The 121,896-nt window shown below is 40.3% G+C and overlaps 1 protein-coding gene across 1 annotated transcript; it reads left to right on the plus strand.

Annotated features, from left to right (window-relative positions):
- Positions 1-68,867: 68,867 nt before the first annotated feature.
- alcamb (activated leukocyte cell adhesion molecule b) lies at positions 68,868-121,094 on the plus strand. The gene is made up of 16 exons (XM_080888733.1): positions 68,868-69,163; positions 103,731-103,837; positions 104,052-104,268; positions 104,381-104,445; positions 104,862-104,949; positions 105,197-105,361; positions 109,650-109,774; positions 109,906-110,038; positions 110,351-110,463; positions 110,554-110,680; positions 111,286-111,407; positions 115,370-115,502; positions 116,285-116,314; positions 116,764-116,875; positions 119,154-119,278; positions 119,373-121,094. Exons 1-15 carry the CDS (start codon positions 69,103-69,105, stop codon positions 119,254-119,256), a joined length of 1,701 nt encoding a protein of 566 aa, XP_080744859.1. The 5' UTR covers positions 68,868-69,102; the 3' UTR covers positions 119,257-119,278; positions 119,373-121,094.
- Positions 121,095-121,896: the final 802 nt, after the last annotated feature.

A 121,896-nucleotide genomic window follows, 5' to 3' on the forward strand; every position in this document is an offset into this window, starting at 1 on the left:
AACACTGGAAGTAAAAATAACTTGAACTCCAATTTTGAAAACAAAGCTTTCTTTTTCTTTTTCTTTTCTTTTTTTAAATTTTATTTTATAAAGCTCTGACTTGTATTATGAGTCTGTAGTCTGGGAGAGAGTCCTGTAACTCTCTGTCTGCAAAATACAGCATATAATGACCAATGTTGGGCCATTAATTATATAGTTACTTCTTCAAAAAAGTAACAGAGTTTTGCAAGCAGGTTTTTTGCAGCTGTTGACCTAAAAAATGCAGCCAAGGGTTTTTTTTAAATAAACATTTTAAACTATTTACAGAACAATCAGCTGTTCTGCATCAAATTTGATGCCACACAAATTAATTCTGCCACTCCAAAAAATAATGTCTGTCCACTATGAGATAAAGGAGAACAACAGCCTGATACCTGCAGGCCTGACAACAGGAGATGTATCACTGCTGTAACACCTGTAACATTCATTTTTGGTGTTGTTTTTGCTCACAGGCGTTGAGTGCTTTTGAGCGTTTTCCTCATAAAACGCAGTTTTTACCGTTTCTTCCCGCAGTAAATATAAACAATGATAATATTCAGGAAGATAACCAAACATTGCATCTAATTTTATCATAACTTTGGTTTTACGTGGCCTATCAACACAATTTAAAAACTGGTATAAAGTCCACACTTTTTCCGGCAGTTGTTCCATCTGTCCTACCCTTCACGACTTCATGACTAAAAACAGGAATGTTCTTATTGTCTTCTTCGCTATTAGCATCTATCTGGGAATTTTCCTCATGTTGTGACCTTGCAGGTTTCCAGTCTCATGGAAATGAGCAAAATACAAGGTACTGCCAGGGCTCATTTGACGACCGCCAGAATTAATCTCTCAGATTTTTTGCAGTATTGATTTTCCTTTTCGGTGACCTACGTGAATGTCTGCTGGCAGCAGCGGAATCTCACGTGTCGTGCTCTGAGGCTGTGTTTGTGATCTGCACGGCTCAGCTGCATTCACCGCTCTTTATCACCCTAATCCCTCATTTCAACAGCCATTTTGTGATGTATTCAGCAACTACAATGTCTGCAGATAACTGTATGAGATGAGTAAATGCTATCATCCCCCTCTCAGTTTACCATCAGTGATAATTGATTAAGCCCACCTCCTAAAATGGAAATGAGGCTGAGATACGGCTTTGAATTTTGAAGCCAAGTTCAGGTGAGTCATGAGCGAATAAAATGTATTTAGAAAAGATCTGGGGAATATAAATAAGGGAGTGCACTGGCGAGAGGACGGCGAAGAAAGCAAAGAAAGACTCTTTTTGCATGTTTTTTTTTTTTTTTTTTTTTTTTTTTTAAATGACATCAGAAACAGCAGTATGCGACATTACGTGATGGCAGAGCTTCAGTTCATCCTTTGTCTTTTTTTTTTTTTTTTTTTTTTTTTTTTTAATAAATAGGACAGGGGGAATGAATGAGAGAAAGAGGGGGAGAGAAAGAAAGAAAACCAAAGGGGAGAAGAGACGGTGAGAAGGGGGGGGGAAGAGAGAGAAAAAAAAAAGAACTCCTGGGTCACCTGTATGGAGAAAAAAAAAAACAAACAAAAAAAACAAACAGAGGAGACAGCAAACAACAAAGAGCAACATAATAATAGAGAAAACAAAGCACCATCACAATAAACTAGCTAGTCATAGATATCAATATTTACTAAATAATAAACGATATTGTGCAGCACGCAAGATAGACAGCGCACAGTGTGCTTTGAGGCAGCAGCCAAGAAAGCTTTAGTCCGCGTCTGTGAATACCCATGTGTGCATACCTGTGTGGATCAGCATGCTTGCATTCCAAAGGTTTCTCCATGTAATGATCTGCTAGGGAGTGTGGGGGGGCCACAGCCCCGTCCTCCAGGGTGTGAAGCGGGTATGGAGGAGATCAAAACTCCAGACATCCAGAGGCCCCCAGAACACAAGAGACCATGGAAGACCAACAGAGGGGCAGCCGCGCCACTGTTTCCACTTTTTGCATGTTTAAGCAATAATATGTCCTTCCTGTCTGTGCAACGTGGTTTCCACACTAAATATACAGCATTGAACCAGAGACTGACAAAAGACACCCATCGATCATCTCGACTATGATCACAGGGTTCTCTTCCCAGGTGGCTCGCCTTACAAGATCTGATTTCTAAATGTCCTTTATTTATTTATTATTTATATTTTCCATTTAAGTTTTAAAAATGATTTTAAAGATGAAACACCCACAAAGCTGATAAATGTCTCTTACTTCTGTCTTATGACTGTCAACCTAACTGATGTGGGTGCTAATAATGACAACTCACGAGAATTTAAAGCGACTACAAAAGATCCTCTGTGACATTCTCCTCTAATTAAAGCTAATTCAGATAACACAGAAGAATACAGGTTCTCTTTTTTCTATTGTGTTTGAGATCCCAGCAGATCAGAAACCAAACATCTTTATTTTAGTTCCATACGAGGGAGCACAGGGCCTGTGCAAAGGAATACAGCCTTATGGACATTATTTAAACATGTAACTTTAAAGGCCAGTGCGCTGGGTTTCATCATTAGCCTCTAGGAAACGACCACAGAACCGGAGAAAGTGAACTGTTTGCACAAAATAATGCAATCCCTGGCTTTGACCTCGTTTCCGTTGAATCCCGAAGCAATGTTGGGACCACAAAACAGTCGACTACCAGCTATACACAGCTTTATACATTGTTATCATAAATAAGCAAGGAGATAGCAGGTGTAAGATCCAGGCAACGATGTCTATTTGATTGACAGCTGTGGATTAAGCATCTATTTTTAAGTGTGAATCACCTTTGTGCACTTACAGAGGTTTTCCAGATTGTGCTGGATATTCAGTGCATGAATTTGCTCTTTTCATATCATCTCTGTTTGCTGAAGCTTTTTCACAAAACTTCATAGAAGGCAGAGTGGTGAGATGGCTTTATTAATCCCCCTCGTCCCGATATCCCCGTGCACTTGTGGCAAAGGTGGCCTTAGCCAATCTGCAAGTAGATAAAATATAGTAGTAGATAAATAGTAGATAAAATATACATATACCTCCAGTAATGTCTTCTTGTCACAATTGGTAGAGTTCATTTAAATAGCAATTTTTCAATAGGACTGGGGTTGTAACTTTGGGAAGGCCATCCCTGAAGCTTTATGTTAGCGTGCTTTAGCCATTCCAAAACCAGTTTTGATGTGTGTTTGGGATCATCGTCCTGCTGGACAGCCAAGTTTCTACCATCTAGCTGTTAATTTGAGGAGAAGTTGAAGAGCTTTGAGGTAGTTCTCCTTCTTCAATATTCCATCCACAAACAGTCCCAGAGCATGATGCTGCTACCACCATGTTTGAAACAACTGATGCGGTGTTTCAAACAAGCCAGTTGTTATTGTGATCAAATAGCGCCACCTTTGTTGCATCTGACCATAAAATCTTTCTCCAGAAGGCATTTGGCTTGTCCATGTTGGCAGTTGCAAATTTCAGTAGTATCTATTTTGGAGCTATTTTTAGTGCTTGCAGAGGCTGCTGAACTTCACCTGGTTGTTTTGCCTCCTGAAGTGAATACGGCTTCTCATGAAAACCCATGTTACAAGTTCCCAACATTCCTTAAAACAGGCTCACCTCCTCCACTGATTTACCTATTTCACCAAGGAGCTTGATGCCATCACCAGCCTTCATCACCTGCCTGCCCACTCTCTGCCACCATGTTGTTTTACAGGACTTCCACCCACAGACCAGAGACTCAGCTCGGCTCGAGCCCGGACCTCTCTAAATAAGGCATCTTCTTTCTTTCATTCTCTGACAATGTTCGCATTTTGACCTGGGCCTGAAATAACCTTGCTCCTCCTCTCTCACAGATACAGGCTTCATGCTGCCCACTGGTTCAAATTCAAATTTATTTGTCACGTACACAGTCATACACAGTACGATATGTAGTGAAATGCTTGATTCTGCTTGGAAATGCTTGGTTCACCAAGTTAATTCACTCAATGTACAATAAACAGTTAAAAGAAATTATCAAAAGCCTGGAATTACTTTGATATTCATGCCTGCGAGTGGATGTAAACCTCTGACCACAACTGTATTTACACCACAGTGAAAGTTTACTAATCGTGAACCACATCCAGGACCATATGCTGGACACCTCGGTGACACCTCCTGTTCTAACATTCAGAATCAGAATACTTTATTGATCCCTAGAGGAAATTATGTTGGTTACAGTGCTCCAGTACAAACAGTAACAAAAACAGACAATACAAGGAGTAAGAAATAGCACAATATATACAATACATACATATCACTTACTAATAAATATCTGAATAAGAAAGAAGAGCGTGTGCAAAAAGGGTGTAGCTATTGCAGTATACAGTGTGTTAGGTGGATGAGTTGTACAGGGAGATGGCCACAGGCAAGAATGATTTCCTGTGTCGTTCAGTGGTGCTTTTTGGTAATCTCAGTCTCTCACTGAACGTGCTCCTGTGGCCAGCCAGCACGTCACGGAGTGGGTGGGAGGAATTATCCAACATCGTCTTTATCTTGGACAACATTTGCCTCTCCATCACCACCCTAAGAGAGGCCAGCTCTATCCCCACAACATTGCTGGCCTTGTGGATCAGTTCATTGAGTCTGTTAGCATCAGCAACCCTCAACCTGCTGCCCCGGCTTCCCCATCACAGAAGGAAATGCATTTGGAAGTAACTTCTTGGTGAGTATTGCATCAATGATGTGTCCTAGATTCAAGTCTTAAGGGATGGTGATCATGGAGCTTTCAAACCTGAACAGAGGAGAGTCGGAGCAGATTTAAGGATCTAAAAGGGTATGTGAGTGTTTTGGACTGTGCAAGAGCACTCCAGGAAGAAAAATTCAACCTGACACACACACACACACACACACACACACACACACACACACACACACACACACACACACACACGCACACACACACACACACACACGCACACACACACACACACACACACACACACACACACACGCAACTCAAGTCCTGACTTAATATAACAGATGCATGCACCCACCCAGCCAGTCACCCTCCTCTCTGATGAAAATGAGAAAGTTAAGAGAGCTGTTCTACTTCCTTGATGTGATTTCATCACTGCAGCTTGCTGTGTGAGAGATGTTGGCTAACATTTATTTTTAACCATTTTTTGAAAAAATCATGTTTCTATTAAATAATATAACGGGGGTGGATCCCTCAACCCAAGCATCAGACCACCTTTACACTGAAGACCGCAAGTATTACTACTCCTCTGCTTACCTGCTGGAATATATAATCAATAACAACCAGGTAGATGTGTAAGTGTACAGTTATAAGAACTGGGCTAAAAAAATGGTCTTCCTTCCTTGTAGGTCCTCTGTTTCTGTGAAAGACGACAATGGGAGCTTCATCGGCAGCCGCAGCATGTCCTTGTGCCGGGTGCCAACCTACACCTCTCACACACTATACTGTTCTACCTGCGATAAACTGTAACTTTGGGAGATTAATGGCTTGCAGCAGTTCTTTTAATCTTCTCTTCCTTTTCGAGGGTATAAATTACACCACGCCACTTGTCATACCACCTCTGGGCATGGAACTAAAAACAATTGTGCACGTGCAGGTGGCTGCATCCACCATGACATTGCTGTAAGAACCTTAGAGCAACTCTGCAGCCTCTCTTTGTCTGATTTAGACCTGTGTTTATAAAACCTAGAAGTTAATTTACTGAAGTACTGCACTTCAGCACAGCTGTGAAATGCTTTACTTGAGTTATTCAGTTTTATTCTACTTTATACAACTTCTACATTTCACAGGGGAACACTGCATTGTTTACTCTCGCCATTGCACTTAGCTAACTTTTGTATTTTCAGAGTAATATTTTACTACTAGGGCAGCTGTAATTCAATATAAAGTGCATAGAATAAAGCCCAGTATGAATGTGTGCATGAATATGGCTTGTGAGCGAAGAAAAGCTTTGAGTGGTAATAAGACCATAAAAGCATAACATTATTATTACACTATTATTATGTTAGACTGAAGTGGATGGTGCGATTCCTTATAAAAGCCATTGTGTGGCTGTAGGAGCCCATTATAAGTGAAACGTTTTCTCTCTAAGCTGCTTCACTTGGATTCATTTAAGTAACCGTTTGAGGGCCAGACATATTTTAGAGGTAAAATAAGAAGAATAAGAGGTAAAACAAATATATGCAGTGACCCGTTGGCGGGAGAGTACCCCTCATGATGGTAGCAAATAGTCAAAACTACTAAATTGTGCAAATTTCATTTTGATAGATCAATAAATGTACTGAAATTGTCAGTGCTGGGGTTGCCACTCAAAAAAAGGAAAAAAAAAAAAGCATTTTATATTACTCGTTACTTTTTTCAAAGTTTATGCTGTACATTAATTACATACCTTAGAAAGTAAATTATTACTCTAACTGTTACATTACTCTTATAGTACTGTGTTGGGGTCACCATTCACTCAGCTTGAACATCATTCAGGGTTCTTGGCTAGCTTTTTGTTAGCATGCTGTCTGTGGAGATGCTCAGTGAGAGCTGAAGGTGTGTTAGCCATGTTATGCAGGTGCGTCTGTGTGTTGCCATTGCACTTTTATCTTTTCGTGCAGTAAAAATAAAACTAATATCCACATCTCCACTCCCCAAAAGCTGGAGATCACTCAACATTTTCCTCCATTAGAGAAACAAAGTGAAATCAGTTGATTGTGGCGGAAGCACAGAGAAAGGAAATATATTTGTTTGATTTTTTCTCTTTCTGTTTTCTCTGCACCTTTAGTGGGATTTGGAATGCCAACATTTTTGTTACTTTGTCGGTAATAGAGTGTTTTTACATTTTTTGCATTTTATGCGTCTTAATACTTTATTCAGCTCCGGAAATGTTGCTGCCAAGATTTCATAACTAAAGTAAACTAATAATAACTAATAATGAACAACAGCTCACAAGGGATCGCAAAATTACAATTAGCAGAAATGATTCATGCCTTAAATGAAAAAAAAAAAAGACTAAGTTTACATGACTTGAGAGGTACTTTCAGCTGCTCCCTTATTTCCCAGAGGTTCACTACTGCAGATGGATCCATATATTTGATTTGGCACACATTTTATACCGGATGCCCTTCCCGATACAAGCATCCCATTTATCTGGGCTGGGAACAAGCACTGGGAGTACACTATCTTCTAAGGATAGAAGGCTTGTGTTTCCTTCCAGTCTTAAACTGGGGATCCTTCATGTATAATAATAATAATAATAATAATAATGGATTGCATTTATATTTCGTTTTTCGGGGCTCTCAAAGTGCTTTAGAGTTCCACTATTCATTCACTCTCACATTCACACACTGGTGGAGGCAAGCTACAGTTGTAGCCACAGCTGCCCTGGGATAGACTGACAGAAGCAAGGCTGCCATATCGCACCATCGGCCCCGCTGGCCATCACCAGTAGGCGGCAGGTGAAGTGGCTTGCCCAAGGACACAAGTAACGACCAAGACTGTCCGAGCCGGGGCTCGAACCGGCAACCTTCCGGTTACAAGCCGAACTGCCAACTCTTTGAGCCACGATCGCCCTGCTGTGGTTGTGTTGTGTTGCTCACTACACTCAAAACGTACTCTACTTATTATTCTCTTCCAGCAAACACATCAAGAGACCTGATTATAAATATGTCTTTGACAATAAACATGCAGAAAAATATATTAGCTATAATGGCAACAGGGCAAAATACAGCAGTAATTTGAATACAACTGCAAAACATCATTATTCTGAGTGGTTCAAATCCAGTTATGTGCTAGGATTGCCCAATGCAAGTTAGCCAATCATTTTTTCAGTTTTCATTTTAATGTATGTTAATTCACTCAAAACATACCTCAGCAGGAACCTCTGCTTCTATCCTGCAGCCATTCAAGATTTACTAAGACTTTAACTTAATCTCTTTTAATTGTGCAGTTATCTTTAAGCCTTATTTAGCTGTAATTTTTTTTTCAAGCAGAAACAAAAGGCAAGACTGAAGGATTATTTATATCTTTCATTTACAGTAAGCGTTCAATTTCAGTTTTAGTATAGCCTGTATATAAAACAGGGACGTAGCCACTGTGGAACTCATTGGTGTGTGAAACTGAGTGGATAATTTTTTTCCATCTTGGTGTTTTGATAGTGGACAAGAAATCATTGTTTGGTATGGACTTGTCAATCTGTCATGTAACCAGCGTGAGGCAGGCAGAGAGTGGACAGAATGTAAAACTAAAAACCAGCTTTAAAAAAAATACAACAAAAGGCAAAATATAAAACCTAAGCGGGACAGGAACGGACAGACAGACTGCACCATGAGAGAGAACAGAGGGGGACGCAGACAATATTTAGACAGGGGGGTGATTAAGGGAAGAGGAGACACATGGGAACACAGCTGAACTGAATCATAACTAACGAGACAGGGGAAGCAAAAATAAAACAGGAAATAACACACACACACACACACTGAGACTCATACATGTGAACCTGACACTGGGACTGGGGATAAAAAGACATGGAGACACGAGAGACTTTCCTGGAATTCAGTCATGGCTCTAACATAAGAAAATATGCGTAAAAATGCTTTTTTATTCCCCATACTATCATGTTTAGTAATTGTCAGCAAGATCAGACATGAGAGTAACAGCTTCTGTTTCAGTAACAGCCGCTAACAGCAACAAAAACAGCATCGCTAACCAGCTGCTCAGGAATCAAAAGCTCAGTATATCACCTCAGTATCACTGTCACTAGACAGAAATGAGCTTTGTCGACTCATCAACCTCACACTGGACTCCTTTGACAAAGTTTTGCAGCTTTCCCAATAGTAAATTTACTCTGCTCAGGGAAGCAGTGAGCTAACAGCCTACTACAGATAACTGTGAAGTGTTTGAGTTTTTTTCAAGTGTTGACATTATTCAGACACTTTAACATATAATGAGTAAAAATAATGTATACTTTACAGTCAGTTTTGGCAGTGGCATAAAGTTTGTTTTACATGCACTTTTGATTCTTCAGTTTTTATTTGTTGTTTTTGCACATTTTTACGACGCGGTGAATAATAATCATGAGGGTTTCATAGGTTTTGACCTCTTTTATTGGCAAATTAAAAAAACAAACAAACTTTGTTTCAGCCGTGGTGCCATTCCCAAAACTTTTAGCCACACTATAGAAGAAACTTGCTGGCTGTCCACGACCATTATATGGTGGCCCTGAAAGGTTAAACGCACTTCAACACCAGCAAGTACAAAAATGCACAAACAAACACCAGAAAAACTCATAAAACGACTCACAAAACACAAATGAAGAGAGAAAAGCTGCAGAGGTGGCAAGCTAACAGTTAATGGCTAATAGCAATCTGCTTCTTAAAGGTGTCTCAGTCCTTTGCGTGTCTTTGTTTCGTTGTGTTTTTTGTGTTTTTGTAGCATTTTTCTCTTTGCTGGTGTTTTCTTGGTGCTGGTGCATTTGACCTCTCAGGGCCACCATACCATCATGGGCTACAAAGGGTTATGGCTTAGCCTACAAGGGGTCTTCATTCCTTCTGTTGCCTCTAACACTAACTATAATTTATTTATTTTATAGAATAAGACCTGAAACTACAGATTGAGACCGTGAACTCTTTAGCGGAGTCTTTATGAGTCTTGAAGTGAGTGTTTTTCTACACAGTCGCCTTATTTTTGCATCCAGAGGAGTCTCCCCCTGCTGGTTAGCAGATTTATTGGCCTCACTTGTTAGACTCAGAATATACATTTACATTTTTAATGCAATCTGTGGATGTTGGCAATGCATTCTGAAGAAGGTGAATAAGTTGTTTGAAAAAGAAAAGAGTCTCCAATCATTAGACTGTCTGAGGATCTCACCTGTAACCTGGAATCTCTGACCCAATTCTTTCTCTACAGATATCTTTTTCTTCTTGTTTGGTACAACGCCTCCATCTCCATCCTGTGGAACTGGCTCCCTTTTTGTAACTTGAATTTCTTTCATTCCTCTAAGATTTGATAATGAGCTGTGTTTCTGAGTCCAGCAGCTACTTAAAAATTTACACATGCCTTCAGGTTTTTTCTTCCTTCTGTGTAATAAGCAAAGCACAGCTACCTAAATCCTAAGGGAGCTGTAGTCTTAATTTTATCTCCCTCCCATTCATTAATACAGTGACTGTAGCTACCTGTGTTAGGTGTAATTGGGACACTTGCAAGCTTCACCTTTTATTGAAAGGTGCTCCATTGATGAGCTGACTACCACGCTGGAGAATGAAGATAGCCAGAAGGCTCGCTTCTGCTTCCCAGTGTTCCACTTCATTGAGCAACAGAATGAGACCATCTCCACCTGCTATCTGCACTGCACCACCCGACTCTGCGAGTGCACTTCCTGCAGCACCTTCAAGGTAGGAGGGTAGCGTATGAATTTCAAGCAGAAATCTCCAATTCAGGCCAGATCCCCAGCTCATATCTCCACATATGGCCTGATCCACAGCAATGCCAGAGGAAGAGGCGGAGCATGAGGAGCACAGGGAGCACAGTGGTCCAGGAGGGCATCGCCGAGCCGTCTGTGCTCACAGTGGCTATAAGAACCGTATGTTTGTCTTTCTTTTTCTGCAGATTTCAGACGGTGCATCTAAAAGCGATCCTCAAATACGCCACAGAGACATGAATAACATTCGGGTGGTAGAGCTCTGTATCATTAAAGGCTCAGTTTGACGTTTTGAGAAATGCTGTTCACCTCCTTGCTCAAAGTTTAATGAGAAGACATACTACGCTCACCCATTTTTTATGTTGAACTGAGCTAACGATCTGCACATACACTGTGACTGTACAAGTTTAACACTGGTATCGATACTCTGATCCGCCTCCAGCACTGAGGTGGATGCCTGTTGAGGGGCCTAAATGGAGAAAAAATAACAATGACTATAAAACAAAACACAGAAAATCATTCACAGAATTCATTATGAGCAAAGGAGAACAGATAAAAGGTTATAAAACCTATGATAAGGACGAATAGTCTGACTCCTACCTTCAATCAGTGTTTCGCTTTTGGCAAATGTGTAGTTTGAAACATGGCAAAAAAAGAATAGAAGCTCATTACACCTTTATGATATTTCTTCTGGTTTCCCTTTTCTCCTGTAATTTAATTTTTCTCTCCAATATTTTGATAATTATAATATTGTGTCTCTCATAATGAAATATTGATGTTTCCCATCTTTCTTGCAGCCATTCTCTCCAAAGAAGAGGCTAAGTGTGTTATATATTAACTCGACACCAATGAGAGCAGCTATTCACAAAGTTTTTTACTAATTAGATTCCTCCAGAAATGAAAGGACTTTCTTATCTGCAGCGAGTCATGTCATCGTCTCTTGTCTGCTGAAATAAAAGCACCCCACAATGGCGTCCCTCTCATTTGTGCACAGCGCTGTCTGGTGGACGGTCTGATGGAAAGGGCGCATCTTTTGCCCTGGGAATGGTCGCTGCTCTACTCACTGTGGCACGGCTGGTAGCCATTTTGATGGTGGCATCTTTTTTTTTTATTGAAAATTGAAGCGGCTGAGCTAGCAGCAGCACATAATATTGATGAACAGAGGTCAGTGCAGGGTAAACGACATGATGAGTTTGACAGGGTGACATTCACATACGAGTGGAGGTGTGTAATGTATATATGTAAGACTTAATCAAAGTGATTGATTGGAGCACTCGCTCAATCCTTCAGAGTATTTCGAGCTATGAAAGGTGAAGTCTGAGTAATTGTCAAAAGACAGAAAGAAGCTCAGCTGTCATCATTTTTGTGAAACATACTTGTTTGAGGAAGAGGGTGGAGTAATGAATGTAATATTTTTTGGTTCATCACTGAGTTTTAGCAGCATTGTTATCTGAATTCAACAAACCCTTCTTTTTTCCAGAGGCTTTAAGTTAAACTACTCAACTGGTCATTAACACAAATGTCGAATCAGCCAATCACATGGCAGCAACTTATGTAGACATCATCAAGATGACCTGCTGAAGTTCAAGGCTAGCAACAGAAGGAGGAAGAAAGGTGAGCGATTTTGAATGTGGCATGGTTGTTGGCACCAGATGGGTTGATCCAATATTTGAGGAGAATGACCCGACTGCTTCAAACTGATAGGAAGGTACAGTAACTCAAACAGCTCATTATAACCAGGATGTGCAAAAGAGCATCTCTGAATGTAGAAAAGATGGGCTGCAGCAGCAGAAGACCACACCTCGTGGCACTCCTGTCAGCTGAGAACAGGAACCTGAGGCTACAATTCACATGGGGACAGAAGACTGAAAACATGTTTCCAAGTCTAATTAGTTTTATTTCTGCTGTAACATTCAGATGGCAGGATCAGAATTTGGCCTAAAGATCATAAAAACTTGGATTCGTCCTGCCTTGCTTCAACGCCTGTGGCTGGTGGTGGTGTAATGATGTGGGGGATATTTTCTTGACACACTCTGGAATTCTTAGTACCAACTCAGCATCGTTTAAACGCCATCCCTTCATGACCGCAGTGTGTGCATCTTCTGCTGGCTGCTTTCTGCTCCCTGCACGATAATGTGTCATCTCACAGAACTCAAATCATGTCAAACTGGTTTCTTGAACATGACACTGAGTTCACTGTACTCGAATGGCTAGTCCCAATCCGGTAGAGCAACTTTGGGACATGGTGAAACTGGAGATTTGCATCATGAATATGTTGCTGACACATCTGCACCAACTGTGTGATGCTATCATGTTAATATGGACCAAAATATCTGAGGAATGTTTCCAGTACTTCATTGAATCTATGAGATAAGGAATTAAGGCAGCTCTAAAAGCAAAAGTGGGTCCAACCCAGTACTAGCAAGGTATACAGCGAGTATATCTTCAGCACACAGACATTTCCTGGCAACAAAGTGAATAAACATATTTTTCCATAATGTGAGGGGGGTCCTCTACTATTTATCTGGCATAGCAAAAAAACAGAAAAGGCGGCTATAAGTTAGCATTGCTACATTCCTGTCTCGCATTTAATTTGCCTTACTGTCAACATGCAAATAATCTTTGATTTAAACACTCGGCTTCTTGTTTATTTGGCGAGCAGTTCATAGATAAAAGTCTACACAACTGGAACACGGACGACACGCAGTGAACTGCACATGATGTATTTCTAATAATCTTCTAATTCCAAACCTGCGTGTGATGCTTTTACACTCAGCATAGATTCGCTCACGCAAGCCAGCTCTGATGCACTGCTAAATAAGTACAACGTTACATTCCAGACTACAAGGGATAATTAAATGATAAAAGTATCGCACAAAAGAGAAGAAGTGGGCATATATGGTTATTTATCAGCTGTTTCTATGGTGTATTCCTGAAAAAAATTAATTTAGTTATACTTGCAATACAGTATCTTCAGAAGGTGATTTGTTACTGATGTGTATATTTGAGTCAATTTTCCATGCATGGATTATTACTATTAAAGCTTACAGTGTTATCGGAGGCATACGATAGAAGTGCTGTGTTAGACTGCATCTTACGGTCTGCATGAAACAATTCCTGACATACAAGAAGGCTTTGGATGTCTTGAGTTCAAGGAAATGAAAAGGATTAATGCATTAAACTGAGTAAAACTGGCACACATACTTGTTGCTGTTTTATAACTGGAGGCATGTGGATCGTACACAAGAAACGAATCCCAGTATTTGAAATTTATGCTGTCAGGAATTTCCTTCGGTCTAACGTTTGATGTGCACAGAAGATAAAAGAAAGTTTGTTTTGAGGTTTGCAGGGTGATGCTTTTGTAATGGTCCACCACTAGAGGGTGTCTAATCACCATTTTTTTTCCTAATCTCTTTTTTTAAGGCTCTACTGTTTACTTGTCAACAGTGCCTTTAATTAATACATTTTGAGCACAGGAATATCCAGGATAGAGGATTTAGATCGGATTAGCCTTCGTAGATCCCCACAATCTTAACTTTTCGCCACATCTCTTAAAAATAAATTATTTTGGCTTTCAGAAAACCAGAGAAATCTACAGGCTCTCTGTTTTTCTGGCCATGATCGGCGAGAGATCGATTTCTGAAAAGTGAAACGTCTTCCCATGTACACCATAAAAAGAACAAGCAAAGCAATCAGCTGACTTGACAAACGATCTAATTAGGAGTTGCAGTATTGTTAAGTAGGCCATGACAAACCTCACGACAAGACGACCCACTTTGAAGCATGAGGGGGATAAATCAGCTGAGCTGGAAGGCAGTGCTCCATTACCACTGCAGTAACTGTATGTTCAGGATAAATCTCCCATTTATGAGTTCCCTGTAATTTAATTAAACCAACAGGGATAAACGTGTGCTCTGTTGCTCTCTAATGGTGTGGACATTAACCTTTGAATCCAGCTGCTTTGCCCTCTAAAATGTTAATAGCCGCGGGGGATGAGCAGCAGCTAGAAATCTGTATTGCACTTCCATATGTTGCTCATGACAATGCACATTTTAATCACCTTTTCTTTAAAGTCATGTTGCAGTGCATCTCTAAAGGGAGTGTTTTTTTGTTGTCTCTCATTCTTTTTGCTAGTTTTGTTTTTTTTAAATCTGTCTGCTGTGTCTGAGGATTTGGGCTCTTTATTATAGACCTTTGCGTTTTGGCCAGTTTTGTCCTCAGCTGAAAGAATAATTGTCCTGTCATTTCCATTCTAATTAATATGCATATGAGTCTGTCTGTAGGCTATACATTAGGCTTAGCAGACAGCGCAATCATAAAAAATTGATGGACCAGCTGCAATTTAGGACGAGAAGACTCGTGCAACATGAAGACTGCTGGAATATGATGACTTTGAATAAACAGTGTCAGAGTCTTGCTAATAGGATGATGTGATGCGTTAATGTGCTAACAGAAAATAAAACTGGATTTCTTTTCTTGTCAAGGCAGAAGAAATATAAAATACTTCAGCAAGATAACACCGGACTGCTGAGGAGGCGAAATCAAACTGGAAGGTCCAGCTGTTCCATTAACCTTTTGTAATGAAGCAGAAGAGATGTGAAACTTGGTGAAATGTAATGTCGAACGTTGAGAGGAAGAAGAACCGTGAGCGAACAGGACAGCAATCCTTCAGCAGTAAATCCTCTGTGTCTTTATATGAATTTTTCAACATCTGAAGAAATACAGTAATTGGGTTTCTTGCTGAGAACTTGATGAACTATTACTCGCATACCTGAACTAACAACCATGCTGGGGTTCCTCAGCGTAACAAAATCCACCTATCAGCTTCTCTAATTATACCTTTATGTCTTAATTTGGTTGTGTCATTAAAAATAGTCTTGCACACAATCTCTTGTAAAAACTTAATGGATTTTGTTACCTTTTGTTATCTTTGGAGCCATGCTAATCCCCATTTTCACCAGTCTTTGTGCTCGGCTTAAAGCTAAGCTAACTCTCTGGGCTTCAGCTTAGCAGTAGCTAACAGACAAATGTAACAGTGGTGTCAGTTTAACTGTTTGCACATTTTAGTGGGGTGGTCAACTGGCCTTAACGGAAGACTTTTTATGCAATCCCATTTTCCAAGATCCCACTGATAATTTGAAAACGGCACTAATATGAAGGAGCATGGTAACAGCCATAGCTGGAGGAAGGTGTTTCAGGTAGATGGTGCTATGGGGATGACACTATGTGTTATGGTGCAGGCAGGGTTGGGGTGGTTTGTCTCTTTCTAAAGTTTATCTCTGAAAGTCTCAGGTGGAGGGCTACCTTCCTAGACTGCCTGCTCCAGGCGATCTCATCAAGCTCTTGACATTTAGAGGTCAGAAGGCACTGCCGTTCTCCACCTGTTCCGTAAACCAGTTCACCTGGATTCCTACCATCCTGAGAAATTTTGCAATCACCACAGGCCAGTCTTGCCTCAACTGGTCAACTGTTCTGAGTACGTGCAAAGTAAAACGCTCACCTGCACTCCACCTGCCTGTTTGCTCTCCACCTTCCTGCCTGCTAGCCGTTTACATCTCCAGGGACTCTGTTCAAGAAACAGACAAATACACAGAGTTCACAAATATTGCAAGATGTTCAGCCAGTCTTAACTTCATTCTCTGGCAGGGCTCCTGGTTGCATTCCCGCTAAAAAAGTAGTCTTCTTGAGCCGGTGACCTGCTTTCCATAAACACTCCTGTTTCTCAGTAAACTTAGTAAAACTGCCATCAGCGTGTTGAGTCTGATTCCTGAGTCCAATTTGAGCTCTCTCTCAGCACTCTCAGCACCCATATAAATAGGAGCTTTATAAGTTATTTATGCTGTGAAATGTACATCAGCTATACATGCTTTCCTTTATGACTGTGGTCAAACACTTTGATGGTAAAAAAAATAAAATATTGGTCTTTGAAAACAATCATCTAACAAAACATTCAAATAGACACTTTGCACTCACAGGAAAGCCGATAACCATCCACACCTTTACCGTCGTAACTGACAGCGAAGACAGCTCAGCACCTCAGTCTTTAGCATAACACACCCAAACATTGTTATTTCAAGGCAAAACTGGTTGTTATCTGCCGATAACAAGCTCGCCACAAAAAACATTCATCACCAACTCTGCTCTAGCAGTTGTGAAATACAGATTTTTTCTAGAAGACGAGACAACGAGAGAAGGATTTCTGTACTCACAATCAAAGTGAGGATATTCTATCAGTGATAATAAGTAATTATGATGTAATGGTTATTTAAGGTGACTGTATGATGTTAGAGGCCGAAAAACTGGCATTACTCTAGTGCTGATACTCCAAAATTGCTCTTTTACTTTTTCACTCTTATGGAACTTTTCATTATGTTGGGCTAACAGTGAACTTTAGCTCGGTGCTCACTTGACAGCAAAGAAATGCATCACACGTGTGTATTGTAGGTGCTGCTGTTATGATGATACTGATGTTCTGCTGGGTTTGGGTGTTTTTCATGTACTTACTGAGAAGTTTTTACTGCCATTTACTTACTGTTTACAATGACTCCAGTGACTACATTGTAGTCAAAGGCATGACTAACCTAAGCAAACATTCAAACCAAACATTGTTCTAACAAACATGAACAACTATCAAGTTCTTGTTTCAGGACCCAAATTAATTTCTTCAGTTGCTTTCTTAAGATTATTGCACAATCACATTTTTATTTTTTACAGCCAGTCTTATCACTATGCATCAGTAATTAGCTTCAACTAAAGACAGACCTAGCTAGCATATGTCCCTGTTTCACAGGCCTAGAGACCAGTCAGCAATCCCCTGTCAACCTCTGGTCGATAAAACTGGTTGGCAAGTGGTTGCTGGAGGTTGGTGGAAATTTCTAGGCAACGTTGTTTGCAAAGAGGTATATGGTGCTGCTCTGACAACTTCTTTGCAACAGCTTTGACGTGCTAGCAATGTGCTGCTGGAAAATGTTGACCAAATACTCACTGAGTGGCAGTAAAACTTTGTGATGCAAACCAGAAATAGAGAACATTCACCTTCAAAGTAAAAGTTGCACCTTTTGGTGTGTGTGTAAGCCACAACTTTTACTTTGAAACTAAATATTTTCACAATATACAATTACCAGTTCATGCTGCACTTTTTTAGGTTTCACTAATACCCGACTAGTAGTTTAGCAAGTGTTTGCAGACAAGTTGGCATCTTTCATAGGCTTCAGTCACACTACAGCAACCTGCTAGTACCAGACCAATAACAAGAAGGTTTTTGATGCAGCACCTTCTTTGTATCTAGTTGTATTAAGTGAATGCCAGAAATCTTCGCCAGCCGCTGAATGTTCTCTGTTTGGAGTTTGTGTGACACTATACGGTTTTACTACCAGTTGGGGAGTAGTTGGCAACTATTTGCAGACAGGTCAGTGTGTTCCATGCAAAGTATGGACAATTACAGCCACAGACCAAAGAAATCACAAGAAGAGTGTTAGTGAAGCACCTCTACATCTATCCGATTTTATCAAGCAACCACAAGTATCCTCCAGCATCCAACTGTTTGTGGAATACATATTTTTTCCCAGCTAACAGTGGTTTCTAGCAAGTTGCTAACTTATTACTAGGCCTTGGTGAATTGAATAAGTCATTTAAAAGCTTTCAGAGTCAGATTTCTCCATTTCTTCTACTGTTATGTCTCATTTTGACAGCAGCTTCACATTTGATGAACAAATATATGCTGCTGTCATAGCTAGTTTCTCCCAAGTGAGGTCCCTTGCAAAGGCTCTTTCTCTCTTTTTCTTTTCAATCCTTTATTTCATCCAAGCTTGACTATTGCATTAGGGTTTTTTTTTAGAAACAGCAACTCTGTGCTTTCTTGTCTGCAACTTGTCTCCTGACAGGCACACATAGGCCAGCCCATACAACTCTTGTTTTAGCTTCTTTGCACCGGCTCTTGATAAGTTTTAGAATCAATTTTAAGATTTTATTCTTTGTTTTTAACTCGTGAAATAGACAGACACCTTCATACCTTTCTGACCTTCCAAGTACACTCCTAAAAGCTAATTGAGGTTAACTGACCAGATGCTCTGATTGTACCAAGAGGTAGATCAAAGCATTGAGGAGATCAGGCCTTTGCTGTAGCTGCTTCTAAAGTTCGGGACAGCCAGCCGCTTGAACGTAGGATCTCAACAACACTTTACATCTTCAAAACCCGTTTGAAAACTCATTTCTATTCTTTGGCATTTAAGCCAAACTGAGTCTTGACAGTTGTTTTTTTATCTGTCAGTTTTTTTGTGCTACTTTTATTGTTTTATTCTTTTAGTTCTACAGCACTTTGGTCAGCGCTTGTTTTTTAAAAAAAAAAGATGTGCATATAAATAAATTGACTTGACTTGACTCACATAATGACAACTTTCTCCTGGTTTACATTACTAAGCTTCAGGTAGTGAACAGACATGAAAATGACAGTCTTATCTAACAATGTATTGATACAATATGTAATAATATAATAATAAACAGTCTAACTCTCTGCAGTAAAGCAAATAGCTTGGTGAAGTGTATTCTTAAGGTATGTCTTTTATTTATTGGCTTATCTTTTTCATGGTTATTAATGAGTAGTTTTGCTGTTCGTGAGATTTAGTTTGAATTATTGTTGCAGGTTTTGTTTGTTTTGTTATTTTTTATGTTTATTCTTGCATTTCTGACTTTGGTTAGAATAGTTGTTCTGTTTTCATCTCACTCGTTCCAGTATTACTATACTATTACTACTTTCTTTTTTTTCATTTCAAATCCATCTCCGGAGTCTGTGTTTATGTCCTCCGCCTCTGCTACACTCCAAAACATGACATTTAGAGGTCTGTATATGCAGCAAGTTGTTGTATACATTTGACGGAGTAGTCTCCCTCTTTCTTTTGAGATTATGCTACACATCTTGCTATCTCCTGCTTAGCCTTAACAAATAATGTCACCAAATTATGATAAGGTGGTCTGACTTTTTTTCGCTGAGCAAGAATGTGAAGAATCCTTTGATGTTCAGTGGTATAATAAAACCAAGCAAACATGATGTCTTATATCAGCTAAAGTGTATTCTTCAGTGTAATAAAATGAGAATCTAAAAGATATTTCCTAAGATTTTACACAAAATCCAAACATATTTAAAGGTCTTTCCAAAAACGTCAGAGGCTTTAGGGAGCTGCATAAAATCTGATAAACTGATTCAAATCACTTGAGTCAGCATCAGCTGGGGTGAAGACTACAAGTCGAAAAAGAGGGAAAAAAATGTGAGGATGTGCAGTTAGAAAGAAGAGAGCTTACCAAGCCTCTGTAGACCTCTCCTCTTTTCTTGAGACTCGCAGCTCGAGGCTACATGTGCTACTACGAGTGTAACACGCATGGATCTGCTTGTGATTTAAACAAGAACCTGAGGTTTCTTCAGTCTGCAGCTAGTATTTATGTGATACAATGTGAATGCAGCATATGCCCAAGTGTAGCACAGCATCAGTGCAATGTGTCGGGTGTGTGTGGGTCAGTGGTAGTCCAATTAGTGCTGAGAGCCAGACCGGACACACTACTCACTCACTGTTGAGCCTTAAGGGGGTATTGTGGGATAAATCCAGCAACGATCTATGCTGGTGCCCATTTCACCATAAATGTTCTACAAGACCAGATTACTTCCAATCATCGATCGGTGCAAAATATGAGACAAAAAGATAAACCAAAAGCAGTGGGGAAAAGTCTCAGGCGTCATGAAGACAGTTTGATTGGCAGGTAGCTGGAAGCATTATATGTGATCTGTGAGCATGAAAGCTTAAGACTCTTATTAGCATTAATTTTCAAAAGTAAATGTAGAGCTTTAGAGACAGACTTATAAGTCTAGAAAGAAGTGCTTGACGGGTGTAAATTAGGGGATAGAGAGTAAACTTAGAGCCAATCACATTCCAGTTAGTTCAGCTCAGTTAAATGCCAACAATAAAATTAGTTGTGAGAACACATTCAAACGAGAACAAGAAAAGTGTGATTCACTCTTATTAAAATTAGTACCACAATATCTTTTCCGAATGTGTTTCAATCCGAGGATTTGACGAGCTTCTTCGGTTTAAATGAGCGCAATCAGAAACTCTGATTGCCAAAATGAGCAATGGAAAAAAGGTCATGACACAAAGTGGTGGTGATTGTTCACTCGAGCAACATATTTGGACGTTTTAAAGCTAAATGTAACGACTCTGCTATCCTTGAAAAACACTGGAAGCTGAAGAAGCATGTGCTGGCGACTTACCTTGCTTTTGCCTTCAGAGCTACCTCAGCTCTTCTTGAAACACATTCATCAAGGTGTTGGAAACATTACTCTGAGATTTTAGTCCATATTGACATGATAGTTGCTGCTGATTTGTTGGCTGCACATTCATGATGTGAATCTCCCATTCTACCCCAGAGGTGCTCTGTTGGACTGTTGAGACCATTTGAATTAAAAAATTATTGCCATGTACAGGCTCAAATCAAATCACTTTTATTGTCACATCACATGTGCAGGTACACTGGTACAGTACATGTGAGTGAAATTCTTGTGTGCGAGCTTCACAAGCAAGAGAGGTGTGCAAACATACAATACTATAAGAACAAGCAAAATATAAGAATGGCTAAATCTGAGAGTTATATGAATAAATATATGTACAATATAAGAGTGTATGCATATTACTGAATGTGTATACTAAATATGTATATCTACGTGTGTGTATATATGTATATATACATATTTTACAAATTAAATAGAGTAAACAATAAAAAAAAAAGTAAAATATACAGAGGTTGGTAGTTGGATATAGAGATTGAAAATGTGACGTCATTCAGGGGTAAACCCGCAAAGGATTCTGGGAACTCGTGGCAAGAGGTACTAGCGCACGCAGGCTTTCAATTGAAATCAGTCACACAGCGATAAAAAGAAACACAAAAATGGCAAGAAGCTGTTGTATTATTAACTGCAATAGCCGGTCGCATGACAGCCACGGGAAGCCGACGGGTAAAGAGATCGGTTGTTATCGGATTACGTCGTTGAAGAGAAATTGTTTGAGCCATGTTTCCGAAGTAACAAAGACACGACTGGATTGCAGCCATTCAAAGACAAAATATAACGTCCCAGAACACTCCAGCTCACAGGTTAGTCTGCTCCAAGCATTTACACAAAGGTCAGTCTGCTGTTGTAGTTAATGCGTCATTTTTCTTAACATAATTGGTGATATAGGTTACAAGCAAGTCTGGCGCTGAACAGAAATTGTCGCGCTATGCTCCTTTATTTATTGTGCATAAATAGTGAATTGTCCTGACACAATATTGCGTTTCGCTTCTGTTATTATGGTACATTGACAAAAACATATACTTTTATTCACAGGATAAAACAGGTTTTTTGTATCACTAATTGCCCAGTACGATTACAGCATACAGTATTATTGTCACTGCTACATTTCTGTGATGCTACCAGAAATTATTTCTACTACTAAATAATTACCATTGAGCTCAAAGGTCCTATTAATAAACGGTTAACGAATGTGTATTTATGGCGACGATTTGTGAGACTGGTAAACTTATGATACGTACGATGGTCTTTACTTTCTACACGGTGCATTTCAAGGTCCTGTACCCATCCGCCGGTAAACTGTACCTGGACTTGTTGCAGTGACCTGAAGTTACTAAACTTCACGAGTGTGTGCACTCACTCCAAGAACCGTATAATTATAAATATGAGCGTGGTGAAAGTTGGGCAGCACGCTAACGTCTTTTGTCCCTCTGTGTGCTCGTAAGGATCTAACACTTTCACTAGTTTGATTTTTTTCCTCGTATCTTTTCTTTAACTTTTCATTAAGTCTATCTTTGTATGGACCGGCATTGTTCTCCTTCGTTTTGTACATACCTTTTTGGGGGGGCAAAGAAAAAGCAAGAATTTATTGGAACCGAAGAATGAATGTTTTGCGGTGCTGCAAATGCTTGCATTTGATGCAGGTACTTGGATTGTTTTGCCACGAGTTACCGGCATGCAATGCGCGAAAGTCACGTGGTCTGTCAATCTCTATTGTGGAAAAAAAAGTGGTATTTATATACAGTATGGAGTGGATAATATTGAAGTTCCAGTAGTGAAGGTGAGGTGTCTATGACGTGTTCAGCAGTCTGATGGCCTGATGGAAAAAGCTGTCTCTCAGTCTGCTGGTACGGGACCGGATACTGCAGAACCTCCTTCCTGATGGAAGCAGTCTGAACAGTTTATGGCTGGGGTGACTGGAGTCCTTGATGATCCTCCCCGCTTTCCTCAGGCACCGCTTCCTGTAGATGTCCTGGAGGGAGGGAAGCTCACCTCCAATTATCCGTTCAGAGCACCGCAGGGCTCGCAAAATCGCTAGCCCGACGTCCTGGGGCTAGCGATTTTTCCAGTCGGGCTACCAAAATCTATCTCTGCCCTGCCCGTTGGGCTATTGTAGGAAGGAAAAATATATGTCAATGCTTTTGCATTCTTTCAGAAATGTAGCTGGGTAATTATGTCATTGGCATCGGTGAGCCACTGTCAATATGTGACATATTGAAATCGCGTTTGAATTTGTGCTTGTTTTTTGCTTTCACTTTGCAATCGCGCGAACTGTGTATAGAGAGCGACAGCACTGATTGGCGAGTGATGATAATTTGTGCACCAATTCCTCTGACATCGTCTTATCAATCATTAGCTTACTATGCAAACATGACAAGTGAAATCTCCCGCAGCAAGCTTAAACATGTGAGAGGTTGATCGCGCAGAGAATCGCTGAGCGTTATGTGTGTGTGTGTAAAAGCAGCAGGATATATATTTTAGTTCTGCTGAGCCAAATAAGACATGTCAGGGTGAAGAAGTGACAGCCAAAGAAAAGCTTACCACAAAACGGAAAAGTTATGACAAATCAGACTATAAGGCAAAAAGAAAGTGCAGCTTTATGGTTTCATGGACAAAAGAATTTCTGTGGCTGCAATATGACGAGCTATATAACCAGGGCTGCACATAAGTGGTCCGCAGGTGCGCATTCGCTGTCAAAAACAAAACAAACAAAAAAACGCGCACAAGATATGAAGTTGCAACGCGTGTTTGCGTACATAAGATTTTCTGGAGGAGGACAGACATTTGTTTAGAACTCTTAAAGATGTCGAAGAAGCTCCTTTAAGCAATTACTTTGGTGTTCCTCTACCTCCAAAGAAATGTCAGAAGGAGTCCGAACCACAAAAGAAGCACGTATTCTCGGAAAAGTAGTTGCAGGAGGTGAGCTGGCTTCAAAGAAATGATGAACGCACAGAGATGTGGTGCGGAATGTGCCGTGAAAATCCCACTCTAGCGGACAAAAACAGTGCCTTTTATATGGACGCAAACGCGCGTTGCAACTTCTTATCTGGTGCGCGTCTTTTATTTTGACAGCGAATGCGCACATGCGGACCACTTATCTGCACCCGTGTAAATAACATAATGTTCTGCCGGGTGTGTTGTTGGTTTTCTCTCGATTCCTGAGTCTACAAGCGCCTTTGTTACTGGGACCAGTCATTTTAAGAAAGGCCCCATTAGAACCCATGAGAAATGCAAGAAATGCATTATTGCTCAGTCTGCAATATCTTTCCCAGAACAAACACCAATTGCAAATAACATACTAAAAATAAACCTGAAAAATCTGTTTAGAACAGCGTACTATGTTGCAAAGAGTGAACTACCACTGGCACAATTTAGCAGTCTTTGCAAACTTCAAAAAGCAAATGTCCTAGATCTTGGTTCCACTTGTCTCTTACCCATGACTTCAGCGGAAATTTCAAATTCAGGATCTGACACAGACTGATTCATGTCCTACACAGTTCTTACAAGTTCATAGACATTTCTGTTCAATTAGAACCAAGTATTTGAGTTGATGATTGTAATTTTTATACAATGTTGTAATTTGTTTTTCAACAATTTTTTGATTAATGTTTTGTTTCCTTTACAATATTATGCTTTAATGTATAATATTGTAAAGTAAACAAAACAGGAAACAAAACATCAATCAAAAAATTGCTCTCTTTTTTTATTCGGGCTACTTACATTTATTTTGGGCTACCAAAAACTGAGGTCTGAAGCTGAGGTCATAAAGGTGTCACAATCTGGCGAGGGCAGACTGTATGAATTGATGAGAAGTACCCAAAACGCAGACTCCAAGGAACAGGGAACAAAACTTGAATGTTAACAGAAAGCGAGCCGTTTAATGAGGCTGGTAAAAGGTACAAACAAAAGGCAAGGCAAACTAAAGCAAAAATAACACAAACCTAAACTGGGGAATCTAAACCAGCAATATGAAAAAACCTGGACATGAAACCTAGAAACCTGGTGTAAAGAACATGGCGTGAACAACAGACAACCTGACAAGGAATGACAGAAGACACACGGACTAAATACACACAGGAGGATAATGAGGGAAACGGAAACAGCTAAAACACATGAACATAACGACGTCACAAGGGGAGAGTAAAACTAAAAACATTGAACATAGGAACTCAGGACCCCTTCAAAATAAAACAGGAAACATAATGAGACGCAGACATGACAACCTGAACTTGACAACGTAAGACACAGACGTGAAACACATGAAGGGCAAGGGAGACTTAACAGGGGTTGGAAGACACAAGGGGAATCTAATAACAAATGAAATAGAAAAAATAATGAGCTTAACCATATACTATAAACATCAAAATAAACTCAAACTCAAAACACTGGGTCATAAGACCCAGGATCGTGACAAAAGGGATGAAAACGGTCAGCAACAACATTCATTCTTCTAACAATGTTCAACTGGTACAAAGGGGCCTGAGTTGTTCCAAGAAAATATCCTCCACACCATTACACAACAAAAGTCTAAACTGTCAGTGATGAATTATTTCATGTAGTTTAGTCCAAATACTGACGCTACAGCTCAAATGTTGCATCAAAAATTGAGACTGCTCAGACAGGGCAGCGTTTTTCCAATCGACTGTCGTCCAGTTTTGGTAAACTTGTGCAAATTGTGACCTCAGTTTCTTGTTCTTAGCCAACAGGAGTGGCTCCCTCCACTGCTGTAGCCCAGCTGCTTCAAAGTTTGTTATGTTGTGCTCTTCTGCATACCACAGTTGTAATGAGTGGTTACTGTTGCTCTACCTAACAAATTAGCGGGTGAGTCTATATCCATAACCCTGAGTTGTTCCGTCTAAAAGAGCAGCACAGTTTTATTGTAAGTTAATACCAAAGATAATAAAGGTTATCTTATCTTATCTTATCTTATCTTATCTTATCTTAAGACACAGTCGTTACTACTGTAAGTGAACCAAAAAAAAAAGGGAGACAAACATGCAGGGTGTTTAGTATTTTAAGCAGATTTAATAGAAAGAAAAGGCCATAATATTTTCTTTTACTTAATTATGGATTCTTTTTCTTTCTATTGTTTGTTTTTTGTTTTGCTTTGGGTTCTTTTTTGGGCTCTGACATGTCACAAATAAATAGGCTGGGACATATCATGTACCACTATTTCAAAAATAATAGAAAATAGCTGTACACGTAATAATAATTGAATAATTGATGGATCTGTTTTGTCCTCACCAACTCCTGAAAAACATAAGTAGCTGCTGAATTCTCCACCATCACCAGTTCATAACCCCATCTTCTGTTTAGTCCCAGGCAGGGTTTTCAGAGCTTGTTTTGCTGAGAAGTCTGCAGATAAAAACATTATTACAGGAGTGACAGCAAATCCAACCAGATCGCTATATCTGAACAATAAAATGCGTTAAATTGCTCTGCAGAGCTGAAGAAGACCGCAGAGGGACAGATCTTTCATGCCATGCATTGTTACTTGATCCACTGAACTTTAAATACTATTGTCTGTGTCTTCAGCACCTCATTACTCAGTGCATCAGGTAAAATTACAAGAAGGTGCAGGTCTTTGGTGTGCTGACTGAAGACAAACAGATTAGCGGCTTTTGGTGTGCAAACAGCTAAAATATCACATCCCCATTGAAAAGGCTGAATGAAACTATTCTGAATGAGCGGATGCCATACCTGTTAAAATCCTCTCAAAGGTTTTTCGGGACTTCTAGATTATCAGCATATGCATCCTTTACACCTGGCGAGCACAAAAACAACACTGGCCGCCCATGAGAAGTATTAACCGATGCCTGTGCCCGACCACTCCAGACTCCCTAAAAGCATCAGAAAATTCGCTCTGTGAGTTCAGTTGAGTTGAGTTTAAAGCTCTCAGAGTTAGAGCCCATTATCTGTTATTTTCTTCCTTATTGCAATTTCAATTCAGAATCATTTCATTGCCTGCATTTGGATATACCATTGTTGTGTCTTGAATAAATTGCCCGAAAAGTGAAAAAGGCCAGCATCACCTTGTCCCACTTCATCTTAACTTATTTGTCAAGCTGTCCATCATCCTTTCAACAGGGGGGCTCCTTGTTAATGATTGATGCGGCACCTCTTAATGTGATGGATGAATCGCCTGCCGCGTGATGGGACGGGGGTGAGTCACCCACCCACGCTCCCCTCCCCCGCTGTCCACAAACCACTACTGCTTTCAATCTAGAGGGAGACGCACGCCTTGTGTCCATCCACGCAGGAACAAAGAGACATTCAATTTAAGTCCCATCAATAATGTACAGCCGAGGAGGGCCTTTAGCTAAAGAAGCCCCGTAAAAGCTGGGTCACTGTAATGGTGAAGCAATACTTTCTGACTGGTTTATTATCTCCGGATCCCTACGCTGAGTCGTGTACAGTATTATTTTATTTATTGTAGGCAGGATCCCTGTGATGTCTGAGAGCCCTCTTGAGCTGCTTTGTTTCTCTGGAGGCTGGAGCTTGGGTGCTGGAGAATATGTCAAAAGCAAGATAAGAAGAGTGCCACAGTTTTTGATTTATCACCCATGTCATATATTTGCACACGCTGCCAGTAAAAGGGAAATATGCATGCTTTAAGTAGAAGCTGGACATAAGCATGACTGTGTATAAAATGTGACACTTTGAGAGTTTTTTTTGTTGTTATATATTTATATTAAAACTATAAAGACACAGCGTGACAAGAGAGAAAAGACAATAAAAGAAACAGAAAATGGAGCACGAAACAATCCAGCCTAATAAAATAAAAATGACAGAAAAACAAGGCTGTAAAAACAAGCTGCAGACAAAAGAAGTTATCTCTGATCTCGTCATTACAGAGTTGAGTCTGACACTCGGAAACAGCCCACGTATGGCACTCAGACTATGCGCAGCGTCTAATGGCTAGGCCAAAGGTCAGGGTCATAGCTTGAGGATAAGCAGAGATGTGTTTGGAAGCCAATCAATATCCATCCTGAAATGGAAAAGGAAGCAACACCAGTTACTCTCTGGCTGGGTGTGATCGTCTTTCTGGCTGCCACTTCAAATTCTTGCTTAAATGCTTTTACACTAAAATGCTATGATATATTCAGAACGGGGTAAATGACTTTGCAAGGCTTTGTTTATGACCCAGTGTTCCCTAAATAATAAATGTGTTATAACACAATAATTATTAAAGTTGCTATTTTAAGAGGACAAATTCATGCAGGAACATCAAAGTCTTGAACTCTGTTGGCAGCAATCTGGTGTACCTTGTGAAATCGGAGACACTAGAAGACAGTTTTTAGCTAGTTGGAGGAATAAATGTCATCAGTGCAGCTGGCAGTATTAGTGCTAGCTGTCAGTAGCAGTAGACTTTAACTTGATATGAATTCTAGATCCATTGTTGCTTTACTGATAAAGGTCACATCATCTCAATCTTAGGATAATTGTCACATTCCATGCAAAAGAGTTTAGTATTACATGTAATCAAAGTCTAAAAGTCTAAGCATTTGCAAACTGCAGCAGCAAACACAAGAATGACAGGCAAAGGACTAATTTTCATCATTTTCAGGAAGTGCACTGTTTATGACAACACAAGCCCCTGAATATTCAGCCAGAAAACTAGTAACTATGTAGTGTAGATAATATGTAAATGTCGTAATCAAAGTCTCACAACTGAAACATCAGGAAATGTTAACATGTTTAAGTCGTGCAGATTTCGTATTTATCATTCTTAGCCTTAAAGTTTAACATGCTAGCATGCACTGATTAGCGTTATACACAAAATACAAGTGGCATGTTGTGGTTAGCACCATTGCCTCCACCATCCTGGTTGGGGTTGGGGCCCTAACATTTTTGAAAATGGATGAGTGGATAGATGGATGGACAAGTGCTTTAAGTTTTGCAATAGTAAAATAGTTACTGAAGCAAAGGTTGGCTTCATCTTTGGGGACCATAAATATGTGAATCACACTGAGCTGAAGTCATGAACAAAATCTAAAGACTGGACCATGTTCTTGGTAGAGCTATGTGGATAAAAAAGAACTAGCTTATGACATTTGTAACAATTATGATACAGATTGCTAAAAGCATGTTCACATTTCTCTATATTAGGCCTCAACATTCAGTTTTAAAGTTAGGAAAGACAGTAGGCATCGTTTCAGATGTGTCTTTGTTACTTGCATCAAAACATCCAGCTGTATCACCTCGGTAAGACTTGAAGGTGAGGCTACAGCTTTGACTCTTGTGGCTAAAGGATAACACATCACAGAAAACAGAAACTGACCGCAAAGAGCCCCCCTGCTGTGCCTTTTTTTCAACTGGAAAGAAGTAAAATTTCCAGTACCAATAGAGAAAATAAAACTACTTTAAAAGAGTTTGATAGCAGCACAAGGTTTTCCGGCTTTACTCACATGAATAGTGGTGTCAAAAGCCATAGGAAGGTGTAGAATGACCAAAGCAGGTGTTTTTCCTCTGTCACCTGCTAAAAGAATGTAATTTAGTGCTTTCATAAAGTTTAAAAGCCTGTCCAACACTTCTGCCAGCTGAATGCAATCAGCTGATTAGCAATTAGGTTTTCAAGGAGCATGAGTGAAGCTGGCCCTCGTCGTGCTTAAAGACTGAATGAGAGCTTTACACTGGCTCGACATTTGAGCATTGACCTGGAATAACCCTTCATAATAGGTTTCCTGGTGGCCAAAAGCAGCTGGAACCTTTTTTGTATGACATGGTTATTTTTCCCCTCATTTTTTTCTTTGTTACCATCAAAAGAATGAAATCATTCCCACAAGATGTTTTTGCACTGGGTAGTTAGGCTCAAGCAGCGGTCACACCTGTTCACATGAAGGAATCTGTAGCCCATTTTAGCCCCTCTGTCAGCCTGAGACCAGCTTAGAGGACAGAGGGCAGGGGACAAGCAGCACTTACACAAACAACTGCATCCCCCTCGAACAATACAAATGCCCTTCGACACTACTGGCTGAGATGGGCAGCTTTGCCCCCAATCCATCTGTGGCCACTGGGGAGCCTGTGGGGATCATGGTTCATAATTCATAGAAGCAGCCAGACATCCAGAGAGAGACAACCCTATGCTTGCCAGGATGAACCAGCCCCTTTTCATTATGCATTGGATCTCCGACTTCAAGACTCAGAAAGCAAACGTTGAATGCTCTGATTTTTCTTTTTTTTTTAGGCCTGTGCATGTGGGTTATTAGCTTAGTCAGATATGCACACACACACACAGTCCCTGTGCTGGCAGTGTATACAGAATATATAGTAATTGCATAAATTCCAGAGTGAAGTTGACTCTACTTAGTGTTTGCATAGGTCAGTGATTAAGCTAGAGAACTCTGGGGATGTGAAGCGGTGACAAACCAACTGCATGACAGGTTTTGATAAATCCTTTCACTGAAGTCTCACTCTTACCTCTCAGTTAAATCCTGCTGCTTTCTCACGAGTTAAGAGTGAAGGCGAATCATAATAGAAAGCTGAAGCCAGAATTAATTATTCTATTCCCTCCCCAGTCATGTCTCACATGAGCTTGTTATTGTTTTCCATGTTGCTCTTCTCCTCTAATGTCGCTCGTCTAAATGTTGAAGCAATTCAAGTAGATACATTTCTGCAACAGAAAGAAGTAGTTTGGGTGGTAGAATAACAGAACAACTACGGTTCAAAGCTTTGTAACTGAACCGGAAACCGACAGGTCCCAGTAGCATTTTCTTTTTTTTTCTGGTTTCATTACATTTGTGCTTGAGTTGTTTTCAGGTTTGGTCATTTTTCAAAGAAATCCTTAAAGAAAATTTTCTTCTTTGTACATTGTGCTCCCAGTGCATGTCACATGTTGCAGGGATGTGTTTGTTCATCGAGGCTGAATTTCTAGGATTTTTATTTTAGTTGCTACTCTTGTTACAAAGAAACGAATGTGCCCTCGAAAACCGAAAATCTCATAAGTTAAAGGACTAAATAAACAATAGTGTTTCTGGCAATGCCACTACAGTTATATTGTGGTAGATTATCCTGCCTCACAGCTTGTCAGAACAGAACTTGGTTGCTGGAAATTTTTTAAGCTGTAAATATAATTAAACTGCTAAGGGAATGTTAATTTTAGGGTCCAGAGCAAGAGACATAGCCATCATCCATGGACTGACTCAGGAAAGCACAGTCATGCATTTCTACATCATTGACAAGCAGCTATTTGTATGTTCAAGAAACAAAATTCCAGCTCTTCCCGCTTGCAGCACCACAAAAACTGTAACTTTGCAGTTTTTGTGTTTTCTGAAGCAGGATAAAAGTCTGTTACTCGGTTTTTATGTTCAAAGCTTGGGTCATACACTTGTGGGCAGTCCAGGAAACAGGAAAAGACAAAAGTAGCAAGCAAGAGGCAAGAGTCAAAAACCCCCATAAAAAGTCCAAGAAGGAGAATCTAGAGGGATACAGGAAAAACTGTATTTAAAAAACTGGCAGGGGGTCATAGATGATTGAATCATAAAGTCATGAAAAATGATGGAAAGTTTGGGTCCAACATGAAGTATCCTAATCTTCAGTTTTACATTTTTTACATTTGTCCTTTTTAGTTATATTAGTCCAGCATTTCTAATAATTAATAGGCGCCATCTCACATTTTATACTTTTTTTTTATGCCTCACTACTTCTCTCTTATTTAAATGTTATACACTGTGTGGGGTTAGTACAGCTGTAATTTCACTATGTTTGCATATTGACAATAAAGGTCATGAATGGTGAATAAATGCTGGGTGAGTAATTAGGACACAGAAAACAAACATAGAATAAAAACATTAATAGAAGGAGGGAGAAAAAAAACGTGCAAAATTAAAGCCAACATAAAACAGGAAATGAATTTATTCAGTTTTTGCAGGTCGTCGTAATTCATTCGAATTGGTAAAAAACACTGATTATACAGTGCAGTGTAAAAGCATTTGTGCCCTTCCTTTGCAATTTTTTAAATAATATTTGCATTTATTAAGCAAAAAAATGTTATCCAAACTTACCTGGCCCTTTGTGGAAAAAATAATATGACTCTAAACTTAATAACTGGTTGTTCCACCCTTGGCAGTAAAAACTGCAATCAAGAATTAGCAATAGCTCACACTAAGCCTTCACAGTGCTTGTGGAGGAATTTTGGCCCACTTTCCTTTGCAGATTTTTATAAAATTCATCTACACTTGAGGGTCCTCAAGCATAATTGGCCTGTTTAAGGTCATGCCAAAGCATCTCAATCAGATTTGAGTCTGGGCTTTGATTAGGCTACTCCAAAAACGCCTTTTTGTTTTCTTGAGCCGTTCAGAGGTGGACCTGTCAGTGTGTTTCTTTGAACTGATCACAGTCCTCTTCAGGATTTTCTGGTGGAGAACAGATTTCATGGATCAATGAGGCAGCAAAATAGCCCCAGACATCACACTACCATCACCATGTTTTACTGCTGGTATGATGTTCTTTTTACAAAATGTTGTGTTAGTTTTATGCCAGTTATATAAAATTTGACCCTCCAAAAACTTCAATCTCATCAGTCAACAGAATATTTTCTCAAAAGTTTTAAGATGTGCTTTTGGTAAATTGTGAGACAAGCCTTTGTGTTCTTTTTGGCCAGTAATGGTTTTCTGTCAAGTCTCTTTCTTATTACCTGATCGTGAACAATACCCTCAACTGCAGCATGTGAGGCCTGCAGTTCTTTAGTTGTTGGCGAGTCGAGTAGTGATAGCATCAGTGAGCTACCAGTGTACAGTAAACATGAACAGATTGCTTTGTGCTGATAATAGCACCATGCAATTCAGCTAGTAGATTTCATCAAAAGCTGAAAGTACCCAGCACTCATTCATGACCCATATCACTGGAAGCTGACACCTGCCACCTTCTGCTTCTGAGTGACAAGGGAATGACATACCTTCACAGAGCTTCCTGATAGTTATTTTCTTGAAATTTCAGGTTATTAACTTAACATTTCGAGTTATTTACAACTTTAGATACAGTTATGAAGCTATGGATGGCAAAAAATATATATATATATATGTGTATATATATATATATATATATATATATATATATATATATATATATATATATATATATATATATATATATATATATATATATATATATATATATATTTCAGTTTCAGAAACAAGCTTCCATACCTTCAGAGATGGTCTTGAAGTAATTCTGGTAGGCTGGCCACTTCTGGGAAGGTTCACCACTATTCCAAGATTTCACCATTTGTGGATAATGGATCTCAGTGTGGTTCATTTGAGTCCCAGAGCCTTAGAAATGTCTTTGTAACCCTTTCCAGACTGATAATAACGCTGTTTAATAGTAATGAGGCCTGGGTGGGGCTAGTGGAACCAAACTCAACTTTCCAGAAAATGTGATTAATCACAGTTAATTCATGAATTAATACTTTTTTCACATAGGGCCAGAGAGATTTTCATTGATTTCTTAATAAAGGGTAAAAATCATTTAACAACTGCATTTTGTATTTACTTATAAAATATTTAATATGAGTACTTGCAGAGGTCTCATCGAGTCAAGAAGACTTTAACTGCTACAACGTCCTCTCATCTCTGGTCAAATCTGGGTCTGGCATCCTTAGCTGGGAAGTTGGGAAGTGCAGCCCAACCCCTAAAAAATGTAGGTATTTATACCATTTTTGCCTGCCATGTTTGGCCCTGGTAAAGTGGAAGAAATTGGATGGATGGATTTGTACACCTCATCAATCAATCAAATGGTGTAATTGAGCTCATGAAAGGTGCTTAGTCAGGTATGTGATAATTACCATGTTTTGCTTTTTGATAATTAGCTCACAGTCTTGAGATGGTTTTGCTGACTCATTCATTAAAGACGCACTTTTTCCTGTGCCACCTGCGTCAGGATCCAACAGTGCTTTCTCTGCCTCATTTTCCACAGCTGCATTGATGACATCAGATTAGAGTGATGCACACTTTATTAAGCATGCAGTTTGTTTTATGTTTTTGGAGTCATTCCTCGTTTGTCTTTTTTATCCTTTTCAGTATTCCCTTTTGATTATAATCCTTCAAGTTTAAAACAATCATCACATTTCATTTAGTGCTAACTAGCTAATCACACATTTAGTGGTTGTTTATTGACTTTTAACGCTAAATACTTATTGATTCTAGCTTTTCAGGGTCAGTTTTCAATTTAACCTCTTTTCTCTAACTGGTGTTTTAATGGTAGTACTCCTCGTCTAATTCAGGTGTTGGTGACATGCATGTAGAAAAGCAGAAAGCTGCGATTGTCAGGCACACGGCGGGAACCTGGACACAATCGCAGGACACGAAAGTAAAAAAGTTCAGGATGCTTACTGTGAAGGATAAAATAAACACAGTCAGTTGTGAGCAGGTCTCAGAGGAGTGGCATGGCTGGGGGGCAGGTAGGTGGTGTCCTCTTCGTGACTCAGTCTCCTCTAACAACTCACTTTCCAATTTTCTCTTTCTAAAACTGCTTTTCTTTCAGCAGTGGGAATCTAAACACAGAGAGTGAAGGTAAAATGAAGATAGCGAGGAGCCAAACAGAAATACTGCAAGCGGTGCATCAATCTGAGATCAAATGGGGAAAAGCCTCCATCTTAAATAGGTCAGCTGTCATTAGCCCAACTGCAACCGGTCAGCAATGCCTAACAGGTGCAAGTCCAAGAGGGCAGGAACCCAGGTGAGAAAAAACACAGGCCAATCAGGCGATCACAACCCTGAGTCTGTAGTATCAGTGTAATCTCTGTAACAGCCTTCCTGAGTGGGTTTTTTTCTTCCTGATTGGACTTTATGTTGGCTTTCCCCTCCTGTGAGGAATCTAGCATCAGTGTAATCAGTGTTTTCCTGAACTTTATCTCAATATGTAAACAAACAAAAAAAGAAACATGCCATCTTTTATTGAAATACATTAACTGTTTTTACTGTGGCTACAAATGTCAAATGTAAGCAGGAAGAGGAAAAGAGACGGCTTTGCATTAGCCTTGTTAGCTAATAGTTATTTATAGATTAAATATATAAACTGTTTGGCCTTTTCTTTCAGATCTGTCTTAATATTTCAGGCATAGATTTCCCGTCCATAGAAACTAGTTGGAGCTGCTTTGAGCTTTGTGACATGATGCATCATCATACTCAAAGTAGTGATCAGAAGTGTATTCTGTGGTTATGTAGACAGACTCATAATAATAGACTGGATTTATATAGCACTTTTCAATGCCACTATTCATTCACTCTCGCATTCACACACTGGTAGAGGCAAGCTATGAAGCAAGGCTGCCATATCGCACCATCAGCCCCACTGGCCAACACCAGTTGGTGCTGTCCTGCCCAAGGACACAACAACCAGGGGAGAGAGCCCAGGGATCGAACCAGCGACATTCCAGTTACAGCTACGCTTCCCAACCCCCTGAGCCACAGTTTTCATGCTGTGGTTTTTAAATGTTGCTCAGTTGGGCTCACTAAGGAAGTGTCCTGAGAAAATAATACCACCAGCCTGAACTGTTGATACAAGGCGGGATGGCTCCATGCTTTCAGACTGTGACCCTACACTCTGATCTGAATGCCACAGCAGAAATAAAGGCATGTTCCAATTTTCTTTTTTGGTGATCCCATGTGAACTGTAGTATAAGTTTCTTGCTCTCAGCTGGAATGACGTCCAGTGTGGTCTTCTGCTGCTGTAGCCGAGCTGCTTCAAGGTTTGGTATGTTGTGTGTTTAGAGATGCTCTACTGCTTATCTTGGCTCTAACAAGTCACCTACTGTTGCCTTCCTTTCAGCTCAAAAGAGCATGGCATTTCCTCTGATCTCTGACATCGTGAAAGGCATTTTCACCCTGAGAACTGCCGCTCACAGATAATTTCCCTTTTTCATTCTCTGTAAACCCTAAAGAAGTTGAAAAATACTCAGATCAGCCCATCTGGCACCAACACCCATACAACATTCAGAACACACATTTTGATACTCAGTTTGAATGAGCATGTCTACATGGCCAAAACGCACTGTGATTGGCTGATTAACGAGCAGTTGAACAGTTATACCTAATAAAGTGGCTGGTGAATATATTGTATGGTGTATATTGTATATATTGTATGTATATTTGCTTTTGTTATGTGTTAGGATTAAAAATAATCTTAAAGCTTTGTAAATACCTGGCACCTCACAGCAGACTGACAGTTAAATATGTTGGATGTACTGGAACATTTAGCAGCTATAAAGTTAAGATACCACCCTCAAGAGAGTAAATATTGGACTAAAATTTATTTGGCAGCCAGAAAGACTGCTCCAAATGAATGCTAATGTTGCTTTGTGACTGCTGGATATACAGATATTCAACTGTTTGCTAAATGCTCTCAGTGTCCCCGTTATAAGGCGATAATAAGACTGTTATTTTTAGGTCGTTGTGCTGCTGTGGAGCAGTTAAATCAATCACTTATTTGCTGAAGTCCAGTTTCAGGCATTTACAAATCTGTTTCAATGATTGCAATAGGCTGGTGTGTCCTTGAGCAAGACACAGACTCCAACTACCAACTCGAATGACTTCACTTTGGCCCACACTTTTCTCTTTGAGCACCATGTGCAGAAAGGGAAATAAAATACTCTTGTGGGACTAATAGATATGGCATTATTATTGCTATGAATAATTAAGTATTTTTAAAGCTGTTTGTATCCAGTCATCATTTCCTGCAAGCTCTCAGCAATTCAACTGATTGCCATTGCCACCTATATTAAGAAGGACAGATGTAATGCTGCTATTATCAAACAGTAGACATAATAACTAATAACATGTTTTTATTATAGTCGATAGATTGACAAAGCAGGAATGCTCGCTTGTCCAGTAACGGCGCTCTAGATAACTCTTTCTCGCATTAAACTATTTTATTCCTCGTTTAGTCAAGCACAATGATGAATTGCACTTTATGCTCTTCATTTGTCTCCTCTGTCTTCATCAGCATTTCTTGAAACATTTGCTCATTTTTCTCTCTGGTAGAGTGTGAAAGAATGATTTCTCACGTAGGGGTGGAAAAAAAAATTCAATGACTCCCCTTGCTGGTGTTTCTCCTCCAGCATCTGTCTCCTTTTGTTCCAGCCTGATTCTCTGATACTCTTACAGGTTTTGCATAGTTCCCATGGTTTGATAAAATATCTGTGCATCCTGACCATGAGACTGCATTTCATACTGATTTTCTCCTTAGACTGGAAATAGCTTTTGGGGTCTCCTATGTGATTGCCACCCCCTTTTTGCCAGTGTGTGCATTTGCATCGCTCCTGCATTCATGTGCATGTTTGCTTAATTAGGGGAACCCAACTGCCTTTGTTTGCTGTTTATTTGCTCTTTTCATCTTTCCTCTACATGCATGTCTGTTCCTGTGGGTGCGGAAATGCATATGATTTTAGCAAAAGTAACTACTGTCAGCGAGTCGAGCGTAACCTCTTTGAAGTCATCATTCTCTTCTCCGAGGGAAATTGACATGTTGTATTATGTGTTTGTACGTATGAGTAGAGCAGAAAGACTTTCTTCCAGTTACATTAATCTGTGTATATTTCATAATCTTTTGTGCTTCAGGGCTACATGCATAATGTGACTAAGAGCCTGTAGTTTGCTGAAACACTTTCTTGTGATGAATGCATCGTCACTATATTATAATGCTTTACATGAATACTGTAATACAAATTATGCTCACTGATGCACTCATATTACACTGAGACCGCATGAAACCTCCATCTACCGCCTAATGTACCCATGATTATCTAGCTGAAATTTCCATCTCTTGCTACCGTTAATACATTTCATTCATAAATAACCACTTCCTCCTTTTACTACAGCTGTAATGCATGGTTTACAAGCAGCACTTATCATAAAATCTATATAGTGCCAAGACACCTAAAGTAAACACGTGAAAAAGGTAGACAAAGTTAGCGCTGCGGGAAGTAATCGATGAGCATAAGAGCCTTTCATTACTGCAATTAAAGACATATTCATACAATACAGGATTAAACTAAAGTTCATCAATCCCCCACATACATTTCTACAGTCTTTCTTATTCGGCTCATGCTCAGTCTACATTAAACTTCACAAACCATCTCACTTTTGCTTATTTATACGAGGACTGTTTTAGATATTTACCTGGAGGCAAAAAGATTAAGTATGTGCTTCACAACCTCCTGTTCCTTTCCCTTTTTAAAATGCTGAAATAGTGTCGGGCCCAAAACGTAGCAGCTTCAGTGCACAGAAAGCCGCTCCCATGACACATTTGTACCGAAGAAGGGGATTTATCCTGTTTTTTGGGGAAGCAAGATCTGAGATCTCAGCCTCTGCTATACAGCTTGGCACTGTGAGTGCTGGAGGCAAGGCACATCAGCATCGTTTGATTAAAGATTTATACCCTTTCAGACATGTTTTCTCTCATTTTTAGCAAACTTCATCTCCTACGTTTTGCTGAGAGCTGTTTAAAGTGAGGGAGTGGCTCCTGTCTCAATTGTTTTGCCAGTGTTTTGTAGTGGGTAGATTCCCAAACAGAGATGTGGATTTTTAAAAATGTATAAATACACTGTTTGACTGTCTTAAACACACGATAATAAAAGACATAATGAGGCAATATTAGAGTTATTTATATTTTTGAATATTGAAATGGTGGAAATGATAATTAGATTTAATAAATTCTTTTGATTTTCAGCTTTGGATTATCTCCAGTTAATGCACGGCTGGAGCAGAGTTGAACTTCATTCACTCTTTTCTAAACAAATGTTTAAAAGCCTCCATTCAGCAGATTTACATTTGAATTGGGGATGGCTCTGCACTGTTTATGAATCCCGGTCCACTATTCTGACTCCTGAACAAATTTATTTAATAAATATCCATCCATATTTATGTGAAAAACATCCTGAACCAAATATAATTATTCTGAGAGATGGCAGCCCATTTTAAAAACAAAAAAATGTATAATGTGGTCCTAAACATGCAAAATCTCAAATGGTAAAGTTGCATTTGAGGATGCCCAATCTATATTTCTCGCAGCACTACGCATAACTAGAGGCCAAATGATGTTATATCCACATAGATGTGATGCTAATTTACTTTTATTTGGACTTCAGATAAAGAGCAACTACTGAAAAAATATGAGCTTTTGTGTTCGTTACACAAGAGACTTTTTCACATGGGCAATTTAGCAAAGGTGTTACTAATGACATTACAAAACACCCATAGGACTGAACGTGCACCAGGGACCTGCAACTGGAGCTGACATCATTATTTCTTATCATGGACTCTACTTACATCATTCATCTCATCAGGTTATCCAATTCAGGGTAGATTGGGATTAGGGCCCATAAGGAAGACCAGTTTGCACAGAGAGACAAAATACCATTCACACTCACATCCACACCTAGGGCCAATTTAAAAATAGCCAGTTAACCAAAAAGTCAATAACTGCTTATCAATGAACCGTGGGGGGAAGCCAGAGTACCCAGAGACAACAGGCAGAACATGCAAAGAAAGGCCCGACCTGATGGTGGATTCAAACCCAGGTCCTGTTGTTGTGCTGCCCATAATTAGCAGCACAGTCCAACTCCAATGTTATGTTTTTTAGATTCATCTTGGTTTCAGGAACCAAACTATTGTAGAGTTATTTGTTTTTAAAAAACAATACTGATGAATTAAAAGGTAAATATTTTAAAACACTTTGATCTTATTCACCAACGGTTTGGACCAATATATGATGAACTGCACTCCAGTATCACCATTGTAGCACAAAATGTCAGCCAATCACAGTACTGATATCTAACAAGTTCACTATTTAGCTTTTTATCCAGTATTTAAAGGGTGTACGTTTAATTTTGGTTAATTCTTGGCTGAAATGGATACAAATTCCCATCTGTCTCAGCTTAGTGAATCTATGCATGCAAACTAAACTGAAGCGGTAAAAACAGGATACGCTTGGTACCTCCTAAACCAGGACGTGCCAGAGCCTCACTGACGTGTGGGAATAAATTTATGTTGACACATGAAATCAGATACAAAAGCAGCAGATGGGATTTGGGTGATAGTAAGAAAATGCTAATTAATGGTGCAAATCCAGGGATAACACTGCCGTCTCACAGCTGGCCGGCTGGGTCCTTCCAGTGTGGGGTTTATTCTCTTAGCCTGTCTGGGTATTTAGTCCAATGACACACATGTTCGGTTAATTGGCTGTAAGCATGAATAGTTATCAGTCAACGGACCCTAACCATCCAACCGACAGCAGGGATATATACATATATTTCTATGCTGCATTCCGTTTTTCACTGGTAAATACAAGGTAAAACCATACAACAATACAACAGGGCACAACTTCCCAATTCCAATAATGAGTCCATCCAAAGAGCATATGCAGTGTCAGTCAGTCAGTCCTTCCCTGATAAGACCTTGACCTTCAGCATGCACTTTGTAGTCAAGTCTGAAGCGTCTGGAGTGACAGCAAGCTCCTTCTGAAACTCTGGGTCTCTGGTGGATTGCTCCCACTGGGTTGGGAGTGAGTTGCTGCCTCCATGAAGGATCTCACTAACTTGCTCTCAAGTGATTGTAAAATGCAGAGATTGACAGCTGAGTTGGTGCAGTATGGATGTGACTGCTGTACCGGGCTAAAAGGAAAAGGAAGATGCACCAGAGGTCAAAGCTTACAATTTACAAGTCATCTGTGTTCCAGCACTCACCTATGCTCATGAGGGCTGGGGACTGACTGAAAAGGTGAGATCGTGAGTACAATGAAATGGGCTTTCCTGCCTCGCCTTGGAATCCCTCAGGAGCAGCTGGAAAATGTTATTTTTTTCTTTTTTGTTCTTTTTTTGGGAAAGGACGTCTGGAGTACTTAGTGTGCCAATACTGCTGCCTGACTTCAGATAAGCTGCAGAAAATGGTTATATGACTGACTGGTACTTTCATACAGAGAGTAGCTGCCATTGTTGCCTCTGCAAAGTGCCCTGGTATCCTTCTTGCTGCTTTTGATTTCATTTCCAAGTGAGGGCAGACGTTAAAAATGCACTCAAAGGAAGGCCTAAAAAACTTTTTGTTATGTTCCCAGCCCTGGAGTCACCTGGCCATAACATGAGACACGACTCCCAACTCCACATACCTGGGGAAAAGCTAGCAACACAAACAACTAAAGATGCTAAGCAGCGGCTTCTGGCTTGCAGTCGTGATACTAGGTGCATAATTTAGCTTGGACTATTAACTAATGACTTTGACTCAAGATTTCTTACACAGAAACACACAGAGCTAATAGCAACATGACGGCTAGTTGTTGGCTTTGACCAGGAGAGGAGCGAGGTTGTTGTCAGCTGTTGGTTCAGAGGCTGCTGTCCATCCAATCATCCAATCCAGGCGCGGGAATCTATTCAAATCAGCCACTCAGCAGTCACTTGTCTCAGCCAACACACACATGCACACCTTGAAGGAAGGAGAGAAAAAAAACACATACACTCACACACCCACATATACTCTGATGGGAGGAGCCAAAAACAACACAGCAGATACATGATTCTGAATCATAACGTTGCAAATGGGGTCCATAATTGTAAGCAGTCAAATTTAATCCACAATGCTAATCCAGAAAGCCAAAAACGTGAGGAACAACACTGGTGATAGACGGGCAAAGTGTAACTGATAACTGATAGTTGAAGGAGAGATGTTTTAAACACGCAGGTGAAACCAGTGAGGGTGGGGCAAATAAGGTGGGAAATGCTCTCAAAGAGACCCAGAGATGCAGAAAGTAAGTCAAAAGAACAAAGGGAAGTATTTGAAAAGGAAAGGCATCAGATGCACGCATACAGTAATAGGGAGGGGTGGGGGGGTGGAGGGGCACTGACGGGAAAGCACAGGCGAGACAGGGAAATGCTGAAGACTGAGATAAACAAGTAAAAACAAGAGGAATTAACCAAAGCGAACAAGATCACACCATTACCAAATCGAGTTTTGCAAACAAGTATCATCAAGCAGTGCTTGTTGTTGCTTCTCTCTTTGTCTGTCTGTGGCAGTGCTGTAAAACACAGATCTTACTGTATAATTTGCTTTAACCAGAATTGTTACTGAGTTGTTCTCTTACACACTGTTTTCTTCCTTTCTGCTTTATTTTGTCATGGAAAAAAAGGTACCCATTATGTACACACTAATTGCACTGTAATTTTCACACTATAATCTGTTGTCACCAGATAAACTACAAACACAGGCCTTAATGTGCTGTGAAATTGGTAGAGGGGTTAGATTTTGCTTTCCTCAACTGGAAAAACTGGTTCTCGTGCTTTTCATCTTGCTGTTAGTGTCCCCATTGGTCTCTACGAACGGCGGGAGCATGCAACAAGTCTGAGTGAAATCTGCGAGGAATGTGAGATTTGGCTTGGAAATGTGGGATTTTACTAACGGAGGTTAAAACGAGAGAGACGGGTCAGAAGAGAATGAAAACAGAAAATGTAAATTATAGCTTTGGATAAAACAAAAATACCTCCTAGAAAACGCTAAAGATCATAGACTAATGATATATGAGTAGAGTCATTTTGCTCTAAAGACTATTGGCTCATATTCACCTGAGTGGGCTGTTTTCTACTGGGGGTGTCAGTCTGTCTGTGCCCCGCAGCCTTGGATAACATCGGTGACTTTTAATTGGTCTCTCTGTCAGAGAATCAAAATGCAAAGCCTGCACTCAGACCTTTAATTCTCCACTGGTTTCCAGGAGTAAGATCTTTAAGAAGTTCCACATTTTTAAAAAGTCATAAGATGCAAATGAGCAAGTACAAGGTGAACGTGTCATCCAAAACATTTCTTTATTACTCATACCTATATATACATACATCAATTGGATGCAATGGCATCATTAAAAGTGTAATCTAAAGAAATGTTGTATTAAATATTAAGAATTGTTGTTTGGCTACAACCATTAATCAAAATGAAGTTAGGTAAAATGTGTAAAATGTTGAGTCAGAATGCAGTAATTTGCAAATCTTATAAACCCATATTTTATTCAAAACAGAACACAGAAAACATTCTGAAGTTGATGACACGGACACATCTTAATAAGTTGGGATGGAGGTAACAAAAGCAGGAAATATAACTGGTGGTAAAATCAGACAGCTGGAGGAACATTGCCCAGCTATTTTGATTAATTGGCAACAGATCAGCAAGATGACTAAATATTAAAAAAAATATATTAGAGATGCAGTTTCTCAAAAGCAAAGATCGACAGAGGTTTATCACTCTGCACAAAACCGCATCTAATAATTATGGAACAATTTCATATAAAATTATGAAAGTTTTGAATATTTCATCGTCCACCGTACATACTATCACCAAAAGTTTCTATGAATCTGATGGGAAAGGCTGAACATTTTAGGTGGACTTCTGCCATGGAAGTCATTGCATGGGCTCAGTCACATATCCATTAAACACTGTCTGTTTGCTGTGCCATCCACAAAGGCAGGTTAAAGCTCTATTGTGTAAAAAGGAGAAAGTCATATGTGAACATGACCCAGGAATGCTGCCGTCTTCTCAGAGCCAAAGCTCAGAGGCAAAGTAAAAAACTCTTCTGTGATCAGATGAATCAAAATCTGACATTCCTTTTGGAGAATGCGGATGCAGCATCCTCTGCACTAAAGAAGTGTCATTATGAGATCCAAACTGGTCTCAAAGAGCAGACTCAGATGGCAGTTGGCAGGATTAAATGATTTATTTAAGGTGGTGAGGATATGAGGAAGTATACAGTGGCTTCCTAGCAGGACAGAGATAGTGTTCAAGATGAATGGTGCATGATACTGAGTATCTGGGGTTGTTTAATGGGCCCTATTTGTTAAAGACGCGAGAGAGAACTGGTCATGGGTCTGGCTGGCGGCTGTCCACAGATTCTGGGATGGAGCTGAGAGAGCGGGTAGATAGATGGCTGGCAGGCGAATTCCTTTCCTTGCATATTTTGGCTGGCGTGTTGAGGCTTGAGTAAACCAATTCCCAGTTGTGAATTCAGACAGGTAACTATGTGAAGAGCTGAACAGCAAGGTAAGGCGCTTTAAACTCAAACAAAAACAAGCCTAATTGTCACCTGACAAAGAGGATCTAGCAACAAACTGCAGCACAACTCAACCCTCAAATACTGGTCCATTAATTGCATCCTTATGAACAGGTGCAGGAAGGACAGAATTGCCAGGAAGACTCCACCCCGGTGCCTGGCAGAAACACCAAGCCAGCTCCGCACCTCCACCTGAGCATGATTATAAAGGAGTATGAAGACAAGGGACACAAACAAAAACCAACAGGAAAACAAAACCCATCACTAACCTGCCGAGCCATGACAAAGAGCGGTGCCATCTGCCTTTTTAACAGCACTCAGTTCAAAAGCCTCCATCCTCAATGATGTATAGAGATGCATTAGCACAGTTGCAAATCTGAAAAGTCACCATCAATGCTGAAAGCTATACGCAGGTTTTAGAGCAACATTCTTGCAGTTAGGTGACGTCGTTTTTAGAAAATGCTTTGCGTTACAATTTGCAATACAACCTAACCGCATGCAACTGCTGTTACAACAGCACGGCTTCACAGTAGAAGGGTCACGGTCTTAACCTTTCACCAGTTTAAAATATTTTGCAGACTGGAGCAGGGATCAAACCGCCAACCTTCTGATGGTTTATCCCCTGAGCTGCAGTCACGCCTAAACCCCATGAATATGGGTTCATAAGATTTGCAAGTCATCATATTATGTTTTTATTTTCACAGCATCTGAACTTTTTTGGAATTGGGTTTTGATGTTGGTTATGTTGTCTGCAGACTCATCTCAAGCGAGTTAGAGAGGAATTCAGTGGATGGAGATTCATTACTGAGGAAATTTGATGGACCTACTCACAAGCACATCATTGTTGATTTGATGCCTCCGGAAATAGAGGTCTCCTCTCTGAATTGGAAAGGGTACCAGTTGCCAAGATTCAGGCAATTACTGCAAAATCTCCAGTGTTAAATTAACACTAGAAAGTGTCTATATGTGTCCACTCTTTTGAGTGTTAAATTAACACTTTTGACAGTGTAATATTTCTAACAGTAAGCTAGTCAGTGTTAAAGATTAACAATGACTAACATTAGCAGTGTTGTTTTTCTAACACTGAAATATTACTAGCATTTTTAGTTATTTTCCAGTGATAGAAAATCAGCACTGCTCAGTGTCATTGTTAATCTCACTGGAAAATCAAGTCGGTTTCTATCATGGAAAGTATATGCAACCATGACAACCTGCTAGTGACTAAATCAATCACATGGAAATTTTCGGTGCAGCACTATACACCTCTTTGAGACCAGTTTCACCTTGTACCTTCAAGAAACCTCCAGCAACCAGCTGCCAACCAGTTGGGGACTGCCAGCAGGTTGCTGACTTGTCTCTAGGCTTGTGTGACTGGGGCCTTAGCAACAAATCTTTGCATGAATAGCTAAAGGTGCTCTGTCTGTTTTTTGAGTTAAGGATTATGACCAGGAAGTGTTGGACTCACACTCCAGAATGCCAACACAAGGAGTGCATCTGGGGATTTTATTTAGTAAATGCAGAAATGTGCACAGATGTTTCTATATAGGCTGACTAGGTGGTCTGTGGCTGAGGAGACAAGGAAGAAGTAAACAGCAGATAAGCAGTATTTTTTAAGAGATGAGGATCCAGAGACACAGTTGATTGACTGCCAGCTAACATAATGAAGATCTAGAGCACAAACGAGAAAGGAAACACAAAAGCAATGAACAACTAAGGTATTTTTACATGCTACCACCTTGACAGCTGTAAAAATCTGGACGAGAGTGGGCAGATGCAGGTTGGTGATTAGATGATGAAGCACAGGTGTGCTATGCCAGAACTCCATCTGGCACATTGAGAAGCTACACCTCCAAAAGGACCTCACAAACAAAGGAAAAGACAACCCAAGGCACACGCATCCATATCATCCCCCCTCTAGTCACATCTTAGTCCCTCCCAGTAACAATGCAAGCGGAGGAGGCAATGGACATGAGAGAGGAGTTTAAATGTCTAAATGAGACATCCTTGCCTCACTACCTCATTTGAGGTGTGGCAAGTCTGCATCATTAATTCTTAGACTGACAAATCAATAAATGCTTGTTGTATTTTATGAAATGCAACTTTATTCATGGCATGTTTTCTATTTAGGTTGCTTTCAATTAGATTTATGACATGGAGCAACGTGACAAGATACCCTGACTTTTTTAAAAAAAACACTCACACAAGAACACTGGAGGGCACAAATTTTATCTGCAGCTTAAATAACTGAAACAACTAATTAATAAAGTCTTGGTTTGTTCCATTTAGCGGTGTTCCATGCCTCTTTTGCACTTGAAGGTAAAAACACTTTAGCGAGGGATACACCTGCTCATCCTCTACTAAAGCCCCTCTACCTCCTCCCCCCCTCCCTCCTCTCTCCTCCCCCCTCTGCAATTTAGGAATTGAGATATCCTTCAACGTGGTGTACTCGGATTAATTTCCGGATCACAGGCAGGTGGATGCAGGACAGAGGAGACAAGCAGACACAATTTAGAGAAATGAGAAATCCCTGCAGTCTTGGTCAAAGAGAGAAAGGGGAAACACACGGACCAAGGAAGGGACACACGGAAAGCAGCCAGCTGACACCAGAGGACATACTTGGACCGTATGAGGAATATTAAGTGACATATGTACGACTGACAGACATGTATAACAGACTGATGGAACCAGCAATGTTACTACACCTTGGGCTAAGGTTTCACATTTCTGCATAACAAGTACATAAGCTGGCTTCTACCTGAGGTGTAATATTCTGTTGGCAAACATCTTAAACTAAAAAGCTCAGAAAAAAACATTTCCCCTATTCAGGAGATAAATATCGTTAGCTTCATAGCATAAGTGCCTAAGTCATTGACTTAGTCAAATGACTTAGGCAATTATGCTATGAAGCTAACGATATAAAAACAGCCTTTTAGTTTTAAATGCATCAAAATGCATCATACTGCACAGTGAAGGTCAAATTTCCAAGCGAAGCAACAATAAGCAAAATGTTTTTCAGTGCATGCCAGGGGACTGTACAGTTCCCCTTTTCATTTCCAAACAGCATTCATATGCTTCTGTAATATGTTTACAAGCCATTTTTTGTTAAAGAAAGGCAACATCTTTGGAAGGCACAGAGCGATGATTAGGATAGCTGGGGAGCGTTCAAAAGCTCTGATGGAGCTCTGGGTTCACGTTATGTCTCGCGCTTCAAAGCAGCGTGGACATCTTTATGTTTAAACCAGTAGGTTTAAATGTTTCCCAACTTCAACCACACGCTTTGAGTTGCCTAAACATACAGTTCAACTCATACTTCTGTTGGCACAAGCAAATAACACTGGGAGGATTTGCAGATTGCTGTGCATGAACATTTTGTAACATGGTACACGTGTCTGCTAAAATGGGTCCTAATGATATTACTGGAAAATTGATATAATTTGATGTAATTGTGTGCTTGCTTTCCCAGAAATTGGACTGTTCAAGGGGAACTCTTGTTTTTTTGCTTTTTATTTTATTAAGTTTAAGCCAAAAAACCCTCTCCAGCACAGACATGCACAGCAGATTCAGTAATAACGGCAGGAAATATGTTTAAACTATAAAGGGCTAAAGGAAAACATACAATAAAAAACTAAGACTAAGCAAAGATCAAACATGTCTGCTAGTTAATCCTATGACATTAAATGAAATACTGTTTCCAGGACATGTGTTAATTTAAGATAACCAGTCGTGAGTATCGTGTCACATGACTCATTACTGAGGCTAAAAGAGAAGCTTTAAAAAAAATAGCCATTAACCTATAGAAGGAGGTTCCTCAGGTCTGCAGGTAAATAAGGTGGACAAACCTTTTCTCTTTTGTGGGGAAGGGAATTGAACTCAAGCAATTTAATCTGGTGTAAAGTTGTGGAATCAACTCTGCAACAGTGCCTCCAGAAAATTCACATCCCATAAGACTCATTAGAAAGCTTTCTCTCTAAAGTCTAAAGACATGCCACTGTTTTCACTGCTCATATGCTCTCTGAAGAGTTGCAGGTTAAACTGCTGGAATTGTGGAAACTGGGATGATTGGATCCCCCCTGTGCTGTAAAACAGCTAAACTGTCTTCCTTTCTTTCTGAGTTATTTGCATTTTTTGACATTTCCACTCCACGTCTGGGTTATTTTTAAGCATTACCCATTTCTACATCTCACAAGACACTCAAATCTTATATGCATATTGCTGAAATACCAGCTCTTGGGATATTTTGAGTTAGGGTCTGGCTCGTTGGGTCATTTGGCATCCCAGGCCCTGAGATCAAGGATCAAGGATGAAACCAAAAAGATTAAAATGTGTGTTTATTTTCCTGTCCAGCATTTAAGATCCTACATTGTCCTTTGCAGACATGACGTAAGATCTCCTCATCTAAATCTCTCCACGATAGCAAGTAGCGTATTTTCTAAAATGTCAAACTATCCATTTAAAAGCGATACGTATTTAATACACTCATGGAAGATTTCTGAGTTTCCTGAGTTCAAAGCCAGTTTTCCTGTCATCAGATTCACTGCTAAGATTTCTTTCAAACCTGTAACAAGAGGTGCATACAGAGGAGGTACATGTATATGTACCAAACACTGCACACACTGAGTTTTATGAGTGAAAGGACAAACACACATCAAGGTTTTCTGGTTAATGTCACACATTAGAAATTACGGGCAGCAGAGTCACTCGCAGGTGTTTTCAGGAATGTAAACAGGCCAGTTTGCCGTCTACGCATTAGACCAGATTAATGTTTTGTTGTCCTCGTGCAGTTGCCAAGGCTGCGGGAAGATGAATGAAATGCAACTTGATTCTGCAGAAGTGAGACACAAGGATACACAAAGAGGGTGATTTAAAAGGGTTGTCTAATTAGAGATAGAGATATGTCATCCTTTTCATTATCAATCCATGCAGACACCCGACATGAGAACAGGGTTGACACGGGTGAGTAATTGCATTACCCCTCACCTCTATCTCCCTTATACACTTTAACAGTATGCAATGAGCGAGCTAATTCCCCACTGAGCAGGAAGAAAGACAAACAACTTCAGCACGACTAAGAGAAAATACTAATTCATCAGTTTAATGTAACATTTAGATTAGATTACGTCTGACAACTTTCCCGGACAGTTTCAGACGTTTTTGTATTTTTTTAAGTTTTCCATTTATTGGAAAATGGGAACTGATACAAAAAGGATGCCTGGTAATTATTTTACAAAGATGAGCTACATTCTTGCAATATCAAGTCATAATGTGATTAGGTAGTATTAGAGTTTTGCTGCAATGTTATTTTTTCTTATGGCTTAATCTACTGAAGTTAAGGATACAGCTCAACCCATGTAGGATTCTTAGGCTAATACTGATATATTGTGATGTGACCCAGCTATTCATTCTTGTCCTCTGTGCGAGACATGAGTCTGAGACCTCTACGTCAAACAGAATTTATGCAATCTGTTTAAGTCCTGGGCTTTCTATTGGTGCCACATTTGTGGAGGTTTGACTAACAGACAACGTGCATTTTCTTTTCAAAAGGACTGGGATTACACCAACACACATACACATACATTTTTTGCAGATATTATGTTTCTATTGCTAAAAATCAAATTGTTTCTTCAATATGAGATTCTTAACTTCAGCTTAGCTGGATTGCAAAAACGGAACAGTTATTTTAACCCTTTCAAAACAAAGCTTTAATTCAGCATCCTTTGCAGTGGACAGCAGGAGTTACTAACTGATTTTCTTCCAGCATCCACACTTCAGGAAGCAAAGGGCTGGGTGAAGCAGGAAAAATACTCTGAATTGTAAAAGGGGAGTCGGACTTATAGCTGTCAGGGGATGAGGTGGAGGAGGTGAAAGCTCAGAGGACATGCAAGCTTTCAAGGAGCCCGAGCAAGGACAATGTGATGGCACCCACCCTCCAATATGGATAAGAAGCAACGTGTAAGCCACGGCTCTGACGTTTTTTCATTCCAATGTGCAGAATGGAAAATAAATGAATACACTTACACACGCATAAATGCAGAGTAATCAGCTAAAAGTTTCATTCCTCAAACTATTTACTCTTTTAATTTATATGATTAATATTTGCTAAAAGTGCACTAAGCCATGCTTCGCCTTTCTTTATCACTTCAGTTTCAATCCTAATGAAATTGATATGAAAGACTTAAACATGCAGGATGATGCTGACCACAACCTCCGAGACTGTCGAGGCACACAAACCAGAGGGAGGTGCTCATCTTCGCAGACACCCTTGAAACTGAAAGCATTCTTCACCATATCTGTGTACATGGTGTGACTCAGATACCCGGGGATCCGCATATACTGGGTCAAGTCAAAACAGATTCTTCACGATTAAGCAGTCCATCAAAGAAACAAATGGGATTGATTCCTCTGATACAGGGAAAAAAGAATCATGCCCTCTGGAAGGTGAGACCTCTCTTAAACAGACAGTGTCACTCTGCTGAGACGATGGAGAGCCTGTGGAGATAAGCTGATGTTTCCTTTCTCTCATCTTCAGAGCCCAAGCTTCCACAATAATGACTAGCCACAACAGACTTCAAGTGTTGTCACTCTGCCCTGGGCTGTGAGCTTTCACCTCCCTTTTTTATCAATAAGGTTGACCTAGGAGAAGTTATTTGTTAAAACATTTATTTTTAGTGTTCAGATGTGTTTCCTGTTTCAGGAACTTTTTTAAAGTTCATGAAATTCAAAGGAAAATGAAAACAGTATAATTACATCATATCACATCATTCTGTTATCAAGGAAAGGTCCAATATCCACTACAAGGGACAGGAGATCAATCAACCACAACAACACAACAATAAGGGTCAAGACTTTGTGTCCTGACACACAAAAATACACTGATTTCACTAAATTTGTCCTCTGTAGCTATTTATTTGCTTGTTTACGCACTGCTGACTTTGCTCAGATCAGCTGACTCTTGTGTTTGTGGCCTTCCAAACACATGTGTTTCCGCTTTGATCTATCAAACCCCCTTTCCAGTCTTTTAATAATGTTGCAATACTTTGTGTCTTGTTTTATTTAACAGAAACAAGACCCCTCAAACCCTTTGTGTCCTAGACAACGTAGAATCAGGATCTTTGTATTAGTGAGTCATCCAAACAACTCAGCAACATATTAATGACTTCTGTCGTTTGTGGATGGGCCCTCTTAGACGTTTTCTTGGCTGAAATTCGGTCTATTTTCAGCATCTTCTTCCATCTGTTTGATGGTATTTGTCTCTGACTACTGGAGAACCTCAGCATGATCTTTTATTGAAAACAATTGAACTCTAATACTAGCTAATGATATCAGAGAGTATTTGCTAATATAACTTGGTTGGGCCAATAGTCTTGAATTACTTATTTTTTCAAAGCTTGTACAGGACAGTAAGCCTACAAACAACAACACTCTGTGACGGTGCACTACAATGAAACCATACTCATGCTGGAACTGTCTACGTGCTGATGTTTAGCTGGTGATTTAATCGTGTTGGCCTGCCAATATTTGTTATACAGCACTGATCACATAGTTTAGTTTTTGCAGAAATAGGGCAATAAAGCAAAAAGGCAAAATCCAATTTTATTCAGGTTCGAAATTCATTTGAAGGCGAGACAGTCAAGTCAAACCCCTCAAAACCACAAATATCAATTCACAGTAACGCTACAGGAAAAGTCAGACGATCGCTAGGATTCCTCCACTGTCAGTAGCAATTCATCTACTTGCTTGTTAAGATATTTCAGTCTGGGCCCACTACACAAACCTAAAGCTGTGAAGTGTAGCCAACAGGCATCAAATCATTGGTGGAAATATTTGGCTTTACTGCTTGAAAAATGATACCAAATAAATTATCAAACATCAAAATAATGACTGAATGATTTTCAAAACATTAATACATGTTCTAGTCTAGCAAATAACATTAACATTTATATATCAGTGCCCTTGAACGCACCAATGGGTAGTTTTCAAAATAGCCTTTACTTGCATATGATGCATTATGTATCACTGACAAAGTCAGCAAGTTGCTCATAGTGATGGATTAGCTGTCTGGAACAAGTTTCAAACCTCTACAAACTTATTATAGTGCACTGGAATGAATGGAAAATAATGGCTGGCAACAAGATAGGATATCAATCTACAACCTTATGGTTTGCTCTGGAAAATAGCCAGTAATGCAAATTAGGACTATACATGCTTTGTAGCTAATGGGTTGGAGGATATAGAAGAGCCATTATGATTCTTTAAAGGCTTCTCTGATGATATGGTGTGAGCGAAAGAAAACCATTCAGCCCCACTAACATTAGCTGTGATGTTTGAATATTTTGCAGTGTGCAGCCCTTGGAGGCGTGGCAGGTTCACGGGAGGTGTAAGCAGCCCATTAGAGCGGCCCAGCCTTGCTTGAGGGAGGTAATCTTGTTTCACTTTGCAAATGCATTTGCTTCCACTTAATTGCACCAGCAAGCCGTGTTTCAGAGGAACAAAATAAAAAAAAAGAAAAATGAGTGATTGTTTTGGCTGCTTTTGACCCCTCGTGAATGTTGGGGTTAATCTGATTAAATTACTGACTGTTTTATTAAATCACAAAGATTTGGTCTTGGAAACACCGGTGACATAAGTGGGGGAAACAAGGTTTGAACAGTTGTAATGGGCAGTGTGAAAGCATAGCGTTTGATGGATATCTTAAAATATTATCCTTCACACCGAGGACTTTTAAAAATAGGACTGAGTCTTTTTATAGGGCCGAGTGACTCTGATATTTGCATGGTTGAGTCAGACGCTGCAGAAACTTTGTCTGCAGAGCATGATAAGCTGCACCTCCAGATTCAGCCAGACAGCAGCTCGACAAACTAATAATCGTTCACAGAGACAGACTTAGGGCTCTCTAAATGTTTGCCATTTCAGTGATATAAGGCTTGTTTTTCAAAAGAGAGCATCAGTTTGACCTAAATGTTAGATATTTCTTCACCATGGATGTCACAGCAAACATGAGAAGATTCTTTAATCTGCACATCTTGACTCATTAATATTTTTACATCAACAAAGGATCAGAAAACTACCTTTGATTTGAAAACTGTGGTGCATAATAAGCTCATGATCAGGTGATTTCAATTAGCTCTGCAGTGGTTTTTATCTCATAACACATGATTTTCAGGCCCACTCTTTATGGCTCAGTCACACAAGAGTAAAAATGGGACTGCAACTTCCTTGCAACAAGGAAAAAAACTGTGTTTGCATTAAAATTTTTCAAATAGTTGCAGCAACCAAAGTTAGTACGTTCCACTAGGAAAGTCGGAACATTTTGGAAAAACAGGATTGGTTTTGCTTCTTAGATTTTTAATTTAGGATTGGTGGGGCTGGTTCAAATTTCCAAGTGCAAAAATCCAAGTTGGTGGGGTACTCCAGATGAAAATTCCAACAAGGAACTCAAAAATTCCAACTTCCGACTTAGTCTGGACCACACTGTCTGACCCAGAGATTGGTGAAGGTTTGCAAATAACTGCCAATAAATTTCTAGGATTGCCAACACATTGCTGTCAACCTGCAGTAACTATGTAACTATTTGTGAAGGAATTTCTGCTTTAAATCTGTGAAGTTCTGGCTGGATGTAAGCAGTTAATGTGAATTTCTGTTTCTGTGTATGTAGATGGCAACAGATTTGCAAGTTTTACCAGTTTATCGCAGTTAATTGGTGTATTATCACAAACAGTTTGCATGCAACTGCCAAAGTGACCCCATTCAACCACAAATTAACTACCTGACTGACTTTTATTACCTGTTATTTTATTGCAGGGATTTTTTGCGTTTTGGTGCTTGCTTTGAAGATACCAACTACTGCAAGTGGCCACAGTCCTGGCTCCCTTCTTCAAAGCCACCATTTGAAAGGCAATGAGATTGCAAGTTCGTTGCACACGGTTGCAGTCATTTAGGTCATGCTGGAGACTCCGACTACTGTTTTTCCTACTGTGACTGTAGCATTAGCTACATTTCCACACCTGGTGGGAAGAGGTGCTCTTCAGGTAAGGTTACCAACATGAGTACAAACTGTGCTGTGATCTGTTTGATGATGCAACAAAGATCAGTTTAGGAGGCAGGAGGCTGTAACATAACTCACTCATTATTCACTCACAAATTAAAACCAAGATTTTGCCTTGTGTTTAATTTAGATGAGCTTTAGTTATTTAGTCATAACATTTTGTGACTACTTTATATTTTTGCTGTGAGACCAGCGTCTAAAAGGAGAGCAATCACTGATTTATATAAATCAGACATTGAACATCACTCCCAATAAAGACTGATTCTGCTTTGTATCCACTTTAAAATATTCAGCAGCTTGCTAACATGTTTGTCATTGCAACTTTATGATACTGCAAAGTAAGTTTGTGGTGTACTTTTTAATTTGTCCTTCACAGAAAAGAAACCCAAATGTCTGACATTTTATAGAGTGAATGTCGGCTATTTGAAATGAACACAGGGTTAAGAGGTCAATTTCAGTTGGTGACACAACATTTCTGACTTTTACATTTTGATTAAATGGCACTGATGCAAATTTCTGTGGTCCTTCAAATGTTTGCTCACTAAATAGAAATGTTTAATTTTGAAAGTTTAGCTAGAAAGCCAATAAATTGCAGGTATGCATCACAGCCTTCTAGATTGTTCTCAATAAACACCACCTGTTTTTAGAGCCACCCGGTTCCTCAGTCAGTTGATTTTTTTTTTTTTTCAAAAAAAAAAAATGGTGCAAGTCAGCCTTGGAAAAAAGAAGTCATGAAATTCAGAGCAGACTCGCCAGAGCAGGTTTGGGTTGAATGGAGCAGCTAGCTAATCTCCATATGAAATGCATACAACAAAGGAGAAAATTAGCTGGAAAGAGTAATTGTTTAGACTAAAGTGCAGGGAAAGTAAGCACAAGAGAGTGAAGGCAGCACAGCAGCAACACGTCAGCTTTAATAATGAAGTACTCTGCAAGTGTCCCGTGAGTTCACACGAGGAAGCTATTTTTGCCCACAGTGATAATAATAATAAAAAAAATTACAGTCGGCACATGGCACAATTAATTCTCTGTTGATTTTTAAAACAGGATAAGATTAAAGAGTTGTGGCCAACTAGAGAGTGGAGTTTGTCAATCAAAAGGCTGTTTAATGGCAATAAAATACTTTACTATTTGATGGTGTAAACAGTCGACAGTCATGGGAATCATTTGATTATACTATTTCCATCAAATAACAATAAATAAGTCTGAAGACAATAACTAAAAAAAAAAAAGAGAAAACACACCATTTCAGTAAAAGCATACCCCAAAGCCAACACAAATCAACAACAAATTAGGTTGGTGTTACCTAAGGCATGTCACAATTTTTTAATGTAAAGTGAACAAGAGAGCAAAGGATGAAAACACTGAGCAGGGGAAGGTATGCAGGGACTCTGGAGTCCCTGACATGGCCTCGGGCTGGTTTCAGAGTCATTTGCATTCTTTCAAATAGTCCTGAAGCCAAACAATAGCAGACAACATGCCTTCTTTTTCTACTGCAGGCTGCAACAGCAGCCAGCTCTGCACCACCCAGCGATGCCTTCTTGTAGCTGAAGCCGCATTGTCACAGACACGACATGAGGTGAAGGCAGAACTGGGCAGAAACAGAGCTTATTGTTATGGTAATTCCTGTTTGTTTGGAGATGTGGTGTAAATGTAGGTGTGGCTAATTGCACTAGGTTCTGTAGGTCACCACCAGTGTGCATAAACTCTACAGCTTGTTATTCAGAGCAGCCCCAGGGTGCTGAAGAGATAATGTCAGCACGACTTGGGCCAACAAACGGAAGACTGGTCATGTCCCAGACTGGTATTAAACCTTCAGGGCAAAGATGCTCCAATCCAGCCACATTCCAGAGTCAGGAGGCTTTAGTGGTCCCTCCACTGCAGTGCAGTCGACTGTGTTTAAACAGTCTTAATCAGATCTGTGTGTTGGACTATTGACGGCAGGGCTAGATCTGCATTGTTGCCTTTAACAATGAGGAGCTTTATGGCTGTGGTGTCAGGTGACACCTGTAAGGTGCTTCTTTCACAGTGTGCAAACAAAGTATTAGTAAGTCAGTTAGTGAGCAAACTTTAGGTGCCTTTTTCGAGACAGCACTGTTTTCCTGAGAGAAAGGACAGCAGGGAAGACAATGTGCAAAAACATGGAAAAATTCTGACCAAACACTACTAAAGTATCATCCCGGTAAAAAGCAATTACAGTAAAATGCTATTTTAATTAGAAATCATTTGGCCCAATATGCCCATGGTCTGTCATGACGTTTCATTTGTTAAATTCTTTCTCTCGAGTAATGTGAAAATCTGTAATTCAGCTCTGTCTGCAAAATGAGCCTGGTTGCTTGGTTTCTGTCCCTGACGTTTAGAACTGACTGATTTGATCACCACAAGATATGAAAGATGTTCTATCTATAATTGTTTTGCAAGAGATTCAATTAAAACATCTAACAAACATCAAGCAATCATAAAAAGTCTAAGGAGAAATCAACCGGCATCTGACAGCAGATATATTTTGAAAATGTGATGACTGCAACTTAAGAAGAAAAACAGTACGCGGTAAAGCTGCTCCACCACTGTGCAACTTGAGGCAATCGATAAATTCAGCAAATAAATGCAAAAGGACTGTCAATGCATGCTGTGTGTTGGTGTTTGTGAGCCACTGTCACGATTGGTATCAGAGCAAGGACTGTGAGCAGTAGTGCATTCAGAAATTTGACACCACCTCAGAATAAAAACAAGTCCTATTCTCTGTTGAACAGGGGCAGAAACTCAAAGAAGATTTCACAACCTACAGATGTTTATTTCCTTCATTGAAAACTAGCATCACTGGAGATGAATGCACGTTATTTTAGGATGCTTATTTATATGTATATCATGCCAAAAAGAGAAATAATTGAGAGGCAGATCTATAACTGGACTGGACTCATAACTCAGACGCCCTCTACAGGAAAGGGCAGAGCAGGCTGTACCTGCTGCGGAGACTCAGGTCGTTTGGGGTGGAGGGCCCACTCCTGAAGACCTTCTATGACTCTGTGGTGGCTTCTGCTATCTTTTATGGTGTGGTCTGCTGGGGCGGCAGCATCTCTGCTGGGGACAGGAAGAGACTGAACAGGGTGATCCGAAGGGCCAGCTCTGTTCTAGGATGCCCTCTGGACCCAGTGGAGGTGGTGAGTGACAGGAGAATGGCGGCTAAGCTGTCATCCCTGTTGGACAACGTCTCCCACCCCATGCAGCAGACTGTGACAGCACTGAGCAGCTCCTTCAGTGGGAGACTGCGGCACCCACGGTGTGGGACGGAGAGATTTCGCAGGTCTTTCCTCCCCACTGCTGTCAGACTCCACAACAAAGACTTTAACTGAACAAACACACACATCCACACATGTGCAATAACACTAAGTGCAATAATCTTTTCTGGCATCGTTGTATTTTTACTCAGTTGTATATAGCATTCGTATTCTATTTTTATCTTATTGTATATTTTTATTCTATTTTATTCTACTGTATATAGTATATTATTTTATTCTATTCTGTACAGTTGTGTACTGTATTTATTCTTATTGTATTCTAATTTTTGCGTCATAACTTTTGCACTGTCCACTTCCTGCTGTGACAAAACAAATTTCCCACGTGTGGGACTAATAAAGGTTATCTTATCTTATCTTATCTTATCTTATCTTAACCAGCGGATCTATAACCTGAATATAAAAGCATCAACTTTCTGAAGTAGATATTTAACGACTTGTTAACAAGTAAACATGTGAAGACAGGAGTTTGTGATTACTCTATTTCAGAAACAATACCTCTGACCACTGCTATATGTGAACAGAGCACTACATATTTTTATTTTTATCTGTGGGGATCTTGATTATATTCATATCTAAATGTGGAGAACTGGTGAAGGTTCAAAAAGTAAAGCAAGACACATTTAGAGTTGTTAATGACTTCTTCTTGTGTTAGGCTGCCAACAGTTTTATGCAGTGTTATTAGTTTTAGACTTAAAGAGAGGCTGTAATCAATATTTTCACATTAGGATGACTAATGAGCAAATTTTCTTTCAGTGGAAAAACCCACTGGAGGTTATCTCCCAAAAATGTACCATTTTGGTTCAGGCTCACTATAAAAACTACCACAGCACCAAACAGCAGATAGATGTTGTTAGCAACTGACAGAGTTGAGCATTTAATGCTTTCGAAATCCAGATAAATTCAATTGAATTCAGTTTTATTTGTATAGTGCAAATCACAATGACAGTTGCGATTAGACACATGGATGTGTTGGTGTTGTAAAGCGGTCTTCTGTTTAGGACTATGCTCCGTCCTCATCTCCCCTGTTTTTACCAGCTGATCTGGACTAACTGTTGAGCAGTGTTGGTCAAGTTACTTGAAAAAAGTAATCAGTAACTAATTACTGATTACTTCCCCCAAAAAGTAATCCTGTTACTTTACTGATTACTTATTTTCAAAAGTAATTAATTACTTAGTTTCTTTTTAAAAACACGATTTACAACCTGAATAGGTAATAAAGCGATAGATCTTTCAGCCCAATTCTACTTTTTCTGCATAATCCATCATACAAAATGTAATTAAATGGAAAAGCCTCTTTTTAAAACTTGTTTTATTAGTTTTAATCTTTTAACTTTATGCATCAAGCAAAAATTAAATTATATGCAACATTCTCTGACTGGAAGAAATTAGTTTAACATTTAAACCTATTTTCTGCACATTCCAGCACAGCAATAAAATATCTTTTTGTGTTTACACTCACTCTTTCAAATAAATGGAAGTGGAACACAGCAGAAAATAAATAAAATCAAAGACTCAGCGGTCCTGTTACTCTATTTTCACCTATATAGCAGGCGGATGTTTGCCCTGGTGCAGGTGTGCCACAGCGGTGAGCGCACTCGGTGCTTGCTCGGAAGTTAAGGGGTTTTTCGCCGCAAAAAGAAATTTTCTTCCCACGCAGTGAACAGTGGACACTAATGTTTTTGTCACTTTTTACAGAATCAAACTCAAAGTAAGGTCAGTACTTCCACGCTTTAAACGCTGCACGCTCATACTCTCTCCCGCACTCGATATATTATCTATTGTTGATCTGCACACAGCTGTTGCCACGAATGTCGCACTCGCTTACGTCATTGTCATGAGACACTCTCACAAAAAAATCACGGTTTTAGTAACGCAGTAACGCAGTGTGCTTACGGGAAAGTAACAGTAATCTAATTACCTTTTTTGCAATAGTAATCCCTTACTTTACTCATTACTTGAAAAAGTAATCGGATTAATAATCGGAGTAGTCGGAAGTAATCGGATTACTTGTAACGCATTACTTGTAACGCATTACTTGTAACGCGTTACTGCCCATCTCTGCTGTTGAGTAACAAGTAATCGGAGCTATTCTGCCGACTTTAGGGACATGGATAGCTATGGATTTTTCATGGGTGCGGAGCTGGGTCTCCAATTCAGTGACCCTGCTCTAAAAAGGCTGCATTCATTCATTTAAATTAATATTAACTTTATTATGTTTACTAAGTACAATTATTTATTAAGTATCGTTATTACTAAAGCAGGAAGGACAGGTGAAGCGGTCTTACGGCTAGCAAGTCAGCTATGTGCTAAGCTAGCAAATCATTAAAGACACAGTGAATGAATATTGTGAGAACAATTAACATTAAAAGATGTGCTTTGGATAAAGCATGCAAAGATTACACTATGACGATGAAGATCTTACATTAGTTGTTAATTAAATTGGCTAAATCCACTGTGCATTGTAACAGGAACAGGAAGTGATACAGCAATCTTGCGGTGCATGGTGGAGACCAAAAACAGAGCTGAAAGGAATTTGAATGAAAAGAAAAATTCCAGACAGCGGCTCTCAATCAGAAACTTTATTAGGTGAGTCATTCCAGAATTTGTTGACAGTTTGGGCAATAAAAGTTACATTATAAAAGTGATAATCTTATTGTGGATGTGGTCTCTGGCTCTGCTGCAATGGAGGGCTTATACAGTAAGATCACAGGGTTGTGCCTGGAGGACTAAGGGGACAGGTGAGAGGAATACAACTAATGTACTCTGCCCTTTTTAGTGCCTGGACCCAGGAAGGAGTAGTGTGTGGTGTGGGAAGAAGCTGGAAAGTTGGCTTCCTGGTGGAATATATACGGTGCCGAAGCAGCGGGAATTCTGTATTTAAAAATAAAGGTGTTCAGAGTGACACTGGAACACTGTGCGGGTCCTGATCATTTCACACTTATTTTAAATTTTATGTTAAATAAATCAACAAAAATTTCTCCAGGTCAGGGACCAAAGATGCACTTTTTATCAGATATTTTAGTTCTTGTACTATGCGTGGCACAACAGTATCCCACAAGTATATTTAAAAAAATATTGTTTAATAACCTCTTGACATTAAGTTAAAGATACTCACCCTCGTGATGGTTATTCATTAAATTTTAAATATGACTTGACTGATATAAACTTTTCTCAACTTCTCAATACACATTTTTTCTTTTCTTTCATTTTGTTTTAGCTCAAATCTTTGATCAGTAACATGCTTAAAAAATCTATTACACCAGCACCCTGTGTAAGGTTTAGACCACAGCTGCCCTAAATTAACAGTACTAGCATTTACCAAAAAAAAATTTTATGTTTCTAATAGGGTTAACACACCAGTATGTTCAAGCACTTTAATCAAAATATTTTAATGCTAAAATATAATTACTGTTGTTAATTAAATTTTTCAAATCATCCGTTTTACAGAAAAGCTGAAAAAGTAAATCATATTATTATCTTTTGATGAAGATGCCAAGTTACAGTTATTTACTTAAATTCCTAAAACAAACAAACAAACAAAAAAAATGTTTTAGCATTTAAACGTTGAATAATTTCTGAAAATAGTTCAGGAATTAAAGATTACAAAAAACTATGGATTGGTCCTGTATTACCTTAGAAAACCATGATGTGATTACATGATTATTTATTTTAATAATATGGAAACAAGGTTATAATCAACAGTGACAGGCTTGCACAATCTAACAGCGTTGAATAGATGCATTAACTTTGACTGTATATTATGACATAAACACAAATAAACACAGAGGACCAGATGGTTGTTTGATAATTTTTTATATATATTTTTAACAGATGTTTATGATATTTTTTTGAGTGGAAACAAGGATTGAAAATTAGTGTTTGCTCAGAACAAGATGCTAGCTGTGGAATGTAATAGACTGTGAAAGTCAAGGATAAATGCAGTTATATAAATAAAGGAAGCAAGCTCTGGAATTAATTTGTCTTCTTTCAGTAATTTAGGTTACATGGCTGCACTGGTTAGCATGACACGCTAAGTCTAGCTAGAAAAGGTTGAAAGAAATGAAACATTCTGAACTGACCTTTGGTGTTTAGAATGTCAATTCCTCTTTGTCATGTTGCAGAGTTTTGTCTCAGACTAAATAGGTTTCACAAGATTGTCCATGTGTTGTGAGAGAAGAGAAAGATACTTTCTGAGTGATTCTCAAAGGCTGTTTTGTATGGTGAATGATCATTTGGGACCCTTTTTCACATTTTGTCTCAGGACAGGTGTACAGCTTCCTAGTACTGGGTTGGATCTCCTTTTGCCTTCAGAACTGGCATAAATATTTGAGGCATAGATTCAACAAGGTGCTGAAAACATTCCCCAGGGAGTTTGGTTCATATTGAAATGATAGCAGATTTGCAAATTTCTTTGCTGCACGTCTATGATGCAAATCTCCCGCTCCACCACATCCCAAAGGTGCCCTGATTGAGATCTAGTGACTGCAGAGACCATCTGAGTACAGGGAACTCATTCAAATAAGCAGTTTGAGATGTTTTTGAGCTTTGTGACACGGCCTGTTTTCCTGCTGGAAGCAGCTATCAGAATAATGTGGTCATAAACGCATGAACACGGTCAGCAACAATATTCAGGTAGGCTGGGATGTTTAAGCAATTCTCATTTGTTACTAAGGGGCCCAAAGTTTGCCAAGAAGATATCCTCTACTAACACCACCAGCAGGCGCTTGAATTCTTGATACAAGGCAGGAAGGATCCGTGCGTTCATGCTGTTCAGGCAAAATCTTGACCCTGCCATCCAAATGTCACAGCTGAAATCGAGACTCATTAAACCAGGTAACATTCCTCCGATCTTCTATTATCCAATTTTGATGAGCCCATGCATATCAAAGTTTCTCGCTCGTACCTGACGGGTGTGGCACCCATTGTGTTCTTCTGCTAGCCATCTGCTTCAGTGTTTGTCATGTTGTTCATTCAGATATGCTGTCCTGCATGCCCTGGTTGTAACGACAGGTTATTTGAGAAACTATTGTCTTCCTCCAACTTCAAAGCACAATGGCCTTTCTCCTCTGACCTCTGAACCAACAAGGCATTTTTGCTCAGAGAACTTCTCAGTGGATATTTTCTATGCCTTTTCAGACCACGCTCTGTAAACCCAGTAGATCAGCAGTTTCTTAACTACTCACACCAGCCCATCTGGCACCACTTCAACAGCTCATCTTTACCTGCCATGTGATCGCCAGATATTTGTGTTAAAAAGCAGTTGACGAGTTAAAATAAATAAAGTCTATGCATATATGATTGTTGTATCCTGTTTATGCTTAAAGCTTCTGAGCTTTGAATGTGTATTAAAGGCGAATAAGGAACCGGTACCATCTCACATCATCATTTCAGTTTTATAGCCTATAAAGGTAAATAGGCTCCTCAGACACTCGCCAGGATGGCTAAACCTCTCTGGGTTTCTGTCACATTTATGGGGACATGTAAGGTGCCGTTATGTAAAATGTTTTCCTCTGTTCATTAATACTGGAACTTGAGTGGAAACACTTCCTCGTTGTCAGATCTTTGGCCATAGATTATCAAGTGTTTTCAGTTTTCTTCCATTTGCTGTTTGTATTTGAATGAAATCCTAACTGGGAGCTTGCTTAGGCTACACATGCTGTGCTAATGTGGTATTTGCCAGAAGTGTGTTAAATAAACTTGCAAACAAACATATACACTGACAACAATCAGCAAAGACAGCAAATTTTTGCCACAAGTGAACATTAAAGTTCCCAAACTCTCTAAACCTCATGTGGTGACACATTTTCAAGCAGCCAAATAGGAGCGGGATTATTCTAATGTATGTAAAGCTCGAAAACAAAGCATGCAGACCTCAGTCTCCGAAAGCAGGAGGTCTTGTTTTTCTACACTGCACAAATTTCTATGAAATCTCCGCAGTCCTTCCTCTCATACAAATGGCAACAGCTGATTCTGTTGTTGGGGGGGGGGGGGGGGGGGGGGGGGGTGTCTTTTATATTTGATTACTTTGTCATCCGTTTGATATTCTTGACATGCCCTTTTCACTCCAATATATCAGGAGATGGTATCTTTCTTCGGCTGGTATCTACCCCTTGTGCTTTAAAGATTAACTGCTGAACAGAATGTCAACCTGCTTTCACCACAATGCTGCTTAGAAAAAAAATAAGGAAAAGTCAGCAGCAAATGATAGTGCACAACAAATTGTTCAAATAACTTAGAGATCCCCGCATGTCGATGAATTAAAAAATGTTTAAATTGCCTTAACATGACTTATCTGTTGTTTAAGAGTTAATTTCATGGAGCATTTGGGTGTTGCATGTCATTACAAGAAAGTGGCAGAATATGTATTCCAGAAATATTCTGTGCCGCATTAGAGAGGGATAACAAGAGTATGCCAATTGTGTTTATTCGGAGTTGTTTTTCAAAGCATCAGCCTGCAGCAGGCGGCATTTAAGTACCGCCGATTCCGCCGGCAATGATCCGCCATTAACTGACAAACCAACAAATAGTTTCAGGCTCAGGTGAGAAATAAACAATACTGACAGCTGACAGATGCCTGAGTTGTAGCAGACCAGCCTACATCTTCATGAATAATTTCTCTGCCTTTCATGTTGCCAATGAATAACATTTATGCATTCACAGCCAGGTAATTTGGGAAACAGACGCAACACAGCAGCCAAACCTGCCAGACTGGGTCAAATATATCACACACCAGCAGCTGCATCCACCACAGAAAGCAGGCAGACACAGACTGTGAACGTCTCCACCTGTAGTACATCTGAACTCTATTTTTTCCCTCAGCTCTTGCTGTAATTGATTCTCCCTCACATGTTTCAGCCACGTTTTCTCAGGTTGTTTTTTTTTTTCTTTTTTTTTATATGGATTTTTACATTAACTATATATCTATATATCGAGGAGTTTTCAGGAATTTTCCTCTCTTCATTAAGACTTTGCCTTCTGAAATCTTGATATGAATATTAGTGCGTGTGCCGTCATCTAAATGTCAGGAAAAGGCAAATAGCAAAGTGTGCGCAATTTCCTCTTTAGAAGACCTGTGCCGTGATCATCATATCAGACAGCAGAAACTTTTCAGAGCTCTCATTTAATACCCTAAGGAACCTCACTTTTGTGCTCTTTAAAACGGCATTTTGTCATTCCTGTAGCATCTTCCCATCAGGCCACAGGCGTTTAGAGATCGTATTCTTCCACCAAGCACAATGAGGAATTTGTCTCGGTGAATTTGCACCGACATCCAAGACAGTTCCACAATACAGGATTAACCAGCTAAAGGCAGCATAAAGACCTCACGCATGATAGCAAGACAAGCAGATTCATGTAGACTATGAAAAGTGTATTAAAACGTTCGTAACACGGTATCCAGCAAATAATGTGTCAGGTAGTGTGTCCTGGCTATAGGTGGCCAAAATCATTCAGGTTCTCCTGTGTGTTTAAAAGCTTCAAATCCAGCATCATGGGTGTTTTAAAGGCACATTTAAGCTTCTAATGTGTTCAGAAATGCTTTTTGAGTCATTCATAGAGAGATAGTTTTTCACTATAATGATGTTTTGATGCACTTGGTACCACAGTGCCCACCCTCCACTTGCTGCTTTTGCTCCTTTTCAGACCACTGCTGTACTGCTATTTATAGATTTGACAAAACAAAGTGAAACAACCTGCATGCCAAACCATTAAAGGCAAGGAAAGAGTCATTTATGTAGACGCTAAAGGCACTGAGGGAGCAGTCAGAAACGTGGGCAGGCTTGAAGTAGTCGCTTGCTTTTAAACTTTTAGCATTTATTTAAATTTTTTTTATTTTATCAGTATTTTTATATTGATAACAAGACAAATGACCAGGTTCTGCAGTTCCCCTTCATCTTCTTTAGCATCTATTGTCTTCTGGCACCGTGCTTTGGACTGAAAGTTGTTGGTGGAGACCCAGCTGGAGAAAAAATTACTGCAGCATTGAACTTGTATTTGCTGGGTGGACAAAATATGACTCCATTAAATGATAAAAATATGCCTTAACTGTTAATTGCGAAACTAAGCAACAGGTTACCAGCATGTTCACGGGATCAGCATAATAGGTACTAATCTGTAGGTGTTGTTTTCACAGTTTGTTGTGCAGCTTTTTACATCAGGTTGCATGAATACGCGATCATTACCTCGAGCTTACAGTAACCACGGGCAGGCAACAGGGTTTATTAACTGCATGAAACAGTGCACAACTCTTTGCAGAGATATATGAAAAAGAATGAACAGAAATATTTCGTAAAGCCTGCAGACGCAAAAACTGTTGCCCTTTTAAAGCACAAGAAGAATAACATAAGACGTGATTTGTCCTCCATCATTTGTTTTACAGTCACCGTCAAGAAGAAGTTTCTATTGATCGGATTTAATATGAGTGAGGCATGGATGGCATGAGGAGCTCAAACAAAGAGATCCATTCTCCTTTTCTTTGTGTAAATGTGAGGATTAGTTGGGGGGAAAAGTTAGGCTCTGCAGAGAACAATGAAATCAATAAAACACAGACTCCTCACAGAAAGAGAGGTAACTCTGCATCGACTACAGGCTGCTCACACACTCAATCAGATTAACTAATGAAGCAATTATTGATCCAAAGTCGGGATGTTAGCTGGCGCAGGACTAGCCATTAAGTGGATCTTCCCCTCCCTTGGCCATACTGAAAATGTCAGGGTCACTGTGTTCGCTTCTTGACACAGTTTACTGAAGCCCAATCTGTAGGAAACCAATCACTCGTCTGCCTCCCACCGGCGGTTCTGAAAGGGGCCGACACCTCCACGGGATGGAGGAGAAATTAGATTTTCAGCAAAATTTGGAGAAGAGCCAAATTAACTCACTCCATATTAGCTCCTTAAACTTGGGGGGGGGGGGGGGGGGATGAAGGAACGCAAAAAAGAAGTGACTACTGCGGGGCTGTAAACGAGTGGGATCCTGTTCAGTCTGCAAATCGAGCCGCGCCGCCAGTTCAGGTTACTGCTGTTGCCACTGTTCTGACAAAGCTGAAGTTAATTATTTTTATACTTGAAACAAACCTATGATAATTAGTGCGTATCTACAACACGAGCGAGCACGGGAAGCGAATAAATAAATAAATAAAGATCATCTGTCTGCCGCATCCCTGAATGTCAGAAATGTGTACTTTCATTGCCTGAGTCCATAGCAACACAAGGTTGTTTGTTTCCATGCTCATAGCAGGAGCTGTGTCACAAGATGTCTCACAAGATGTCAAAATAGGAGCGCTCATTCTTTCATCAAATAAAAGACAGCAGGAGCTGGTACAGTTCCTCCAGTATGACATGATATATTGTAATTCATTATTCTGTGTGTAATTTTTTTCTCCAGTCATGGGGACTGACTGAAAATGCTCTCCTGTGAATACAAAATCAACCTGAGCTTCAGCTGCATTTATTCCGCCGAAAAGAAAAAGCATGATGTGAAGTTTTAGCACAGCGTTCGCACAAGTTTTCTTCCACTGTTTAGTCCTTGAGCAGCCTCACCTGAAATCCTAATTATGACCAACATGTTATTGTTTGTAATTGAACACAACGCTCCAGGCTTGGTCATCAGTCAGTCTCATTCACTTTCAGTCACACAGAAAAAAGCAAATAGTTCTCTCTCTCTTATTTTTCCCCCTTCTCTCGGCGCACTGAGGCAGGAAAAATATTGCTTTGCGGTTAACTTCTAATCAAATTGCATTAGGTTTTCACAGCCTGTGCCTTCACTCCATTTGCACAAGCCATCACAGACCTACATGAATTTCGCACCCAGGGTGAGGAATACTTACTTCTTCACCCCCAGTAGATTCCCCTTAACCCAACACACACTGGGCACACACATACACACACATTTTGCGATCAGACAAGCATGATCGTGCAGTTACAGCACAGCAGTAAATCATTTTATTTGCAGCAAGTGTGGTTTTAATGACATTTCACATGCTCTCATGTTATTTTTACCTGCTTCTGAAATGGACTCGCTGGAACTGCCATTGTTATATCAGTTTTAGAGCGTTGCACTTTCACAGAAAACAACCCTCATCTATAATCACGTCCTATTTGTCATCACACGGAAACCATGACACGCTATGCAAGTGAATGCAGACGACTGCTAACACCACACAGAGCAGGATTCGACTGCCAGCGATGGGAAGTAAAAAGCAATCTGAAGCTCTTACATTAATTCTAAGTGTTATATAGCCATTAAATGGATATTCATCATGCCGGCATTGCCATTCATTGAGATCTATGAAATTATTGAAAATTTAACAGATGACAAAAGGACTGTATAATTAATTAAGGCTTAATTATGTATGGATGGAAAGGAATGGAATATCCTCATTATAATTAACCTTGGATGCACATCCTATAGGCTGCTTCCTCATAAATCTTCTGCTTTTTTTGGGGTGTTTTTTTTTGCCTGTGAGGCACAAAGCTGTGTGACGCTCTGTGGTGTTTTCTGCATGAAACAAGTCTAAGGCGGGGGCTGATTGAAAATATACCTCAGCATGTGTGCGTGTGCATCTCTAAGTGTGTGAAAGTTCATGTTGGATGCAGCAAAAGGGAGAAAGTAACAAGTACTCAAGCACTCTGTTAAAGTGCAACTTTGAGATTCTGGCATTTTCCATCATTGCAGACTCTTAGTGCATTTCTTATGGATATCTTACTTGGAGGCAGTAATATGATGGCTGTACATTCAAGCTGCCATGAGCATTCAGAGTCCTCGCTAGCTCATCAAATGTCACTGCTGTCAATTAAAAATAAAAACAAACAACAGAAAATGATCTAAAAAAGCAGCTTTGCATATCTAATAATGGCAGGTTATATTTTTGACAAGAGGAATGTGCTTGTTCAGTTTATCCAGAACGATGAAAACATTAAAAAACTTTTTTTTTATGATTATTTTTGTGACAGCTAAAATAAATGGGCGAGTATCAAAATAAAACGAATTTGCTAGTATCAGGTGACAGATCAGTCGTTTAAAAGCAGAAAAGTTCAGCTTTCCCCGGTCCCCATCTTCTTCCCCATTAAGCTTTTGATTCACCGTAAACTGTTTTGGATCCATTGATTGGACCAAAACTAGAAGAAGTGAAAATGTCACCTTGGCATTTCTCATGTTTGATAAACCGGCTGGTTGATTGATTGATTCGCTGAGAAAACAGCCCACTCCTAATAAACTGCTAAATAATACACAAGTTGAAAGCTGGGTGAGTTTAAAATGCAGGTGGGTGTTTGTGTACTTTTTGAAAAAGTCTGAGGTGCTGCTTGACTGAAGGGTTCCCTTTGTGTGTGTGTGTGTGTGTGTGTGTGTGTGTGTGTGTGTGTGTGTGTGTGTGTGTGTGTGTGTGAAGTCAGGATGGTGGTGACTGTTGGAAAGAGAGAGAATGGGTGGGAGGGTTTGAGGGAAATAGGAGTTTCAGATGAGAGAAGGAGGGTGAGGGAGAGGGGTGGGGTGGGGGGTGCAAGGGGAGACATGAGGGGGGTCTTAAAGAAAGAGCTGGGGTGGGGTGCACTTGTGTGTGGGAGGAGGTGAAGGAGGAGGAGGAAGAGGAGGAGGGGAGGGAGGATGTTGCTGGAGGGGAAGGGAGGAAGTGGTGGTGGGAGGGTGGTTGGCTCAGGAGGGGAAGGTGGAGTGGGTGGAAAGAGGGAGAAGGGAGGGGGGGGGGGTATCTCAGGGCGGAGCTGCAGACAGTATCCCCCGCCCTCGCGCTCGTCCGCGAGCCCCTCACAATTACCTGTTCCACCAGAACTGACGCGAGCGCGAGTTGGCGAGCACATGCCACGCTGGAACAAGAGCCAAAAAGAAGTGAAACTGCGGCTGTGCAGCACCAGGCTCCCGAGGACGATTTAGATCAATCCACCAAAAAAACACGCAAAACAAAAAAACTCAAACCAAACTGTGTGTGCGTTTTAAACAAACCTCTGGAAGAGCCCACTGAGGATCTGTGAAACTCGCAAGGATGCACTTGTTGTCCGCCGGCTACGCGTCTGCCCTCCTCCTCATCGCGCTTCTCAGCCAAGGTAAGCTATTGTCTCACCGAGCGGGCGGCTGTGGCGCTGGAAGCCGCAGGTACGAGGGGAAAGTCCCGTACCTGCGGCAGGTGCCTCCAAAACTTCAGCCCGGGCTTATCGATCACATTCCCGGGGAGAGAAGGAAACAGGAATGTGGGTGTTTCGTAGTTATAAGTTAGTAGTCTGCAGTACAGTTTTATGTAGTAGCATGTGATTCACCAGGCTACTAACACGTCCCCTTTCTTTAAGAAAAGAAACTAAATGGGCTTCCTATGAGCCACAAACTTCGTGACCTCCTCTCTCCATTGTGTTAAATTCTGAACCACCTAAGTATGTAATCTGTTTAAAAAAAAATTAATTACTAAGTAGTTTCCTACAACTCCTCACCTCGAGGTAAAACTGTCCTCCGCATTCAGCTCATGTCTTTAAAAGTGACTTTTCTTCTCTATAAACTGCCCATTGTGAGGTGGTCATCCTCACCCAGTGTTAACATGTGCTCAAGCCATGATGTCATAACCACCACCATGTCTCTTTTTTTATGTGCGTGTGTGTGTTCTGTTAACATGGGCTGCTGAGCAGAATGATGCTGGCTCACATCCTGTATGATTTATTTTAATTATGGGCTGTCTGTTAGGTGGAGGGAAGCACTTCTGACAGGCTCCTTCCAGTAATTACACTGGGATGTGGGCAGTTGTAATGGCTTGCACAAGTGATTAAGTTTTAGCAGAGAAATTTGGAACTTTCTGTGTGATTTCAGTGCAGCTGTTGTGCTTTCAGTGTTTTTTCTAAGCTGGATTTTCATGATTTCGCTATTCCCTCCCTCAAGGTGATGAAACCATGACAAAGGATGATTCTTTTTTTGAGAACGTGCTCTTGATGTTGGGCGTGGTATGTAGTGTGCTTGTAGATTTCCATACAGTCTCCTCTGTCACGCCAACAGGTAGCAGCGCCATGTGTTGGTGTCACTCAGCCAGGCCATAGGCAAATCCATAGGCTTTCAAGTGCTTCCTTGGGTAGGAAAGAGGCGGAGTGGCTCATATCACCCTGCTCCCCTTCACCTCGTCACACAACGGTGGCGCCTGTTGTTGTAAATTAACACCATACAGCACCTATCAGTCAAGCTCAGGTGGTTTGTTTGAGAGGAAACGAATGGGCTTTTTAAAGTGTTTTTACACGGCTGTGCCGCTGCAGTGCTGTGTGCTCAGAGCACTGGAGGAGAGTGCTCTGAGTGGGTAATGAGGGCAGACTTTACGGTTGTCCACGCTGCTGCGTATTTACACATGTGGCCTCAAGTGATGGTGAAAACATACGTGTTTGCTTAGACCACAGTTGGCGTGAAGGAGAGAGGGCAAAAGGTGAAGCGAAACTTGTCTGGTTTTCTTTTGCCAATTTGCTCAGTGTGAGCAGAATCTGCCTGAAGGTGTTTATTGAGTTTTGGATTTGCAATAAAAACTGCATCAATACTTGTAATGAAAAAACAAGCCTGTGTTTTATTATATTTGCTTCGCTGAAGGCCGCGCCATGGCTGCTACCAGACACAACAGAAGGGGGGGAGAGAGTCCTGAATTAGTCCTGGAACAAATATTCCAGAAAGATGCATCTGTTTTTTGTTCACCGCCTTGTCTCCACCCTTCCCCCACCACCACCGCCGCCACCCTCCTCACCTCCCCTCCTGAACAGACAGACAGTGCTCCGTGCCACAGCTGGTATTACTTGTCAGGCAAGTGGGGCTCTCCCCTTTTTTTTTTTTTTGCTAATGGACTAATCTGTTGAGGGATGGGTGAGGGGGTGAAGGGGTCACCCAATTTCACCGGAGATGGGTTCACTCTCCTTTCTTTCATCTCTAACTAGGTTGTGTCAGGACTTGTCTCTTGAACGTTTTGATGTTAATTCCTGAGGAAAGAAAAAAAGAAAGAAAGCAGCTTTAATTGTATGTTTGAGATACATGTAAGATTTTGTACAAGTGTTCATTTGGGCGCTTGTGCACGTCTCATCTTGTTTATAGGCGGCTTCCTCTCGATGTTTGAAGACTGCTTGTGGTAGTTTCTCCTTTGAAAAGAGATTTCTTTGTGACTTGGAAAGTATTGTATTCCTTCATGCAAAATTCAGATGCATTGAAGGGAAGGACGACAACTCAAGCGAATCATGGCTTTGAATAGAAATCCTGCATCTGCACTTCACTTGCTGTCAATTTGAGGCCTAATCTCTTCGAGTGGCTGAGCCATTTGTTGATCAAAATCTGGAAATGGCCACGTTTTTGCAAATGTAGAGAACATAATCCCATTCTGTAATCAAAGTAGAGCCAATGCATGGGAAAAGAAGACAATCTGCTAAATTTAAATGCCTAATTTGGACCATCATATAGGAGTAATCTGACTGGCAACATCTTAAGCCAATAAAGGGAGCAAACCTTCCATTCATCCATAATATATCTCACTTATTATAATAGGAATGCTTCAAATAGTCCCAAAAGAGATATCTATAAGTTATTATCCTGCTGGATGCTTAACCCGTATTTGGTGTCTCATAATGTCTCTCAAAAGGACTCTCAGTCGTATGTGTGGAGCCAAAGTGTGAAGTGGAATCTTTTCTGGTATCACACAGTTAGTGCTCTTGTGTTTCGGATGAAAAAGACCATTTTATTGAGTATAAAGTGAAGCAGATGCTATTACTCACCCAAGAAGCACAAAGCAAGTGAGATATAAGAAAGAGACAGATGTTCACACAAGAGACTTGGGTTTCTGTGCGCTTGTTTGTGTGCATCATGTGCTCCTCGGGTCTCGATCAGAATAAGAAGTGGAAGTTTGAGCAGCAGGCAGAGCTGCTGCTGCTGCTGATGGAGAGGAGGGGAAAAAACAAAACAAAAGGGCTCCTCAAACAAGAGAGGGCCGTTTAGACAGGCGAGGTCATACTGTAAATTAGAGCCGCATTATGGTGGAGAGGCCAGTGTCACTTCCCAACGGGGGGTGCAGAATTCCTAACAGCGCCCCTGGCAGCAGGCCTTTATAGCGGGAATGTGAGGATCTCTCTGGAATAAGCAGTCACAACTTTTTAAACGACGTTTTAAATTCCAAAATAACTAAAAATAAAGATGGAAGTTTTGCGTGAAACTTAAAATAACCCGGGGTTACGATGAAATTAAAGCTGTCAGAGTCTTTGATGTGTCACGAAAGAGCAAAGAGCAGGGTTTCATTGCAAATCTTAAACTAGGAAAGCTCACATAAAAGGCGATCATTAACCTGCTCTACTTCTGTGAGAGGAAGAAAAAAAAAGGCTTTGGATGTTACAGTTTCTAAGAAACCAGGCCGGTGCATTAGCTTGTCCCCAGAGAAACGATGCTTATGACAAATGTGCATCCGTACCATATGGCGTGGTGCATTGAGCCTACCCACATACAGTACACCGAGAGCTTTAGTGCTCAGTGGTGCAAAAAAGAGCTCGGCTATTTGTATTTCTAATGTAGTGCAGTTCGATAGAAACAGTGTAATACTAATTTCTTTTTGGTCTTTGTCTGCTCTGCCCCCCTCACGCAGAGGGTTGCAGCGGTGCACACACACACACACACACACACACACACACACACACACACACACACAGAGGCGCACTCCAACCACACTCTGGTTTCTCTCGGCCCCCAGCAGGACACTGAACAGGTGGAGGAGTGCGGGGAGGAAGGGGGGTGGTCTTTTTATGATTCCTGTTTGTGTGTACAGTTGCCGCAAGAACAGCTTGTTCCCGTCTCTAAGCTTAATGATAACTTTTTCAAATTGCAGTCCTATTATTCACTTAAAGATTTTTGCAATACTTTTAATTCCTTCTAAAATGTGATTGCCAAAACAAACGTCACCTTCAGATTAGATGTAGCGCGACAGCGTCGAGAAATATGGGTGAGTGCGTGAACATGCTGAGCTTCCTACATGTCAGACAGAGCAATTCCCTCTCTGCTGGACTGGCCAAGCTGGGAGATGTATGAGTGGCTTTGCCTTGAGAAAATGAAAGGACTTGGGTGGCAGAAGTAATCACTCTCAGGCAATGACTCAATGAGGAAAAAGGTCTTTTGTTCGCCTGTGACAGTTTTACACAAGGGATTATCAGTAAAACAGCAGCAAGTGAATCTTAATTACACTTTGGTGATTGGCTTGCCCTACTTTCAGAGCCTGAGTGTGCGATATATTCCATTTTTATAATCTCAGCCAAAATTGCCTTTTCAGTTGTCCATTTCTTATTTCAATTACCTGCTCAGGTTCAGAAAATTGTTTAAATTTAGCACTTTATTGACTTTTTATACATTCCGCTTTACAACTCGCATGCTTACACTGAGTGAAATAAAGTGAGAGGAGTCTTTATGATACTTTACCAGACAGATTAATGTCTCATTTCCCCCCTTTTCTCTTGTTTGTCACTGTCGTTTAAATAATGGTTTATTTGTTATCTGAGAAGAGGCACCACAGTTCCATTGTTTCAGTTATAAAGGAAGACTTAACAACATGAGAGAGCGATAACTGTGCAATGCAGTGGTGCTTCTTCCTTATTTATGCAGGAAAGCCCCCATTGATGTGCACGAAGCCACTCGTGGTTTTGGTGAACAAGGAGTGGCACCCCAGATTGGTCCTTGGGTCGGGGACTAAAAGTGAGGTTGTTTCGGTCTTTAGTCATTGAAGCATCCCTCAGCTTTCACTGGATTCCTGTGGTCTCCCACTGACTGTATTGTGACGCTTGCTCTTTTTAAACAAATGAGTGTATGATAGCGACTTCTTGCTCCCGCTGCTGTCTTTGTCATTAATATGGAACAGCACACACCCCTCAGAGAGGGCACAGAGTTGCTGCTGTCGGTCCCAGCACTTCACATGTGCAACCTGACTGGGGGGAAGCGTCTCCCCTCCATTTGAAAAGCCTGTGGCCACACCCATCTTTAACAGGGCCTGGATCTTTGTTCAAATCCTCCATTAGCGTTATTGCTCTGTTTTAATGAATTCTTTGAGTGGCACCCCCTCTCCCATTAACTGTGATGTTAATGAGCTGACCTCGGTTTTAGGAATACCACAAAGGGACACATATATAGGGAAGCCACATGGTGGCTGCTTATGTGTCCTTTGTTTTTTTGTAGATTACATTTAATGGGCTACTTTTTCCTTATTCAAATTTATCCTGTAGGTAAAAGAAAGACAAAGCCACAGCACCACTGACAGCAGAGTCTCACCACATGGGTGCTACCAGTAGCAGGATGTCCCTCCTGCCCTTAAAAGGGGGTCAGTGATGGACCTCTGATATTTATGCCTGCACTCTCATAAAACCTCATTGCTTCTTTCTATATATACAAGAGACACTGAGCAAGATAGAAGGCTTCTGTTATATCAAACCTATATTTTTTCTTTGTCTGCGGTTCAAGGGAGCCAGACAGGTTGACACAGCTTTTGTGCTAAAGGTGAAACATTCATTCCAAGCCTCGGGCCACTAATAAAACGACAGAGTTTTGTCTTCCCATTTATTTCTGAATCACCCTCTGTTGGCTCCAAAGCTCTTTTGCAATACTGAGAAGTTACTCTATTCATTCCGACGCTGTTTAGCAGTTTTCCAGTCATGAAACATTGCACTGCTCCCGGTTACGTTCCACCCTTGGGACTCAACAGGGAGGTTTTGTCTGCATTTGACCTCAGTATTCACATTCTCGCCATCTTAAAAGCTGTTTCTTTGTGTTGTGCTGATGTCCACCATCCTCCCTTCATAGACTGCAGCAGCAGTCTGCAGTGCCTGAAGCTATCTTTGATTACATGCTGCTATGGCTGAACTTGTAAGGAGACAGGAGTTCCCATTCAGGGACGACTTCCTTTCACAGAGGATAGCAACAGCATATCTGTGATTGGAATTAAAAGCCCATCATTCTGACAGTGTTTAATATCAAACAACAGGAAAATTAAACGACTGGCAGATCTTTCTGAGTCACCAATGAGTCAATACACTGATGACTACCATGGACCTTTTATAACAGTGTACCACATGCTTCTAAGATGAGTACCTTACTCTTTAAATGAAAGAATTTTCAGGTTGTTCTTAAAAATGGTCGGTATCTCTGTAAAGATCTTCTTTGGAGGATTTCGGCTCGCACTATTTCGTAGGGGTTAGCGGTGGCCGATACAGGCTCAAACTTATATCACGATATTTCAGGAAAAATACTTCTGATGAGATAGGGAAAAATGTTGTAAATGTTTAATAAGTGTAAGTAAATGAGGATCATTTTCCATCCTTCTTTTGCAGTGGGATCCTGATATTAACTGCGCGATTCAAACTGTGAATTTACTAAAACAAGGTGCCAGAAGCAGCAGCAATATAGCAACAACATCCAGTGACACAGCATGAGTCAAATGTAGCCTAGCTAGTGTTTCTCTGGAAATTTTCAGTAAAAGTATAAAATAACCTCTTAATACTCTTGTTTAACAATGACTAAAGTAATTTAACCTTGTAACTAATCAGGACCTGTACAATAGTGTCATATAATAATCTTAGGCTGACCTTTTTAACCAGCTGCTTTTCCACCGTGTCAATGCATCAGTAATTTCAATCCACTGATTGCTTTTCCTCTCACAGGAAGAGCAGTGGAGCAGACTGATGTAGTGTCACTGAAGCAGTACAATGAGTGCTCCGGTGACACTCGGTGGAGTTATTTGTTTAGTTTTGGGTCGCTCCCCTCCTTTATAGACTGGCTTGCCTTTGATAATGTGTTTTTGCCTGGAGTGGTGAAACAGGTTTGTTGTTTCCACGTTTAACCGGAACATTTTTGCACATTTGGAAAGCACTGTGCTCTGTTCGATGATGTTGCTCAACAGCAGCGGACACATCCCTCTCGCTCTCAGACATGCCCGGGCTTGTCTTCTTGTTCTGCACACTAAGAAACATAAACACATAGCTATAGCAATAAGATATTTTTATATCATATAAAAAATATATACCAGTATTACCGCGGATATAGAACAACCATATTAGGAGATGTTACCATAAGCTACTGTAGGTACCACAGGCAGTACACATACCAAGGCTGCAATTGTTCTAGAGCTGAAGGGGGCAGCATAGGTCTACAAGGTGTACATTGTCCTGAAGAAGACAGAATATGGCCACAAGCACAGGAAAAACTAAACGCAGAAGTAGGTGACTAGGTGACCCCGTAAGAGATGGGTGATAGTAAAAGTAAAAACATACATGCTAACATGTTTTTCATACCCAACGAGTAAATACTTCCAATTTAGCAAAGCAGCAGCACAAGCAAATACCAGCATCCAGATTTGTTCATCCAAAAAAGTATCATTGTGTTATGTCATTCTGAGACAGCAGCTAATGTTAATGTTAATATGGTTATATTTCATAGTAATGTTAGTAGGCTACTCGGCAACCATCCTGGCACTGTTCTGGGACCTCCCCTCCTTTCCACCTGCATATGTGGAGTAGATAACAGATACAACACTGATTAAGTCAGAACCAGCTTGAACAGAGGATCTCGTATGAAATAGGGCTGGAAAGCAGTTTGCAGAGGTGTAGCAACACTGGACAGGCAACAGCAACTCAAACAGCACCTCTTAGAAGAGTTAACCAATTCGATTTTTGAATGGTATCAGCGTAACCACATCCTTACTGATATCGAGAACTGCAGCTAAGTTTGGCTTTGCGGTGCCTGAGAACTAACGTATGCTTGATGAGAAAAGTTCCAGTGCACAAAGATTCAGAAATCCTCTTAATGTTACTCTGATTTGTCAAATACACATCGAGGCTGCCAAGCTGAAACCTGAGGTAGTTTAACACTTGAAAAGTAATTAGACAAACTGAAGTAATTAGCTAAACATGGAAGATAAACATTTCAAACTGTTTACTGAAATTATATGCTGAATTATAAAAAAATAAAATAAAATAAAGGGAAATCCTAAAAACATAAATCAGTCCATGAAATGAGGAACTTGTGATTTCCCTTCTAAAGTTGAGACCTTCTTTCATTCTAGTATGTGTTCCAGTTGAGACTTGTATTTGGACCCCTGGGCATGCATCTCCTAATGTGCAGCTGCCTGGAAAAGGTTAGAAAAACTGTAATCCTCACACCAGATTACAGTATGTTACTCAAAACTGTTTTTTTTTTGTTAATGCATCTGCAATTGCAGCAATGTTTCCTGACATTCAGCTTCAATTTTTATTCATAGGAGTCAAGTGGTGGGTTTTTGCGTGGCAGCTACCCCTCAAGCGATGCTTTCGCTGATGCATGACTTGTTGATGTGTTAGATGCTTCGTGATAAAATGCTCTGCTTTGCTGTTAAGTATTTGGCTGTTCTGCTGCCAGACCTTACAAGGAAGGTGAAGAGATGCTTGTCTGGTAATTGGATGCAGTACTTAATTTTCTAATGGGACGACTTAAGAGGTCAAGTAGCCTTGTGTTGCTGGAGAGAATTTCAAAGCATTAAATATCCCACTGGTACAGTTTAAATACATATAATTGACTTGACTTATCCTCTAAATGCTAAATTCTCTGCATGTATCACTTTTAATTTTACTGTGGCTTTGCTGTAAAGTGGTAACAATGGAAAACAGCAGGGATATTTAATAGTAAACTCACTATTAGCTTGTTAACACTGGCCCTTGTCACATAAAAATTTGCATTACTGCTATTGCTGGCTAGCCTATAGAATGAGGATGTTGCTAAATGAGCTTTGAAGTGTGTAATTTTGAATAATGAAGATGCCAGAAACCATTACCCTGCCATTCCTGCCCTCCATCATACAAGTAGAAGCTATAGAAGAGATAATACATCATTTCCTCTTTTAATGATGCCAAGATCTCATTTAAATGTTCAGGGTCAAACAGCAAAAAAAATATAAAAGGAAATAAATAAAAAATTGAGAGCTGAAAATAAAAGCTAAGAATGTAGGTTTGGGATGTTTTGGTTGAAGCTGAATGGATTTTCGACTCCTTTTCATGAAAATCTCAGGTTTGATTGTCTTATTGTGAAGGGCTTGCCAGAGCATGCTGATTTATAAACAGAGCCACCACCTATGGATGCTAAACCAAGACAACATCACAGCCAGAGTTTGTTTTTACAGGCATATTGGTTCAGACTACAATATTTCCCAGTGGCTTTCTAATAATTGGACAACTTTGTTACCTTTCTCCTTGGGGCAGCATTTGTATAGATATCATGGTTGAATGGCTATATTTCTTTTTGTGATGTCTCTTGTGTAATGCATTTTTTCGTCACAGGTCATTACGTCGCCTAATATGCATGTTCTTTATATTACCAACAACTGAAGACAGTAAAGGCCTTTTCTTTTTGTCAGCCTTTACGAAGCTTAGAAGTGCTTTAGCCCAAATACATCAACATACGTCGATGCTCATAGTAACAATACCAGCAGGTGTTTAGCACAAATAATAGTTCTTTATATACTTGTCAACACCCTTTACTGATGTTGGCGCATTAAAGAAAGGAAAGGATTCACCAAAGAGACACTACATGCACAAAAGCATTGGGCTGCACTTAATCTTTTAATTGTTTTGTGTTTTTAGCCTCATAACCACAGGTGTATAAAATCAAGCACCTGGCCATGCAGTCTGCCTCTACAATCATTTATAAGATTGAGTCATTCAAAAGAGCTCACTGAATTCAACGATTGTACTGTAATAAGATGTCACCAACAAGTCAGTTTGTGAAATCTCTTCCCCCCCCCCTAGATATTAAGTGGTATCACTGCTAATTGGAAGCATTTAGGAACCACAGCAACTCAGGCACAAAGTGGTGCTGAGCCACATGGCGCGTAAAAGGCGCCAGCGCTCTGCTGACTTCTTCTGGCATTAACATCAGAAACCGCGAGCTTCGTGGCATGGGTTTCCACGGCTGAGCAGCTTCTGCAGGTGTAGTGTGAAGGGAGCCCAGTATTTTTGTCCATATAGTGTATGAGTAATTTCCCATTTCCTGCTCAGTCAAAAGTCAAAATATATTGGCTTTAGGACCGTATTAGATAGATCATTTGTATATTGGTCCATTGGAGAAGATTGTGCCATCAAAAGTTCAAGCCACCTAATAGCCTTACTGATACTTGTTCATTGGGACCAATGCAAGTACTGAGCGTTAGGAAGTAATCACTGCCTGCATGGGTATTCTTTATACATACAGTATATATATATATAATTCAGAATCAGAATCAGAATACTTTATTGATCCCTGGGGGAAATTATTTTTTGTTACAGTGCTCCATTTTAAACCAACATTAAGACAAGACAGATAATACGCTAACTAAGAATAGTACAATATATACATATATATACATACATACATACATACATAAGTCACTTATAAATAAATAGTTGGAAAAGAAACATGTGTAGCTGTAGCAGCAAACAGTGTGTTAAGTGGATGCGTTGTACAGGGAGATGGCCACAGGCAGGAATGATTTCCTGTGTCGTTCAGTGGTGCTTTTCGGTAATCTCAGTCTCTCACTGAACGAGCTCCTGTGACTGACCAACATGTCATGGAGTGGGTGGGAGGTGTTATCCAACATTGTCTTTATCTTGGACAGCATCCGCCTCTCCGACACCACCTTGAGGGTAGAGCAGGGCGATATGGCCAAAAATATTTATCACGATATATATTTGAAAATTTGCGATAACGATATAACTGACGATATAATTGATGCGAGACAAAATACAACTCCACAACATTACTAGCGCAAAAAGAAAACCTTCCATTTATTTTCACTTAAATAAGAAGCTGGTTTTTATGTACATTAAAGCTTTATAAAAATGTAACAGTGCAAATACAAATTCCTTGCTGAAAGTTTAACCAAAAGGCATTTCCAGTAGAAATGGGCTGACATATCCTGAGCATAACCATATATAATATCCACTGAAGTTAAAAAGAGGTGCTTTGCAAAATTAAACTGCAGTATGCAGTACGCATTTTTCGGACCATAAGGTGCACGGGATTATAAGGCACATCAAGCGAAACAAAGCAGTCAGATAAATCAAACTTTATTAAACTCATTCTTCTTGCTTCCTCCACTTCTGTACCATTGATTCATTAATGTTGAATTCTCTGGCAGCTGCTCTATTCCCATGTTGTTGCAGTATATTAATGACTAACCTCGTATTGTGGATGGATTATCTCAGTTGTTCTCCTGACTGAAGTTTGGTCTGTTTACAGCACCCTGCCATGCGATTGCATTTGTCTCTAACCATGAGGAACCTTAACGTTAACTTTTATAAGTGGAAAAGTGTTAGTGTTCGTCCTCCAGCTTCCCTGTTTATGTTATGCTAACATAGCTGTGTCGCTAGCGATTACGTAGCACATCATTATATACCAGCTAGCCCAACTTCAGTATCCCTACAAACGTCACTGCTGTTTAGTTTCCTGTCTTCATTTATGTTGGAAGTGATAGCAGAGCTGCACGTTTGATTTTTTTCAGAAATCTCTCAGTCAGAACATGCAATATCATGCTTAGGTAACTAGCGAGCTAACTTCCGCTAGCTTCCCGCTAACTTCTAACTCTGTTAAATGTAATAAATTTTGTTTTAATGGATGCCTGGAAGTTAAACTTCATAGTTACACCTGGTAAAGCAGCAATGCTGATCGTTTTATTAAAGATGAAAGAATTTAGACAGTTTTTAACTCTCAGTGATGCTGCAGTGTTCGTTTGAACTGAAGAATAAGGAGTTTAGGACCCAGATTACTCCCAGATTTAAGAGCATCTTAGTCCGACAAATACGACAATAACGACGGCCGCTTGCATGTTCTGCAAAAAAATGTGCTTTGTCGTGTATCTGACGGACAAACACCAAACCAGTTCCACATCACTGAAGTTGCACCATTTTTACAAACCAATTCTGGTTCATCTGTTTCACTCAACAATCGGCCATGTGCGTATGAAAACAAAGGCACTGCGCATGCGCGTTTTACTCCCATTCTATCGCGATATTTCATTTTCCTATTGTTGCCTAACATTATACCGGTATTACCGTGAACGGTATAATATGGCCCAGCCCTACTTGAGGGAGTCCAGCTCCATCCCCACAACATTGCTGGCCTTACGGATCAGTTTATTAAGTCTGTTGGCATCTGCGACCCTCAGCCTGCTCCCCCAGCATGCAACAGCATAGAGGATCGCACTGGCCACAACAGACTCATAGAAAATCCTCAGCATTTTCTGGCAGTTGGAGTAGAAGTTACTATATATTGAAGAGGACAAAAGACAGGTTATTATCTTTTTTACATTGTGCATATTTCATAAACCACTTAGCAGGTCTTTATGGAGGTACCCGTTGCTTCCACACCAGCTGTCATGCTACTCTGCTACATGTGCTGCAGTATTGTAAAGACTACATATTTCACAACACCTTTTCTGAATTGTCTTCCTGGATCATGTTATGCAAACAACAGTTTAGATTGGTGCATACTGGGCAGCAGACACGCTGATGCGTAAGAGGCCAGTAGGGTTAGGGCTAGTTAGAATATGTAACACAAAATGTATTTGACAAAGATATCGTGTATTTTTGACATTAGATGGTGAAAGTCAGCAGCCTTCTCTATATATCAGGACTGAATGGCGAAGCAACGTACAGACAAGCCCGGTGTTTTTGTTCAGTTTTAAATCATTTTTTGGACTTCAAGGGAAGCCTTCACCCCCGAAACCTTGTTTTTGTCTGGCCGTGAAGCAGAAGCAGCACATGGCTTTGGAGGTCTTACTGAACAGTGTGTTGACTCACTTTGCTTGAAGGGGGATAGTCTGTGCACAACATTCCCATGGAGACTTTTGTTCATGAGCTCTCCGGGCCACATAGCTCATATTTTGAACACCTTTCAGTAGCAGAAGAGGTGTTGGCACATTTTTGCTTATTGACAGGGGTTTTTTTTTTGTGAAGCGGGATGTCTCGCTGCTGCCAGTACATCTCACTATCTGACAGATCTGCAGGGCTTTTTTATGCGCTTGTTTGGGATGTACCGCACAGGACAAGAAACAGAGTGAGGTTGGGTGGGAAGCACTGCAACCGTAGGGTGGATGGTTAAAAGCACTTAGCTTGATGTATAGCTTCTCCTCATGCCATGATGGAAGAAGAAAATGTAATAGCCACCGCTAATGAAATTATTATGCCTTAAAGGTCCTTTGTAACCAAGATGACTGTGACATATACTGAATTACATCAACTAAGAGCGGTTATCTCATCTCATAGAAACAAAAGGCACAAACAAAAGAATCAGATGTGGCTTGTTGTGACAGTTTTATCTTTTGTGTCTTTAGACAACAACAAAAAAGAAGTATAACACTAATGGTGACCTTGCGTTGACAAAAGATAAAATGCATTTTGAATGTAGGTGAATTTTTTGCATATAATGCTAATCTCCAGCTTTTCACAGTCCTCCATCAAAGTGAACGTTGGTCCAGGGGTATTAAACGTGAAACCACACAGACTTGATGTGCAAACAGGTACATAATCCTTTGTATGTATTATCTGCATTCCATATATTCCTCCCACTGCTCTCCGCCCTATTTAGCCAGCAGAGGCTTTACGACCCCCCTAGAGTCAAAACCTGAAGCAGGACACAAGTTGAAACCGTCATGCCCTCTTAATACCAACCAGGCTGTTTGGCTCATTGGAATGGGGAACACTGCTTGCTCTGTTTCACAATGAAGGGTTAGAAGGTCAGTTCTGTCATTATGAGTGCACAACAGCATACACGACTCTTTGCCCAACTAATATAAAAGTATCAGCCTTACCGCGGCAATTACCAGAGATGAAAGCTACAAAAACCATCTGCCGAACAAATGGAAATACCTACCTGTTAATATTTTCTGTTGTTTACAGCGTAACAAGACATACATTATTGATACGGAAAAGTAGGTGGCGTGAATTAAATTCATGCAATAATAAAAGCACTGCACATATTTCTATTCATCATGCATTTTGAGTTGGGAAAATATTAGGCCATGCCTCATGCAGCATCTAATGAGGCACTTTAAGATCGATAAGTGGATGCATTCTTGTTTACCCACGTAGAAAAGGTATGATTCCTGGCCTGATTTGTCTCCCCTCTTCTTTTTAAAATTTTTTTTCACTGCTCCCATGAGAGGCTGTGTGTGGTTTGTTGCCAGGATGCTTCAAGAGGGGTGTGTTGTAGCAGCAGGTTTGATTGGTATCCTCAGGCACCACCTGAAACTGTAATATGGTCATACAGATGGCATAATAGTAAACACAACTGCTCCCACAGGATCAATGGGCTACAAATGTTCAAAGGATTTCCTGCTCAGGGAGGTGTGGGGGCTGGGACTGGGTGGGGCTGCTTTTAGAGGAGAGGGAGCACTTGTGGGACAGGCAGTCAGGCAGGCGGGTACTTGAACAAAAGCTGATTGCAGTTGTGTAAATAGTGGAATCTGAAGCAGCCAGCTGGGGTAATAATTCAAAATAATAATAAAAAAGATCATAATTCACTGAATTAATTACTAGAATGAGGATGCTTTTAGTCTGATGACTCAGTGGATGTTTCCATCTTGACCCTCCAGTTGGGTTATGTCGGTTTGCATATGTAATTTGCTGAACATGAGTATTAGTGAGAGCTGCATTGGTGATTTCATCATTAATATGCGTCGCAATAAAAAGGCAAAAGAACCTCACATGCTCCCAGAGCCCAAAACGCTGTTTTTGTTCGATGAGCCAACACTCCAAAGCCAAAAGGATATTTATTCACAGCGAAACAAAACAGAGGGAAGTTGTGAATTGACTTAGCTGACTGGCAGAAATTTAAAAACGATCTACTTTGATAATTCATATTTAATACCAGTGCTCCCTTTTCTTTCATATTATAGTAAAATTTTGCTTTTTTTTTGACATTTCATGGACAAAACAATTGTTATAATAACAAATCTAATTAAAAAAGCATAATTTGATTGTAACAATGAGTAGTAGTTGTAGTCCTGATTTAAGCCCTGGCCAGGGCTAAGTGACTGTTAGAAAATGTCACATCACTACTAGATGTTTTGTGAATTTTCCTTTTTTTTGATTAATAAGATTGAAGAAAATGTTAAAAACTGACATTTCCAGAGCTCAAGGTGACATCTTTAGATTGCGTGTTTCTCCACCAAAGATATTCGATTTACATGTACATAAAACTGAGAAAAGCAGCAAGTCCTTAACCTTCAATGCTGGAAGCAGATTTTAACTTGACTAATCACACAAACAGTGACTTGCCTATCAAAATTGCCAACTATTTACCGCTATTGCCAACTGGTATTCACTCAATTGGCCACCTGTCCCAGAACCAGCCTGGCTTCCTTTTTCCCCCCTCCGTTGCAGCATGCTGTTACTCCAGAGGACCTTTTTATGCTATTAATAAAACTGATTACAAATGATGTTCTGCCTCCAGTCCAGACAGCAGACACTTACCCTACAAGTCAGTCCTGCTCTAGTTGGCTCAATTGCTTGAGGCGAGCGAAGCTGGCAGGTTTATGGCCAGTATGCAAAAAAAACCTGATACCTCCTGTCTGATGTGATACCTCTTGAAGAGACCTGGTGAAACGACGAGCGCTTTGATGTCAAGAAGGTTGTTTTGAATGTGTCGGGAATATTTTAAAGCTCCCTCTTAACACCTCTCACTCGGAAGGGGTGAAAAATCGAGGACGTTTTAAGAACTTGAGGATTCATTCCTTGCGCTTAGATTTGCAGATATCAGTTCAGACTTGTCAGTAAATTCAAAGCTCGCTCTACTCATTAATGTGAAGAGCTACTCACTGCTGCCTCCATCACTTCACCCCTTTAAAGCTTAAATCTGTTTTATTAGACTGTAAACATTTATTTAATTATCCGTGTGACTATATTTTGAAGCCTTAATTGGGCTGATTATACTTTCCTGTGAGCGCTAGAGGGGAAGAAGGGCTGTAATTTTAATTAAATGGGCTAAAAATAAAGTTTTCTAAAAGCAAATCCTACCCTCGGAGAAACCGCGTCCGCTTATCCAGGCCTCATCTCAAACGCAGGCGAAATAGCATGTAACCGTAAGAACCATGTGATCAGATACCTGTTATCACAGCTGCGATAGATTCAGGAGTGTAGCAGGAGTTGCTGAAAATCAGCAACTGCAGATGGTGTTTTCAGGACATATGTTACCTCTCATGTTATTTCTACTACTTAGCCACAGCGTAAATGTGGGATTCTTTACCATACATGGGTTTCACTTGTAAAACTACCACGTGTTTCAGCACGGAAGGGACCAACAACTAGCAAGAAACAAGAGATTTTAAAAAAAGTCTTTGGATTTGAAACGAAGCGCAACTTTAGGCCAATAAAATAGAAAGACTCCTATTAGTGTTTCAGCAAGTGCACGATTAGCCAACTTAAATTCAAAGCCTGTGTGATTAGGAGCAGAGTTGTTGCATGTGGATGCAAGCTCATCATTAGGCATGAGCGAGCAGGACAAATTCAATAATGCTTGTAGGATCCTTCAGTTTAATGAAGTTTGAAGGCTCCTTGGCATATGAGAATGTTATCACATTTAAATGGCTCAGAAATAATTAAAAATGAATGACTAGTTTCTAATCACACGTCTGAACTGCCTGGATTGAGAGTTAACAGACTTCAGCCTTGGTGCGCGCTACACAAAAGCAACATTTGAAATAAACTCTTACATTTCTGCTGTGTTTTTAAATGAAAAACTGAATGTTGAACTTCACTGTAGGAACAGTTCATTTTCGAGTCTTAAATGTGTTTAAATGCAATTCTTTTCCTTTTTTTAAAGGTTTTATGCTTCACTTTGACCCTACGCCTCTTCAAATGCCTTCGAGGTGTTGTGCGATCATTTCCACATGTCACAACCCTAATTAAAATAAGCTTTATCTGTATGGCAGACAGATTCAGGTCGGAAATGGCCAGTTTTCCATTTTAATGGGTAGAAATGATACGATAATCCCTTTTGTCCGGCAAACTTGCTTGCAGGCCATGTCTATTTTTAGGAAAATGACTTTGAAAGCAGAGAGAGGAGAGAGGTTGTGCGGTGGAGGACTTTAATATCCTCACGGTGATGGAGTTTTTAAACTTCTTGCCTGAGAAACACGGTCATCGTGACAGGGTCGAGACTTGGCGATCTATTAGGGCTTCTGATAGCGTCTCCTGCTGACGGGGAACATAAAAAATCCAGTCTGTTCATTCACAAAGCCAGACCCTTGGGTGAGCTAATGTAAGCTCTTCCGGAAACAGAAGAATGAAGTCATTGCCAAAATGTTAGGCACCGAGTTGCATTAGGAGGGGTTAATGGATAAGTAGCAAGCGTTGAGGCCGTGCTTTGTTAATGGCCTAATGTTGCCTTTAATGGTACGTCATTAATGGGAGTTGATGGCGGATGTTTGGAGTCAGGACAGTGAGCTCTCTTCTGATCTGCCCCAAGTCTGCCCGCAGGCAACTCACAACCACTTCTCCCCTCAGGTCCCGTGGCCTGCGCCCCTCAAATACATAATTCACAACATAATGGATGTGATTTCTGAGTGCACTTACCACCCGTTCGCTCGAGCCCGCTGCAGTCTTAAGAGCACTCCCCGTACCCATGCAGCTCGTCAGCTGACGCAATTTATGACATTTTTTAAGAGGTTTTTACGGACGCTCGTGTGGTCGAGTGTGTAGAGGAGAACATTTCAAAGACTAACGATCACGCCACAAGATCAATTTCTAGGCAACCTTATGGCAAGTCGTTTAGAGTGATAATCACCACTCTTGTAATGTGCTTTTATCTTTGCAATCTGCCTCGCGCTGAGAAAAATGACTCTGACACTGCCAATAATGGGAGTCGTGTGTCACAGATATGCTATATAAAAAGGTGCCTATGTTTTCCTTCATAATGTCTTTGAGCCTTCTAGAAACATTTATGTGCCTTTCAACTCCCAGTACCAACAAGAACTCTTTTTTTTTGTAACCCAGATATTAGTTTTGTTACAGGTCTTCACTGAAGGTTAGGAGAGCAATTTAAGCTAAATCAAAGCTGGATCATCTGCTTTGATTGTGCTGTCACTGGTGCTCGAATGAGACGGCATTTTAGAGTAACTTGACCATAATTAATTTAAATATATGACAATGCTTCTCTTTTAGATTCTCATATTAAACTCACTGACTAATCAAAGGGAAAAATGCAAGAATGTGCTGCAGTTTCCTCATGTTTATTTTTTTCTTTGTATGGTGTAAATCTTTACGTCTCTCATCAACCAGCTTCAAAGCTCAATAGTTGATTAATAATGATGCAAAAAGTCTGATTTGTGCTGTAATATATGTGCTTATATTGTGCAGAACTCCCGACATCGTGCACTTGGTTCTGGCTGTCTTTTGTCTGTTTTGCTGCTCAGTTCAATGTTTTTCTCGTTAACTGGATCACAGGTCAAACACAGAGTGCGACAACACACCGCGCGTTTTCCACCGCACTCACTTTAATTTAATGATTTAATGGAAAACTTTTGTTGTCTGAGACATCAACAGGAAATATGCTCCCCTTTTTCACTCCCTCACTATCACACACTGTCTTCATTAGTTAAACAGAGTGAAACAGAGTAAAAACAATTGTCCTTAATGGACCAGAATGCAATGCAGTCACAAGGCAACCTGCGTTTTGAGATGTGGAGCAGGACTCGCGTCGTCCTCTGGGCTAATTATTTCGGCGCTCACGCTGCTATTTGTTCCACCTACACGAATAACCCGCAGCTGGTGCAGAGTGTTTGCACCTGTTCTCTGAGGATTATCAACAGGTATTCCGGGAATTGTAGGAAGCACGAGCAAGCAAGACATGATACGACTCGTGTGGTGTTTACCCAGAAGGTGGCACTCTTAAATTAACTTCCACAATGCAAATTCTTTTTTTTCCACTCGGTTACTGCTGGTAATATAATATTTCATGATTGATTGACTGAAATGATTAAAATTACAAATGTTTTTGGAGTTTAGCAATTAGAGCTGAATCATCAGGACAGCAGATGTAGCATGTGTGACATTTTCATTTAAAGCTTGCTCAAACCTGTGTGTAAATATTTGCCGTCATCATTTTCCAGCTGACTCCCGCCCACTTAGAGTCAATTCGAAGAGCGAACAAAACAAACAAACATAACAACCAAATCTCCAAACTAATAACATCTGTAAATAAAGAGTGTTGGCTGTTAGCTGCAACTCCGGGGCTAAAAAAAATAACCCATTGAGGAAGCGCCAACAATTGCAGTTCCTCAAACGGCCACTTGAGACTCGCAGGAGTTTTTACAGCATGGGACACACAAAAATGCTGTTTTGATCTTTTGAAGCTATTCATGGTGGAGCAAAGTGGGGTGATCACTTTTATATTAAGGGTTCAAGTTTCCATCGTGCTTTGCCTGACAGCTGGATGCCACATAGGTGACTATAGCTGGTTATCTCAGTTAAAAGAAGTCACAGGGTTGGACCACTAGACCATTGTTCATGCAAGTAAAAGACATGCATTATGGCTTCATGTTTGGCCAACAAGCCATTGAAAAGTCTCAAATTTCAGTATTTAATTTGTATGTATTTGTGCACTGAAAACCTGTTGTAGCTTCTTGTGTTAGCTTCTACTTTAGCGCTCAGCTCTGTCATCACAGCTCCAAAAAAGACCAAATGCTAATTTGAAGCATTAAATTAGGAGTTAGAGGTGGCTACAATCACCTTCTTTGTGCAGCTTTAAAAGATCGAAGATCTATAACATGAAAGGTTTTTCTTCAGCAGCGTGGTGCTTCTTTAGGGAGCCAGTCGTTAATTACACAAGTGGATTAAAACACCTGAAAACAAAATAAATCTTTCCCTCCTTCTTGGGCCCTCGTCTCTTCCTTTGTTCTCTCGCCTCGATCCCTGATGAGAGGCAGAGGCAGCAACCTGATCCCTCAGCAGCAGGCCTGCACAGGTACCGGGGCCTCCTCAGGACAAATTTGAAACCAGAGAAAATGGAGCCAGCATTTTTAGTCATAAGGGAACAATGGGGACTCGACAGGTGAGACTGCAGGCAATGCATTAGCCCTGTTCCCGCCTGCTGTGTTCTGTGGGTGTCTGTTGACCACACATGAAGCAGCAGCTGAACATTGTTTTCTTTGCTTGAGGGGGAGAGAAAGCTGACTATATGTCTCTGTAGAGAATAAATATGCTTCACCGTGGAAGCTACACTGTATATCTGGCAGGAAAGGAGTGTAAATCAGGTTAGCCAAGAGACAAAAGATCCACCTGCAAAACACAGCCATGACACTTGGCCACCGCCAGTGACCTGATGTTATTCTCTGTTGGCATGCAGGCTGCAGCTTCAAAAAGGCTGATCTCTTATAATTTTCAGGTTAATTGCCGAACTCTTAATAGATCTTTTATATCTGTTTGTCACCTTTCTGAATTAATTCCAGACTGTATTATTTTCAGAAGCTGTAACTTCTAAGCCAGTGATGTGGTCATGTGCCATTATCGCAGTGCTGCTAAGATTAGAAGGCTTCTATAATTCTTTTATTTTATTTATCCGTTTAAGACTGAGCAATATAGCTTACAGTCCAGTTTCACAGTACACTTAATATTCCAATATACTCCATAATCCAAGCTGCATTCTCATCTTTCGCACGTCACAGATGGAGTAGACTTATGAACTTGCTTAGGCTAAACCTGTATGTCACCCTTGAACAGTTTAATCTTTATTTTGATGATGTTTTGTGTAGCGAACGCTCTTGCATTTCTTTATCTTTCTATCTAATAGTCATTGATGTCACTGGATAATGAGTAATGATGGTGAACTTTGCGTTTTTTTGTTTTTTTTTTCAATAATGTGAATAATGACGATGATAATAATAATAAAAAAGGAGCCAGAGCCTTGAAGCTTTCAGGTCAGCTCATCATCTGTGCATTCTTATGTTTTGAAGACCTCTCTCCATCTACTGCAGAGATTTCCAGATTTATCATGAATTCTTCAATCGGCTGTTTTGTTTGCCAAGCATTAGTGCTTTTGTTGGTTTTTAGAGCACAGTGGCCTAAAAGATGTTTTCATGCTGCTGAGGTGAAGGAGGGGAGCCATTAGGCTTAATAGACTCGGACTAATAATACCGTGTGTTGCACACTCTACATAATTCTCCATTTGCTGTCCATCCTCCTCCTCAGCAGAGCACAGGCTTATTTTGCTCTCAAGTGACAAACATGGCTCTGCTCAGTGGCTGGGTAAATGTGAGGGTTTTTTTTTTATCTATTTTTATTGTAGTCTGGTTTATGAGAGCCTCTTTTTTTTGAACAACTGTCAGATGTACAGCTACATAATCACTTGATTAGATCATTAGATGGCCAACAGAAAATGCGCAACTATTTTGACAAATGTGGTAACGTTAGATGAGTGCTGTGACACATTGCCGATGGAATCATTAAAGCTGTCTTCAAGAAAATAATTACACCAATCATCTTCTTTGTGTCGTGGTATTGTAAACTAAATTGGTGCGTTTTGGACAAAAGAAGAAATTGGAACGTGTTAGCACGCCAGTTTGAACCAGCAAAATTTTCCATATAGTTAATGCTAAAAAAAATGTTGATCTTTGAAAGCATAATCATTTCAGACAACATACAGAAAATAAACTAGGCACACGTGGAGAAGCTCAAAGGACATTGTAGACATCGATGATAAAAATGCACCCATCAGCAGCAATTTACTAACAAATCAAAGGCGCCACAGCAGCAGAACAACCTCAAACGCTGTTCCTTCCTGACAAAAGCAGCGATGATGTGATAACAAGCATGCTACAGTCGACACAAATGCACCGGCATATTCACAAGCAAAGTGTCGTTTGCAGCGACTGTATGGTGGCAGGGCAGGAAATAAACTGGTCTTACTTATTAGTGATACTCCCAAAAGTATCTTTTCAGAATTCACCCTGAAACATTTCATCAAGTCATAAATATCCAGTTGTTGGCTTAATGCTCTCGTGTCAGCAAACGAATAGCCAACATACTTGGGCTGTCATCACGAGTACTGCAGAAGCAGCTTGGTGATTCTGATGATCTGCCAGGTTTCGCTGTTTCTCAAAGATTCATTAAGAAGGCTGAAATTTGCTGCACCTGTTGGAGGCGTCGAGGGTGCTGTAGCACGGCTCATAGCCTTGGTAGTGCAAAGATTTTTTATTGATTATTTTTTCAATCCGTAATTGGTTTAGTAGATGAAAAGTTTTTTTTAAAAAGTGGAAAAACCACCCTTTGCAATCTCTTGTGGTCAACTGTGAGGGCTTTAATCTCCATGTGTCATCCAGAACTTCTATTATATTCACCTGACTGTTACGTATGATGAGAAAAAGAACACTCATACTTTGAAGAGTCTGGATGAATTAAAGGGTTTCATTGAATAATCAACTAGTTGAAAATGTGACAGGTTTGCAGTTGTCTGAATGCTGGATGTGGATACCTGAAGTTTTTAACGCGGGTCTGCAAAGTGATTTTTGAATGTTACACTGAGAACATGTCCTAGCGAGCATGAAAATAAATTGGCCTGCTATTCTTGAGACTAATTTCCCATCCTAAGGCACGGCCATGCATCGATTCAGTGTTATATTAATATCAAACAATATTGCAGAGTCTTCTCCATCATAAAACTAATAAATGTGTTAGACTTTAGACAACGTCTTTCATGGAACTTGTAGATAAGAATCCATAGAGAGTGGATCACTTATTAAAAACAAAAGAGACTAGGCTGGCCTAGTTCAGCTGAACTGCAGACAGAGCCTTTGGGGACCATTGCCAGAAAATGAAACCTTTGTCCCGAGTCTTTCTGCCCACAAATGGACCTTTTTCTTCCAGATTGGTTCTTCTCTGAAAGACCTCTATGCCCCGTTGAAGGTCAAAGAGACACAGGGCCATATCTTTAGGGTGTTGTGCAGCTTTCTGAGCCCTGAAACAGATGGCGCTTCATAAATGAGAAAAATGGCTCTAAATCCTAACCTCTCAAACACTCATTTCTCATATTACAGCTTTTGTCGAACCCAAAGTGCTTCAACAAATTCATACCTGCTGCTTACTTGTAGAAAATAGCAATTATCCAGTAATTTTTGTGTGATAATCAATAAATAATTGCCGGTGTTTATCAAGCACAAGTACCACAATGTTCTTTCGTGTAGTAATTTGTAATAATTTGCTGTTTTTTTCTTGTAAGATGCACGTGTGGATTTTGTTAACCTTGAGCTCTGAACTTAAATACCAAATTTTGGGGGATTACGCAAAAAAGTGCCAGCATTTTGATGAATAATGCTTGTAACACGACTGACGAAACAACTAGAGTAGCAGTGACATGTCTAGTTGTGACTGAAGGTGGTCATCAATCCTTTCACACAGAATAATTCAAAGGCTGAAAGAGTGGCAGCGCAGGCCAGTAGTTTTATCTGGTCATATTTAGTTACATTAGCACGCTCCCAATTTAATGTCAATGTATTGCCAATTAAAGTACATCCTAGTCAAAACGTTATGAAAGGAATCTGAAGAGAAGCTCACTTCTGATCATTGACAGCAATACTGTTAATAAGCACTGGTGTTTTTGCCTTTGTTAGCTGCTGTTAAGCAGCGTTAACTCTGAAGTGGATGTATCATTGCTGGACTTCATGTATTAGAGCACTTTTTTGCTTCGGTGAAGGAGACCGTCTCTCTTAAGCGAGAAGTAGCCTTGTTTTCTCACAAACTTGTAACTATATAACTGGATTTCAAAGGAAAGAATGTGGATCTGACGACAGGTACGTCCGTCTTTTAGATCTGTGAGAGCCACACTAGAGAAGACGTGCTGCACTTGTTGCAAACAGGCAGGCTCTGAGAGAAAGCTCCTTTATTTGACAAGGTAAAGCAAAAATCCATCAGTGAAGAATGTAATTAAGTTAATTACATTATCTCAGGTTAGTACAATATGTCTGACTAATATTTACATGTCCAAGAATTAAAATCAGCATTTGACTTTATGACACGTCAGATGCTGTCAGTCTAATGGAAAGGAATGGATGCCTTAAAGCGGCTAGAGCTTTGGAGGTGAAGTAGAGCTGGGCGATATGAGATTTTTTCATATCACGATATGTTTTTTTCATTTCAGGCGATAACGATATCTATCACGATATAAGCCAAATAACTATATTTGTAAGATTTAAATGTGCCGTTGCTCACAAGTAAAATGTGAAATAATCAGCAGCTTGTTTTTAAATATTTATTTCCCATAATAAGTTCAACAGGGTAGATGTACTTAAGGAACATGAGACTTTTTCAGATAAATAAAGGCAAATATTGCAAACTACACAAAAGGCAGCCGCTAAAGCGTTTAAGTTTCAAAATAGAACAAACGAAACAGACTAAATTGTCAATTCCACTTAGAAATAAAGTATTAATTCTAAAAATAAATCTTAGTTTGTTTTACAGAAGAACAGACAAAACTGACTAACTTTTGTCAATATCAAGTAAACTGAGAACTAAAAGGAAATTCTCAATCTCTCCTTGTTGTATAGCTGAGCTTTTCAAACAGTTGTAACAGTTACTTTAGTCTGACAAAAGCCGAATGATGAATTAGCGCTTCCAGTCAGAGACTGAGGCTACGTCCACACGTACACGGGTATTTTTGAAAACTGAGATTTTCCGTTTTCGTTTTAAAAAATAATCCCGTCCACACATAAAGGGAGAAATGAAAGAAAACGCTGCTATGAACATGCCAAAGCAGCAGGTGGCGCTAGATTCCTAACCGTGCAGAAATGTTGACCAATCAGAAGTCTAGAAGCCTCGGTGGGAAAAAGTAAACAAAGCTGGGGCATAGAAGCAGAACCGAGTCGTATGTGTGGAGGGACAGTAACTGTGTATATGTAAGCATTTAAACACTGCAGAGAGTAGAATTAACAGTAACAGTATTGTAGAAATTCATTTCACCGAAACAATAACGTGGCGCACAGTGTGACGCATGCACCAGTTTATTGTATTTCCAGACTTGCTTTCGGCACAATTTACAGTGCACGCTACTCTGTTTTTTGTCAGACTTGAAATAGCCGAAATACCTTCACACTACGGAACTTCTATGGCTCTTCCGTTCGACAATCTCTCCGGCGTTGGAACCATCATCTGTTTTCTCTTCGGTCACGCTCGGTTGATTTTTCTAGTCGGCACACTCATTTCCTCCATTACGCGCTGGCTCCATTACCCGCTGGCTGCTTCCCAAACAAACACACGTGCGGCTTGGCACTTGTGCTGTACGTAACAAGTCACGCGACGTGACGCTGCGGCTGTGATTGGTTCGGCTCTGCGCTACTGAATTTGGATCGGCTGACCTTTTTTTTTTTTTTTTTTTTTTTAAGAGGACAAGAGTGGCGAGGTCTATCGCGATAGCTTAATTTCTCTATCGAGTAAAAGTTATATCGCGATACATATCGTTATCGTTCTATCGCCCAGCTCTAAGGTGAAGCTTTTTTTCCCCCTCAACGGGCTCACGCCAGTGTGGTAAAAAAAAAGAAAGAAGAAAGGAAATAGAAGCTGATGCTCTCAGTTTTATGCTATAAAGACAGTGACAGGCAATTACAGCTAAGAAGAAAAAAAACGAAAAAGCTAAATTATAGAGCACGCATTGTTGACGTTTGGAAAGGTGGTTCAGCCTGCAACAAAAAGAGGAACTGTGCGAGAGGGATGTTGTGCAAGCTGTGCTGTCAGTTATCCATCAGTGACATGATTACACCCCTTCCCTCAAGAGAGACAGACGCAGATAGTGAGGATGTGGCTGTGTATTTTTTTTTTTCTTTTTAAGAAATCTCTCTACAGCTAGCTGGTCTGGAACGCTTCCTCGGCGTGAACTGATACTGTAGCAGAATTTAAATAGAGTCATGTGCTTGTCATAGTCAGTAACGCACGAGCTGAGCGTGTGTACTCGGTGAAAGAGTTGGCAAAACAACAGCCTGCAAAGCTCATTTATTACCAAATATCTACAAGGATTCTTTGGGGACCCCGGTGGTCCTTCTGACACCTTTCCGTGTGACAGAAGCGTTGCGGCAATTTTTCACGATAGCGAGTAATGAGAGTTTGAGCTTATTAAACCGGTGATCTCTCTCATTTGAGGTTCTTAATATGGCTAATCAAAATTCAGCACTTGTTAAATTATTAAAGAAGAGACAAGGACGAGAGGCAGAATGTCACGGGAGGTTAGGTTTTCTTTGATTTCTTGCTCCTTAGGCAAACGGCGTTCACTATAAGAATCTAGCCTTTCCTCGAGTATTATTGATCCAGTTGAAGTGGTTCTGTCTGCCCCTTCACACTGAACCGCTTCTGAAGCAAGGCTATTTGCCATCAAGTCTTTGTGGACATGCGCCATGGGATCCCCATTCAGTGCACAATCCTCATTTTCAGCACTTAATAAGTTTGGGCCTCGGTTTTCTTTTGGTTGTTGCAGCTCAAAGGGACACACACACACACACACACAAATAGGAGGGCATAAGGTAGCAAAACAGGGATATAGAGACTAATGCGGAGAGGTTGCTGATTTCCCTGGTGAGTTTATATCTGAGCTGTCGTCACCTGTCTCTTCTCGGGAATAGAGGCGCCTTAATCAGGAACATAAAAGTATCTCCTGCGGTGCTGCCTCCTGTCTCTGTCACTCGCCTGTCTCTTACTTGAGTTACCATTGCCAGAGTAGCAGCTAATTTTTCATGTCCAGTGTAAGAAAGAGAAAAAAGTACAGTGAAATTCAAATTCAGACGAGCAAATGTGTTTTTCGGGGTGGTTGATGAGACTAAAAAGTCTGTAATGCTTTTTGTAAAACTACCAAATGACGTGCACTAGAATATTGTCTTACTTTAACTCATAGCTTTAGTCTGAAATCCCAGAAATACTGAATCTTTTAAGCAGCCTTCAAAACCGACTTTTTTTATGAGCTTGACACAGAAAATGCAGTTTTTTGGAGTAGTACTTTCTACACAGCACTATCCCATCAAAACCCCAAATTAGTGTTTGTTTATTTCTGTTATGGGGATTTTCTTTGTGAATTAATTTCTGCTAAAGAAATGTACATTGGTTCTTGTGTCCCATATAACTTATGACATGAAATATGTCCTCATTTAATGTTTTAGTCTCCTGCTAAACTCTCTTCTTTGTGCAAAAGTGTGCAAAAGTCTTGAGTCACCCTCATTTCTTTGTATTTTGCTAGGAAACTGGGAAATAGACACACATGTTCATGCAGTGCATCTATGGAGGCAAAAACTGAGCCTGTACAATTCGAATGAGCTAAAAGGTCAATACTTTGTATGGCCTTTATTTTTCAGCATTGTCTGAACTCTCTTAGGCAGCTTTCTTCCAAGTTCTTTAAGATGATACCTCACTGCTTCAGTAATGTTGCAGTCTAGGTTCTGGGAGGCCAGTCAATGACTGATCTATCAGGTATGCTTTTGCTACATTGGCGGTAGAGCTGGGCGATAGAACGATAACGATATGTATCGCGATATAACTTTTACTCGATAGAGAGATTAAGCTATCGCGATAGACCTCGCCGCTCTTGTCCTCTTAAAAAAAAAAAAAAAAAAGGTCAGCCGATCCAAATTAAGTAGTGCAGAGCCGAACCAATCACAGCCTCAGCGTCACGTCGCGTGACTTGTTACGTACAGCACAAGTGCCAAGCCGCACGTGTGTTTGTTTGGGAAGCAGCCAGCGGGTAATGGAGGAAGTGAGTGTGCCGACTAGAAAAATCAACCGAGCGTGACCTTAAGAGAAAACAGATGATGGTTCCAATGCCGGAGAGATTGTCGAACGGAAGAGCCATAGAAGTTCCGTAGTGTGAAGGTATTTCGGCTATTTCAAGTCTGACAAAAAACAGAGTAGCGTGCACTGTAAATTGTGCCGAAAGCAAGTCTGGAAATACAATAAACTGGTGCATGCGTCACACTGCGCCACGTTATTGTTTCGGTGAAATGAATTTCTACAATACTGTTAATTCTACTCTCTGCAGTGTTTAAATACTTACATATACACACAGTTACTGTCCCTCCACACATACGACTCGGTTCTGCTTCTATGCCCCAGCTTTGTTTACTTTTTCCCACCGAGGCTTCTAGACTTCTGATTGGCCAACATTTCTGCACGGTTAGGAATCTAGCGCCACCTGCTGCTTTGGCATGTTCATAGCAGCGTTTTCCTTCATTTCTGCCTTTACGTGTGAACGGGATTATTTTTTTAAACGAAAACGGAAAATCTCCGTATTCAAAAATACCCGTGTACGTGTGGACGTAGCCTCAGTCTCTGACTGGAAGCGCTAATTCGTCATTCGGCTTTTGTCAGACTAAAGTAACTGTTAAAACTGTTTGAAAAACTAAGCTATACAACAAGGAGAGATTGAGAATTTCCTTTTAGTTCTCAGTTTATTTGATATTGACAAAAGTTAGTCAGTTTTGTCTGTTCTTCTGTAAAACAAACTAAGATTTATTTTTACAATTAATATTTTGTTTCTAAGTGGAATTGACAATTTAGTCTGTTTCATTTGTTCTATTTTGAAACGTAAACGCTTTAGCGGCTGCCTTTTGTGTAGTTTGCAATATTTGCCTTTATTTATCTGAAAAAGTCTCATGTTCCTTAAGTACATCTACCCTGTTGAACTTATTATGGGAAATAAATATTTAAATAAAAACAAGCTGCTGATTATTTTACATTTTACTTGTGAGCAACGGCACATTTAAATCTTACAAATATAGTTATTTGGCTTATATCGTGATAGATATCGTTATCGCCTGAAATGAAAAAAAACATATCGTGATATGAAAAAATCTCATATCGCCCAGCTCTAATTGGCGGTATGTCTGGAATCATTGCCATGCTGAAAAATGCAGCTTCAAATTGCGATAGAGCCTCCACTGTGTTTTACAGATGGCTGTAAACACTCACCTCCCAAAAATTTCAGCGTTGGACTCCATCAGACCTGTTGCCACTGACTTTCAGTCCAGTTCTTGTGTGATTTGGCACACCTCAGCCTTTTTGCCCTGTTTCACTTCCTTAAGAATGGCTTCTTGACAGCTACGCTTCCACTGACATCACTTCTGATGAGGCTTCAGTGAGCAGTAGACTGATCAACTGAAGGGCCAGATCCTGGGCAGGGTCCCTGTTGGATTTCCTTCTTAAAGACAGATACTGGTCACCTGTCCAGTTTTCTCAATTATTTTAAGGACGCCCTGCCAACATATGTCTGTCAAACTGCGTTATGTTTGGCATTTATCGTAGATTGACATAAAAAACAAAATGGGAACAAACAATGTGTTTTTGTGACTGGCTGCTGGTAACAAAGTCCCAAAGATACAATTTAAAATTGATGCTTTGCCAGGTTTCCTGTTATGTGTTTACACAACACTGGCTGAACTGGAATTATGTGTCTTCTAGTGCCTGGATTATTCATAGCTTAGTGTTAAGTGGCTTAAACAAACAAACTAAAGGCATTATGCTGAAACTGGACCGAAAATTAGTGAAAAAGCAGCCCGTGTCCAAAGAAAAGTTGGAGAATTTTTGCTTCTGCTTGGGAGTGAAATTAAAACAAATGTGTGATGACTAAAGACGCTGCACAGTGCTGGATATAGTAAGTATTATATTATATAAACGTGTTATTACTGTCTTCAGACATACACCAACAAGATAAAACCATAAGGAAGTGGTAAATGTTAAATATCCTCCTCATCATATAGACAATGATTACAAGCAGATGATTGGTATGCACGGTGTAAACTTGTGTGTATTTGTCAACGGGAAGTCGCTCAGTTCACCTACTTTTGTTGCAAAAGGATTACCTTATCTCAGCGAGCAGCAGGAGCTTTGTCTTCTGTAACTCAACATGTGCGATTAGTTCTCATTGTGCGACAGTGTAATCTGCACAGATAATGCTTTTTCCCTTAATGCAGACTCTTTTAAAGTTCTCAGAGACACTGACGGCGGCTCTATTTGAATATTCATAATGTCTATTTGAATTTGAAATGCAAGGAGTTTATTATACAGAGAGCGTGATAACCTTTGCAACACTGCTGGGCTTGCAGTGTACCTTTGTATTGTCTCCTGAGTGGTTTGTGTCTTATTACTAAGACACAGCATATGTGGGCTTGGTTGCCGACTTGGTTTAGAAAAACGCTTGGATTTGTCCTCAGCCATTAGAGCATTCTGGCATCAACATGGCCAGGAGATGCACACAATAAAGATAGTGAGAGGCTATTTTTGGCACCTTAAATGCTAAAATGTAATCTAACGGGATGTCATCAAATATGACACATGCAAAAATGCATCCCTTGAACAGAGAGCTCATTAATGGATTCCTCTCAATGTATTCACAATGCCTCCATGTTTTTCTTTTTGCCACACAGCGTGGGCAATCTTTTATGCCTGGATCAGAAACCTGCACGATTCATTTACTTTAAAAACAACCAAGTGTAGGATGGCTACATCAGCATGCTGGGTTCACAACCAGCAATCTGCATTATTTCAGGTGGATCACACTCGTGTACATCCAATTGCCAAAACGCTGAAAGTGAGCAAGACTCTGTGAAATGCAGGCAGAAATTTACAGTCCAGAAAATGACCCAGTGGGTGCATTTATTCTTAGCTCATGCATGCAGTAAAGCAGCATTTCTCTTATATTACACTGCTTAAAAACAAAGTAAATTTCGTACAAATACCTGAAGTAGGTAACATTTTCCCCCCAAACACAGTAATTTGTTAAGACAGATCATTTCACGACTTGATTCCCGAAAAGCTTTTAACAGATTTTACACGGAATAAATTATAGGAAATGAGAGAATCAGTGCAGGAAATGCACGTACTTTTGTTGACAAGTGACGGAGCTTATCCCTGTGTTTGGTGAAGAATTCCTGGTAAAGCTGTCAGCAGTTGAAATGTGGCGAGGTTTGTTTTGTCCCGTGCTGTCACTATTAAATGTCGCCGAGCCTTATTTAAATGCAGGGATTGTATCTATGTGGGTGAAGTGCCGTGGTAGTGCTATGTGTTCTCAGATAGGTTTTTTTCTTTTACTGAGTGGGTTACTCTGCTTTGATGCTCACACAAGCTGTTTCTGCTTCATGCCACAGCCACCACTGCCGATAGACTTTAACACTGTTTTAGAGCCTTTTTGTTCTGTCTATATCTTGTTTTCGGTCTCTGCATTGGTAATTTCTGATGTTTCCATCCATCACTTTGTTTCAATTTATTCAGATGTCATAGTGAACAAGGACACCTTCAGAGAGTTCAGTCTGTCTGTTGGGCTGTTAAAAATAGGTAATTATTTTCAGTAGTTCTCCTAGTGCACCTGTTGAGAAGGTCGCAGCGACTCTTAACAACATGTAAATAGCTTTAGACAAAGTTAGTTCAGCTTAGCACCTATGCTTCAAAAGGGCAATTATTTAGCCAGGCTTTGGCTTTTCACGTAGATAACAAAAAAAACCAAAACAAGGTGTAACATGTAGAGTACCGATCTTTAGAGGTCCACTTTAGACAATTGGCCACTTCAGGCTTTAACACATGTGAGTGACATCAATATTTTCATCTGGCCTGACTCTCTCCAAAAAGGTAGGCTAAAGTATACTCCCTCACATAGAAGATAGTTCGCCCTGAGCTGAGTGATCTAAAGAGGTTGAAGCTCCACAAACACTTGTAGTGTAAAGAAGCTTTATTACTTGACCGGTGTTTCAGTATGTGGCCCTCGTCGGTGTAATCAAAAACTACATCGCAGACGGCACTTTAAATACCGTACGTGTTTGAGTGGAGGGGAAAAAAAAACATCTATCCACCAGACTGTACGTATGCTCTGAAATTTGTCTGCAATTTATTTTTATTTTTTTATGGCCGAACATGTACTAAATGTGTTTGCTTTCTAGCATTCTGTGTTTCTGTTGGTTGTGCAAACATGGGTCGTAGCAGCATGGTGGTGAAGCGGTTAGCACCGTTGCCTCACATCAAGGTTTCTGGTTCAAACAACCTCTCTGTGTCTCAGTGGGTTTCCGCCCGCAACCCAAAAACACACATGTTAGGTTAAGTTGGTATTTCTGAATTCAAGCCAAGAGTCTGAGGTAGATGAAGTGTGCAAAGGTGACATTTAACCATACAGAGACCTTTCAGTGGTCAGCAAATAATTACACCACAGTGTTTTGCTTGATGAACAGCACACGCTGCTGGAAATAAGGAGTTGTGCAGTGTTGTCAGGTGGTATTTGAAGGGCCTTTAAGTGAACTTCCCAGGAGCCCATAGACTGTATATAAAAGATGGACGTATCTACTGTGGCTAGCAAATTCTCACTGTGAATCTTCAAGATCAGCATTGTAACTGCAGCCATCTTAGGTTTTTGAAACAAAATGTCAAAGAAAACCCGGGAAATGCCCTTGTGACCATATTTGCAAATTTAGTATCATGTTGTATTCAATGTTTGACTCTCAGGAAAATGTTGATTGAAGTCACAGGTTAAGGTACCCAAGAGCTGTTTTCCTGCTAACTTCTATACAACCACACTTTTCTTTCAAGCAGAGGAGTCTGCCCCTGCTGGCACAGCCGGGCTGAGGAACGCGAAAGGTGACCTTCGGCATTCTTATATGACGCCTCGGGTTATGGATGAAATCATGTAGAATGGCGCTCCCGCGGTAATACACGCTCCAGCCATGTATTCCAGCCCTAACCATAACCTTATCCCTAACCTTAACCAGCACTTTAATGACATTAAATACTGTTTTCCAAAGCGATTTCTATATAAAATCTTCATTATTTTAAAGGACAAGCAACACAATAAGAGTTGAGAGGCAGATGATCATTTCACAAGCTGTAGATTCTACATGTGTAGATTCGATCCAAACGGTTCTCATGTTTCATCATTTTTCCGATCTCGTAATATAGGGACGTGTTGTTGAAGAGTAATATATCAGCGATTTGTCCCCTAGCATAAAATGTTACGCTTTGGGAGTGAGAACGTGGTATATATAAACACCTATACCAGACACAAGGTGGGAAAATAGGGCTGTGCAATTAATAGCATGTGGCTTTTCAAGTGATTTTTTTATTTAATTACTTGACTTTAATTATAATTAAAGTTTGAGGAAGTTTAAGGAGTCTCTGAGCAGCCATGTTAAATTATTGTAATCTCCTTGTTGACCAAAAAATATTTTTTTAATACTTTGAGAAAAAAGAGAAAGATCAAACTTGGGTTTTTTTGGCCCCCTACGAGGTAAAACCTCCTTGTAGTGTTTAGAGGAAAGGCAGAAAACAGCTTTAAAAAGCCATAGAGCTAAGAGGCAGACATGCCTTGTTTAAAGTCTTCTTATTAAATTGTCTGTGTTTGTCATCTTTCTGCAGTAGTGACTTCAGAAACAGGCTCAGCGATGGGCTCGGTGCTGTTTCTTGTGAGTTGACAGCTCGTAACGATGAGTGACAGGTGTCGGTGTGCGAACTTGTTCAGCTTAGTCTCAGGAGGACGGCAATAAGTGCAGACTTTGTTGACTCGAGGCAAACTGTCTGATTTTGTTGTCTCTCTAGTTTCATCACACATGTACATAACTATTTTATGGACTCGTTTAATAGTCCTGATGAGAAAATGACACTTAACGACAGGGGGTTTACTGTGTGCGAAGGAAACCAGGCGCACCTCTGAACTTGCCGACTGTGCAAGCATGCCTTCCGGGTCCCAGTTGTTTCTCTGTTTTAATACAGACAGTGGTAACCAGAGTAAAAGTATTTACCTTCATTCAAACAGGATTCAAATGAGTATCACGCACAGAGCAAATTAATTCAGTTCATCTCTGTACCACACTAAGAAAACCTTTAAAAGTCTGATGTGTTCAGAGGGAAAGTGAGAGTATAACTTTTTTTTCTCAGTGCCGAAATGGCATTTTGGTGTGCAGCTGGGTTTTTTGTGCGCGAATATAATCAGACAATTTCAGGGTCGAATGCACGCAGAATATTGGAGGATCTTCATTGTTTTGCACTTTCCTTGTAAAAAAAAACAACACACAAAACACAAACATTACTTGTCTCTATTTCAGCAGAGAGAATCTGACTGGTCACCGTTTTCCTCTCATACCCTTTACTGAGCTGCTCTCAAGCTGTTTTGGATTTTAGCTGTCAGATTTATGCTTCCACACATACGCTTGTGCGTTTACCTCTGCCTGAACTCCGAGAGGTCTGAAATGTAAATTTGAATGCCAGAAAAACTGAGCAACACCTCATTTTCAGTCGGGCCGTGGCAGCCTCTTCTTCCCTGCAGCCCTTTGGCTCTAACCCCTCATCGCAGCCCATTGAGACACTTCGCCTGGCACCCCCCTCCCATCCCCCTCTTGCCCTCTTGAACATTTTGTCTCCATGGCAATGTTTTGAATGAGATTTAGGGCAGGAAAGGTTGTTGTTGTTGTTGTTGTTTTTTTCCCAAGGGAGCTGAAAAATTAGCAGAACTCTATAGAAACTGCTGTCCTCGTGTGTTTAGGCGAGCACTAAGTGGTGCTGATAAATGTCAGTATGCAAACAGGAGGCGCTGCAAAGCATTCAGAATAATAAGCATTTTCATTTTCTGTCCTAATAATTCGTTCTGTGTTGCAGGTGACCAGATTAGCCATTCTTAGAAAGCAATTGAAAATGTGCCTTTGGTGTTTCTCTTTTGCAGTCACCTCTTTGGAGCCTATTATTGGCCAGTATGGGGAAATGCTCAAGATCCCATGCAACAGTGGAGCCATAAAGGCAGAAGACATCGCCATCACTAAATGGAAATATGTAAGTCACACTGGAGATCAGTTGTTCTCAAAATGGCAAAGTAGGTCTAAGGCCCACTTACTGTGTCTGAAGTCGAACCACGCCCAGTCTGAGTGCATTAGACCATGCATCTGTCCCTCCATATGACACCGCATGAACAGTGCATGCTTTTATTGTGAACACGAAGCCAGTGCCATATGCGAGCGACACATAACAAGCGCGCTCTGCTCTCCAGGACAAAGGGGATGGAGTTCCAGGATACCTGCTGGTCAAGCAGAAAAACCAGAATGTCTCAATCAGCGCCACTGATGAATACAAGGTCCGTGTGAGCATGGACAAAAACTCCAGCCTGCTGATCTCTGCCGCCAAGCTCAGCGACCAGCGGACTTTCACTTGCATGGTGGTGACCGGCGGAGACGTGTTCGAATACCCAGTTAATGTCCTAATTCACAGTGAGTCTGAATTAGCTGAAAAATTGTCGAAATGCCCTCGTTCAAGTGCTGTGACTGACACAAGCAACACCCAGCCTTTCCATTCACACTGTTTTTTTTCCCTCAACTGCAGAGTTGCCGGCAAAGTTGGAGATTTCTGGAGAAGCAGAGGAGCTAGAGATTGGAAGACTTACTAAGGTGGAGTTTTTAATGATAAACATTTTAATGCCGACATTATTTTAAGCAATGAGTCATGAAGGGAAATCCCTTACTTGAGCTAACGTATCTTGAGGCCTAACAGAGATGGTGCCTGTTATTGTAGTAATGACTTCTTTGAAGTGATTCTCATGAATTAGTAAAGAGTAGAAATCTCGCTTGTGCTACAATTAAAAGACCCAAAGGATTTGAGGGGATTTACAAATGCTTTAGGCATTTCATGGTCTATTGCATGGAAAACTGTTTAGTCCTCAAATACCAGAGTGGCATTAACAAAAAGCTCATTTTCTCATATGTTTGGTCATTTAAAAATAGTCATGAAATGCATTTTTTTATTCATCCTTTGAGTGCTTTTCTTGCCTGTTTCTCACTTTTTTTTCCCTTTTTTTGCTTTGCAGCTTGGAAATTGTGTTGCAAAAGATGCCAACCCACCTGCAAACATCACATGGTTCAAGAACAATAAACCTCTGGAGGCTGATGGGAAAGGTGAGCGTTCACCATCCCTTTTGTTGTCTTTGAGTTCTAAAAAAATATATTTGACATTTATGAATATTGCATACACAGATGGTTTTATTCTCTCTGACAGGGACAGTTGCTGTAAATTATTCTGCTGTGATGAATTGTGCTGCACTCTCATGACGGCGCGGCTCATGACTGTGTGCAGTGTTTTGGTCATTGCACATTTTTTTCCTTGTTAGAGTTTTCAGACAGTGCTTGTTTGTTTTCTGTCTAGGGATTTCCATCAAAGTTTCTGTTGTGGTAGAATCTAGTACCGGCCTCTCGACCACTACCTCCACACTCGAGTATTCTGCAATGAAGGAAGACACAGGCGCCAGGTTCAAATGCCGTGCTGACGGTCTACCGCTGGAATCCTCTTCCATGAACTTTACTATTACCTGTGAGTCGTTGAGCGTACTTTGTCTAAAACCTTTTATTTTGATTTCGTTTTTTTGTCTGTAAATTCAAAGAAAGGGTTTAAAATGCAAGATGATCATCATGAAATCTCTGAAAGTTTACGCTCTGTCTAAACTACATGCCATATCCTGAAAACGACACCCACTCAAACACCCACAATATTCTACTTCAGCTTGAAAGTCTCAGTAATCCACTGCCTGTAGCAGGACAAAACTATACAATGTGCCTGTATCAGAGGATTGTTTTAGCACCTCATTTGTAACTAACTGTTGCAAAGATATTTGTAGCAAGCTGTTGTAGCCAAGGCACAACATAATAATGCTGCTTAAAACTCTGTGAATTATCCACAATATACTATAACACAAACTATATAGAGTCAAAACGCTGGAGCTTAACTTACAACAAGGACCTTCACTCTATGCAAAGAAAGGAGAGCCATGAAAATTCTCCCCTCTGCTGTGGTTGGGAATTAATGACCAGCTATGACCAGACAGGTAAGCAGCGAAAAAAGATTTGGGATGCAGTACTGTGCAGACTCGTGCTGCCCCCCATTATTCTGTATTTTGATTACAAGCAGTGGGTTGCTTGTTCACTCATTTTCAGTCAAAAAATGCCAAAGATAACACAAAATGACATATCTCCTCCACACATCACTCACTCACTTGGACACTAGAAGGGGGAATTATGTTAAAATGCTCTTCATAGACTACAGCTCTGCATTTAATACCATAATTCCCTCCACACTCACCACCAAGCTGGAGCATCTGGGACTCAGCTCATCTATGTGTCAGTGGATCTCCAACTTCCTAACTGGCAGACCACAGGCAGTAAGGATGGGCGGACATGTCTCAGCCTCCACCACTCTCAGCACTGGAGCCCCCCAGGGGTGTGTTCTGAGCCCCCTGCTGTACTCTTTGTACACATATGACTGTGTGGCCACTACCAGCTCCACTACCATCATCAAGTTTGCTGACGACACCGTCGTGGTAGGCCTGATCTCTGATAACAACGAGACGGCCTACCTGAAGGAGATTAGGAATCTGGAGAACTGGTGCCAGAGGAACAACCTCCTTCTAAACGTCAGTAAGACAAAGGAGCTGATAGTGGACTTCAGCACTAAGCAGGAGAGGAACTACCAGACCCCCGTCATCAACGAGTGCCCAGTGGAGAGAGTGGACAGCTTCAAATACCTCGGAGTTCACATCACGCAGGACCTGTCATGGTCCTGTCACATCAACACCGTGGTGAAAAAGGCCCGACAGCGTCTCTACCACCTCAGACGCTTGAGAGACTTCCAACTGCCCTCCAAGGTGCTCAGGAACTTTTACTCGTGCACCATAGAGAGCATCCTGACGGGAAACATCTTAACCTGGTTCGGGAACAGCACCATGCAGGACAGACGAGCTCTACAGAGGGTTGTGCGGTCAGCTGAGCGCACCATCCGCTCCGAGCTCCCTGACCTGCACTCAATCTACAGCAGGCGGTGCTGGACCAAGGCCAGGAAGATCGTGAAGGACCTCAGCCATCCCAACAACAGACTGTTCTCTCTGTTGAGGTCAGGAAAGCGATTCCGCTCCCTGAAGACCAACACAGAGAGACTGAAGAGGAGCTTCTTCCCGCAGGCGATACGGTCTCTCAATCACACCACCACACAGTACTGACCCACACATATGGTTCTTACACACACACTGGACTTTCTGGACTTTGTTTTTGCACAACACTGGTCACTATATTCTTCATTTCCAGTTAATACTTGTACAGCTGCTGTTATTGTGTATATATTTATTTATATTTAGATTTCTTCATACATTCTTATATAGTTCTATATTGTGTATTGTGTATTTTGTTGTACAGTTATTTTATTTTCAACTTTAATTTATATATTTTATCTTATTCTTCCCAGTTAAATTTACCCTTCATTCTAATTTGTGTTGTACAGTTATTTCATTTTTAACCTTAATTTATATTTTATTCCTTCCTAGTTAAATTTACCCTTTTTAATTTTTCATATTTATTTCCTATCTTATTCATAGCCTTTTCCTTTTTTGTTTTCTTTAGGTCACGAGCAGTTGTCCAAGCATTTCACTACATATCGTACTGTGTATGACTGTGTACGTGACAAATAAAATTTGAATTTGAATTTGAAGCATTATTGTGCCAACAGAGCAATACCCAGAGAGCTACTAGCTGGAAACCTGGTATACAATGGCTTGGTGTGCAGTGTGTCCTAAAAAAATTTGAGGAAAGTGGACAAGTGGCAGCCAAAATGAGAGGTAACAGGCATAAAAAACCATCTATAGCAGATGAACAGTGTATGAAAGTCATGCCTTTAAGAAACAGGCAAGTATGTGAGACCAAACAGATGTCTGGCTCTTCGGTCAAGTCATTCTTAAGGAAGGGAAACAGAGAGAAAAAGCAGAGGTGTGCCAAATTAAAGAAGAAAACCGAAATCAGCGGCAAAAGATCTAATGAATCAATTTAAAATGTTTGGTTCAAATCATTGTCAGTGTGTACAGAGAAGGTCAGGAGCCATCTGTAAAACACAGTGGATCTCAAACACACCGCCAATGCAGTAAAACCATACCTGGATAGAAAAACACACACTATCCATCATGGATTGGCCTCCCCAGATTCTCCGGACTTCAACATCATTGAAGCAGTGTTGGATCATCTTGACAGAGAACGGAACAAAAGGCAGCCAACATCCAAAGACGACCTTTGAATGTCATTCATGAGCTATTCCTGAAGACTATTTAAAGAAATTAGAAGAAAGCTTACCTTGAGATTTCAGGCTATGTTGAAGAATAAAGGTGGCCGTAGCAATTGGTGACTTTTAAGCTCATTAGTATTGTACAAACTCTGTTTTTGGCCTAAGTAAATGGCCTGTATTTATATAGCGCTTTACTAGTCCCTAAGGACCCCAAAGCGCTTTACATATCCAGTCATCCACCCATTCACACACACATTCACACACTGGCGATAGCAAGCTACATTGTAGCCACAGCCACCCTGGGGCGCACTGACAGAGGCGAGGCTGCCGGACACTGGCGCCACCGGGCCCTCTGACCACCACCAGTAGGCAACGGGTGAAGTGTCTTGCCCAAGGACACAACGACCGAGACTGTCCAAGCCGGGGCTCGAACCGGCAACCTTCCGATTACAAGGCGAACTCCCAACTCTTGAGCCACAATCGTGGCTATTCAGTTTTGCAAGTTTTAATAAATCGCTGCCCTTATTTGCCGTTTTTCTAGCAGAACACAAAGAAAGGTGGACCTTTATGCAGTACTGTGATTTGGTGCAAGCTTGAAGGAAGAAGGTGCTGTGTGAATGTATATAAAGTTTTAAAGAGGACATAGAACTGGGCGTTTTTTCTCTCTCTGGCTACACGGTTTTATTTCAGGTTGTTTCGTTTAATATTCTCCTCACTGACGTCTGTGTTTCCTCCACCGCGATGAGAATTACAAACATGTTTTATTCACATTTTTTAAGTATTGACACAAATGAATCACTGATGCTGTTTTCTTTTCTAGAACATCAATAATTAAAGTATGTTTCCGTCGATGAAACTTTGCTGTTGATGAAATGTTGCTTTTTGGTGAGAAAACAGCTTATTTAATATGGCATGACAAGAATTTCAAAATGGAGTGAAAGAGAATAAAAGTGTCCCTTTTTAATTGAAGTCAAGCTTCTTGCACATCACACGTGTAACACAGCAGCAACTCGTGATCCACGAGAAGACCAAGAGACGTTTTACAACTGTAATCAGACGGTGCCTGTGGTTTTTGCGAGTGCATTAACATTTTTTTTTCTATAATTCTCTCACTTCCAGTCGAGACAGACACGGGTAACGGCACCTTTTGATGGTGAAAGTTGAAAAATGAGGTGTGGATTCTGAGATTTATACCGAGTGCAGCATTAAATATTGAAGTTGCCTGCTCAACACGGCCCAGAGTAGAACTTATCAGTGCTGGAACATTTTCTTTCAAGAAATTCTTGAAAGAGTTTGCCTTAGATGGAGCAGAAACATTGAGCTTTGAAAGGATTGTTTGGTTGAGTGCCTCAGATTATGACTGCAATTCAACCACCTCCTCTGCTGCATTTTGAAGTTGGTCATAACCAATAGTGAGGCACAAAGTTAGAGTTCTCTGTAGCGTGCTGACACAGTGGATGAGTGCAGTCCCCATTGCATTCAGCTGGTTGGGGAGCACGCTCCACTTGTTACACCCTCCACCCTCGCCCCTCTGACTTTCTTGCTCCTGTTTTCTGCACAGACTCCACGGAGAACATCATGCTTGAGGTCAGTCCTCAGAAAGAGCTTAAAGAGGGAGACAACTTGACTTTGAAGTGTGTGGCAGATGGTAACCCAGCTCCTACCAGCTTTAACTTTCACCTTAAGGTATCTCATTAAAAGCTTTGAAATTCCTTCTGTTCATCCAAACTAGTGCTTACTTCATCTAAAATGTATTTATTCAGTCTTTTATCCTCAGCAACGTAAATGAAATGTTGCTGTTTTCACTGTTTTTGCAGGGGGAGCTGGTGACCGTGGAAAACACGGATACCTACACCATCGCGAATGTCTCACGCGACGCCACCGGTGAATACAAATGCTCCCTAACTGATGACACGTCCATGGAAGCGACCAGGAACATCACCGTCACCTGTAAGAAGACAAAAATAATCATTTCTCTAGAAGTAGAAATTACTGCAATTTTACCCCACACATCTGCATCTGTATCCAAATAATTATCTTTTCTCCCTGCAGTCTTATTTGTTATGAAAGTCCTAATATCTCTCTTTGCAAGACTGTCTTCTTCTGATTTGGGGAGAAATTGTTGTGTCAGCCGCACTGCTTCTAATAAGCTGCATCTGCAGGGCTGTGAGCCAAGTGCAGAGTTATATGGTTAACAACAGAAATGTTTTGACCCTTAACAGGCCTCTGAACCATCTTTCTGCCATCCTCTCCTCTTTTCAGACTTAGACATCAATTTAAGCCCCTCTGGGAATATTGTCAAGCGCGCTGGCGAAGCCTTGAATCTGAGTCTTCAGATTGATTCTTCCGGAAAGGCAGAGGTCTCCTGGACAAAGGTAGAAACGATCTTTTATATAACAAAGCTCCAATCATTGGGGTTTGTGCTTGTTATTGACAGCGCCGATATTCTCTTGGATTTATTTCAGAATAATGCTAAACTGGGCAAACAGCCCAACTTTACCAAGCTCGGTTACTCGGACTCTGGTCGCTATGAGTGGACGGTGACAGTTGGACACATCACCCGGACAGCTTCTTTTGATCTTACTGTCGAAGGTAAGGGTTTGAAGAAAAGTCTTACGCAGGGAGAGAAAACTGGTACCACTCTGTCTCATATTTGAAGTTAGTTAAGGTATGCAGCCAACAGGCAGTTTGTGAAGTTTAAGAATGGATGGAACAGCCTGACTTTGTCTAAGGGTAAAAACTATCAGCTTAAAGCTAACGCATTAATTAAATATGCGTTGTTGTTTTTTAATTCATATAAAAATCAGTGGTTAAAAAAGTTATTTTAACAGTTTAATCAGACTCCAGATGGTTACTCGCAGCTACATCTTGTTTTTACACTTTATTTTCTGTACAAATTTTGAAAAATAAACAAGACAGAGCATGCTAATTGCTGATTTTTGGAGGCACTAGTGGGATTATTTTCCTTTGGACTGGCTCGCTGATTTTCTTTACTTCTAGTTTTCAGCCAAATGGCTAATGACTCTAGACTCATAGGGACATGAGAGTGGTATTCATCTGCTCATCTAACTCTTGGCAGGACAGCGAATATAAAATGATTTCTCTAAGAAATTCCTTTCCTCAGTCATATTTAGATGTGCCGGTGGATCGGATTAAACCACGATAAATTGAGCTTTATAACACGTGTTTCCTTACAGGTCCTGCAGTTGTAAAGAGCCTGTTCAAAAATCGCAGTAATGACGGCCAACATAAAGTCTTGACTTGTGAGGCTGAAGGCTCTCCAAAGCCAGCTGTTTCCTGGAGCATTAATGGCACCGTGGTATGTACCCTTTACGTGCTTGGAAGTTTACCTATTATCAGAATTGCAGGAAATTTATCCTTGGATAATTGTTGCAGTTTCTGAAGGTCATATCTATTAATTCTTCCTAACAGTACATAAAAGATTTGTTTTATGTGTTCGCTCCTCCTGTGCTGGCTAGGGATGGTATTGATAAGATTTTCTCGATTACGATTCCATTTTCGATTCTGTTTAACGATTCGATTCTTTATCGATTCTCTTATTGATTCTTTTTAAAAAAGGAGAACACTAAGGTCGATTAGCTTAGAACTTTGTTTTATATCTTCTCTTTGAACAAGATAGAAATTTAGGAGTAACATGGCCTTACAAACCCAGCAGGGAGATCTTAAGAGATCCATAGCCAATGGGGTGTCACAGGGTCCCCAGGAAAAAAAATTGTAAATGTAAAATGATAAAATAAATATTCTTCTGTAGCAATAACAAAGTATAACATAAATTATTCTGTAGCAATTACACAAGAATATCTAGTAATGTCCCTGCCTGCAATTAAACACATTCACTTACCGAAAATCATCTGCTGTGGCAAATGGGTGCAAGCGTTTTATCACAAACTTAGTCACTGCTCGGTGACATTCGTCTATCCTGGCCTGAAAGGAGACGCTACCGGTAGACTGCAGTGAGAACTGCCAGCATCTGAGCCAACCAGACTCTGTCTCTCTCATCATGGTCACCTAAATGCACAGTAATGGCAGGTTTTGTAATAAGGCAGATCGCGCTAACATAATATGCACTGTTAGTTGATTATTTACCTGCCACATTAACGGGAGAGGACGTGCAAACGTTACCGCTGCTGCTGGGTTGAGATTCACGAGTCCGGAGCGGAATTAAAAACACGACATTCATTTAAGGTCATCGTGTGTTTTGTGAGCAAATGCTTTTGCATATTCGTAGCGTTTCCTCCCTTAAATGAAATATCTACTTTGCAAGTACTGCAAGTTGCCAAACTTTTGAGCGTTTGAGCTGCTTAGGCGCCCTGCCAGGTAAATGACGCTCCGCAACGTGGTGACGTCATTCGGGGCGACTGGAATCGATAAGAGAATCGTTTGGCAAACACTTCCAACCGGTTTTCGATACCCATCCCTAGTGCTGGCACAAAAGAAAATCCTCAGAAAAAAAACTGTGTCAGACTTAAAGAGCCATGAAAGGAAAAATACTGTATTACCGGTATTAGAAAACGTGCATTAGCGCCACGCTTACAGTTGTGTGAAGTCTTCAGTTTATTGTCCCATCAGAACAAACTACAAGTGTTTTTTCCCCAAGATAAATGCAGGCAGTTATTGCTTCTGTTATGGCGAAGATTGCTCTGTGGATGGTGATGACATACATCTCAGAGGCTTCACAAGATTCTGTGAATTTGAACACAGCTAAAAGCAGGTCCTTCGGGATCGATGTATACCGTTAACAAAATCAAATCTTGTGAAATGGTGAAAATATCAATGTACCTTCTGGTACTCAAGGTAAACTTGTTTATGGAATCTACACCAGGGTCGTGAGCGAGATGTGTTTGTTTTTACACAGTGCGAGCATAGCTGCTGTCAGCACATTGCAAATTCAGGGCTTCTTTTTAGTAGAAAACCAAACATTTTGCTTGTTGGGTGGCTACAAGTCATTCTTGAGAGTGTTCTTGACTTGGTTATGAAGTTGAGAAAGCTTTTTTTAAACAAGGAAAGACTTTGCATTCATCCACTTTAGTTAGCTTCTGAGCTTCTGAGAAGGAATCTATGATTCCTTCTTGTTTTAAGAATGTAGCCGACTGTTGAGTTTGACACTTGTAAAGTTTTTGCTATCGCTCTGATAGGTATGTTTTGGGGTTTTTTTTCATCTCTTTGGACCGCATTTAGAGACTGCCAGGGGAAACTTAGGAAATGCAACACTTGGAATCATCCCCAGATCTTTCGTCTGCTTAATTTGTCATGGAATAACAAGGGAATGGGTCTCATTTAGCTGTGAAACTGCTCATCGTTCAATTGTCCAATTACTTTTGAGTCTAAAAGTGGGTGCCTGTCAGAATCATATCCATGGTGAACTCCACCACAAATAATAAAACTACCATATAAGAAAAGCTCATTTAAATGCCTGTACAGACTATTCCCCCAAAAACATCAACTTGTTTTGTTTGTTTAATTTATCATGAGATTATAATTTTAATACTGAAATCACTCAAGTGGATGAGTTCTTATATAGCGCTTTTCTATTAAGTGCTTTTCTATTAAACATTCACATGGATGGATGCATCAGAGAGCAACTTGGGGTTAGTATTTTGCCCAAGGATACTTGGCCAGGGCCAGCCAGGGATCGAACCGCCAACCTTCCAATTAGTAGATAACCACAGTAATAACAGCAGTGAAGATGACTATTGTATCTGTACCTGTATATGAAACTGCTACAGGGTGACGTCTAATTTCAGTCACAGGACAACAGAATTCATCATCATTGCCATCCAGGGTAGTTGGAAACCAGTCATGACAAGGCGATTTCTCAGTGGCACTTACGGAAAAAGTTTCCCCCCATGTGCTTGTTAACGCGCCTGTTTTCAGTCGCAGTTGGGTGTAGCAATTTATTTGTTAAAATAACAAGATGGGTATCGGCTTTAACAAATGACCTCCACACCCCGCCCTCCTCCACCTCGAGACACTCTTGAGACTGCAGTGAGGTTTTCAAGCCATATAAAATCATTCAGAATGCTTTGAGTGTTTCTGTCCTATTTTCCCTTGAAAGCATTACTCCTTTGTTGGTGAATCAATACTGGTTGTCATAGAAATTCATCCTCACAGTGGTCCTCCTATATAAGATGGCAACAGGTTTGTGCTGCAGTAACTATTTCATTGACGTCTTTAGATTACAACGTCTGAATGTCCTCTACAAAGTAGCCAATAGATGGTTTATAAGGAGAATTTAGGTCCACTTTCGGCTTCATTAAGAGCCTGATAGGGAGCAGATGGTTGTGAATATGGAATAAAAACATCAATAGAGTTGCATGAGCTTAAAACATAGTGGCATTTGTCTTACAGCGAACCTCAGTGTATCACCAGCAGAAATGTGAAGGTGTGGCTAAACAGAGGCTGTGTGCTTAAGCCTCCTACTATTGTCTTTGTCCAGAGACAGCTCTTGCTTTTCTTTACTTTTTCCCTTTTTGCTGCACAGTGAATGAATACCCCCTGTTTTGTGCATGGCAGTTTGCACTGTTAGTATTTTCCCCAGCTGTCACACTTGTGAACTTATCTGGTCCAGGCTGTTGTGGTCAGTGTTTCGAAAGAGTACATTTCTTCATTTTCCCCGAGGCTCAAACAGTATTTTCCAGCAGCCTGTCACGAGAACAAAAATTGTCTGTTTTTTAAATGGAGCCTCTTTTTTTCTTCTTCTTTTGTTTCCACAGTCTACCTGTGTGCGCACTGATAGCAGAGTCACTCAGTGAAGCTGTGTGAATTACACATAAACCTGGGGGTGTGCGCAGGATGGTTGCAGTTCTCCTCAGCCCTTTCAGTCATTGTCTAACCACGAGAGGAACCTTAAAATCTTTAATTTACTCCAAAAAAAAAAATACACGGAACTCTGTCAGGAAATAAAAATGCATTTTGAAAGTAACACATTTCAGCAATTTAATCCCACCGCCCCCCATTCAGAAAAATGTGAAGACTTGAATACGGGATCAGTAATAAGTATTTACAAGAATGCAACATCCTTTTGTATATGCGGAGGATGTGCAAAGGGTGTTGGCAGTTTGTCTTTGTGTCTGGGGTTTTCCTCTGAGACTCAGGAGTCTATATCCCAGAGGCACACACGCTGTTTCTTTGTCATGCAAGGACTGACTCACTTACTGGTCCAACATCGCCCCCTCATGGTGCAAATCTTCTTCAAATCATCCGGATCAGATGTGCAACTATTAACATTTGTTTCTTCTCTCTCTCTCTCTCGTTACTCAGCTTGGTGAAAGTCCTTTCGTCAATGGAAAGATTACACACAAGATCAAAGTTGTGCCCTCTGCAAATCTAACTGTCCACTGTACAGTGACCAATAGTCTTGGCAATGATTCCAGAGCTATAAATGTGTCCTCTTGTAAGTACAAAGTCATAATTTGGTCCTTTTACCTCTGTCGGCTTCATTTTTCTTTCATGAAGTCACTAATCTGCCTTCCTAAGTGTTTTCCTACTGTTCTTACTAACTCTTTCCATCTGCATGTTAACTTGGCATCATGTTTACATGCTTTGACAAAACGACAATATTGTAGCAGGTATGTACACCAGGGTAAATCCACCCAGTTTGGGATTGTCTGTAGCGTGTGTGGAGTCACGTCGTTGCACACCAATTTGGTGGCCATAAGGGCAATTAGTTAAAATCAGTTGTTATTTTAGGATTTATAGTCCACTGATGAGTAAGCAGGAAAAAAACACTGTTAAATACACAATGTATCAAACATACACAAACACTAGTACGTCTTTCAAGAACTTTATGTATTGGTGGTAGTTGTCTATTAAAGTCCAGCCTTTTTACTCTCACCATCACTGTCTAACTGTAATTAGTGCATGCACTTAGCACTTAGTCCACACTCTTGTCTGACGGTATCCAAGTGTGTTTATATCACCATTTGTTCTCTCTTGCCTCCTCATTCCTGTGTGTTTGGGATGGCATTTCCACATCGTTCTTTTCTCTCCCCCCCCCCCTCGCTCAGTGGGTGTATGTTGGGATGCTGGATTTAATCTGTTCCCTCTTGGAACCTCTTGCATGCAAAGTCGAGTAGATGTAGAGTAGTAATTTTTCAAGCTTGCTTTTTTGTTTTGTTTTTTTTCCCCCCCCTTCATTTCGGTTGGACGTTAATGTTATTTCATATCTGATTTCAGTAATTGAGGAGGTGAGAATGGATAAACAAGGTAAGTTGGCGCGGTCTTCCTTCTTGTAAAGAAACAGTAGAAAGTGGGTTGACGAAAGTCTATGGGGGAATCGAATGTTGCTCACTAAAAGACGGCTCTTTATCAAATATTTATCTTTAGTGTCACCTTGGACTGTAGAGCAGAAAAAACAATGTTTAGACAGTGCGCTTCTTTTAAATAAATATAGTTGTGAAGCAGTAGGAGGAATGGAGCTACCAGCATCCTGACAAGATGCCAACATTGTTCATAGTCCCATTGACGAGATTAAAGTGGGGACTGCTCCCATTAACATTCAAATCAATGAGTCATAATCATGCACAGTGCGGATGTGTCCATTCATCAATGCATTTAATGCACACCAGAGTATTTTTTTTTCTGTCTAGACTGGAGCAGCATACAGAAACATGACACTCACGCCTCTGATATTTCTGTTTTGTCTTTCTCTACAGATCAGTCGGAAGACAGCGACCAAACCAGATTGGTGGTTGGTGTTATAGTGGGTCTCCTCATCGCCACTTTGGTTATAGGACTGGCATACTGGGTTTACTCGAAGAAATCCAAGTAAGAAGCACATTTAAACAAAAGCTGCTACATAAAAGTGTTCATAAAATTCACCAGTAACCCAACAAGATAAAATGAACATGAGATTGCTATGTTCATGCATCGTGGTTATTCTGATTTGCTAAAACGTCCTTTTCTATTTCCAGTTAAACATATTTTATTTAGATTCAAAAACATTGCATACCTGCACTTTACATGCAGGTATATGTAGTATTCATGTAGCAGAAAGTAATTATGCGCATAACGACTTGTTAGGTACACCTTAATAGTACTGGACGCCCTCCTTTGCCTTCAGAACTGCCTTAATTCTTAACAGGAAACATTCCTCTGAGGTTTTAGTCTATATCGACATGACAGCACCATGTAGGTTCTGCCAAGGTGTGCCAGGAAAAATATCTCCCACATCATTAACCCTCCACCAGCAGCCTGAGCCATTTAACAGGGCAGGATGAATCAATGCTCTGGTGTTATTTATGCCAAATTCAGACCGTAACCATCTGAACGGCGCAGCAGGAATTGAGACTCATCAGAGGAGGAAACATTTTTTCCAATCATCGGGTTGTTGTTTTCCAATTTTGGTGAGAGTTTACAAACTATAGCCTCAGGTTCCTGATCTTAGCTGACTTGAATGGCATCCAGCGTGGTCTCCTGCTGCTGTTGCCCATCTGCTTCTACATTAGGCATTTTGTTAATTGAGAGATGCGCTCCTGCATGCCTTGGTTGTAAGAACTGGTTATTTGAGTTACTGTTGTCTTCTTATCAGCTTGAAGTAGCCTGACCGTTTTCCTCTGACCTCTGGCATCACCAGGACGTTTTTGCTCAAAGAACTGCACATAACTGGAGATTTTTTTTTTTTTTTTTTCAAATTTGGGAAAACCTTAGCAGATCAGCAGTTTGTGAAATCAGACCATCTGGCATCAACAACCGAGCCATGCGCAAAGTCACTTTTAAATCACCTTCCCTATTCTGATGCCCGGTTTGGACTTCAGCAGCCATGTCTACATGCCTAAATACATAGACTTGCTGCCATGTGATTGGTTGATTAAATATTTGTATTAACAAGAAACTGAACAGGCATACCTAATGTAGCTTCTGATATGAACTCCTCTTGCCAACAACATGTATAATTCAAAAAGCAGTTCTCTACTGCTGGAATAACACTGTTTGGCATGAGGTTTTTAGTTTATAAACAAATGGATATTTGATTAAATGCTCTGTTTTAAAATATGAGATACGGACCATATGAGGATACTAAAATAAAAGCAATTAACTCAAAATGTAATTTTCATCCAAGACCAGTTAATAGAAGCAGTAATTTATTCTGCTGTTGATGTACTTGAGTAAATTTTCCAATTAGCCATAGCTGAGAGTTACAAGAAAACTGATGTCGCTCTCAGATCTGTGCAGTAAATATAAAGTTGGACTTAACATTAACACTCAAAGAGACGGAAACAAGTGGCTAATGTGGAAATTTAGTTTACAAGCCAGACGAGGTTTGAGACTATTGAGTCACCGGAGCGTTGTCGGCTTTCACGCACCAGGCGCCTCAGCACTCAGCGACTGCACTGAGTAGCTGTGGTTTCTAAATGCTTCCACTTTGCAATAATAACACTTGCAGATGATTGTGGAATATCCAGGAGGAAGAGATTTCACAACGTTGGTGCAACTTGTGTTATACTATCACATAAGCACACTAAACTTCAGTGAGATCTTTATAACAAGCTCCTTGAATTCCTTTACAAATATTTATAAAGACATATTGGACAGGTGCTCTGTTTCATATACCTGTAGAACATAAACACTTGAATTAAAAGATTAGGAGATGTGGTCGAGTATTTTTGTACAACTAGAGTTTGGACACAGCCAGACTCGCCGTTTCACTATTCATCCTATTCTAACCTTGTATACGGGTAGTATTGATCTTCTAATCTTACTTTTGGCAGTTCCTTCAAATGAATTAACAAATTAAAATACATGGTAAAATAAATAAAAAAATCATTGCGGTTAATGTAGGCTTTTAAGGACTATTAAGGGCTTGGGTACCTGGGCAGTGCTCCATTTTGCTTGCTAATCAGTCTTCCATTTGCCAAATTAAAGGAGTTTGCTCTTGATTGATTGTGAACTATAGTGTAAGTACACAGCAGCTGTAGATGGATAGCTTCCCTTTAGCCTAAGTGGGCAGTTTATACCGTGAGTTCTGCACACGTGTAGTAAGCAGTCACACCGTCATATCATCATGCAAGGACCGGTTAATAAACGACTGTTTTAATCGAAACAGGCAAGGAAGCTGGAAGACCGGCGAGAAGGAGTGCGGGTCCTCCGAGGAGGAGAAAAAGCTGGAGGAGAAAGTGGAGGAAAACAGCCAAAAAGCTGAGGTGTAAAGAAACAGCGGCGATGCGAAAGGTAGAGCAAGACATTTCCACCATGCACATAAAGAGTTTGACGTAAAAAGTTGTGCAAAAAAATTAATAAGACATTTTTAATCTTTCCCTTCCAGTGAGAACGTGGAACTTTTGCACATTTCTCTTCACCTCTGTCTTTAGGGAGGGAGGGGGGGAAAAGAGTGTACACTGGGATGAAGACCGTTTGGATTTGGTTTCAGGGAGAATTTTACTAAAAACAAACAAAAAAAGCATATCCAAACATCTCCCCAAGCCCATCAACCCCTCACTCCTCCCATTCCTAAAAAAAAAGAAAAAGAAAAAAAAAAGAATGGATACTGTATGTGATATACATAGCCTGTCTGCACTACTGATACATGTGTAAACCTGTCTACTATTAGGATTCATGTTTGTTAGAATGGAAATTGGAAAGCTGAGAAAATGCAAAATCACTACTAGACCAGTTGCCTTTGATGTAAGGATGTGTAGGCCAGCGTTAGTCTGTGTTCGACTTTTTCGGCCCTCGGGACATAGCAGGGACCAAGGGACATTACTGCCATAGTTTGGTTTTTTTCTGCTTTGTTTTTTGTTATTTCACCTCATCACACTCAAACAACCTCTGCCTTTGACATCAAGGTCATAAATCCATTCACTTCTATCATTATTTCAGTTTGTTCATTCAGGTAAAAAAAAAAAAAAAGCTGAGAAATTGATAAAATCCTGAAAGGGCTAAGGGTATTAGCATTAGTTTTAGATGTTGTATATCAGCAAGGACATGATGTTTCACAAAGGTGTTTTTTAATTATTATTATTATTATTATTTGATTGTGTGTAACCAGGGGAGAAAATTAATTTTGCCTCGTCTTTTCGCCAACGTTCTTTACATTCAGCGTAGCCACCTAACGACACAAGCAGGTAGATTATTGGGAGAATGTATAGCACAGTTTAAACCTTCTTTTATTGGCTGTAGTTTGGCTGCACACGTGTTTTTTGTTTTTGCATGAAAGCAACATAAAGTTCACTTTCATGCTTTTCTTTAAAAAAAATAGTAGTAAGGAAAAGGTTGTTTTTATGTAACTCCTCTATGAGTTTGTGCTCCACCAGTGTTGAGGTACGAGTGTTCATTCTGTAGCTGTGGCATACTTCTGTAATCAAAGACACCCAGTGAGCGGGATGTTTGTCTTAAAGTAGCCTTTACGATATGTTTGCCTTCTTTTAAAAATCTACCTGTAACAGCTTAAGTTTGTGATGTGCACTAGGGTTCATGTTTCATGTCGAGTTTGTGTAGAATACGATGGAATACCTGCAGCTGTACATGTCACGGTTTTGGTCCCTTAAGAGCATTTAATGAATTTGAAAAAGCAACGAGGCCAGGATGTAGTTGTGACGTACGTGATTTTACTTTTCCTTTTTGCTATTTATATTGTACAAGACTAAAATATCCTGGTAGGCGCATTCAATAATGGTCACATAACTCATGTCTCGGATTTAAACCACTGATAAATTGCTTGCAGACTCTACAAAAAATGTCATTAAGTTCTGAGTCATCGGTAGTTTGCTCTGTGTCTGGTTGAATAATATATTCAGCATGTGAGAATCTCAGACCTCCAAGCTGCTGTTTGTTGCCTACCTTGTGTAAACCATCTGATTGGAAGATTGACCAAAGAAAGTGAACATTGCCATGCAAGTATTGTAAATATCTGATGTTTGTTTTTGTACTTTTGTTTAAAATAAAGTGTACATTTGGAACAGTTATGTCCACTCAATGTTAATTATGTTGTTATCATTTTTCTCGTTTTTTCATCTGGTCATCTTTTGAAATAAAAATCAACACGGTTCGGGTCTTTCTTTTTCATTTCACTCGCACGCATACGCAGAAAACACTGACGGCACAGAGTTAATGTACAGTGACTGGTTGAGTGATAACAAATCTGTCAATACTGCAGAAAATATGCAGAAAACAAGGAAAGTGATGAGTTTTGAGGAACAGTTAATGAGACTCAGTCTTGAAATTTGAAAAATATTCCTGCATTAGACATACAAAATTACAAAACCTGACCTTTTGTTGTTATTACCAGTGGAAACTATTGTAAATATATTCAGTCCTTTCATCTGTCTTTTTAGAGGAAGGCAGGATTTAGTCCTGTTTCCATGAATTATTCAAAAAAACAAAAAAAAACAGTTAAAATATTTGGCCACAAAACTTAGCAGAATTTTGGATTTGATCCAAAACCCATCTGAGATTTTGCCATGGGCAGGATCTACACAGACATTATTACTACAGCATGTCTGCAGTATCAGGTTTCCATCTCCTTCCAGAAATTGACTTTGACATTTTGGAGTAGGTGTTATGTCAGGATGAATATGGATGAACAGGTACAATGGCACGAAAAAGGTATTGAACCCCATCCCAATTTTTTTGTGTATGTGTGTCTGTGTGTGCATCTCTTACTAAACTGTCAGATCTTAGGAATGACTTGTCTTGCTGCATAATGCAGCTGAACCTGAGCTCCAGCTCAGACCGGTGACCTGATGTTCTCCTTCAGGATTTTCTGTCAGACGCTGGAATTAATGTTTCTCTCAATTGTGGCAAGCCCCCCGACCTTGAAGCTGCAAAGCTGTCCCACAGCATTACTCTGC

This window comes from Rhamphochromis sp. 'chilingali' (genome assembly GCF_963969265.1).
Source record: "Rhamphochromis sp. 'chilingali' genome assembly, chromosome: 8".
In the NCBI taxonomy this organism is placed as follows: Eukaryota; Metazoa; Chordata; class Actinopteri; order Cichliformes; family Cichlidae; genus Rhamphochromis; species Rhamphochromis sp. 'chilingali'.

Bases quoted from the DNA above. Each gene is read 5' to 3' on its own strand.
- alcamb (XM_080888733.1), top strand. From the start codon at position 69,103: ATGCACTTGTTGTCCGCCGGCTACGCGTCTGCCCTCCTCCTCATCGCG. The intron at 69,164-103,730 runs GTAAGCTATTGT...TCTCTTTTGCAG, and splicing joins CATCGCGCTTCTCAGCCAAG to TCACCTCTTTGGAGCCTATT. The intron at 111,408-115,369 runs GTATGTACCCTT...CTCGTTACTCAG, and splicing joins GGAGCATTAATGGCACCGTG to CTTGGTGAAAGTCCTTTCGT.